This window comes from Trichomycterus rosablanca, chromosome 27, assembly GCF_030014385.1.
Source record: "Trichomycterus rosablanca isolate fTriRos1 chromosome 27, fTriRos1.hap1, whole genome shotgun sequence".
Classification (NCBI taxonomy): Eukaryota; Metazoa; Chordata; class Actinopteri; order Siluriformes; family Trichomycteridae; genus Trichomycterus; species Trichomycterus rosablanca.
In genome coordinates this window covers 14,932,833-15,077,011 of record NC_086014.1, presented here as the reverse complement: position 1 = coordinate 15,077,011, position 144,179 = coordinate 14,932,833, and the positions used below count along the sequence as shown (strand labels likewise).

The 144,179-nt window shown below is 46.2% G+C and overlaps 1 protein-coding gene across 3 annotated transcripts; it reads left to right on the top strand.

The window, feature by feature from the left end:
- The first annotated feature begins 28,239 nt into the window (after nucleotides 1-28,239).
- fto (FTO alpha-ketoglutarate dependent dioxygenase) lies at nucleotides 28,240-134,035 on the top strand. 3 transcript variants are annotated; one of them, XM_062989633.1, is made up of 10 exons: nucleotides 28,240-28,303; nucleotides 48,140-48,217; nucleotides 49,056-49,806; nucleotides 51,308-51,529; nucleotides 54,690-54,769; nucleotides 55,422-55,565; nucleotides 65,104-65,223; nucleotides 76,787-76,911; nucleotides 130,764-130,904; nucleotides 132,165-134,035. In XM_062989633.1, the coding sequence occupies exons 1-10, from the start codon at nucleotides 28,262-28,264 to the stop codon at nucleotides 132,169-132,171; spliced, it is 1,710 nt and encodes a 569-aa protein (XP_062845703.1). In that variant the 5' UTR covers nucleotides 28,240-28,261; the 3' UTR covers nucleotides 132,172-134,035. The 3 variants fall into 3 exon arrangements, with proteins under 3 accessions (XP_062845703.1, XP_062845704.1, XP_062845705.1); XM_062989634.1 differs by lacking the exons at nucleotides 130,764-130,904; nucleotides 132,165-134,035 and adding an exon at nucleotides 123,836-124,021; XM_062989635.1 differs by lacking the exons at nucleotides 130,764-130,904; nucleotides 132,165-134,035 and adding an exon at nucleotides 89,380-90,412.
- The last annotated feature ends 10,144 nt before the right edge of the window (nucleotides 134,036-144,179 follow it).

The following is a 144,179-nucleotide window of genomic DNA, read 5'->3' as shown; positions in this document are numbered from 1 at the left end:
ATTGGGAGAAAGCAGAGAATAATGCATTAAAAATCTTTGCACCAGTTTTTGCAATTGCAAAGGTTTAAAAAACGTGCATCCACACGTAGAGGTAAAGTGTAATAAATATGACAGTCAGATCAAAGCACGTACAGTCTTTGCGACCTCGCACACTTCAGTCTGGTTCACATATATACATACATACATACATACATGCACGCAGCACAGAAAGAAAAAAACGCTTCCCATGTGGTGGTTATTACTGATCTCATGTTTTTCTCTCCTCGCTGATGAGAGCAACATGTCTGAAACAACGAGGACATAATCCAGCCAAAACGGACATCAAAGGACGAGCATTTTCTGGAATTGGCTCCTTTCTGACCCATTTGTGTTTGGTTTATGTTCTCGCCCCGTGATCGTATTCAGTGACATGAACCACTACGGGAACATTCTTTCACACAGTTTTGACGACGCGGATCAAAGTTTCACCCCATTTTTTCGTTTCGTGACCGCAGAACACGAGAATCCGATCTCAGATCAGAAGCGGCTCGTTAAACGCGAGCTTCGGCGTTCGATGGTGCCGCAGATGGAAAAGTGGCGCACAGAAGGAAGTCCAGACCGCATGACCTGCAGAAAAAACAGAGATAAGTGTTGGGGAATGTTGAACACAAGTTCTCAACAATGTGAATCAGGCTGTAAACCAGTGCTGAGAGAAGGAGAAAGATCTCCAGCTTGATGTGGTGGGCCGACACCGTGTTTGCTTCGTCTGCACCAAGCCACCAACAACAACAGCATGGCATACTGGTGCACCAGTAAATATCCAGTATGGTGCACGTGGTAAGTAAGTACAAGGAGCATCTGCAGAAACGAGCAGAACCTGCTTACAAAAACTGAAACCATTAATAATTGAAATCTTGTAAGAAGCTTTTCAGAGGAGCGGCTGTTATTCTAGCTCTTTTTTAATACTGTTTGTATTTGAAATGGTCAGGCGTCCAAATACTTTTGACCCTATTGTGTGGATATAAAGAAATGCTTTAAAAAAGAGCTTTAAATGTTCTGTACCTCTGGTTTCCTAATCTCATTTCTGTGATGCTCTCTTTCTTCTTTCATTTGTCCTTTGTTCTGAGTTCAAAGGGGAACTGTGTGAAACTGGAACAATGGTCCATATGTGGCACAGACGCTCATGCAGTGTGTGTGTGTGTGTGTGTTGTGGACCTTCTCTTATCTTTAAGCACTTTCAGCTCGTCACCATCCAGCACGAACACAATTATATTTACAGCAATTAGCCAAAGCGACTTACAATAGTGTGACAGTATATTGTCTAAGCAATTGAGGGTTAAGGGCCTTGCTCAAGGGCCCAGCAGTGGCAACCTGGCAGTGGTGGGGCTTGAACCAGCAATCCAGTACCTTAACCGCTGGGCTACAACTGCCCATTATTTAGCGGACGCTTTTATCCAAAGTGACTTACAATTATGACTGAACATGATTTGAGCAATTAAGGGTTAGAGGCCTTGCTCAGGGGCCCAAGAGTGGCAAGAGAAGGCCAGTGATGGGGTTTAAACCTAGAACTTTCTGATTACTAGTCCAGTACCTTAACCACAGAGCCATTTTTTGCCCTGTGAAGCCGGTTCTTCTCATGCAGCCCAGTTTTTCGGGTGCATTCTGTCCTCCACTCCTCTCCATCCTTTCGTTCCTCTTTTCCAATCGTTCTCGTTTTGTTTTTGTCCCCCTGGTTAAACAGCGAGTCTCCGGAGCAACAGAACGAGCGTGTCACATGTGGAACGGCTTTGCTCCTCGCGTTCTTTTTTTATTCGGCTGCTAAACACATTGAAAATAAGTGGACTAAATGATGCCGGTGGTTTATGGTCAAATAAAAGATGCAGATGTCCCGGCAGAGAGCTGGCGTAGCACTTACACACACACGCACACACACACACACACACACACACACACACCCTTCGTTAGTGACTTCATTAGTTGCTTGTGAGTGGTGGCTGTTAATTTTGTTAGACTCGTTTAGCTGATGAGTTCTGAGCGACGCAAAGTCACGACTCAGCTGTTTCGTTTCCAGCTACGCCGACGCCACTGTAGGACGTTTCTTCTTCTCTACCAGGCTACGTTCACAACGCGACGTTTGGGTGGCCCGAGGTTCGACTCAGATCTGATTTCTCTTTGTATTTCTGCATTAACATGATCTATATCGGACACTAGACATTTTGGTTTCCTGCATGGTAGCACTGACGTCCTCATGTGATCTTTCTTCCTTTGTACACAGGGTCAGGACCTTCCCTAAACTGTTGCTGCAGTCAGAACCACATAATTTCCTATATCATTCTATATGATTGATTTATTAAACCGTTTAGCAACTGCTGTGGCTGAAACACAAGGTCGATAATTAGAAGTGACGTCTTCTTAGGGCGGCGTCCGCATTTTGACGAAGCTTGCTACTGACACATACACTATGAGGCCAAAAGTATTTGGACACCTGACAGTGAGCTTCTCATACATCCCATTTCAAAAACAAACGCTATTAGAATAGAGCCCCGTGTATGTGACCTTTTCAGATGGAACAACAGCCACTTGACGTTGAAGTCTGTCTGTGTATGGGAATTTGTGCCTGTTTAGTTTACATTTACATTCTGGCATTTAGTGGACGCTTTTTATCCAAAGCGACTTACAGAGCTGTTTCTCAGTGTTAAGGGCCTTGCTTGAGGGCCCACCAGTGGCAACTTGGCAGTGGTTGGGTTTGAACCAGTGACCTTCTGATTACTAGTCCAGTACCTTAACCACTAGGCTACAACTGCCACATAGTTAAAAATGACAGTGTTTATATTTGTATAACTGGGTGCTGACTAATCAGTCTGTGTTCTGGTTCATCCCAGAGCTGTTGAGGACAGCTGAGTCATGCTAGAACAGGAGAGGGCCTTCCCTAAACTATTACTGCAAAGTCTGAAGCAGATTGTTTTCTTCATAAAACGTATTTATTACACTGGGTAGGAACTGTTGTGCCTGAAACACATGAATTCAATAATTAGAAGTGAAGATGTGTCCCAATACTTTTGTCCACTTGTGTGTGTGTGTGTGTGCGTGTGTGTGTGTGTGTTAACCGAACGTGTTTTGTTGTTACTGCGGAGCCGAAAAACACGTCTGTGTCGCAGACGACTGTCAAAACAAACATGGCGGGAACAAGCGAGGGGCAATGCCACACCGGCCACATCCGCCAGACTCCAGCACAAATCCAACCACACATGGTACTTCTGTACAGAGAGAGAGAGAGGGAGAGAGAGAGGAACATGGTGAGAATGCAGAGAAATGGAGAGACAGAAAACCCCAATTCCAAAAAAGAAAAACATCAACAAGCCATGAGCTGCTGAGATCTGGGGATTCAGGGTTCGAATCTCAGCAGTGCTATCGACCAGTCGGGCATCTGCATGGAAACTGAAACAGCCCAGCTGTTGCGAGGTGCACTTGTCAGTGTCCGTGCGCTCTAGGTGCAGGTCCCAAGCCCGAATTAAAATAAGAAAAAAACAGATCCACTGTAGCGACACCTGAATACAGAGGCAGCCAAAAGAATTTCAGTGCATCACAGGACAACTCAGAGAAGCTAACATACTGTACAAGCATTCGTACTTCCAGCTGTTGCGGCATCGTAGCCAGAATTAACGGCTGCGCCCGTGTTAATTGCTCCTCACTTAATGTGAGTCTCAAATGCACCTCTTTCCGCTCCGTCACAGACTGAGAAAGGGCGAATCGGAAATCCGAGCGATTCTTTATCTCTTCCTCTACCTTTCCGTTCTGCTCATCTTAAGGATGAGCGGATTTACGCGAGCCTGGTGGAAAATAACCGGAATGGAGACATTAGGCACCTGTTCCTAAACTCGACGTCTCTGAAACGAGCCGTGATTATTACCGGATATTAAGCTCGGCGTGAAGCAGGCGGCGCGGGCGGAATAATAATCTGTAAGTAAGAATGTAAGAACGTTCCCAGATTTGTGAAGGTTTGAAGAAGGACCGTTTCTGTTCTAAGTGGAGTCCATCAGACCTCGTTCGAGGAGTGTCCCTATATCAACCGTGGTGTGCCCTTTGGGATAAATTGGAACACTGATTGTGAGCCAGGTCTTCATCTCAGTTCCTGTCAGCTACAGACCCACTTTTGGTCTCACGACCCACCGAAAACTGTGTGGGTGTGTTTGTGTGTGTGCGTACATGTGCTGTCGCTTCACCCGGCTTCACGTCCCCGGGGGTGCAGAACAGCCAGTAATTGTTGCTGTAAAACATTAATACGGACCAGATGAAGAGGGACGGGATCTCCGGCATCTCCGTTTTATGGATAATTTGAAGTCATTTACAGGGATAAATGAGACTGGAAGGAACCGCAGGCCGAGCAGAGCGGGGACGGAGTGCAGAGCGGGACACGCACCGACACTACAAAACACTACGTACACTTATTTATGGCTGTGAGCTTGATGTGCATCATATTCCACAACCGTGGGCATTGTGAGAAGATTTAGAGTCTAAGTCTGTGGGAATTTGTGCCCATTCAGTCAGAAGAACAAACACATTCTAGATATTAACACATTCTAGATGATCATTTCTGATGAGATGCAGAGACTTTCTGATTAGAGAAACTACCACAGACAGTCATCATAATCGGCAATGCAAATGGGCATGATTCTGTGATCTGAACCCGCTGCCTATCTCCACAGCCGGTGGACCCGTTACACATGAAGCCACGATAACTCGAGCCTGCTTTCTTAAACTGAAGCTGAGTTTGACAGAAATGTACTGAAGTCTGAGTCTGTGAGAATTTGTGCCCATTCGATCATTAGAGCTTTACAAGCCTTAATTTATGCATGAGACACACATGCTGAAACAAGAAAGGACCTTCCCCAAAGTTTACGTAAATGATCAGAATTGAGTGTACCTGAAACAAACTCAATAATAAGAAGGGCTGTCCACATACTTTTGGCCATGTAGTGCACATACCCCCACACATCGACCCCACCACCCGATGTTCCTCTGCTGTCCATTAAGTGGCTATCTTGTACTGCAAACCCCCCAAGTAGTATTAAGACGCAGGACTGCGGGGGTTTGAGCCTGGATCATTGTAATGCTATCAGCCGGCCAGGCATGTACACAGACATGATGGGCTACATCTGAGGGAGTTGGGTGGCTGAAGCCCTGCGATAGACACCCTGTCCAGAATATTCCTGCCTTGCGCCCAAGGACGGGATTTCACGACATTAGAATTCCTACATACGTGTAGGAATCCCCTGCTGGCTGGGGTAAAGATGCATCCTAGGAAATCAGGGCTAGCCTGAAGACAACCGGGTTAACCAACCAAATGAAGGTTGAGAAGCCACGATTAAACAAACACTAAGTTTATTAAAAGTGTCCAAGTGGCACCACTTCCGGCTGTTGTTTACGCGATGTGGCAGATCGATAACGCCAGAACAGTCTGAAAACACGCGGCCCCACGTGCAGACGTCATGAATAAGTAAACGCCGGCGCCGCTCTCGTTTGCATTGGCGCTGTTTTCCTTAATGCCAGCGCTTTTAGGATGCATATTACGTCATGCATAAAACATTTCCTATTCCTCAAACCGTGATAAATGATTGAAGAAAGCTCACATGCACAAAAACACCCCCAACCAGAGTAAAAAAACAAGAAAAACAGAACCAAACCAAACAAAACCAAACGAAGAGTCGGAGCTGCTGTTTGAGCTCGATTTGCTGAAGTGAACACAAAACTTTTCTGACATTTTCGTTTCTTTTCACTTCAGTGATTTATTATTACACAAGAAACAGAGTGTGTCATTTCAGACTGCCTATAATCTCATAATAACCCCAACACACACACACACACACACTCGGCATTCGAGTGCAGAAATTAAATCAATTGACGTTGATTCAGTATTTACTGCTTACACAGCCGAGTCATTTGTAATTAGCTTATTGCTTTTGATGTGATGTAATCCGATGAGAGTCTCCGAGAGACCGGGGACGAGGAAAAGAAGAAAGAGAGAGAGAGTCAGGCGCCAGCGCTGCTTGGATTTTGGTCATCCCTTTGTTCGGGCCCAGCCGGAGGTGAAGAGGTAAGTTCTACCTGAGTAATGGAGGATAGAAGGACAGAAAGAGGATCTAGGCCTCAGGAAAGACCACCCAAACGTCTGGCGTCGACCCTCCCGCGAGTGCTCATTACGCCCTCGAACTCTTCGCTCATACCTCCCTTTACCTCATACGAGCGCACAATTACCCTTAAGAGTGGGTTACCACAGCCCCCTCCTGCTGGCGTGCCCACCCGCCCGCTCTTATTGCCCTGATTGATGTAGGTGGCCACAGTTCTGAGGCTGGCACTTAGAGGGGTGGAGGTAGGGGTATCCGAGACACCAAGGCATGGACTCCGCTACCTGAACATATCAGGTACAGTGGGGAAAAAAGAAAGTTCTCAAGCTCGTCCACTTTAGAAAGACCGAGTCAAAAGTATTTGGACGCCTGACTGTGAGCTTGTCGGACGCCCCCCCCTATGTTCAATTCATTGCTTGCCGCCTTATATTGTAATTTTTTTTAAATGCATGCTTTCCCTTATTTTCTCTTTGCCCCGTGTTTAAATATGGCCACAGTTTCAGAACTTCGGTCATTAAACGCGGCTCCCCGATCCTGAAATACGTGAAGTTTATTTTATTATGGGATGTTCAGACAGCCGCAAAGCATTTTTTAGAGACGGTGGCAGCGGCCATGTGTATTTTAGTGCCTCAGCCATATGGATACAGAACCTACCGAGTGTGCAAAAGCTGCAGAGAGAAGTGTGTGTGTGCGTGTGTGTGCGCATGTGTGTTTGTGTGTGTGTGTGGTAGATAGACAGACAGCTAGATTATAAATAGACAGATAAATAGACAGACAGACATATACAGTGATAGATAGATAGATAGATAGATAGATAGATAGATAGATAGATAGATAGATAGATAGATAGATATTTATATATATATATATATATATATATATACAGTGTATCACAAAAGTGAGTACACCCCTCACATTTCTGCAGATATTTAAGTATATCTTTTCATGGGACAACACTGACAAAATGACACTTTGACACAATGAAAAGTAGTCTGTGTGCAGCTTATATAACAGTGTAAATTTATTCTTCCCTCAAAATAACTCAATATACAGCCATTAATGTCTAAACCACCGGCAACAAAAGTGAGTACAGCCCTTAGTGAAAGTTCCTGAAGTGTCAATATTTTGTGTGGCCACCATTATTTCCCAGAACTGCCTTAACTCTCCTGGGCATGGAGTTCACCAGAGCTTCACAGGTTGCCACTGGAATGCTTTTCCACTCCTCCATGACGACATCACGGAGCTGGCGGATATTCGAGACTTTGCGCTCCTCCACCTTCCGCTTGAGGATGCCCCAAAGATGTTCTATTGGGTTTAGGTCTGGAGACATGCTTGGCCAGTCCATCACCTTTACCCTCAGCCTCTTCAATAAAGCAGTGGTCGTCTTAGAGGTGTGTTTGGGGTCATTATCATGCTGAAACACTGCCCTGCGACCCAGTTTCCGGAGGGAGGGGATCATGCTCTGCTCAGTATTTCACAGTACATATTGGAGTTCATGTGTCCCTCAATGAAATGTAACTCCCCAACACCTGCTGCACTCATGCAGCCCCAGACCATGGCATTCCCACCACCATGCTTGACTGTAGGCATGACACACTTATCTTTGTACTCCTCACCTGATTGCTGCCACACATGCTTGAGACCATCTGAACCAAACAAATTAATCTTGGTCTCATCAGACCATAGGACATGGTTCCAGTAATCCATGTCCTTTGTTGACATGTCTTCAGCAAACTGTTTGCGGGCTTTCTTGTGTAGAGACTTCAGAAGAGGCTTCCTTCTGGGGTGACAGCCATGCAGACCAATTTGATGTAGTGTGCGGCGTATGGTCTGAGCACTGACAGGCTGACCCCCCACCTTTTCAATCTCTGCAGCAATGCTGACAGCACTCCTGCGCCTATCTTTCAAAGACAGCAGTTGGATGTGACGCTGAGCACGTGCACTCAGCTTCTTTGGACGACCAACGCGAGGTCTGTTCTGAGTGGACCCTGCTCTTTTAAAACGCTGGATGATCTTGGCCACTGTGCTGCAGCTCAGTTTCAGGGTGTTGGCAATCTTCTTGTAGCCTTGGCCATCTTCATGTAGCGCAACAATTCGTCTTTTAAGATCCTCAGAGAGTTCTTTGCCATGAGGTGCCATGTTGGAACTTTCAGTGACCAGTATGAGAGAGTGTGAGAGCTGTACTACTAAATTGAACACACCTGCTCCCTATGCACACCTGAGACCTAGTAACACTAACAAATCACATGACATTTTGGAGGGAAAATGACAAGCAGTGCTCAATTTGGACATTTAGGGGTGTAGTCTCTTAGGGGTGTACTCACTTTTGTTGCCGGTGGTTTAGACATTAATGGCTGTATATTGAGTTATTTTGAGGGAAGAATAAATTTACACTGTTATATAAGCTGCACACAGACTACTTTTCATTGTGTCAAAGTGTCATTTTGTCAGTGTTGTCCCATGAAAAGATATACTTAAATATCTGCAGAAATGTGAGGGGTGTACTCACTTTTGTGATACACTGTATATATATATATATATACTGTACTGTACAGTATATATACTGTTACAGTTACACCTAATGGAAACAGAGCCCTGACCTCAACCCCAAATTTGAGATGAACTGGAATAGAACCTCTTTGGTGGACCTTCTTCTAGTCCAACATCAAAGCCTGACCTAAGACATGTTCTCCAATCACCTGGTCACACAAAAGTATCAAATGTAATTGACATCCAGAGACTGGGATATACTCTATGACCCCACCCCAGCTTTTCTAGCTCTTCTGGGCAGGTTCTGCACAGTGTGTTTGGAGATGTTCTTCCTCCTGGGTTCTGTCCTGGATTCAGGCTATGCTTCTTTCACAAGAGGTTAAACTGCTCCTCTCCGGTCAGGGAGTGCTGATGCTTTATTTGCTGACCGCTTCTATTTCTAGATGGGAAGAGGGCAGAGGAAGAAAACAAGCCATACAGAGTAAAAGTAAGAGGAGGAAAAAGATCTGGACTTTCTGCTATTACAGGCACATCGAGAAAATTAGCAAACGTGTCACTTTTGAACGCCATCAACAACACCAAGAGCGAAATGCAGCGTGTGAAAGCCAACCTTTCTCATTTCGGGGAGGGGCACCGAGGCGCCTGCTCCGGGCCTGCGGTCGGGAGACACGAGAAGGCGTTTCGGGCCGGCGGCCTCGTAGCGTGGTCTGCTCCAGGAATGTGTTCGCATCATCCAGCAGCGAACCACAACTCCAAACAACACCCTGAGAACAGTGCTGCTGACAAAACGCCTCGTCCACACACACACACACACACACACACATTCAGCGAAAAAGAGAAAATCACACCAAAAGCACAAACTAACACGGGTACACGTGTACACGCCGTCTGTTACCCAGGCGAACATGCAAATATAAAGCTGCAGAAAAACAGAAACGAACATGAGAACACGAGTTCCCTCTTACAGTCCCTTTTTTTACAAATCCACCAGCATTCATGCAAATTCAAAGCAACACAAAATCACACAGCAGCACAAACCACCGCCGCTGCATTTTTACACTCATAACAAGGTGGCTTTTAACTTTGTGGCAACGGATTGGAGAATTATTATGGTTTCCTGTTTCGGCTTGACTGCGCCAACACTTCTGAGATGAACTAGAACCACAATAACAATCCAATCTACTATTATTAGGGTTTTTTGTTGAATGTACTTTATGTATGTGCAGAACAGTGCTGGCTTAGTGTTTAAGTTGTACAAGCTTCAGGTACTGGACTAGTAATCAGAAGCTTGTTGTTCAAGTCCCAGCACTCAAGTCTGTGATGCAAAAAATCCAATAGGGTCAGTTCGCTGCTCACAGACCGGGATCTTGGTGCAATTCGGTACTCGTTCTGCCAGCACAGAACACACGTGTATATCCGCACCCATAACAGAGCTGGACGCTCCCCATATTCCCCTACTTTGAAGAAAAGCCCGTTTAGCCATGCTCCTTGGCTTCATTTCGCCAAGCCATTCCCCAAAACAAAGTCTCCTTTGTTTTGGTTTTATTGCGGCCAATTAAGCAAACCTGATATGTGCCACTGAGATGCTACACCGAGGTCAGCTGTCATCGTGGCGCGAAGAAAAAGGAAAACGATTCAGCGGCCATTAAACGGAACACAAGGATCTCTTGTGAGAGCTCGGATCTTCTGGGAACCTCAATAAGGACCGCATCACACCGCAGTCCGGATCTACTCCTAACAGACAGTTTTCCGAAGCTGTTGTGGTCCGGCTGTTTCACCTGCTGCTTACTCTGTGGAGATAAGTACCACAGAAGACACCGCTCTTTCTTATTCGGATTAAGGTGTTCAAAGAAAGTTTTGGTGTTGAGCAGGGGTGGGTAATTCACTGTCCCAAATGACCACACAAAAAACTGGGATTTTTGTTTAATAAGCTAAACTTAAATCGGCTAATTTTATCTCTTTATAAAAGCAGTAAATCAGGGCAGTGCAAGCTTAGTGGTTAAGACAGGCAATCAGAAGATTGCCGATTCAATCCCCATCGCCACTAAGTCACCACTTTTGAGCTCTTGCAAGGCCCTTAAGCTTCAATTGCTCAAATTCTGTCCGTCTGTATTTGTATAATCGTAAATCAGTTTAAATAAAAATGTCAGTGAAATGTGAATTTGTATGGATTTAATAAGTTACAATTCAGCAATGAAAATGTGAAGCAGGCAGAGGTAAAACACCAACATTTTATCACTATTTCATCAAAACTCACAAAAACTCACAGTGTGAACTAAATGTGCAGGTTTTTAGCAGTAAATAAAAAGTGATTTTAAGCATTAAGACGCTTTCATCTTCAACAGTTGTTTGACCTATTTGAGCTAATGATCTTAAACCAACTGGGAAACATGGATTATAATAGCTTTAATATACCACAAAGCTTGTTGTATATATATATATATATATACTTTTGGAATTATTTTTAACATATATTTTTATGTATATTTTTAATACTAATACCAAACCATTGTCAAACCGATGTGAAACAAAGAAAATTATGTTCCTCATGTACCATGAAGCTTGTTTCTTGTATAATATAAACCTGTTTATTTAAAAAGAAATAAAAAATATATATATTATACAAATACAAATCCATCCATGGATGTGTAGAGCTTGGTAGCATCTTCTCTAAATGAGTTTTTGTATTTTTCTGTGTTTGTGTTTTGTTTCTTAATAAAAAAAACTATGATTAATACTTTTATATTATTTTTTTCTTAATTATTACGTTCTGTATTAATCTTTATTTCTTAATTATTATTACAACCGTGAGGTGATGTTTTTGAAGGCTAACGGCTAACTCTGGTTTCTCCTCAGCCTTAGCTCTGTTAGCCAACACACTGAACCTTCACTCTCACACAAACGAACGTACTAAACGAACTAAAGTTAATATAGAAATAAAAATTATTAAAATAAATAAGAAAAAGTTTTATTGAGTGTATTATGTAAACGCATTTATGTTTGATTCTTATTTCATATTGATCTCACACAGATCTGTCAGGGATAGCCAAAGGGCCGGATGTGGTCTGTTGGCTTTACAATGTGCTCTTTTGACAAAATAGACACCTATTCCCACAGATACACTCCAAATCCTTTTAGAAAGAATAGAATAGAATAAAAATATAACTTTTTTCACGGAAAATCAGATAATAAAACAGTATTTGATTATCTGAATGTATACTTCCTACCAGTAGGAGGCAGCAAAGACTAGTGGATCATAATCACACAAAGTATTCAGTCCGCTTAACTTCTGCACACTTTTGTTCAATTTAACCATCAATCTGCACTTAATATCATTTAATGAGGAAATAAAAACGTTTAAAACTTCATTAAAATCAAAAACTGAAATATCCTACACACAAAATTACAGACTGAGGCATTTCATTGTGCAGCCTAATGCATCCTGTTTCCTTTCCTACCCTTGAAAAGAGTCTAGAACTCAAGTTTAATCTGCCATGAAGAATGAGATAAACTGCCCAAATCCATGTGTGCAAAGCTGGTATAGGCCTAGCCAAGAAGACCTGTTGCTTAAACGCGTTCAATTACATAGAAGTACCCACAAAATACAGGAAATTTAACATAATTATTCCTCTGTGTGATTTCAGTGCACTTCTAAGATAATTACTTATAATGGTTGTTTAATAATAATCAAACTTTATGAGATTATTCAAAAATATCCAGCCTGATTTTATGTGACACACTGTGCTTCTTTAACAACAGACCTGTAAATATCCGTCATGTCATGTCATCGATCACAAAACACTCTGGCGTAATGGTACAAGAAGACAGCATGGCATTTGTACTTCTGCTGGCCGGGTAGACTTGTTTAAGCAGCTCATGTTGTTGTTTGTTGAAGTTGTATCGACTGTGCATGAACGTAAACACCCAAAACCAGGGAGCATCCATACACATCCGCCTTACTAAATGATTCAAAGACATTCCACGCTTTCTGCCAAACCAGCAGTGAATCTTGATTCGTTTACTGCACCGCAAGTTCGGCTAAAGCCTGGAAATTATTTTTTTAGGATGCCCCTCAACCCAAAGCACAAAATGACAGATCACATTTCTGCCTTTCCCCAAGTATAATTTCCGCGCCCCACAAAACCAGAACGATCCCGAAATGAAATGGGTTTAAATATGGAGGCCTGAACTGTCATCACCTCGCGATAAAAGCGTACACGGCGCCATTAAAAACGAAGCGCACACCTCTTCATCTGTGTAATTGTTAAATTTGTAGGCCCTCCTAGCCCTAATCAGAGCTCAGCGATGTCTAGAAGCGCGCACGTTTAAAAGAGGTGAGATTGGGCGTCTGCTCGCGCAGCTCATGCAGCAAATTGGCTATTAGATATAAAGAGGTGAGCCAGAGTAGAAAGCGTGGTGGAGAAAGAGGTGACAAACGAGCACATCAAACCCAAAAATACGCCTGAGCGTCTGTCTCTGTTCGAACACATATGCCAGCCGTTTCAGCTCTGTAATTTAACGCCAGCAATTAAAAGTGGGAAGGTGGGGTGGTGGGCAGGGAATCTACTGAAATAATGCCTTAAATCGAGCGTTTCCTTTATTTTCCCGTCATTCTCGCCCTCCAGGGTGGAATCTATGATTCAGAAAAAAAATAACAGTCTGCCGTCCCTGTATCATCGTCTTTTTCCATCTGAAGTTGGTCGACTAATCACAAGCCGAGGCTCCACAATGGCTGTCCCAGGCTTTCGTGACACTGTTTACGCCGAGTGTCTCCCTGCATTTTTAATTACAGGTAATTTATGAGACCACGAGCTCAGCTGGGTAGGAGTAGACGGGTAAGTAAAGGTCACGCTGGGTTTATCTTCCCACTGCAAACTGCAAATCTCACGCCACCAAAAAGTTTAAACACTTTTCTGTTTGTGGTTCGGAGAGGCTATTGTTACCCAGACTGAATTATTTTTTACTGTTTATACACACTGTTGTGCAAAATTCCTGCCCAGTTATTACGGTTTAAAGCCACATGGAGACACTAATTGCAGGTCATCAAATTATTCAGTCAGTAAAACAATATGAGGGTGTGATGGTGCATTTTAAATCAGTACCTCTATGACCTAGATCAGTAGGACCTGGACGGAAAGAAGATTAGGAAGATCACCTGTCTGTGAGCTATAGCTGAGGACCCAAAATTTCAAAGAAAAGTCAAATCTGAATGGCACAAAGGAGACAAGGATCTCCTATACAGTATCTTGACTTCTGTTGCTTGTGTGACACTCATGCTGGCAGAGAAGAGCTGCAGACTAGCACATATCTCCACCAACATGGATTCGTTTACTCCCTTTATTCTTTCTCTGCTTGTGCCAGGGCACAATATACCTCCATCCAGCCATCTCTCAATCATGCACAGCCAGTTGTGTCCATTAAGTGCCCAGTCAGGTCGACAGCATGACTGGCAGCACTGCTAAACGGGATTTTTGGATGTTTAGTGAAATAATCTGAAAATGTAAAATACAATAACAGAGGCAATCATAAAGGTGGTGGTGGTTTTTGGGCGGGGGGGGGGGCAGTTACTTGTTCCCAGCGCTGTTTATGCAGGCTTCATCCTAAATGAATCGCTCTTGTATCTGGGCTTAGTTAAAAGGCTAAATGTCACGACCTCTTCATCTGGCCTGTCCCGGCTGACACTGATGCTTGACCGGGAGAGGTCAGGTCAGCCTGAAATATAGAAGAGCTTTCACAGAGCGATGGAACAACAGCAAGGTGACACCTCTGATGTTCCCAACCACACACAGAAGAAACTGTCCATGCATCATCGGCCGAAGCCGAATACGTCGAGCGTGGCCTTAAACGGGTCAATTTCTTTCAGCTTGAGCTCGTTAGCTTGAAGTCGTTCTGTTTCACGTGAACACGTTTGTTGGGGTGTTCGTGTTTTGTGCGGTTTATAGATGTTAATGTGGCGAGAAGACAAGGCGAGACAAGACGACAAGGATTGATGAACGTTTGATTCTATTAGGACTCCTGCTTGTTAAAGCGTCTGGGGAAAGTCATTAAAAATATGGCTATAGTGGCGCCCAGGTGGCGCAGCGGGATATTCCGCTGACGCACCAGCACCGAGTTTCTGAACCTCCCGGTTCGAGGCTCGGTGTTGCCACCGGTCGGCTGGGTGCCATCTGGCGGGCATAATTGGCAGTGCCTGCAGGGTGGGGGACCGGACTATATGTGGGTGGGTGGGTCTTCATGCGCTGTGTAAGGACCCTGATTTGCAGAAGAGACGCCCGTGCAGAATGCACGGACGAGAAGAGGAGGGCTGTACACGTGTAAAGAAGGCGTGGGGCAGCGGCGTGCTCTCCTTGGATGCAGGTCTGGTGTGCCTGTTAACAGCGGAAGACAGATTGGAAGCGCGAAAAATTGGGAGAAAAATTGGGGAGAAAATTCGGAGAAAAAAAAAAAAAAAAAATAAATAAAAAAAAAAAAATATATATGGCTATGAACGGCTCTGAGTCTAATTCTCAAAAACTAGACTTACCATTGTATTCAGTTCTCTCTGATGTGTTTTAATGCACAATACAACTTTTTTATAGTGTGGAAATGTAAAGCAGAAATGTGTACTGAATCCAGACTGTATGGCCAAAAATATTTGGACACTCGACCATAAGCTTGTCGGATGTCCCATTTAAAACAAACCTCTATGAGATCTTTCCGAGAAGGCTTTCGGTGTATGGGAATTTGTGCATGTTTAGTCAAAAGATGACAATCATGTTAAATAAACCATGCTTCCAAATAAATTATACGACCAAAGGTATTTGGACACCTGACCTTGAGCTTGTCAGACGACCTATATGTGATCATTTCAGCTACTCTTTTGAGATGGCCATCTAAGTATGGGAATTTGTGCACGTTCAGTCAAAAGTTGACAGCATTTGTATTTGTATATTTGTATGGCTGGGGACTGATCGATCAGTCAGTGTTCTGGGTCATCCCAGAGCTGTTTAGTAGGGCTCTGTGCAGGACGCTGGAGTTCCTCGCATTGTGCACAGGAAAGGAAAGAACCTTCCCTAAACTGTTCTGCAAAGTCTGAAGCATTTGATTTCCTTTATATAACTGATTATTACACCTGTTAGCGACTGCTGTGGAAGGAAGGAAGAAGGGAAGGGGTGTCCCAATACTTTTGTCCATGTAGTGCATGTAGCCAAAGTACAAGAGTCTGTCAGTGATCTCAGTGAGCTGCAGACAGCGGCGGCACGTCGCCCAGATCTGGAAACGCTTTCAGAAAAACAAGTAAATTAGAAAACATATATTTGCATGTCAGCTGCCGCCCCTCTCTAAGCTCGAACAATAGGAAAATATTCAAACACCCCCATTCCAGAGGGGGGAAGAATATCCCCCACCCCTACACACACACACACACACACACAGCAAATTAAACCCATGACTGCCATAAAAGTTAAAAGTAATGTTACGACTTTTTTTCCCTCTCCTTTAATGATAAGAAGAATGTTATATGCGGTCACCGCCTTGGTCACGCATTCGAATGCCACCTGCAAATTATTGGGCCCACGGCGAGATTCACCCCCCCCACACACACACTTTAACACACACTAATGTATTGTATGTTCTGTATCGGCGCTGACAAAATAAAAGGAACGCTGGCTAATCTGAGCCCAGTTCAAGCCGAGGACGCCCACCGCTCAAACATCTGGGGAGCAGCTGAGCGCTCCTGCCCAAACCGACACGCTTCTGCCCGAGCCAGTCGTCAGTGCCTGGGGGTGCCTTGGCACCACATCCACATTTGTCCTTTTTATAAAAGACAAATAAGCACAAACTCCGGGCGGGCGTCCAGATAGCTGTCTCCGACACCGGGACAGGACGGGGAGAGGACTCTGATCTGACGGCGCTAGACGGACGCGGCGTTCTCTTTAAGGTGCCGGCGGTGTCGAGACGCCTTCCTTCGCTTCTCCAGCGTGGTCTGAGCTTTGTTTAATTAATCTCAACGTTCCGAGGGATTTCACAACACGGCGTCATTTGCTAAACCGCTCGATGTGTTTAAAAGGTTCAGGCAGATCTGTTGCTGAAGGAATCCAGTATGGAACGTGTTAGTGCTAGGTGTGTGGCTTCTCCAGAACGCTCAAACTGTCCATCTAACGCCGTGATATCATCAAAATATTTTTTTCTTTTTTATAAACACTGTAAGCACAAAAAGTATTGGAACACCGCTTTTATCTTTTAAGTTCAGATATCTCAAACACACTCATTTCCATCAGATGTATAAAATCAATCATATAAAATAATGCCTCCAAATACACTATACAATGCACGGGCTGAGGTCAGGGCTCTGATCAAGGCCCTACTGTTCAACGTGGGTGTCTAACATAACATTATGTTGCAACAGTTTGGGGAAGGCTGTTTCCCTTTACTCCTGTATGACCATTCATCCGTGTACAATGCAAGTTTAGAGAAACTATACAGAGCCCTGACTTGATTTGGAACCTTGACTTTGAGGTGAACAAGGCTCTCTTGTTCAACGTGGGTGTCTAACATTACAAGAGTTCTTTTAAGTTCTCTAGATAGGCATGAATACCCACAGTGACACTCCAAAATCTTGTAGAAAGGCTTCCCAAAAAAGTATATGGTGGTGCCCATAGTTTTGCAATAAGTTCATCGTAAGGTGTCTGGATACTTTTGGCTATGCAGTATGATTTGGTGGTATATTTGGAAGGGTGGGGTAATACAAGCTTGTTATTACAGATGTATATGAGAACAGCATGATCAAGGAGCGATATTCAGAATAAACTACGTTAAACAATGCTGCAAAAGTATGTGGACACCCTGTTATAATGATCGATAATGAAAGACTCGATGCTGAACGCTCGTGGATACCCGCCGCGGTTTCGCCCGAATCATCCTCACACAACAAGAGCCTCTAAATGGAAACAAGCAGCTTTCGGGTTCCAGCATACGAGCCATTAATAAGCCCCGGATAACCAGAAGCCGCTCCGAGCCCTGGCCAAACCAAACAGGCAATTAAACACGTGCCCGGCGGTGCCGGAGAACTGCTTTCAATACGGCTCATCATCGGCACGAGTGCTCGGCGAAAACCTCAAACCCCAGCAAATGAAAGACAGCGACGCTCCACCGCTGCATCCCGCTCCATGCTGAACGTGCACCCTCAGATATTTCAGTCCTGACCTTTTCAGAATGGAGAGAGATGAATTTTTGGGGTGAGATCACAGCCCATGCAGATCAGAGACGCGCCAGAAGTGTTTACTACACACAAAGTAGACAAAATAAAGGAAACCTTTAACAATAAATCAACAGTGAGGAAACTTTAGAAGAACTGAACCCAGACCACAGTGACCCTGACCAGGATGACTGAATGAATAGAATGGAATTAAGATCCAAAAATCCTCATCTAAAATCTGGTGAAAGACAGTCCTAGAGGAGTAGAGGTTGGTGCCTAATGCCCATGGTTTCGGAACTGGAACGTCCAACAAGCTGATGGTCACGTGTTCCCACACTGTTGACCACACGGATGAGATGTTTGCGTGTACACTGTGAGTCCAGAGGTGACACGCCGCACCTCGTCTGACCGTAACGCACAATGACAAGAGAGGCATCAGATACGCTGGGAAACATCAGCGGTCCGAGCTGTGTGTCAGTGTTTATTATCCTTTCTGATTGGAAATCATAACGTCGCTGTCTTAGTTACCCGAAACGCCGCGTCCACCGATTTATACACAAACCTATGAGGTTTAACACTCCGCCACGCCGCATCTGAAGCGCCCGCCAAGTCTGGAAGAGAAACTTCTTGTTCTGTTTATTTTCTTTCTGGGTTTCGTGAGCCCGTTTTGGAAAGCTGTTTATTATTCTAGTAGGACAAGATGTGAGCTGGTGAACAATACGAGCTGAATTTGTTTGAACCTGCGGCTGATTGATCGTTTCTGTACGACAGTCCGATTCTATTATATGGTCAGAAAGGAAAAAGCTAATTCATGACAGCTGCAGAACCGGGTGATTTTCTGAATAAACAGTTTATCAGAAGCTGAAGCCGGAGTTACACTGTACGATAATCTGCCGAGACTTCAGCTCTTTTAGAAAATCATTACGTCTCACTAAATGAAATGATTCCAAAATATTTTATCTCTTTTTATGTCACAGTAAAAGCATGTTAGCACACTACTGCTGACATCTGAGAATCTAGGGTTCATTCCCCAGATATGACTGGCTAATGTCCGAAGAATGGGGTGGCTGAAACAGCCTAGCCATTAGGAGGCGCACTTGTTGGTGCAGTGCGCTCTTAGTGCAGGTCCCAAGCCTGGATTGAAATAGGAGGGTTGTGTCAGGAAGGGCTACAGCAACGCCTAAAAACAGAAGCAGCCAAAAGGAAAATAAATACTAGGTTAGGTACCAGGTTTAGGGTTCTATCTAGTGCTATCAGCCAGTCGGGCTTTTGCATGGACGTGATTGGCTAATGTCCAAGGAATGGACACATAGCACTAGTGCATCAGATAATATGCATGCTGGAGTCCTAATAATAATGAATACCAAACATTTAACATCAAAGTGTTGATTTTAATGCTCGTTTAGAAACGAATCCATCATGTACCGTTCATCCAAGAGGGCTGCGGTTAAGGTACTGAAGGTTGTTGGTTCAAGCCCCACCACTGCCTAGTTGGCACTGTTAGGCCCCTTAGCAAGACCCTTAACCCTCGCTTGAATTGTATTCAGTCTTCACTGTAAGTCGAGTGTAAACGTGATGGTGGCACCAGACCCACCGTGAAGAAATGGTTCCTAAATTATATTAAATTAAACAGCAAATGATTTAAACCTTATTTAGAAAAGGTTGTACGGTTAATGATCCTGCCTTTGAACATCACGGTGGCCCTTCGCTGGGTGCGGCCCCCAGACTCCATCATGACCCGTTCGGCCCAATCACCAAGCAATGACCGGAGACTATAAAACTGATCCACAAAATACATTCAGCACTTAATACGAGGATTATGTGCCTATAAATGATCACACACACACACACACACACACACACACACACACACACACACACACACACACGGATACAGCCTGTAAGATGTGGTGTACCTCCTGAGCCAGGATGGCTTCCAGACGGCATGAACTGGAAGCGGGAAGTGTTTCACCGGCCCTGTGATTTTCAGAATCATGATCGAGGAACGATTTTATTGCAGCTCTATTAAAATGTGAGGTTTGACACACGAAGGGTCCCTGTTTTTAACCTCATAAAGTCACGTGCTGCTGAATATGGGGGGTCAAGTGACCCTAATCATCTCTACTCTTCTTCTGGTGTCACGGATTCACGTCTGGAGAAAGCAAACAGTGGTAAAATAATTCATTCATTTTTATTATTCACTGTTTCATCCTGGTCAGGGTCGTGGTGGGTCTGATTCATTGGGTGAAAAGGAGGAAACACCACGGACAGGTCACCAGTCCATCACAGGGCACACACACACACACAGGGTCATTTCTAGTAGCTCCAGTTGACCTGACTGCATGTCTTTGGATTGTAGAAGGAAACCCACACAGACACAGGAAGAACATGCAAAACTCCGCACAGAGTTCAAAAAACCCTGATCGCTCCACCTGGGAATTTAACCCAGGACTTTCTTGGTACCCACTGAGCCACAGAAATACATAAACTCAAAATAGTTATTTCTATGTAAAATGTTTGCAACATGTCCACTAACTCCACACAGAAAGAACCCTGTCTGCCCGGTCGGGGAATCGAACCCATGCTGTTCTTGCTGCGGTCGCATTTCATGCAGCTGCTATTATAATCACGCCAAAAATAACCAAAAAGTTCATGGTCAGGTATGCACATATTTTTACACATCATAACAGTGATTGCAAACCAGACTAAACCTTCTCATTCAACATGAGGAGCACAAATTCCCACAGACACACCCCAAATACTCTGAGGTTGTGTGCAGGCCACTCCACGCTCCACACTCAACCACGTCTTTACACGGCTCTTCATGCCGAAACAGGAACAGTTTAAGACGTGAACTTTTTTAGGGACTGTTTTTGGGACCTGTGGGCGCGGATCTCACAGAAGGACCACAGAGCTCATACGAATCTGGCACGCAGTACAAAAGAGGGTTGTAAAATCAAACCTAGAAGTAAGAATACATAATGTCAGCAAGAAAAGAAAGGCTCTTTTGAAATGGATGCATAATGGGTTGGAGCACTCCAGCGTGGAAATGCTAAATAATGGAGTTCAGGTTTTGATATAACTATTACTGCCAGCGCGCGGCTCTTTGATCTTAATGGAAACCAGTGGGCAGCAATCTGCTTTACAGCCCTGACAAATAACAGCTTCCTATGGTGTAACATTGAAAGTTAGGACACAGCAAAGACACGTTCGCTCCACATGTTCATTAATACGAATAAAAGTAAAGTCCTCGTTGTCTCCGAGTGCATTGTGGGCGTTCGCTTTTGAACACGGCATCCTCGTTTTCTTTAATGCTACCGGATAGCGTTCTCCTTTTTCAAACTAAATGTTGCTTTTCGTTTGAAGAAACCACATCACAATTTAGTAAAACATTAATAAAGCATAGGTGGGCCGGCCTAGTAAATGAAATACACAAGAAGTCTACGGTTATGAACAAAGGCTGGACTATTTTTCCAGTTTCTGGTTCTAATACGACCCCTCACGATGGCCTCCCTTTTTACTTTACTGCATTCGTCGCATCAAAAACGCTTCACCTTTGATTTCGACCTTTGCTTCTTTTCTTTTAGTTCTTTTAGTCCTTTTCTTTTTTTTATATGCTCATTATATCATCGACGGGGAAAAGAACCTCACGAGAGGGTCATCCGGCGGTGACGCAACGCACAATAACACAAAACATCCCCAGCGGTGCAAAGTGGGAACAGAAATTTGGCCAGACAAAAGACGTGCTGGATTTGATGGGCTACAGAAGGTTTTTTTTTTCTAAACCCCCCCTTTTGATTTTCAGTGCTGTGCTGGTCATGCTGTTGCCCTCTGAGCAAAGCTTTGCTTTGGTGCTTGATTAGACACAGGACGCAGGTACTACATGGTAAGATGAGATCAATAAAGCCCTGATATGTTCATCATGTCTGGGCTGCTTTATGGTCCTCGCTCGTGTCCGTACAGTTTTGATTTATGATTGCTTTGTTTCGTTCAGCAAGCCGTAGCCTAGTGGTTAAGGTCCTGGATTAGTAATCAGGAGGTCGCTGGTTCAAGCCCCACCACTGCCAGGCTGCTGCTGTTGGGCCCTTAAGCAAGGCCCTAAACCTTTATTTGCTCAGACTGTATGATGTCACAGTACTGTAAGTCGCTTTGAATAAAATCGTCTGCTGAATGCCGAAAATGTAAATGTTTTAGCGTGGTTTTGTTTGCTTTCGTTTAGATTTTATACAACAGTTTGGGGAAGGGCCCTTTTTGTCCTGGCATTGTGACTGTAGCCCTGTGCTTCAAAGCAAGATCCATGAAGACACAGTCTGATAAGTTTGACCCCAAACTCAACCTTACTCAACACCTTTGGGATGAATCGGAACATCAGTTGTAATAATCCTGAGCCTGACCTCACAAATGTGGTTTTTTTTTTGACTGGATGGGCAAAAGTTCCCACACACACACACACACACACACACACACACTCACATGCCAGGTAAAAGCTGTTTTAGCTACAAATAGAATAATGGGTGTCTTCATATTAATGCCAGTGAATCTGGACTGTGTTGGAATGTCCAATAAGGTCATATTCAGGTGTCCACATACTTTATGCCACGTAGTGTACAATGATTTATTAAAAAATGCCCAACCACTACCGAGACCCTCGGGTTAATGTCCCAGTGGTGCCACCTTTCTGACAGGGCACTCAACAGACACATTTGGGCATGAGGAATAACCTTCAGCTTGAACATCCCATTCTGAAATTGTCTTCTGAGGAGGCTATCTACAGTGTAGAAAATCATCTTCTGATTATTAAATGTTTGGATTTGTTTACGAAACATTAGGAACACATGTTAAAATCATTCAAAAGTTGCCATTTTATTTAGCATTGATAATATTCATGGTTTTGTATTAGCTGTTTGTTCAGGTGGCACCCACATACCCTGCGCAGAGCATCAATGCATCGCAGGGCACCCGTTTACCCGTATCCCCGATATGGGTCGTTGAGGGCGGCAGTTATGTGAGGGGTGAAAATTGGAGCACCCCAATGAAACCCACATGGACACGGAGAGCATGAAAGCAAGTTCCACGAGATCCACACCCACATTACCGTTATGTAAATATAACAGCACTGGTCCTGGAGGGCGGCAAGTGATCGACAGGCGTAATACATAGAACGGTTCAGAACATAAACAGTAAACGATCAAAAAGATTAAACCAACATGAAGGAGATTAGAACGGTGTACGGTCGTGAACGTTCCAAATGTAAAACAAGAATTACAACTTCCCGTCCCTTAAAAGGGCTTACCTTAACCCTTCCCCCCTTTCCAAAACGCACAGGCACACGTGTACCATGTACACATGTGTTCATGTACTTTCATGCATATGGATCGAGTTTGGATTGGTACATCTCAAACAGATCCTTTCTTCTCCAGCTAAAGGGGGAAAGGAGGAAATGTTGGCTATAAATAGGAATCAAAAGAGCCTTCCAGTTTATTGCAAAGGGATGCCAGAGACACTGAAATCTTTGAAAGTGTAAGAGCTTTGAGCTTTTTACAAGACAGGTGAAGTGAACACATGTGTTAAATCACCGCGCCCGCCTGGCCTTGGTCAGCCGTACCATAAAAGCACAGAGATTACAAAGAGGTCTAATGAAGACACTGATCAAAGTCTGCAATGGTAATACATAGCAGGTGTTTCCAAGCCGCCAGCACCGAAGGGGGCTTATGTCTTTAGCAGACGCGCTCTTTTGTCTTAAACTAAAACGACTAAGCAGCAGAGCGCTTTTCAACACTCTCGCAGACGAAGATTACAAGCTATCTGCTGACCCTGGGAGAGCAATGGGTTTTTCAGCGTGTGGTTGATACCAGAATGTTCCTACATATTCTTTCACAGTTTGACGAGCTGTCAGTGGGAAAGTGAACCCAGCACCAGTTCAGGGTCTTTTTTTGGGTTTGTATTTGGCTGTGAGGTGAAGCACCTGACTGTGATCTGATGGTGAAAGAGACTTGGAAAGATTTAATGCTGGAACGTGTTCAAAGAGCGATTGTATTTTATACGAGCTGCAAAGTCCTGCTTCTGATTTTCATTTAGCCTACTGAACGCAAAGGAAAAGTCGGTGTGCGAATACTTAAACAGCCCTTAGTGACATCATTTGCAGCGAATGTGTATGAGGGCTGTTTTTCATTCTTTTTGAAGCCTGGACTATAGCCGTTATGTTGCTATGCATGATTCTTCACCCCTCCTATACATATTAGTCAATGGATTACGAGAGGACCGCCAAGGACCAGATATTACAACCCTAAATCATAAAAAGTTGGGACAGTATGGAAAATGCAAATATAAAAAGCAGTGTTTCTTGGTTTTAAAAAGTCAGTGTGACCAAATTTGTTTGTGCCAACACTAATAATTATTAAAATGCCTATTTGTGAATTTCCCCACTGTGGGACTAATAAAGGATTATCTTATCTTATCTTATCTTATCCCCCATATACTTTTCAGATTTAAATTTGGTTTTGTCCGTCCTGACCGAGTCCCAGTCATGTGATCAGTCTCACGTGCATCGTTTGCTCAAGTTCAGTGAAATGTTGTGTTATTTTATTGATTTTCATTTTAAAAAGTGTTAAAATATTACTGATTCTACCGAACCTTAAAGGAAAGCAGTGAGAACGACAACCGAACTAAAAAAAATAACTAATGGCAAGGTTGGAAATCAGACCTAGCCATTCAGAATGGTACAAATCAACCATATTGCCCATATTGGAAAAAAGGGGCAAGAAAACTGGCTTATGTGGTGGGAGGAGAGGCTGTTATTGGAGTAAATAGGTTACATACAGTTGGATGGTGAGGTGTTATTAGGGCGGCACTGTGGCTTGGTGTGTAGCACTGTCGTCTCACAGCAAGAAAGTACTGGAAAGAAAGAATTCCCATGTGTAGCGGTCTGGGTCCTGTCTGTGTGGTTTGCATGTTCTCCCTGTTTCTGTGTGGGCTTCCTCCGGGAGCTCTGGTCTCCGACAGTCCAAAAACATGCAAGCGAGGTGAACTGGAGATACTAAATTGTTCATGACTGTATTTGATGTTAAACTTGTGAACTGATAAATCGTGTGTAAGCAGGAACTACCTGTACTGTCATGAATGGAACCAAAGTGTGTAAAACATGACGATACAATCCTAATAAATAAATAAATAAATCAACAAATAAATAATGGTGTTTCTAACATCACTCCATTCATCTCTCCACCTTCCACTTATCCATTATCTCTTCTCACAGGTACAGTGCACGTTTACTGTCATTAATTTCATTTATTTTTGGTTTTATAGTATGGTTTTATGTATGATTTTATACATTAAATATTGTTATAAAGCTTTAAATAAGCATTTGGAACTGATTAATCCAACTTACCTTAATCTTTAAGGGGAACCTGTGACCGAAAAACAAGGTTCCACTGGAAATAACTTCCATTCATTATATCTGCGTAATGTCATGATCGGTTGATGGGACACTTATTAATGTAACACCGCACGAGCGTTCGCTTCAGTGTAGTTTTACAGTATAACGGTTTTCTAAAGGTGTCAGTAATTGTATATAGTAGAAACAAAGATTTATTTTGGTGAAACGGGCGATTTTTGAGCGCTTATCAATCAACCGTTCTGACCGTTAGCTTCATAGCTAATTTACCTCAGGCGGTCAGGCAGGCGCGTGCGCGTTCAGTCAACGTAAAAAAGTTACAGTAAATTCTCATTAAAGTGTCAATATTAGCTTTTATTTATTATATATAATTATTTATTATTATTATTACTATTGTACTGTATATGTATTATTGTATATTATTGTACATATGTGTTGTATATTTGTATAGTATCCTGTGTAAATACACCTGCTCATATTAAACAACAATATTATTGTTTATTTGATAAAAGTGCAAGTAATTTTATTTATGTATTTATTTTTACTACAGGCAGCTTTTACTCACATTGAGCCATTATGAGAAAGAGGAAGGGTAGCAGTGACATTCACCAGTTTCTGCAGCCTTAGAAACAATAAAAAGTAAGTTATAAGCAGTAGAAAAATGATGTATACAGTAGTACACGAGAAAAGTCTGTGTTTTTGGATGTAATAATTGCCAGTCAGATCAAATATGGTCGATATTCCATTCCTGAACATCATGGTAAGGCATACCAGTTGTTTACTGATTGAGTCAAATAAGAGGGCATGGTGGCCTCTTATGTTTGATTCCCAGCTGGAGCGATCTGGGTATTTAGGTTTCCTCCAGGTGCTCCGGTTTCCGCCCACAGTCCAAAGACATTCAGTCAGTTAACTGGAGATACTAAAGTCGCCCTAGGTATGTATTTGCCCTGTGATGGACTGGTAACTTGTCCAGGGTGTTTCCTGCATTTTGCTCAGTGATTCGGACCCACCAAGACCCTAAATAGGATAAAGCAGTGCTAAAACAGACAATGAATGAATGTCGATCAATTTTCATTTTACTTGTTTAAAATAATGGTTACCATGGATTGGGAAATTCACTTGTGTTTCTGATTAACAGCAGCAAACAACAATATTATAATACAAAAGTAAGGTAGGTTAATAACTGTATTATAACATTACTTGCTGAATTCCCGGGGAAAAACTGCAAAAACCGGAGGACTTATAACATTGCTGCTTATTAAGTTCAGTGACTGAAAGCTTTAAAAGACTAAAGGAGAGCGGCCGACAGAAAAGCACAGCGCAAGTTCAGCCAAGAAAACCAACCCCAAACCCACTAAAAATGATAATATCACAATGTATTGTTACGACATGCTTAATGTGTTGTGGGCTAGATAAAAATCACTTGGTAATTCTGAATGCAGCAGTGAAATAATATAAAAAATGGATTAACGTTTGCCAAAGTTATGTGCAAAGGTACAGAAGGTCTCTTTTTTGACTCTCATGTTCATTCTGGTGCATTCAGGGTAAAGAGAGAATGAAGGAGAGAATGAGAGAGAGACAGAGAGGATGCTGACAGGTTAGTGACAGCAGGTAGGATGCAGGTAAGTGAGAAAAGAAGCAAATATTGAAAAGGAGATTAGAAAGTAGGAGTAGAGGAGAGGAGAGAAGTGACCAGACGTCCCTGCTGCCCACCCAGGCAGATAGATAGATAGATAGATACTTTATTGATCCCGAAGGAAATTAAAGCCCCAGTAGCATTATACAGCAATGAAAGTACACACTATACAAAATGTAAATGTGAAATAATAAAACACGATGTGAAGAACAGCGTACAAATAACAGTACAGATACAGAAAACTGAATATACACAAGTGTCTGTGTTTTACATATGTTGGATATCTGTAGCAAGTCACCACAAGTGAGTGAATGAATAAATAAATAAACGAGTGTGCAAATGTGTAAATATGTAAATGAATGGATGTGCAGGGAGATTTAAAGTATGATCACAGTATACACACACACACACACACACTTATAATATAGTAATATAGTAGCTCCAATAACCTGCATGTCTTTGGACTGTGGGAGGAAACCGGAGCTTCCAGAGTTAACCCACACAGACATGAGGAGAACATGCAAACTCCACACCTGGAAATCAAACCCAGGACCTTCTTGCTTTAAGGGCGACAGTGCTACCCAATGAGCCACCCTGTAAATAAGAACAACAGATTCCTTATGCACTTGTCTTCATGTAACACCGGTTCTGTTTAAATTATTTAGATAAGATGATAAGATAAGATTGCTTTTTTGATCCCCATGGGCACAGAGTAAATACAGCTATAGAAAATTAAATAGAGTAGAATGAAATGAAAATAAAGTAAAATAAAATAAATACAGTAGTTTGACAAATTACAACTATACAGGATGACACTATATATTCAATATAAGGTTATGGTTGTATTTTATTAATCCATTATCTCTGCCATTATAATACATAATTAGTTAATATTGTAAATGCAAAAAAAAAAAAAGAAAATAAATAAATAATAAATATTTTATTAGTGTTGAGTTGGTCTTCCTAATGTTCAATGTATGGCCTTGTGTGGACTCAACATTCCATCTGTTTATTAAGACTTCTTTTATATATTTTAATCAATTTCTATACACATTCCATTTGTATAACTTATAATATGAGTGGGTTTGATTATTTCTTTATTATTTTTATTTACAGTTTTGTTTTAGCCCTACAGTTAGCATCTGTGTATTTCTGACGAGCCAATCGTAATTTCCTACTCACTCTCAACCTATAAGCGTGACTCTTTCCTGCCGCTGTGCCTTCTGGGAAATGTAGTTTATGTCTTGCCAACCTGGCGAGTATTGTAGTATAGACAGCGATCCAATTACGATTAAGCAAACTTCTATACATTATTAACCCGCGTTAGACTGTAAATCCTGTAATCAGGTGTGTTCACTGTTATACCAAATGCGGGTTTGAGGGCTGCGCGGAAGTGTAGCCAGACTACAGGCGTGGCGCATGCGCAGAGCGAGCAGCTGCAGTGTAAACAGTAGTGCAGGAACATGAAGAGATCGGATGACAGTGAGAGGGAAAAGAGGAGAAAGGTATTGCTTGTAGTTTTCTCTCGGCTCCACATGTAGCACACGCACACCCACGCCCACACGCACACGCACACGTACACGCACTGGCACTGGCGGTTAGTCAGGAGTGTTTGTGTTGTGTACAGACTGGCAGCACATGCGCTGATGTGTCTCTGTGTGCATCTTTATGAGCGCTCTTTGGCTCCCATTACTGACGTTTTGCTTCTTTCCCCACTTTTATTATTGTAGAACGTTGTCTTCATACCTGGGCATCAGGGTGGCTCAGTTCTGGTGACTGGCATGGCACCTGGTAGCTGGTTATTGATCGGTTTGACAGATCTGCTGCACATCGTTAGTGGGGGCGAAAAAGTCGTGACTGTCATTACATGATCGCATAAAGTATAAACGTCTGTTCTGTTTATTTGGGTTTAAACAGAAGTATAGAAGTTTATTCTATTTATTAGAGTTTAAACAGACGTATTAACGTTTATTCTATTTATTATGGTTAAGAAAGAAGTGTTGATGCTTACTCTATTAGGGTTTAGATAGAATTATAAAGGTTCATGCTATTTACTAGGGTTAAAACAAAAGTATACTTGTTTATTGTATTTGTTATGGTTTAAACAGAAGTATAAACATTTCTTCTATTCATTAGGGTTTAAACAGAGGTTTAGATGTTTATTTTATTTATTAATGGTAGAAGTATAAACACTTATTTTATTGAAGTTTAACTGGGTGGCACGGTGGCTCGGTGGGTAGCACTGTTGCCTCACAGCAAGAAGGTCCTGGGTTTGAATTCCCAGGCAGGGCGGTCCAGGTCCTTTCTGTGTGGAGTTTGCATGTTCCTCCCGTGTCTGTGTGGGTTTCCTTCGGAAGCTCTGGTTTCCTCCCACAGTCCAAAGACGTGCAGTGAGGTGAACTGGTGGTAAAAGACTTGAACTGATGAATTTTGTGTATTGTGTGTAATACATGACGTTAAAATCCTAATAAATAAATAATAATATTGAGGTTTAAACAGGAGTATAAATGTATATTCTGTTTATTAGGGTTTACACAGAGATATATATGTTTATTTTATTTACTAGATTTAAGCACAAGTATAGAGGTTTATTTTATTTACTAGGGTATATACAGTATGTACTGTACACTGAGTTCTGCCACTTATGTACATTTCTGCATTAACACAGACGGACAACATCGAATAAAACCAGCAGTGCTCAGCCTTAAACTGTTAATATTACATTCTATACAAATAATTCAAAATGACAAAATAAAAATACATATAAAATGCAAATAGCTTTTCTAGCATTCCATAATTTCCTTACCTTGGCAGTTTATTTAATGTATACAAATGTCATCTATGGGAAATGCACTTTGACTAATAGTACATGTCTACTTATTTTTGACTTGTGTTTATTTATAAGCTTTACTCACCACCCACCTGACTGACAAAACACAATGACGGAGGCCAAATGTCTGGGACCACCAACACAATGAAACCACATAATATTTTGTAAAACATCATTCCATGTACAAGGGTTCAAGTCCAAAGCTTATGATTTCCTTGTGAAAAAGCTACTTCTTCTTAACTTAATAACTGGTTCCACCACGTTCAGCGGCAGTGACTTTAAATAAATGCTAACTTGATTATTACTTTACTACAGAGGAACTGCTTTGATTCAGTTCAGGAATTGTTTACTCTTAGCTATTTGACTTTGTGTTTTGGGTTATTGTTGCACTTTGCGTTACAATAATGCCTCTGGTTTATTTCATGGACAGATGACCTAACATCCCTTCCTGGACTGGGAAATTCACCCCAAGCTAAGCTTTCCTGACCATGGTGTGGTTGTTGTTGCCACATGGAGTTGGTTTGGATATTTCAGAAAGTGCTGATCCACTTGTATTGTCTCATAATATCTCACAAAAGAGGATAAAAAAAACAGAAAACATCAAGTGAGTGGCAGTTCTGTGGATGGAAATGCGTTGTTCAGAGAGACTGGCTCCATCAGAAAAGAAGGCTACAGTCTACACTGACTTAACCAACTCCTAAGGTCTGGGAATGATGTTGGTCATCAAGGCCTGGCTTTTAGACAGTATTCTAACTCATCCCAAAGAGTTCCTCTACGCTTCATTTCTTCCAGCCATGGCACATTTACCTTGGAACAGGAAAGAAGCGCCTCGAACTGTTGCATACTTCCCTCTGACAGCTTCATTTAAGTCACCCGCTGACCTGTGATGCAGTTTTACTTTTTAGTCCCTGTTGTTTTTCTCTTCTTGTCTCTTGTCTTTGTCTCGGGCCTGTACAAGCACACGTGTCTGGATCATGTCTGACAGCGCTGAAAGTATGTAGGACGTGGTACCTTCTGTTGATGGGGGAAAAAAGCAAGATGTCCAGATGAGCCAATGGATCACAGATACCCGAGGCAGATGGCTTACAGATTTGGCAGACGCGGGGATACGGATAGGACTGAAATCTTTTCCTCAGATTTCCTCCCTTTTTGCACGTTTAGACATTTGGTTAATGACAAACAAACACGTCCAGAAACCTTCACAGCAACACCAAGATCCGCAGGGAATGTTCTACATGACAAGTGACATTTCGGAAAGTCAAATTTGACCAAAGGTGGTTTACAATTCTTTGGAATTCTTTGTATGATTTTGCTGATTGTACCAGAATCCCAACAGACAGCAGGAGGTTATAACCAGGCAGCCCTCCCTACCTAGGACAAGGCTAATTGAGTCTGGTACAGCCCGAGGACCCCACATGATGCTTTTTTGAGGTTTTGTTGTGGCTGTACGCTTGGAGAAGCTAGTGTGTAAATTGTCTGTTCCTGTTAGTAAACTTTCTTCTCTGTGCTCATGTTGTTTGTCCGTGACTTCCAGACAGCGTAAAACCACAAAATATTCAAATCAGAAGACTGGAGGACTGTTGGAAGGCTTGTTGTTTGTCACAGATGAGGAAAACAACAACAAATCTATTCTTTTATATTAAGTAGGATGTTTGGACATGGACTAAAGTCTCGAATGGCGACATGTTTGCACTTCAGTCTCCTGAGTTGCCTCAGAACAGACTGTGAGCGGTTTGCCCTTTCGTCAGCTTTGCCAGGGCTTTCCTACCCACATGTGGAGCACATGCACCATAAAAAACCCGTCCTGATGATCACCCTGTACCACACGAATGCCACCCTGTCGGCTAATAGGCTGTTAAAGAATGACATCATACCTCATAAAGTGCCTGTACATGGGCATGGGGACACCAGAAGTCTACAGTTATGCCAGTTTAGGAGCCACCTATGCTTATTCATGCTGAATCAGCACACAGCATGAAACCATAACGAAACGGATCAAGGGCTTTGGCTTAACGTTCAGAGAAAGACTCTGACTGATGTTTTCTGGTGTGGTTGTTGGTGCCAGTGGGTATTGTCTCATAATATTACACAAGATAGCAGCAAGAGTGTTAAAAAAAAAACAGAAAACATCAAGTGAGTGGAAGTTCTGCGGATGAAAATGTGTTGCTCGGAGAGACTGGCTCCATCTGACAAGAAGGCTACAGTCTACACTAACTCAACCAACCCCTGAGGTCCGGTTTCCAAGACTCCAGCTCTGATGAACCTCGATTTCTGGTGGTAGGGTCGGATTTTGGCGTAAACAGCACACATTCATGTCAAAGGGTCTGAATGCTGATGTTCAACCAAATCAGGATCAAATGAATCTCACTGAGCGAGTATCACTCCATTACTGCGACTAGGAGTTCAGGGTGCTTCAGTGGCCTCCTCGAGCACATTAGGGACGTGGCAGAAAGGAAAAGGAAGATTTGCAGCGTGTATGTGCATCTGACAAATCTGGTTCCAGGAACTGTTTGAAGTAAGGGTGAATAAAAATGCTCCACTGATAAGCTTTTTTGTTTATTGGACACGGTGTTAGGGGTACGAAAACGGTCGTGGATGTTCTTCTGTCGAAACCGTGACTCCGAGAAGCCGGTTCTGTTTTTTATTCCCCCCCTTCTCCATCTGCTGAACACATTCGATAACTCTGCGCTCGCGAGCGTCAAAGGATCTGCTGTTTTTTGACACGTCGTGTGATCCCGGCTTGACGGCGCGTCCACAGGATGACCCTCGTCCCGTGACGATGCGATGAGGAACGCTTTGGTCGTAGCGAAAAAAGCACGTTAATGAAAAAGGAAGAAGAGATAAAGGGAGGATTTTTTTTTCAACCCGAGTGAACTGTAAGTAATGACGGCAGAGGGTTGCCAGATGTTCCCGAGCACTTTCCTCCTGGCCTGTCAGTGGAGCTGGCCTCGGCTCATTGCTTCTCTGTGCATGGTGTGTTTGTCGAAGCAAGCTGTTTAGGCTATTTAATTCCTAAACACTCATTAAAATGGTTTGTGTTCCCCTCGGCGATTCTGTTAAATTAACAGCCAGCTCCGGCTACAGCCTGATTATGTGACCACACAGCCCGCCTCGGTTAATCGATCCCCCTCTGTGCTCAAATGGCTCCCTGTAAATTAGCGCAAAGCCGAGGATTTATGGCCCCCTCACTTCCACACGCTGTCGTGTCCGAGCCCGTGTTTTAGCGCCGGGCGGTGTCACTTTCGGCCTGATCAGCAGCTTTCTCCGCCGTCCGCTCCATTCTCTCCATTACCCCACGCCTGTATTAATGGCTCCATAATGGAGAAATAGTGCGTGCTGTCGGCACTCAGGAACAAACAAACCAGGCTGACGGACCGGCGCCGGATTTACATTCGAGGAAAATAAAGCAACGTAACGAGGAAAAACTCGAAGCGCAGGTGAGGTCACGCGTCCGAGCTCATTTCATCAGGATCCCGAGTTTCGAGTGGTGGAGGGGAGTTTTAAAAAAAAATGCCGCGCCTGATAATGATACCATTACACTAATGGAGGCAGCAAATGAAGGAGCAGCCGACACCCCCCAGCTTTATTACCACAGGGGTGGGGATGGGCACTTCCTTTTGCATTCCTAATGGCCACTGCGGCGAGTATCGATCAGGCCATCGCACCGCTAATCCACACACACATTACTTGACACGGTGACATGTCAATCCCGCCAACTATTGCCGATAGCCACAGCTCAATGTGTCTTCCGGCCACACAGGACCTGCTCTTTCCCCCCTGCTGGTTCATTCCCTCGTGTTCGTGATTTAAGGCTGGAGTGGACAGAATGAGAACGAGGGGAACCGGCTATGGTGAATAAGTAATGGCAGGGAGGCCCGTCCGGGCAGTTTCGACTTTGAATTGTATTTCATTTTCATTGATGAAAACTGGCAGCTTTAGATTACTGGTCAAGGTACTGGACAAGCCATTGGAAGGTTGCTAGTTCAAGTCCCGCTTCTGCACTCTTGACCCTTGCTTGCTTGGATTGTCCTCAAGTCACCAGAAAAGGTGGATTCTACTTGTGATGCCTTAAATACACAATATGGACAAAATTATTGGGACACACCTTCAAAATGGAGCTATGCATTAGCAGTTTAGGGAAGGCCCTTTCATGTTCCAAGAAGACTGCGCCCTCATGCACAAAGCAAGAAACTCCAGTGTCCTGCACAGAGCCCTGACTTCAGCCCCACTCAACAGCTCACTGATCAGCCTTGCAAATGCTCTCATCTTTTGACTGAACAGGCACAAATTCCCATACACAGATATACTTCAATATGTTGAGAAGCTTCTCAGAAGAGAAGAGAGTCTGTTGTTCAAGCCGAAAAGATCGCATATCAGATCTGTTTTAATACCGTTCCTTTTTTAAACGGGTTGTCCGACAAGCTCACGCTTTGGCGTCCGAATACTTTTGGCCGTGTAGCGTAAATGCGGCAGGGTTTGTTTAATTAAGGATTAGAACATTATCCGCTCTCCTGCCTCTTTATGGCTGTCTGGTTGGTGTTCGAGCCGGAGTAATGAGTTGCCGCTGTCTTCACTAATGACCCTGTGCTGTAAATAAGGACAGATGGGTTGCCAGGTCTTCAGCTTTCCTGACCATTATGTTGAGATGATGCGAATTTGTCACAGGGTCGTAAAAAGTCAAATAAAATCCTAATATATTATAAAGCAATATTATAGAAAATAGATAGCAGATCAGACTGAAGTGTAAGACGGATTTTTGCAGATTTGACCAGTTTCATTTCAACGACAGCTGATTGTTATTAGCATTTTATTACTTATTTATTTATTTAGGGATCTCTGAGGCCCTGCGATTGATCTGCATCATTTTCCTGGCTGTGTTACCGCATTGCGCCCAATGATTCTGTGCAAACCGGATGGAACCACAGCCACCTGATGGAACCACCCTGACCAAGCTAACACGGTTGTAAATACAGGAACTGAAAATGTGCAAATAGGTCTGCTTGTGTCTGAATTTCGAGATCATTTATTCAGTTTGTTGCTCTGCTGCTTTCTGGTCATCCTGCAACTCTTCTGGAGTGACTTGTTACAATTGGTTCGGATTGTTTGTAAGGCATCTTATGCCAAAACCATGCTTTGTTCCTTTGGGAAGTCTGTCTGCAAGATTTTGGAGGGTTCCAATGGGAATTTGCGCTCGTTCTGTCCAAAAAACGTTTGTATAAAAGGCCTGGCTCACAGTCGGTGTTCCATTTCATCACCCTGAATGTCTTGATGGACTGTCCTTTATACACTTGGGTTCAGTCATGCCGGAACAGGAGAGGTCCTTTCCTAAACTGTTGCTCCAGAGTTGGAAGCATTTAATTGATTGTTTAAACCTGATCCTCATCTACTTTGTGTTTAATGCTGGCCTCTGCTCCCCACCTTAGCATTAGCACTGGTGTTAGCCTTTTTCTTCCGTATCAGCACATCTGGCGCTAACCCCTGCTCGGCCACTAATCAAACGCTTTACCTTAAGGCGAGCACTCATTCAAGCCTCTCATTATGAATGCTCCCGCAGCCATAAAGATGTATATTTATATATCTCCATCTCACCGCCTGTCGCGCTGGTAACTAGTTATTGATCTGGATATTTAGTCATTTCTTTCTGCTCGGCCATCAATATTGAACTAGCTCTCGTGTGCATTTGTGTGTGTGTGTGTGCACGTTATGCTTGACCCCGGCCCCCCGCCTCTGTCTCGGATCCCATCGGAGTTTAGTGATATACTATTCTGAAAAGCAAATCAATGAGTGAATATGAAGTTTGCGCTGTAATATAGGGCGACCCCGGGGCCTGTGGTGCTCGCATTGATCCCATATGTAGACTTAGCTTGATTTGTCTGTCGCAAAGGTTTGCATTCTATATCATCCGGAGACTGTGAAAGTAATGGTGGGGGGGTGAGGAAGGAGGGGGGTGTCTCACATCTGCCATGACTTATGTACGGGTTTGTAAATTCAGAGCCATAATCTTGATTATTCATGATCCTTTTGCTTCAGAGCGAATACTTTTGGAAACGTAGGTACTGCTGACGGACTGGACGTAATTTTGCGCTCAGCTTTACTGGAAACACTGAGCGCAAAGCTGGGAAGGCAAGGTGGCCAATCGTATTTCATGTTTGTGTAGATGCTGGATCGGCTGATAGCACCGCTGAGAACCGCTGGAACCCAGACTATTGTTGAGATTGGTCGGCTCTGGGGGAACAGACCTCTGCGCCACTGGAATGCCTGATTACTTAAACAAAGTACATTATTCTACCTGAAATGGGGTCATGGGTTCTAAAATGGATTGTCGACCTGTCCTGGGGGTCCTGGCTTTGCGGTCACTCAAAGAGGCCGGCAAGTTAACACAGGATTTAGAAATCCCCAACAACACTGCTGCACTTGCAACACTCATATTGCTCATGAATCCCCCTGTTGAAGCAAATTCCAAAATTATTGAATCTCAAAGTTGGGCGTCCACTTACTTTTAGTCATAGGCAGTGCCCATAAGGGGAAGACTGGATGCGTAAATGGTGGTTGCACCAAGGTCCTTGCGACTTGGGTTTGAACATCAGCGCCTCACATCAGAGCAGAAGGTGGATTGAAGCACTTTCACAGCTCATTCAGACCAAAATAACTCCGGATCTTGAACTGGTTCCGTCAGGCTTCCTAGAACATTGGTTCTATCCAGAGAACCGACCCTCGTTTGCACCGATTGTTATTGGAACTGGATCAAGGATGCGTCATCTACAGACATCTAAATAACTAGTACTAACGGAACCTTTCCTTTCTGGTTATGCTATCCAGTTTCTCTTGAACCTGTGGAGAACATCAAACACATAACAAATGCAGCGTTTCTTCAGTGGACCACTGCACGCTCTTCAAGGCTGTCACCATTGTTGCTTTCTCCCACGGATGTCATCTTGGTTTGTGCTAAAAAGCTGCTATTCCTTGGTTCCAGCTGGGAATTTTTGGTGAAAATGCGCCGAACTGTGCAAAATCAGGTTCGCGAACTGGAATAGAACCCATTTCATGTTGGTCAAAAAGGGCTGAGAGTGAAGCTATATTTATGCGCATGGTTTTGAAATCGCACAGCCATCAAGGTCTGCCTGTTTTGGTCTCCTTTTTGCTTTGGCACACAGCGAGGCTAACTCTCTCTCTCGGCTGTTTATTTGTGAATTTATTTTCCTCTGTAATGGCTCACCTTTGCTTGTAAAGGCAAACTAGCGAACATCGTGCCTTTGCCCGACATCTGCTTCCCATCGCGGGTCCAAAGACCCTCGTTTGTTCCAGCTACAGGAGGCCCTTTTCACGAGGCCCCGTAAAGCCGAACTTAATTTGTACATCATAAGTTCTTTTCCATAAATGAAGGTGGGGGTAATGAAAATAGATCCCAGTACCTGGCGTACGAGTGTGTCGGAGCCTCAGGCGGGAGACTGGAACTCCACTGTACCCCCCGCTGCACCAGGAATGTGGGTTGATGCCAGCTTCGGAGGTGGATGGTTAGGAAACCCTGAGCACGTCATGATCCACCTGCATGCGGTAGTGAAATAAACAAGTCTGCTTTCTGGCTGCTAATTCAAAGCTTCGGGTTGTTTGTGTAGAAGCAGCTTTTATTGGGATGGCTAAGGGATCTAAGGGATGTGAAGGTAAGGGATCTATTAGATCTCGGGCTGATGGAGTTTCCTCGTAGTTCCCGTGTTGAATGCAGCAGATCTGATGAGCATAAAGATAAGGTCCAAATCATTACGGCCGGACGATTGGGTTGAAGAATCTCCCAAAAGCAGTCATGCTGGAAGAGGAAAGAACCGTCCTTGAACTGTTGCTGCAAATATTCCTTCATAAAAATGATAATTAGAAGTGGCGTCTCAATACTTTTGAACATGTGGTGTATCTGTGCCGGTGTGGATGCACGCCCCCGGTTTCAAGGTTAGCGCACTGTGACGGGCAGCCTGTCAGGAAGACGGTGTGATTTTATTTGTGAAGTGAGGGAGTGAGCGTGGCACTTGAGCGGTCAGTGGTGCATAACGCTTCCCTTTCAACACCGTCTCCTCTTCACTTAACCTTTGACTGTTAAAACACACGCACGCCCGCCGTCCTGAACCGCCGCCGCTCGTCGTCGGGGCGCCCGTCATGGTTCCTCTGTCAAACGCCGACTGATTTAGGTGTTTTTCGCACACTTTGTTTCTCTCCTTCCCTTTCTGTTCAATCAGGCGTCCGTTCCTCAAAAGCTCCTGTCAACCACATGACCAGACTTGCAGAAGAACCGTCCCGCTCTCCCGTCTGCTCGCGTTCTTTTCTGCCCATCCGAGAGAAATCAGAAAGGGTCGGCAGGTCAGGAGATGTTGTTAAAGTGATGAGCAGGTGTGTGTGTTGTGTGCTATGAGATGGAGATGAAGGGAGCCGTCCCATCATGCCTTGCTCGAGGGGGCACCAGCATCAAGAGCGTTCGCAGGATTCAATATGCTCTATACAGTATATCTGGAATCGATTCATCTGACTAGTCGGAAGTTCTTCCATCGCTCCCTCGATGTCCGAGTGTCCATTGTAGGAGCTTTGGACACTGGAGGGGAGTTGCACGGGCACTCTGATCGGCACTGAAGCTTTGGATACGCCATGTGTGGCACATTCACCTCATCACCAGGATTCAAATCATCTTCTGTGGGTCCGTACCAGTCACCACGGCCTAGTGAGTCTTGGCGGCCCATCAGCCTGTCGTCGGTTGGAATCATGTGATTAGCGTGGAGGAAATACAAGTGCGCTGCTTAGGGTGCCTGTTGAATGGAATGTAGCTTTAGCCAATGAAATCTAGGAAATATGAGCCGGGCTATATTCGGTTGAGACGGGGCGTACAAGAGAGGTTCCTCTGCCATGTTCTACACCACTTACAGTTCTGCTGGAATGGGAAATAAACCTCCACAAACCGTCACCACAAAGTTTGAATCCTATAAGAACGTCGTAGACTTGGCGGGCCGACGTTGTGCTACACGCCGATACGAGTCTTCGCCGTTTTAATACCGTCACGTCGACGTGCCGCTGTGTGTTTCACGCAGTTTATCATGCTCTTCACTTCCTCCAGACGTGTAGGAACACACTGACAGCACAACGTCATCCTTCAGACCGAACCCGAGTACGACTCGGCTAATCTACCCCTCCACACACACACACACATCAGACACATCACACACTCTTCCTCTTCCAGACAGATCGCGTTGAGCCTATCAGTGTCCTGAAGCTTCTGAAGTGCTCTCGCTGCTTTGTCACAACAATACGGATTAACACAGAGGATTTTTTTCCACTTTTTAGCATGTGCACCCTTGTCGTATCGGCTCGTACGGGATCCCTTGTCAGCCTCCTCTCTACTGCCAATTACACAGCGGATCATTAACTTCAAGGGTTTAAATGTTCCTACACTGGTATTACCACACTGAGCTCGGTCCCTGACAGACGTACCCACTTTTATTCACCGTTTCTTCACCCTCGTCGTCATTTAATGAATTTACGTATCGCCTCTCTGCCGTTCACCGTTACTGGTAATCAGGTTTGCCGTGGCAGGAGGGAAGAAGCTTCTCTGCTGTCGTTCTGCTGATCGATTCAGAGGTTCGGTTGTTGAGTGAGAGGTAAACAGGAGATAATTAAGCCTACAGGATCCAAGTCTACGTGGGAAACCCACACAGTCCTGCTCTGATGCACAAGCCTAGAGAATCTGACAGGAAGTGTTTCCATTGCTATTTTACTTCCAGGGAACCTGCTTGTTAAGAAACATACAAATATCTTCAATTTAAACCCAAGGTTTTGATGGAATTATTTATCATTACCACCCAGTACATTTCAGTTTATTATTTATTTATTATGCAAGTTTAGGGAGACCCTTCTGAGTCAGAAGATTGGTCAGGTCATGCCTGCATGTTGATCTTCTCTTTCTCTGCTTTATGTTTGGACATGAAGCCTTGTTGAAACGTCCAGATTTTGTGTCATCCATCATGATGCCCCCACCGCCGTACTTCATGGAAGGGTTTGGAGGTGTTGGAATCATAGACGTTATTGTCTTTCTCCAAACATCATGCAATGCAGCAGATAGTCTGGAGGCCACGAACTTCAGCTTCAGCTTTAGCCTCAGTGTTGTGTGAATTCTGGAAATGAAGCCCAACTTTGAGTACCTTCTGTGCGTGTCCACTTGGGTTGGCTACTTCAAACTGGCCCAGGCTCTGAGTGATTGCTCAACAGTGTCTTGTCCAGACCCACCGTGACCCTGATCCTTCAGCAGAGTTCTCCACAGTTCTGTTTCACACCCAGACTCACGGTATGGCCAGTGAAATTTGAAAAGTCACTGAAAATGTCCAGTCAAGACCCGAATTCCAATCCATTCGTTCTACATGTGCATGAGCACCACCTTGCGTCTATAACAGCCTTTGCTCTTCAGAGAAGATTGGACTGTCTATCTTATGGACACTAATGGATAATGTGAAAATCATCTATTTATTTTCAGTAGAAACTGAGTCGGATAGGTCAGGTCATGCCTGGATTTTGATCTTCTTCTTCATGATGCTCCCACCACCGTACTTCACTGAGGGGTGGGAGGTTCAACAGTGTCTTGTCCAGACCCTGATCCTTCTGCAGAAGATTAATGTTCTTATTCTGTCGTGTCCACAGTTTTATTTCACACCCAGACTCATATTTACCATCAAAATCAATTGAAATCAAGTCATGGTGCACATCTTTGAAAAGTTGCTGCAAATGTCCAGTCCAGACTGGGATGCCGATCCACTGAAGGAATGAGCAGTAACAGCCTTTGCTCTTTAGAGAAGATTTCACAACTGGATTTTCAACTGAATTCACTGGATGCGTGTCAGACGCCAAATTCCAAATGGATTGAAGCCAAGGCGCCATGCAGGCCACTGGTGTACCGCCATGCTTAACCACGTCTTTACGGACCAGCCCTGAACTTTGGGTGCAAAGTTTTGAATCATCTCAGACCTGTTAGCAAAGGGTGTGACGGAAACATCTCAACTCAGAAATTAGTCCACGTACTTTCGGCCATATTGGGTGTACATATAAATGTAGTGTGTGCAGGAGTGTGTGGACAGCTATAATTCTCCCCTCACCCTCTCTGACGCAAATTGACCAGGTTTGACCGCTGGTCATGCAGCATTACATGGGTCAGATTGAGTAATTATTTCTAGGCCGTTGACTACACGGCAAGATGAATAGTTTTTGAAGAGAGCGTAATGGGGGGCTGACCCTCGCTGACACCCACATTATTTCACCCTCGCCTTCAACTCCCATCCCTCTCACCCCTACAGTAGCCAGGAGCGGTGATTTATACCTGAGCGTGCACAGACCGGAGCGTGGCTGTTAGCGAGGGGAGGGTGCCGGCGCTCATAGCCTTGTCTTCATCATCGAACACAAGGTCTTGTTAAAGAGAGACTGTCGATACACTCTCGCTCACTGCTGCTGCTGTTTCATTTGGCCGGTTTGCTCAGTGACTAATGGATGATGGAGGTGAAGGTGAGCGAAGGTGAAAAATGCTGTACTTCTAAATAAATACACAGAATGGCCCAAAGTATGTGGACACCTGACTGGGAGCTCGTTGGACGTCCTGTGTCAAATCCATGGCAGCTATCAGGGAGTTACTCTCTAGTTTTTCGGTGCAACAGCTTCCACTCTTCTCAGAAGGGTTTACACAAGAATTTGGAGTGTGTCTGTGTGTGGGAATTTGTGCCCATCTAGTTAGGTCAGACATGATGCTGGATCCATGTTACAAGTCATCCCAGAGGTGTGAAGGATCTCCTTGGACCTTTGAGATGATTTGGAACTGATATGGCAAGCCAGGCATTCTTACCAGTGGTAGCTCAGTGGTTAAACATCTTGCCTGACCGCACAAGAATTCTTCAGACACAATGGACACAAATTCCCACAGACACAACCCAGAAACTTTAAAGCTGTTATAGCTGTTTGGTTTTGGAATGGGATGTCCGAAAACATTTGGCCATGTAAAGAGCCTGCTTTCAGATTACACCATGTGAACGGTCTATGATTCTTACTGTATAGGTCAGAATACTGACTTTTTGACATTTGACCATTGTCCACTATTAAACGGTCACTAGGTGGCAGCATGGTTGTGGCAAGAAGGTTTGTGTCCATTATGGAAGCAGAGACCTTTGCTGCCTGGAGGTTCATCTCCTGTCAGGTTCTCATGGGAGAAAGGTATTTTATCCCACCAGCTAGACTGGGCCACAGCAATATAGGACAATCATCACAGAGGTGACGACGCCAACGACATCAGTTCAACCGCACTGAAGGAGTCAGTGGAGAACCAGTTCTGAAAACCAAATGGACAGTAACAACAGAATGAAGGCCGGTAGATGAGGTGCCAGAAGATGGAACCTTCAGGTCAGAAGGCTCTCTGAAGATCCCTCTGAGGATCGATGAGACAGTGGAGATTCTAACAATGAGATGAGACACCAAAATCAATAGGGATGAAGATCTTTTAAGGGAAGGGCAAGGACCAGCGCTTCAACAACATCATTTGTGAAGACGTTGAAGATGGAAACAAATACTGAAAATCAAGAATTGAATTTTTCCAGAAGATATCAGGAATAAATTATAACCTTGGAAAACCCGGTGGTGTCCTTGAATTATGTGTACCACACCAAACGTCACTTAAGCATCGCTTCTGTTCTCAGCAGCTTCATCTTAACTTCAGGACTTAAGACAAGCCACTCGGAGTGTCACCAGCAATTACGCTTCCAAACCACCGGGCTCAGGAACATCGCTCAGGTCACAGCGCCTCTAGCAGGCTGAGGATTATCTCGTTCCGTCTTTTTGTTCGACTGAACAACTAGATTACTTATGGATGAAATGGAAAGACGGGGGAGGTGAGGAAGGCACATTCCGTCTGTCCTGTCTGCTGGAGTTGCTAATGTCGTTTAGACAAGTCGACTTCCCAGAATCCGCTGGGAAACCTTGTATACGATGAGGATTGTTCTGGGTCCAGAGGAGTGGGAGCCGCAGCCTGCATTTTAGATCAGTAAGGACAGTCTGAAGCGGCGTCTGGAGGAAAATCATCCTAAAGTCAATTCTCTTTAATAATGCGCACTCTAGCTCACCATTAACGCTAAATACACACAATCATACCAGATTTTACCAGAGTTTTCAACAGCTATGATTGGAATATTGTCCACCATTCTGAACCACCGCTTTGTTCATCAGCATCCCAGCAAACACAACTATGTGGGAGAAGTTATTATGCTCTCAAGTTTCAAAACATCTCAACCCATCCGAAATCCAAAAGCCAAAGAAACAAAAGAAGAAAACACACTATTTTGGCTGCTTTTATTCTAACAGACATATAGCTGTGACTGATACAATGCAAGCAATTGAGGGCCCAACAGTATCATCTGTCAGATGTGAGGCTTAAACCAGCGACCTTCCAAAATACAAGTCTACTACCTTAACCACTGAACTACCAGGCTAGCAAGATGTCCCAGAGAGACCAGTGGACTCAAACATGCTGTGGTCAAAACGTAATCAGTCGGTGATGTTGAGACCCACCTGATTGAAACACATACAATAAGTGGATATTACCACGCCAAGCTTTGATTGTTGATGCCAACGTTCACTTGTGTAAAGGGTCGCGTGTTTGCTGGGAGTAATTCGGTCTCGATAAAACGTGACATTCGCTCGTCTTTCAGTCCATTATAATGAAGACTGCAAGACCTCTGCATACGAAGCTTCAACTTGAGAACTTGAAGGATGTGACTTCCTTCCAATGTCCATAAAATTTGTTTACATTCTTAAAAGTGCAAGATTCAACATTGTGCCGGAATTTTTAAGTGTTTTAGACTGCGTGCAGTTGCTGGTTGCTAAAATGCACCAGAAATCCACGCCAAAAAATAGAACAACACTTTTAAAGGATTTTCTTCTGTACAGATCGCTGTAGGTACGTGTCTTACGTCAGAGTTGAGGGCTGGGGGAAGAGGATAGGAGGTTCGGAAGGTCGGAGGTCAGTTGACCAAAGAGAACGATTGGCATAGTCTACAGTCTAGCCTATATATTGAAAAAGGAACTGGCATGATATGATTATTATACTCATGTACGAACACCAAGTCGTCTTGATAGAAAACTTTATCAGCGTACATCGCTGTATGCCATGTGTGCCAACTGCTTTTGTCTGCATTTTACCCACTGTCTCAACTTTTTTGGAATTGTAAATAATAATAACTTTGAAAGCAGCGTAAATGTGGTGGTTGTTTTGATTATTTTTTTGTTGAAACATGCTGGGTGTACTGAGCTGAACCTCACAAATGTGACAGTCCCGCGAGGCAAAATTTACCACCTCATCAGCTTTAAAGATCCACCTTCCGAATGTGTGTGTGTGTCCAGGCCCCAGGCTGGACTCTGTCCTTGACTCTGTGCCTCTTAAGGGGCCCTGGAGGATGACCCACCCCGGCCTGAAGTGTTTCCCTGGGGCTAAGTGCCATTTGCAGTGGGGTATTGATTTTGGAGGTGGAGAAGGACACTAGGAGAACGTGGGGTTGGGGGGTGGACTGATGGAAGAAGGACCGGACGACGAGGAGACTTTCCTGTCTGCACTTCACCTCGAGTTCTGCTCGGAATTTCTGGAAGTGTTAATCACATCACTGGCTTGGTTTTACAGTCGTGTACACCGTACATGCAGAAGTATGTGGACACCTGAGCAAAAGCTTGTTGGACACTCCATTCTAAATCTGTGGAAATGATTATGTAGATGCCCGTGTACCCAGGTCAGCCTGGTACAATATCTGCAACTGCTTTTTCACTTCAGAAAGGAAAGATGAGCTCACTTCCTGTCAGCTGCTCGATTCCTCGTCTGTTACCTAGTGACGCTAACACTGTTTCTGTTCGGACGTGTGTGCGACCGTGTACCCGCGTACGTGCATGTGCGGCGGCACCTAGGTGCGGCGTTTTCGCGAGCCGGTCTCATGCTGTCAGCCGCGTGTTTTCAGCATGAGCTGCCCGCCTCTCTTTGCTCTCCTGGTGTTTGCCCAGGTGCCGGCGGTGGGCATTCCCTCGTTCCTCCTGCCCTCCGTCACATCCTGGCTTTCTTTCTGACACCTGCGCCACACATTCGGCGCGCCGGTGCCAAATGAGAGCGACCGAGGAAGCGTGTTTGAAGAGGACGGCGCTTCCTGTGTTCGACGTTTGATTCGGGGCGACTCGGGCGGGTCTCGCGGCCGATGGCACACAAGCTCCAACGGTGTGCAGTCCAAATACAGAGCTCTATTACATGTACACACACCAATGTGCCATCTTTTGCCAGCTGCTGGAAAATTTCCTACTTGAACTGCTCTATCCTGATCAGGGCCGCAGTGAGCCTGAAGTCTGCAGTGACCCTCTGCCAGTCCATAATTGCTCTTTATTCTGTCAGCTGATGGAACCTCTTACAGGTTAACGTGAAGGCTTGCGTGGATCGAACCAGTGACAGTGGAGCTGTAAAGCTGCGCAGCACTTACTCTACCTGCTACATTAGCAGTAGCTGGGTGCTCCAGTTTCCTCCTATAGTACAAAGACGTGCAAACAGAATAATCTCACAGCTACTACAAAACCCTAAGTGTGTGTTTGTGTGTGTGTGTGTTATGATGGACTGGTGATCTGGTAGGGTGTTTCCTGCTTTTTGCCTAGTGAATCAGACCCACTGTGACCCTGACCAGGATAAAGAATGGATGGATGAATGAATGCTTTATGGTGCTGAGTGAAGTTTCTCCGACTCCTGGGTTTCACTGGAATTTCTGAGCTGCTTGATGTATTTGACATGTGTGTGACATCTCCTCAAGTCCAGCTGTGTGTGTGTGCGTGTGTGTGTGTGTGTGTGTGTTTTGCATGCACTTTCTCTCTTGTGTGTATTCTTGCTCTCTCTTTTTTGGTGTGTACTTTTTATCTCTCTTTATTGCACACTCTCTTTTGCACACTCTCTTGTTTGTGCATTCTCTTTTTTCACACTCTTGCACTCTCTCTTTCGCTCTTGCGCACTCTCTCGTTTCTCTCCAAAGAGCCACTCTTGCTCTTTTGCGCACATTCTCTTTTCACACTCTTTTTGCACACTCTTGATCTCCTGCAGACATTCTCTTTTTTCACACTCTTGTGCGTTCTCTTTTACAGTCTCTTTTTTGCACTTTCTTTTGCACACTCTTTTGCGCACTCTCATTTTCTTGCACGCGTTCTCTTTTGCACTTTCTTTTGTGCATTCTCTTTTTGTCACACTCTCTCGCACTCTTATGCACATTCTCTTTTGCACATTCTCTTTTGCACACTTTCTCTTCTACTCTCTTCTCTGTTCTTTTGCACTCACTGCTTCTGTCTCATCTTTTTTGTGTGCACTACTCTCGTCTCTCTCTGTTTCACTTGTTAGTTTTTTTTAATGTGCACCTATTTTTTTCTCCTGTATGCTCTCTCTCTTCTTTTTCTCGTAAGCTCTCTTGAGTTTTCTCTGTTTTCTGTTCTTTTGTATCTCTGGTGCACTTTATATGCTTTTTCTTTGTCTCTTTTCTCCTGCTCTCTCTTGAGCTCTTTTACATGCACTTGCTCTCTTGGGTGCACTCTCACCTTTTCCATTCTCGCTTTCTTTGGTGCACGTTGTGCTCTATACACTTCTGTATTTCTTACTCTCTACCCTATATGCACTCTCTCGTTTTTTCTCTTGTTTGAGCACTCTCTCTCATGGGCCTCTTGCTAGCACGTTCTGCATTTTAGTGGATCTCTGGCTAACAGTCTCTTCAGTCAGTCCTTGTTTATTCGGGTAGAACGGTACAGTCATGAATTCCCACGTTTTCTTTCAAAGAGCCATTCAAAAGCTTCTTCCACAAAACAGAACACACACACACACACACGTGACGTCCTGATTTTTCAGTATGGAGCTGTAGGTACGGGTTGCTTCCTGTTACTGATCAAACCTTCTCACCCCAACGGTAACCAAGTCGTCTCTGTGCACTTTTCATGCACACAGAGGTCACAGGTACGATATGCAGCCAAAAGTATGTGGACACATCAAAACCAGCAGCGCTAATGAGGTATTTTAGCTGTAAAATACTTCATTAATTTCGGACTGTGTCTGTGGGAGACGTGCACATCCAATCAAAAGAGCGTCTAAGGTCAGGCACTAACGTTTGATTAAAAAGGCCTGACTGAGGTCAGGGCTTGCATTTTTGGCACAGTGGGATATTTGGGGTGATATTTGAACCCTAAATTGAACTTAAAAGACCCAACAGTCGCACTGAGCATGTGCGTGAACACACACGTACGTGTCTGTTTGTAAACCAGCGTGTGAGCTTCTCTGCTGCTGTCGCCTGAATGTTTTTTAATAGACGTTTTATTTTGCACTAAACGTCAGGCCTGGTTTGCAGATAAAAGCTGGTTCACCCTGTTTAAGTCCTGTCGGAGAGAGCTGGCCTTAATAAACGTCTCCTGATATATACGGACGTCTGTTCCGCTCAGACATCACCGGAGCACGTGTGTGCGCCTTTAACCGAACCGCAGTCGGACGAGGAGCACGAACGGGGGTCTCTCCACCCCTCGGTGATGTTCCCACCACCTGAACCGTGCACCTGCAGGGTGAGAGTGAGCGAGCCTGCACCCAAAAGCTCGGGCTCCGCCGGCCTTGTGAAATTTATTCGAGGATCACGTTTTTTATGTCGGTTGCTGTTGGATTTACAGGTTCGGGATGGAATGTGGGGCCAGATGAAAAGGATCAAGCATGCCGAAGCTGTAAAAACTTGATACGTCCACGAAAGGAAGAGCGAACGGTTGCTCGGAGTCGGACTTGCGTTTCACATCAACTGTGTTCCACAAGTGATTAAAACGAGCAGTGGTTTGGTTAAAGCTTATTATTATGTTTACAGCTGTAGTGGCGCAGCGCTGAAACACAGACAGATTTAAATGGTAGTTTCATTCATTAAAGGGAAAAAGGTCATGCAACACCTATATCACCCATTTAAATCTATTAACTGTGCCACTATTAGCACAGCAAGTGCATCCAAACATTTATGCTAACCAAAAATCAGGTGTTTATGTTCATATGAAGACATTTTCTCACTTTCAGACATGAATCTGCTGTTTAGGGTCTTGCCATGATATCTAAAGTAAGAAGTGTTGTGGGGGTAATTACTTTTTTATAATAATAATAGTGATATTAACACTTTTTTCACAGCACTGCTGCCTGGATTCTGTTTCACATGAAGGTAAATAAATATGCGGACACCTTGATTCTGAGCGTGTTGAACATTCCAAACCACACGCATTAATATAGAGTTAAACACCCTCCTTCACACAGCTATAACAGCATCCACTCATCAGAATTTTTGAAGTTTGTGGGGATTTGTGTCCGTTCGGTGACAAGCGCAGTGCGAGTTCAGGCACCATCGTACAGAACATCATCTACCATCAGCTGATGATTGTGAGCACTAGTGTAATAAACGCTGACTTGTCTTTAATCCCACGTCTCCTCTGTGTTCGTCCTGTATAGAGGCGGAGACTCCTGCAGGAGCTGGGCGAGCAGAAGATCCCCTTCCTGTCACCCTCTGACACCGGGTTCCAACAGCTAGTGAGTCCACCAGATCAGAGCCCACAGCACCACATCTGTAGCGTATCTGCATGGGTTATAAAAATCTGCTTATTAAACATCTGTAGTATCAGAATAATGTCATTATTACCACTATTATTATTGTTGTTATTTTTATTTGTTGTCATTATTGTATTGACTGTAATATTTATGTTTATATGTTGTTATTATTATTGGTTTGTTTAATTATGTATCAGTGGGTAACAAAATCCTCCACCGAGCTTAATAATGTTATTAATAAATAATATTAATACAAATTATAATAATGATAAATAGTTATAATAATAATATTAAAATAATAATAACAAAAGCACTAAAAATTATAATAACATAAATATTATTTATGTAATTCATTGTTTGATTATTACAACGTTTATAGTCACAATAACAATAAAATTTATAAGAATAATATAAAAATTTTTAATAATATAATATAATACAATTTGAATTATTATTGTTATTAATATTAAAAATAATAATAATAGTAATAATACAAGCAATGCTAAAAATAAAAGTAATAACAAAAATAATTATTTAATAAAAAATAATAATAGTAATAATAATAATAATAATGTAATAATAATAATCATTAATAGTAATAATTAAAGCAGTAATTATAATTATAACAATACAATCGTTTTTAATAATATTGTAATTATAAGTATATTAATAATAATAACAGTAAGAATAATATAATAACAATAAAAATTAATAATAATAATAATAATAAATAAATAATAATAATAATTAAAAATAATTATAAATAAATAAAAATAATAATAATAAAAAAAATAAAAATGATTATATTTCTTTGTTGTAGTGGGAGTCGAGCTATTCAGGACTGACGTTACGGAGGGCCGGCAGCCTCCCCGTGGGTTTGGATAAGCGAGTCCAGTCGGCCCTGTCCACCCTACGTGAGCGAGGTTGCCTCCTGAGGGATCTGGTGCGCATCCGAGAGCGTGACGTCTTCACAGCCGTGTCACGTGCCCTGGTGGGCCAGCCCGGGTGCACCTACCGCTACCTGGACACGCGTCTCTTCACCGTGCCCTGGCACTGCGACGAAGATGAGGGCCTGGCACGCAACAGCGACGTCCAACCAGAGAAGTCCTGCTGCGACGCGGGCCTGAGAGTCGCCTGCAAGGCATTATGGGAGCTCAACCAGTTCTTCTGTACTGACGTGCACCAGCAGCAGCAGCAGCAGCAGAACACCCGGGGCAGCAAACGCAAGCGCATCGAGGCCGAGGAGGAGGCCAAGGAGGACGAGGGGTGCGCCCTCGATCAAACGAGCGAAGAGAAGGAGGAGAGGGAGGAGCAGAAGAGAGGAGAGGATTCGGACAGCGGACAGGGCTGCTCTCGCTTGTCTCCTCCTCAGTCCTCGTCTTCCGGCCCCATCCCGTTTAACGTTACGCTCATCAACTACATGGACCCCACCAACATGAGCCAGCTGAAAGATGAGCCTTATTACGGCATGGGCAAGATGGCAGTGGGTTGGCACCACGACGAGAACTTGGTTCCGCTCTCGCCCGTCGCTGTTTACAGCTATAGCTGCCCGGAGGAGATAAAAGCTGAAGGTGAGAGGTCAAGAAATTGCACAGGGGGTTATAATAGAACAGAAATCAGTGTATAGGATCACGATGGTATGAGGGAAACATCTATAAGATCTTGGCATGCACCAAGAGGACGATACAGGTCAACATAAAGCCTTCAGAAAAGTAGTCTGGGATAGCTTGTACCCTTAGAATGAACGCTCACTACAAATCAGTACGAAGTCATACTTAAAGTCCAACATAAGTTGATTTGAGTGGTCTTTTCTAGGATGACGGGGTCACTGGTTGGTTTGAAGAATTCTACTTTTCATTCATTCATTTGGGGCTCATTTTGGCCCCTAACCGTCTACCCCAACTCAATCCAGTCCTGGCCAATTGGAGCCTAGGACCAATCAATCGGCAGGGGATGCACTTGCCCCAACGTATCAGGAACCCCGTTTAAGTCATCGTCCTTCCCTCTACAGACACACAGCCTGTGTGTGTCTGTGTAGGCGCCTGGCCGGCTGATAGCCGAGCTCAGATTGGAACTCGAGGACGAGAGATGCGCCACCCGAGCGCCCCCTTCCTAACCCTTTTTGTACCCCTTTTTGACTCTGCGCATGTGATCCTGTCCATGCAGACCTGGTATCTTTTAAGACGACCACCTGCCCCAGTGTCAGCGATTTGACCTCCGACCCCTGTGGGTTCTGCTTTAAAGCAGCACAGTGGCAGCACACTAAGTGCATGGCTGCTTTTTCTCCGGCACCAGCACCCCCCAGATGTTCTGTTGGCTTCACCGCTGAAGCTCTGCAGACCGGGCAGGACGTGCTCTTCAGCAGAAGGACGCTCGCTTGTTTGTTCGGTTCTCAGCGCCCCTCTGGACGTGATCCCTGATCCTTCACCTGGTTTGTGGTAAAGCAAAAGCAGCAGAGCTTGTCTGATCTTCTGATCTTCGATGCTATAAGAATCTGTGTTGATGTGCAGTTTTCGATTTCAATGTAGAACCATCCCGTCTCCTTTATATATATATATATATTTATTTTAAAATAAATAATTCAGAGCTGATTTTTGCACATAGTCAGGTATGTTTCTAATTGAATCCTGAGTAGGCGCTGATGGGCTTCGTGCCGGCGGCCCTCGGAGAGCTGTGTCAGGGAACACGGGCCTGAAATTAAGTTACTATTTATCCCTGCTGAGCAAAGAGAAAAGGCCTGCATGGACGCCGGGGCCTGGGAGAGGAGTTTAGTATTGATTTTACTCCCCGCCAGCCTTCGCGTTATCATTTCTTCTTTGCTTATTGCTCTCACTTTCGGGAAAGTGTGAGAGGAAGGAAATGGAAATCCTGTCTACCCTTCCGAACTGTATTTACCCAGGAGGCCAGTGTGTACCACCTCTGATTTAAAGATCAGCTCCTTTATTTCACCTCTCAGAAAATTGCATTTATTTATTGCAGATTTGATCTGATCGCGGATCGCTCGTTGCTCCTCTAACGTCAGATTGAAAAAGTTTCAAGGTTTTAATACGGTTACGGTTGTTTTGTCGACAGCGGTGAAGCCGGCAGAGGAGACGGAAAGACGGACCTCGAATGAAGAAGAGAAGGGCGGCGGCGAAGGGACGAGCCGACAGGAAGCAGAGACCGAAGGGACGAGTAAAGGCGAGGGACTGAGAGAGAAGGCCTGCTGGCGAGTGGGGCTCAAGGTGGCCTGGGACATACACACACCCGGCCTGGCCCTGCCACTGCAGTCTGGAGACTGCTATTACATGACTGGTACACACACACACACACACACACACACACACACACACTATTACAGAGAGAGAGAGAGATGCACACAGACACCCACACGATCACATACATGCAGGCACACAGATAAAAACACAGACAGACAGATAGATGCACACACAAACATACAAAGATTCACGTTGAGCCACAGACAGGTACACAGTCAGTCAGTCACACACACACACATACAAAGACAAACACACACAAAGTGACAAACACAAACATGCACACACACACTATAACAGAGAGGGACACACACACACAGACACAGAGATACACACACACTGAGCCACAGACCGACACACAGAGCCAGACACACACACACACACAGATACACACTGAACCACGGACAGACACACACACACACACACACAGTCACAGGCAGACAGATAGACACACATACACACATACACACACACACTGTCACAGGGTGAGAGCGACACACACATGCACACAGACACACTAACAACAGTAAAACACACAGACACACACACACACACACACATACAGGCGCACACACAGATACACACTGAACCACAGACAGACACACTTAGTCAGACACAGACAGACAGTCACACACAGACAGATAAACATACTTAGACAGACACACATACATAGGCATAGACAGACACACATACGCAATCAGAAACAGGCATACAGACACAAACAAACACGGATGTACACAGACAGACTGACACATAATCATACAGACATAAAAAAACAAACAGACAGACCTACAGACAGACCAACACACACATTATTCATAATCAGACTTGTGTTACAGGGCTTAGTAACAGTTCAGATTATGGAAGTGGAAGCGACTTGTTAGCGGTTCACACCCAAGAGCGTTTTATTTTTAAACAGATGAAGGAGAGGTTGGTGGTAAAAGTGATTCTATCATGAAATATATTTTAGTGTGTTTATTTACATTAAATAATCATGGTGTGTGTATTATAAATATGATGTTTTGATAAGCTTTAATGCACCTGTGTTAGAAAATAAAAGAAATAAAGGGTGGAAAGTATTCAGACACCAGATATTTAATATTAGGATGACATTAGAAACGTCCCCAGTAAGAGATCATTTCATATTTGGCAAACCTTCAGTTCTCCAAGGTGACGAGGGTCCTAATGATAAACCCGCCTTTAACCTTCCCTTCATTTTCCTTTATTTGGGCTCCGTGCTTGTCCTGGTCTCATTAAAACGTTTGTCTTCACTCCAGATCCGACGTTTCATCTGACGATGTTAGATTCGTGTCCGGTACGCAGCCGTGTCGGCTTCGCTCGCGGTTCCTTTAATCAAACGTAACGCTCCGGGACTGTTTTCAGAAAAGCGGGAGGGCGTCGTTAAGCGTTGAATTCAAGTTGATGCAACCTGGGATGCTTGATGGCTTCAGCAGATGCCCTCGCTTTTAAGTCCTGCCATGCACACACACACACACACCGAGTGTCTCAGATACACACACGCACGCACACACACACTTTATGACCTATGGAGAATGCCTGATGACCTCAGTAAGGACACTTTTTATGTCAGTCGTTTGCTGGGTACGAGCGTGACTAATCACAGTCGACTAATATATTTTTTTCTCTTGTACACTCACACACTTTTTTACTGTCTCTCCTTAGACACGGTCTGTGAGTTTGCAGCCTGTCAGCGGGGCCTCCGTGGTCCTACGTGCTTAGATCAGTTTTACACCACTACTGCAAATAAATGATTTAGTTTGGTTGGGTCTGTAGTTTTGTTGTTGGCAAAGCAGATTGTCTCCATTATCCTTTGTCTCTGTGCAGTGCCATCAGTCAGCCAGCAGAGGTCGTAATTGCAGCACTTCTAAGGAATCCCTCTGGCACTCCAGACTGGCCAATCATTGTCCATGTAGGTGTCCGATAGTAGTGCTGAGATTCGTGCTCGTGAGCTTGAGATATCAGCGCCTTTGCGCCACCATGGCGGCCCGAACCTGTGTCTTAAATTCGATGTTTTCTGATCCGCCGAGAGATCCGCCGCTGCTCTGCCCATCATTTCCTTATTAAAAACGTTTACGTGTCCCAGATTCGCCGGATCCGCTCACGCCCAAGCCGCAGAGTGCAAATCGAATCGGCTGTATTTGCACCAAATAGAATTTAGGACCCGGTTAAGTAAGGGAACGGTGCGGTGGGGCGAGCGTCGAGCCTCCGTCCGTAATAAGATTTGCAGTTTAGAACGCTCCTGGGAGCGAACAGACGTTTTGACCCAATAGATTTAAAAGCCTGCTTCCTCGCACCGACAGGGAGGCGAGTCCGATGACAAGAGAATAATGATGGATATTTATTACGGGAATTTGTTTCGTCTCGTGATTCATTTGAAGGAGAGAGAGAGAGAGAGGGGCCCGGGGTCGAGAGCCACCCCACATTATTGGATATAAAGTGTTCTTAAAAGGATTTAACATTAGAGGGAGGAATAATCGTCTGAAAGGGGAAACAGGCAGATGCCGCATCAAGGTTTTTAGCTTTTTTATGGTTACATAGTGCTCAGCGAGGAGAGAGCAGCTTCTTTGTTTGTCCAGCTGACCTTAAGGGTCTTTGGGAGGAAGAAGGGGGGTCAACAGCAAAATAAACAGTTATAACTGTCCCTCATTTCTCTCTTCTATTTATTTGAATTAAGCCCTTTTTCCACTAGATTTAGTCATTACCAGTTCCCTATATTTCCTCTGTAACCCTGTGCTGGAGAAGAAGAGACGCAAACTTGCATCCGCTCTCTATGACACGTGTATCACGCTGTGCTCTGTGTGTTCCTCAACTACTCATACTGTCCCCTCGACCAGGCAGCAGGGGTCGCTGTTGCAGAATCCTCGTCCAAACTCTTTCAAATCTGACTCGTGTCTGTTAATTCCCCGGCTAGGTTGGTAGCACCACGTCTCGTGAACTCAGATTCTAGGTGGTGGCCTGCTGCTCCACCAAAGCCCTGCTCTATTTTAATATCCCGACACCTGATAAAAACCATCAGCCTTAATATGGATTCGTTGATTTCTCACTGAGATTGGGTGCTGAGATTAGGCAGCAGTTCTTGCTCCTAGTCGGCATTCTGGTTCATCCTAAATCTCAGGTCAAGTTCATCCACACCAGACCCTGAGCTCTTTGTTTACGCACGTCTTTGTTCTTGCTTGTAGATGATCTGAACAGGACACACCAGCACTGCGTTCTGGCCGGAGACACAGCCAGGTTCAGCTCCACGCACAGAGTGGCACAGGTAAGGCACGCCCATCTCTACCAGGCTTGAGAGGTCAGTCGCCGCCCTCGTGCCAAAGAAATAGACTTGCCGTTTGACCTCAGTCCTCTCGATGCCCTTATGGGTAACAGCATTGGCGTTTATTGCATCCCAAACCAATATCTTATGCCATACATAGCGTCTAGCTAAAACTTATTTCATGTGCACTAGTTAGACATGCTATTGTCTGTAAGGGGCGGAGTCTCTCAGAGCTCAGTATCACATGTAGAGAGAGCCACGCACTGCCATCCGGGCACCAGTGACCAGGAACCCTGTTCAGCCACTGTCCTTCCCGCTACAGACACACAGCCAATCAGCTGGCTGGTAGCAGCACTGGTGTGCTAGTGTGTTTAACAGGGTTTGTAAGATTATGCAATGATCAATATGCATTGTCCCAATTTGGATGTGTCCAGTTGTTTTTTTTTGTCACCCCCCTGTTTTTTGCACAGCTCTTGCTAGGACCAGCCTAAGACCAGGCTCTGTATTTCCCTCAACTAGACAGTAGGAGTCACTGTTGCAGCAGCGAGGAGGTAGTACCTCACCCGACCGATCCACCCTCACCCGCCGTCACCGCTGACACCCGGTAGACTAACACCTTGATGTGTGTGTGTGTTTTTTCCCCACCGTTGACTAGTGTTCGACCGGCACGTTGGAGTACATTCAGAAACGCTGCTTGGAGGCTCTGGAGAACTTGCACACGGATCCTGAAACCGGCACCAAGAGCTTGCACTCACTGCTCCCCTCCTCCCTGCAGCACATCGAGGACGTCCATAACGAGGTGGGTGTGTGTTCATAGCCTCGTCGTAACACCGGTGATGTTTGTTTAAGACCTTCGACAGGCGCACCGAGAGATCTAAAGCTGCGCCGTGCCAGTGCAGTTGTTTTCTTTATATAACGGTTCCGCCAGTACAGTCAGCCGCCAGCAGGGGGCCTGGGCGGCGCAGGGGAAGAACTGGTGGAGTGGAGCTTCAGAACTCCAACCCCCAGAATCCCCAACGACAATCAGTGCCAACCAGGCTCAGCTGTGCGGCACTGCATTTAAACCCGGCGTCAAACAGCAGCCGGCGTCGCACCGTTAAATCAGTGCTACCGGTAAAAAGGGTATTTGTAAGACAGAGAAGAATAGAAGAGAGAAAAGTAGAAAAGAAAGAAAACAAAAACAAAGAAAAGAAAGGAAAGGGAAAGAAAGGAAAAGAAAAGCACAGAAATTAATAGAAAATTAATAGAAAATTAATAGAAGATTAATAGAAAAGTAAAGGGAGGTTATTGAGCTGCACAAGAGTGAAGTTCAGTCCTCCACTTTCGTTACGTTTGTTTCATGTTTCACAAGCACAATATATTTTTCGAAAGAGAAAAAAGACGTTTCTTCACGGGAGCGTGGGGAAGAGTTTGAGTACTTTTGTTTAAGTTTTGAAAAAACTTTCCTTTGTTTGAGTACGCGATACCGGCGTCTCCTTTGTTTGTCGTTTCGCGCCTTTATTTTCTCACCGCCTTTTATAGCGGTTTATCCCTCTCCTCCGTGTCCCACTCAGTGGCGCGTTAAGAAAGCACAGCGCTATAGCGCTAGAAGTCGGAGGTTCGAATCCGACAAAAGCCAAAACACACAACGAGTTCTAAAATCAAATTATTTATTTATTGTACTTTTTAACACGTATCCAACCATAAACTTATATTGATTACTCTGTATTTTGTTGAACTAACCACACACATTAAAAGACATTCTGCGCTTGGGTCCACCACCTCACCCACTCCCCGTAACAGAACGGTGCGACCACCATGGACCCAGCAGAGTTAACGCCCTTTAAGGAAGCCCTACAACATCAGGGCTCCGCCATAGGCCGTCATGAACAACTGCTGCAGGAGATGATGCAGCAGTTGACGCTGTTGGTTAAGAGTCACACTGAAACAGCCCTGGCCGCTGCTGAAGCTGCTGAACAGCGCCCCCCTCATATGTCCACTTACACTTTAGCCCAAGCCCCACTCAGAGAGGACTCTCAAGTAGCCACTCCTGAGCGCTATGCAGGGGAACCTGAAAAGTGTAGGGGATTTTTGCTACAGTGCTCACTGGTGTTTGAGCAGCAACCATCCCGGTTCCCCACTGAGAGATCGAAGGTGGCCTTTATGGTGTCCCTTCTTACTGATAGAGCGCTGACCTGGGCCACCTCTCTCTGGGAGCAGAACTCCCCAGACTGCGCCACCAGCCAGGCGTTTACTGAGGCGCTACGCCAAACCTTTTATCAACCTGTCGGTGGAAAGGAGGCTGGGCCACGCCTTCTCGAACTTTCACAGGGCGCGCGCCCAGTAGCCGATTACGTAATTGAATTCCGCACTCTGGCAGCAGAATGTGGGTGGAACGAGGAGGCACTGCTAGCAATATTTCAGCGAGGGCTTAATGGCAGGATTAAAGATGAGCTAGCCACTCGTGACTTGCCCTCCACCCTGCCCGCACTGTATGAGGTATGCATTCGGCTGGACAACCGCATGCGCCAGAGAGCCCAGGATCGGGCCAGAAGTGCCCACGCCCCTGGGTCTAGCCGATTTTGGCAGGGCACTCCAGAGAAATCGTTACCCCCACAAGAGGTACCGGAGCCCATGCAGCTGGGAGGTACCCGTCTGCCCAGTCCGCAGCATGGCCGCTCCTCCACCATACATAAGTCGGGAAATGGAAGGGTCTACCCCGATCAGGGGGGTCGAGTTTAGACCGCACAGTTTCCCCCAATTCTGGCCTCCTTCTCCCTATCACTCTGTCGTGGGCCCCTCGACAGCACACTGAATTAATGGCATTCGTGGACTCTGGGGCTGCCGGCAGTTTCATTGACTCCTCTCTAGTCTTATCCCTGGGACTCCCAGTAGAGCCCCTGGACCACCCACTGCCCATACTTGCCATTGATGGCCGAGCTGTTGGCTCTGGCCTAGTAACCCATCGCACCAAACCCCTGGCGATGCAGGTGGACTCCCATGTAGAACAGGTAGAATTATACCTGACACAGGCCCCCCACCTACAGTTGGTGCTGGGATACCCGTGGCTTAAGCTCCACAACCCTCGAATTGATTGGGTGACACGGTCCGTGTATGCATGGGGGCCTCAATGCCAGGGGACCTGTTTGCGGCCTCCAGGGGTAGCCCCCGAAGTATCAGAGTCTCAGGCATTTCAGATGCTCAACCTATCTGAGGTTCCCAGTGTCTACTGGGACCTTAAAGAGGTTTTCAGCAAGGCCAAAGCGCAAGTGCTTCCCCCCCACAGGGCCTATGACTGTGCAATTAATCTCCTCCCTGGCACCACACCACCGAGAGGACGATTATTTTCACTCTCTTCCCCAGAGCGTACAGCCATGGAAGCATATATTCAGGAGGCCCTTAATTCTGGGTTTATACAACCCTCTTCCTCACCTGCGGGTGCAGGATTTTTTTTTGTGGGCAAAAAGGATGGGGGGCTCCGGCCCTGCATAGACTATCGGGGGCTCAACGCCATCACCGTTAAGGACCGATATCCCTTACCCCTCATGCAGACGGCCTTTGAAGCACTGCAGCAAGCCTCAATCTTTACTAAACTGGACTTGCGCAGCGCATACAATTTAATCCGCATAAGGCAGGGTGACGAATGGAAGACGGCCTTCATCACCCCCTCAGGGCATTACGAGTACCGAGTAATGCCCTTTGGCCTTATGAACGCACCTGCAGTCTTCCAACGCTTCATTAATGAAGTGTTGAGAGAGGCCCTGGACAGGTACGTATACGTATATCTTGATGACATCCTCATATACAGCCGGTCCCTTGAGGAACATGAAGGACATGTGAGGCGGGTTCTCCAATTACTCTTGGAGAACCGCCTTTATGTTAAACTCGAGAAGTCTTTGTTCCACACCGAGACTGTATCATTTCTGGGCTTCGTGGTATCAAAAGGCACACTCCGAATGGACCCAGCGAAATTTAAAGCTGTAGTAGACTGGCCCCGCCCCGCCTCTCTTCGGCAGGTCCAGTCTTTTCTGGGGTTTGCCAACTTCTTCCGACGGTTTGTGCGCAACTTCAGCACGATGGCGGCACCCCTTACCGCCCTTACCCGGAAGACCCCAGGGCCCTTTCGCTGGACCATGGAAGCACAAAATTCCTTTGAGGAGATCAAGGTGCAACTAACATCACCCCCGGTTCTTCAGTTGCCTGATCCTGAAGAGCCCTTTATCGTTGAGGTGGATGCCTCTGACATAGGTGTGGGAGCGGTACTCTCCCAGCGCCTAGGGCCAAACAAGAAACTTCATCCATGTGCATTTTACTCACATAGACTATCTCCAGCAGAGCACAACTACAGCATTGGGGACAGGGAACTCCTAGCTGTCAAGCTCGCATTAGAGGAGTGGAGGCACTGGCTGGAGGGAGCCAAACACCCTTTTGTGGTCTGGACAGACCACAAGAACTTGGCCTACATACAGCAGGCAAGGCGACTAAATCCTCGACAAGCCCGATGGGCTTTGTTTTTTGGTCGCTTTCGGTTTGTGTTGTCTTATAGACCAGGGTCCAAAAACACCAAACCCGATGCTCTGTCCAGACAATGGGCTCCTTCTGAACCTGACCCCTCACCAGAGCCCATCATACCCACTGCTCAAATCCTGGCCCCCCTCCGCTGGGCGATAGAAGACACCATCAGGCAGGCTCTTCGTCAGGAGCCAGATCCTGGAGGTGGACCCCACGGACGGCAGTATGTCCCCACATCGGCCCGCCAGCAGGTCATGCAGTGGGGACACTCCTCCCCATTCTCCGGACATCCGGGTGTCAACCGGTCACTGGAGTTCCTCCGGAGACGCTTCTGGTGGCCAGGGATAGAGAAAGATGTCCGTGCATATATAGCTTCTTGCGAGGTGTGCGCAAGAAGCAAATCACCTAGGTCTCGACCCCCAGGGCTTCTGCAACCGTTGCCTATCCCCGCACGGCCATGGTCTCACATCTCTTTGGACTTCGTGACGGGCCTGCCACCATCTAGGGGCAAAATGGTGATCCTGGTGATTGTGGACCGATTCTCCAAGGCGTGCAAGTTTGTGGCTCTGCCCAAGCTTCCAACCGCCAAGGAGACCGCCGATTTACTTCTGCAGCATGTGGTCAGGGTACACGGGATGCCCAGTGACCTGGTGTCTGACAGGGGACCCCAGTTTGCCAGTCGGTTTTGGAAAGCCTTCTGCCAACGAATGGGGGCCACTGTAAGTCTTGCCTCTGGCTTCCACCCAGAATCCAACGGCCAGACGGAAAGGGTGAACCAGGACCTTGGCCAGATGTTGCGCTGTCTAACGACACATAACCCTGCCTCCTGGGCGGACCAACTGCCATGGGCAGAATATGCCCATAACACCCTGTGGCACTCTTCCCTAGGCATGTCGCCCTTCGAGTGCCAATTTGGATATCCGCCGCCCTTGTTTGCAGAACAAGAAACGGAAGTAGGGGTCCCGGCGGCTGATCAATATGTTCGCCGTTGCCGCCGGGCATGGCAGAAGGCACGAGCATCCCTGCAAGCGGCCACTGCAGCCAGGAAACGGGTCGCAGATCGCAAACGGCGTGATGCCCCGACCTTCCGCATTGGCCAGCGTGTCTGGCTCTCCACCCGCGACCTGCCACTTCGGGGGGAGTCCCGCAAACTGGCGCCCCGCTTTGTGGGGCCCTTCAAGGTGGAGCGGCGCATCAACCCAGTGTCGTACCGCCTGCGCCTACCTCCAAGCATGAGGGTCCACCCCACATTCCATGTGTCGCACCTCAGGCCATTTGTATGTGGTGCCCCAGCACCGGCCACCGCCCCTCCTGGACCACGCCTTGTAGATGGCGCTCCAGCGTACACGGTCCGCCGGTTACTGGACTCTCGCCGGGTCAGGGGGAGCACCCAGTATTTAGTAGACTGGGAGGGATACGGACCTGAGGAGCGAACATGGGTCCCTGCGCGCCAAATCCTGGATCCAGAATTAATCCGGGAATTCCGGCGTGACAGGGCAGCTGGTCTGGGGACGTCAGGAGCCGCCCCTAGGGGAGGAGGTACTATAACGGTTCCGCCAGTACAGTCAGCCGCCAGCAGGGGGCCTGGGCGGCGCAGGGGAAGAACTGGTGGAGTGGAGCTTCAGAACTCCAACCCCCAGAATCCCCAACGACAATCAGTGCCAACCAGGCTCAGCTGTGCGGCACTGCATTTAAACCCGGCGTCAAACAGCAGCCGGCGTCGCACCGTTAAATCAGTGCTACCGGTAAAAAGGGTATTTGTAAGACAGAGAAGAATAGAAGAGAGAAAAGTAGAAAAGAAAGAAAACAAAAACAAAGAAAAGAAAGGAAAGGGAAAGAAAGGAAAAGAAAAGCACAGAAATTAATAGAAAATTAATAGAAAATTAATAGAAGATTAATAGAAAAGTAAAGGGAGGTTATTGAGCTGCACAAGAGTGAAGTTCAGTCCTCCACTTTCGTTACGTTTGTTTCATGTTTCACAAGCACAATATATTTTTCGAAAGAGAAAAAAGACGTTTCTTCACGGGAGCGTGGGGAAGAGTTTGAGTACTTTTGTTTAAGTTTTGAAAAAACTTTCCTTTGTTTGAGTACGCGATACCGGCGTCTCCTTTGTTTGTCGTTTCGCGCCTTTATTTTCTCACCGCCTTTTATAGCGGTTTATCCCTCTCCTCCGTGTCCCACTCAGTGGCGCGTTAAGAAAGCACAGCGCTATAGCGCTAGAAGTCGGAGGTTCGAATCCGACAAAAGCCAAAACACACAACGAGTTCTAAAATCAAATTATTTATTTATTGTACTTTTTAACACGTATCCAACCATAAACTTATATTGATTACTCTGTATTTTGTTGAACTAACCACACACATTAAAAGACATTCTGCGCTTGGGTCCACCACCTCACCCACTCCCCGTAACACTTTAAGGTCGTCAGGCTTGGCGTTCATCCCGGTTGGCACCATGGTGAGTCTACTTTGGCAGTGATAGCTCAGTGGTTAAGGTACTGGACTAGTAAACAGAAGGTCGCCGGTTCAAGCCCCGCCACCACCAAGTTGCCACTGTTGGGTCCCTGAGCGAGGCCCTTAACCCTCAGTTGCTAAATGCTGAAAATGTAAATGTACTTTGCGATCAATTGCACGGCTTCAGCGATTCCCCCTCTCAGATATAGCCGGCGTGTCTGTGTGGACACCCGCACGGCCACTAGCAATGCTCAGATTGTATCACAAAAAGCATCGCCGACAAATCCGAGCTGCAGCCAATCACAGACGAGCACGACCTTCTTCGGAGAGCCGGAGGCTACCCGCTAAGACTCGCTCACACGTTTCTTTATTTCCGTTTCCGTACGTCTCCGAGCCGCCGCCTCACACCGCAGCTTGACTGACGACTCGGCTTTAAGGTGGAGAAAAGGTTGTACGCGATATCAATTATTCAAACACCAAACAACGGAGCGGTCCGGGAGCTCTTCCATCACGGGGGCCTCCACGGAGGCGGCGCTTCTCACCCCGGTTTCCCTGGATTACCCGCCCGCAGAACCCCGGCGCGCGCGCGTTGGCTCTCTCCGACTCCTGATTGATTGCACCTATTTTGTTTGAAGTCGCCCACGAGGGCCGACTTGAATGATGCATCGTTAGTTATTTATTGCCGCGGCGCAGGTTCTGAGCAGCGTTTGTTTGACGTGCACGACCACGTCGAGAACAACAACAAGCGTCTTAGCGTATTTCTCCAGACGCGCACGGTTCCAATTTAGAAGTGCTCAGTTCCCGTCAGCCGCGCGACACCCGTCGCTGTCGGAGTCGGGTTAGAGCCCTGGTGCGCTGGCGAACCTAAACACGAGGTCGGAGGGAATGTCATGTTGACGATGATAAAGCTGGTGGTTCGAGGTCACTCAAGGACGTAGGAGTAGTGGTTTATACGCTGTATGGACAAAAGAATTGGGACGCCACTTCTAATATTCGAATTCATGTGTTTCAGCCACAACAGTGTAATAAAACAATGATATAAAACTAATGATATGTTTCCAATCTTGCAGCAACAGTTTAGGGAAGGCTCTTTCCTGTTCTAGCACAAAGTCAGCTCTATACAGACATGAAGGAAAGCTTGGTTCCTGCACAGAGCTCTGACCTCAGCCCCTCTCAATAGCTTTGGAATGAACTGGAACATCAACTGAGGCTTTCTTTTAACTAAACAGGCACAAATTCCCATACACAGACCAACTTCAGTATTGTGAGAAGCCTTCTCAGAAGAGCGGCTGTTATTTTAGCTGAAAATATCACATAGAGGTCACTATTTTAATACCTTTTGTTTTGACAAGCTCACGGTCAGGTGTCTACATACTTTTGGCCACATCGGTCATATAGAGTAAGGTGGCACAGCGATCTTTATCTAGGTGCTGTCGACCAGTCAAAAAACTGGTTGGTAGTCGGTAGTACCTCGCAGACGTATACTCATGTTAATAAAGCTACTCTAAACGGATTACACGGCGTATAAAGTGCACAATTTAAACCCTCTACCTGCCCAGGTGGCATTTAGACTCGGCGACAGACGGCTCGGCTCCAAATGCCAGCCGCTCGGCTTCCCCCCGTCCGTGCCCGCTGCGCACGCGCCCCGCAGGAACCCGGCCTCCGCGTGGGCTCAAAGCCGCCCGCTCGGCCTGTGTTCCTGCGCTAAAGGACAGGAGGACAATCAGAGCGGGAGGGGAGGAAGCGACGCGGGGGCGACAGCTAGCATTTGTAGCCTCCGGCTTCTGTGGGGTACCTCCGGTGGAGGTTAGAACCCACTCGGAGCCTAGCATTTCTTTGAAGAGGAGTCGAGCAGAGGGGATCGAAATCTGTAAAGCGCTTGTAATCTTCATGTTTGGGGTGGGGTCGGTTTTTAAGCCGCTGTGAAGCTGGATTTGAAGTACACTCGTCTTATGTTTCCGCCAGTTGTGCCAACGGCCTGACAGTAGGAGTCACTGTTGCCTCCGTTTTCTGAGAAACAGCCGCCACAGTGCTGAGTGTTCTTATGAGTGACCACTAGAGGGTGCTTTGTGATCCACTTGTACACCGAATGGCCAAATGTATTCGGACACCTGACCGTGAGCTTGTTGGACGTCTTATTTCAAAAGCAAACAGTATTAAAATAGAGTCACGCTATTGAGAAGACTTTACAGGACTTTGAAGTATGTCTGTGGGAATTTGTGCCCATTCAGTCAAAAGAAAGGCTCAATTGATAGAATGATGTTCCGATTCATTCCGGAGCTGTTGAGTGAGGCTGAAGTCAGGGCTCTGTGCTGGACACTGGAGTTTCTTGCTTTGTGCACATGCTGGAACAGGTCAGGGGCCTTCCCTAAACTGTTGCCGCAGAGTGTGAAGCGTAAAAGCCGTCATGTTGCCAGACCTTTTGTTCCAGGTTTGTGTGTTCCGTGCATTACATTTCGGAGCTTCGCTTCGTTGAGAGTAGGCGGGAGGGCGGGTTTTAACTTCCCGCGTTCGTACGTGCACGCGCGTGCACACCTGACTCCGCTAAGCATCCCTGTAAGGATAAAAGCGTCGCATCAATCGAGGGAAAGTGCTAGCGTGCTCCCAGAGGAACGCTGAGGGGGCGTACGCAGCCCCACCGGGAGCAACGTGGCGAAATGAGGGCAAACGGAGAACGCAGGGGGTCTAACGTGAGCAGGAGGAGGAAAATCTCGCAGAGGTGTGTCGGTGCAGGAAGCGTACGAGGAAGCCAGATTCGTCCCGAGGGTGCCGGCGAGGGGCGGAATAAAGCACAAACACAAGGAGAGAAAATAAGAACCCAAATACACTGTACACTGTAGGGACAAAAGTATTGGGACGCCCCTTTTAATCACTGAATTCATGTGTTTCAGCCACAACAGGTGTAATAAATCAGTCATATTAAGCATATTAAGTCATATTATAAGCATCCAACATTAAATTATATGCAGCAACAGTTTAGGGAAGGCCCTTTACTGTTTCAGCATGTTCCTTGCACAGAGCTCTGACCTCAGCCCCACTCAACAGCTCTGGAATGGACCGGAACCCCGACTGATCGATCAGCGAAGTCTTGCGAGAAGCCTGGTTTAATACTGTTTGTCAGACAAGCTCACGGTCAGGCGTCCAAATACTTTAGGCCATATAGCGTACATGTTGCATATGTTGTTGTATATGTTATTTTACGTGAACCGTTTCATCCTGGGCAGGGTGGTGGCAAATTTGGTCTGATGGGACACAGCAGCAGCACCGCGTCTGTGTAGACGGCCGGCCGTCCGATAGCACCGCCGAGGATCGAACCCGGGTCTCGGCAGCGGTGGTGGGCTAGCGTGACGGACCATTTAAGTGCCCGTTAATCCGTCCTGTGTGTTCGTGCAGGTTGAGTTCGAGTGGCTGAGGCAGTACTGGTTCCAGGGTCGACGCTACGCCCGCTTCTGCAGCTGGTGGAGCAAACCCATGGAGTGCCTGGAGACCGACTGGAGGCTGATGGAGAGGATGGTAAGTCCACAGATTCCACACCAACAGGGGCGCGTTCCCAAATAATCCGGCGCTCGATAGAGATAGAAATAGAAAACAACCGGTGGTGTCCCATGCTGGTACTGTATAAGCTAACATACACACACAAAAGTCTTCTTGTAAGAGGGAGTGCACCTGTGGGGATTGGTGCCCATTTATTCAGGCTTTGTGTTGGAGACTGGACATCCTTATAGAGCTGCATAATCATACTAAAAGAGAAAGAGGGCTTCCCTAAACTGTTGCCTTAGTGTTAAAAGCATCTAATCTTATATCTTATATCATTTTGTCCGTCAGAAAGAGCTAAACTCAAGCGTTAGAAGAGCCGTCCACATACTTTTGTCCATACAGTGTGTAATTAATGACATTTGATGTATTGTTTTATATGCATTGATAGGTAATTTAAAGGGGTGAAGGGGCTGTGTCCCAAATCACACATAATACTACGGATGGTGTAGTTCCACACTATGCAGCGCAGGTTTCTGAGAGAGATGAACGTTTTCGGGGATGAGGTGGGTGTGGTCGTGCCTTTCATAGCCCACTTTCCCCACAACTTTCCCCACGACGCCTGATACTATTAGATCTGCGTTTGATCTGGTGAGACTGATGAGTTGAAACGTTTCATTGTTGTGTTCGAGTCCTCAGACAGTGAGAGTCAGTAGGGGGCGCTGTTGCACCACCGCACTGCTGACACACACTGGAGGAATCTCACTCTGAGCAGTGAGCAGTAATCACATCTAATGTGCTGCCAGGGCTGAGAAGAGGCACTCGGGTTAGCTCCTGTGTACACACTCTGTGTGTGTGTGTGTGTGTGTGTGTGTGTGTGTGTGAGGTGAGAGAGGCTCAGAAGAACAGACAAGTGCTGCTGGGAGCTACTCGTACCCCTTCTGTCCAGTAACGCAGGTTAAGAGCGCCGCAATCATGTGGTCCCACAGCCGTTTCCTACACGTGTATCAATAAATCGCCGCCGTGCACTCATAACCACAGACACCGAGGCGTGAAAAAGTATTCAACCCCTCTGATTTAATAGTATTTAATGTACGCACAGTGTGGATTTGGTCCTGCCATGGATTGGTGTTGTTTCTGGACCTGACCCGCTGCGCCCTTGATCAGAAAAAATAGTTCCTGATTAAAAAGAATATTAAATTTCGGAATAGTACGAGATAAAAAAGTAGTATTTTTTGTCTCATTATTTATGCAATTGATTTTTATGTATTATTACTGTATTGATAATATCTATATATGTTTGGTTGGTTTTTTTTTGGTTTTCTGTTTTTCGACCTGACTCACTGCGGCCCTGACCAGAAATAAAAAATATACATTTATTTAAATATATTTAGTAAAAAATATATATATTTAAATAATAATGTATTATTATTTGTTTATTAATAAATGTATTTATTTACTTTTTAAAAATTTATTTATTTATTTATAAGAGTGTTTTTTATTTGTATTAATTCCTTTTTATTTGTTTGTTATTCTGTATTTAACTATTTAATAATACATTTATTTTTTATCTTTTTTTATTTGTTTATTATTCTGTGTTTAGTTATTTATTTAATAATAAATGAATTAATTTTTATCTATTTTTTGTTTGTTTATTATTCTGTGCTTAATTATTTATTTATTAAAACTTTTATTTATTTTTTATCTATTTTTTATTCATTTATTATGCTGTATTTATTTATTTATTATTATTTGTTCGCTGGTCGCAGGAGGCTAGATCGTCAGTCTACTCCACAGCTACACCCAGGACCAATGTACTATATGGTTGCAAATCCACCTACTGTCATTTTCAATAGGTGCAGGTGCAAAGCAAAATGAGTTCATTTATTTATTTGTTTGTTTGTTTGTGTATTGTAATTAATTTGTAGGGGGGAAAAATATAACAGTTTTTTTTAGACGGGATTGTGGTGTTTCTGTTCCTAATAAAAAGCTCAGGCTGCATCACGGCACCGGTCTATTAAAAGGCAGCTCACATTCACCCACTGATCCAGGCTGACTTTGACCTGGGGGGGTTTGGTTTGGAGGGAGGGGTGGGGGGTTAATACAGTGAGAAAGCACGATTGATCAGGGGAAGAAGAAGAATGTACACACCACGGCTTCAGAACGTTAGTACCTCTAGTCCTGGTCAGTAGTTACAGCTTGGATGTGTGTAATGCATCACTACCGGTTATAGAGAAGCAGCCCCGTGTCGTGATGCTCCCACCTTCAAATCTCAGTGTGGATTTGGGGATTGTGGGATTGTTCAGTGAATATAAACAGCGTTTGGTTTGGTTTCATTCGGTTGGTGCACAAGTGTTCCGATTTGTCTAATTGCTGGTGTGCAAATTTTAGACGCCCGTCCCTGTCCTGCATGAGGTTTTGCATGGAAAACAATTTTTAAATTAAACCAGGTGCACAAAAACGTCTGTGTCTTTAAAATTATTTACACTATAGAGTCAAAAGTATTAGGACGCCCCTTCTAATGATTAAATTTATGTGTTTCAGCCAGAACAGTTGCAATAAAGGTGTAACAGGTGTAATAAATCATCTATATAACAGGAATTACATCCAAATTTGCAGCAACAGTTTAGGGAAGGATTGTGCCCCTGTTTACAATGCAAGAAACTTCAGTGTCTTGCACAGAGCCCTACTAAACAGCTCTGGGATGAACCGGAACACCGACTCAGACTTTCTCGACAAAAGTAGACAAATTTGCTTGGATGGAAATGAACTTAATATACACTATACTGCCAAAAGTATTTGGATAGCTGACTTCTGTGTGATCATTCCAGATAGAACAACAGTCGCTCTTCCGAAGGCTTCTCACAAGATTTTGAAGTATGTATGTCGGAATTTGTGCCCTTTCAGGGATACAGTCATGCTGGATGAGGAAAGGACCTTCCCTAAACTGTTGCTGCAAAGTAAATACATGAACGGCTGTGGCTGAAACACACATAAATCGGTGATAATTAGAAGACAAGGGGCGTCCCAATACTTTTGTCCGTGTGATGTATCCAGGCAGCGCTTTCCGTCCGTACGTAGACGTTTATATTTAATAGACGTTGATGACATTTGGAGAGTGACGTGCGTTTATAACCGGCCTGTATTTCCTGTCAGCTCTTTTAAGCAGACAGATAGGCGGGTCAGATGAGCTTTGTATTTTAAAGCGAGGGGTGTCAGAGGTACCCATATTCCTGATGCTTTATTAGAACCTTTCCTCTCCCGCGGGCTTCCCGGCTTCCTTTCTCTGGTCTTGTCTCGGGCGCCCATTCGCGCTCCGGCTCTCCGGCCTGTTGTCATGCAAATCCTCGCCCGTCTATTTGAATGACGTGCCGATAAAACAGGTCGTCCCTTTTTTTTCTCTTCTCGCTCTTTCGAGTGCCGCTTGAAACGTTCACGTCGTGGCGCTTAATAAGAGCGGATTGTCGAATAAACGAGACGGACGAGAAGCTGCAGAAATGTGACGGAGGTTTAGAAAATAAACTGAGCACAGGCCTCAGGAAGCTCCAGGTTCCTTCACTCGTGTGTATGTGTGTGTGTGGAGGACCGTTTCACCAGGATGCTGCGTCCCGTCCGGAGTGGACGTCCCCGTTCCCCGAGGACCCGCTATCATGGCTATCGTACATCGCTGACATTTATTTAAAGCTCTAACAATGAGGCGCTCTTCCCCTGCTTGACAGGCTGCAGATAGTCCGGTGTATGCAGAATATTTTAAATACCGGCGTGGCATTTTTTATCTCTCTTTCTTCTGCGGGGCGGGGAAGAGGAGCGAATTCGGGTGGGCAGAGCGGGGGGAAGAGAGGGACGAGGACTTCACGTGTGCGTTACCCTGAGCGGTGGGTTTCTGAGTAAAACCGTGTGGATGATCAAAGGTCGTACAGTTACGACGAGCAGTTTCTATATTTTCGCCCTTAGTGGAACCCTTTTTCACCCTGCACGGGCACCTCTCTATTTGCCAATCAGGGTCATTACACAGCGTTTAAAGACCCCGCCCACATAGTCTGGTCATCCTGCCCTAGCAGAAATGTGTCAGCTGCAGGCACTGCCAATTGTGCCCGCTAGAAGGTGCCTAGCTGACCGGTGGCTACGCAGGAGTTCAGAATCTGGGTGCTGGTGTGCTAGCGGAATATCCCACTGCACCACCTGGGCACCTCCTATGAATTATAAATATATGTTTTTATATATGTGTACATGAGTATATATGTGTGTTCTGTATATATATTCATATGTTTTGACATCACCACAGCACGGTTTTTACGCCGGATGCCCTCTTTGTATCCGGGCTTGGGACCTGCACTGAGAGCGCACTGCACTGACAACAGCGCCTCCCAATGGCTAGGGTGTTTCAGCCACACAGTTTCCAGTTCAGGCCGATAGCAGCGCTGAGATTCGAACACTGGATCAACAGATTTGAGCAATACTGGCTAGCGTACTTCACATGATTGTAAAAATCGTGATGATAATACAACCCCAAATCAGAAAAAGTTGGGACGGTATGAAAAATATGATACAAATAAAAACAAAACAACTGTTTACTTTGATTGACTTTTTAAATTTATTTATTTATTTTAGATTCGGGATTAGTAAGCAGAAGGTTGCTGGTTCAAACCCCACCACTGCCAGGTTGCCACTGTCGGGCCCCTAAGTGAGGCCCTTAATCCTCAGTTGCTTAGACTGAATACTGTAAGTCGCTTCGGATAAGAGCGTCCGCTAAATGCTGAGAACATAAACGTGAAGGAATTGATATTGTTTTGTCTGGTCAGCTTCATTCGTTTCATCTAAGTACTCTCCCTATATTGCCCCCGTCCCAACTTTTTTGGAACGTTTGGCAAGCCTGGAATGCAGGAATTGATGTTTACTACCAGATAAAATATCATTTATCACACTGTCTGAACATTTTCCGATTCGTGGGTTGTAATAATCCACATTTTAAAGCCGCTTGTCTGTACGTGGAGAACAAATGAAGGTAAAAACGCAGTAAAAATTGGGAATTTTTAATACAGGACGTGCAGCAGAAAAGCGAAAGATTGCAGATGTTTTACACAGCCATCAAATAAGTGAATGGAGATTAATTGCCCCGGTCGACCTTAAAATAATTATATGAACGAAGGAGCACTAAACTCCGATGAAATTGATACACTTTAATAATTAGATCCTCGGCTCTGACCCGCTCCAGTCAATAAAGGTTATTAAGGCCAATTGCTGTCTAAATGCATTAGAGAGGCAGAGAGGCGCTCCACACCCGAGCCGCTATTTCATTGGCAATATGATAATCCCCTCTCTGTTCAAACCCCCCTCCCTCTCTTCTGGCTGTGAGCAAACACACACACACACACACACACACACACACACAGCTCTCAGACACACTAAACCAGATTGGATTCACTTAACCTTTCAGAAGCTTTGATCAAATGAGCTCACACTGCAATAACATTTACATTGACCCTCTCCCTCACTCCCTCGCTCGCTCGTTCGCTCGCTCTCTCCGACTGTCTCTCGCCCCATACCCGGCCTGCCAGCCTGGCTCACCCGTCCACTTAACACGCACCCACACACACAGGCAGGTATCGGCGCTGACCTCCTGCATCGTCTTCTCTGTGATGACAGACTCGCTCTGCTGTGCAGTAACCACACAAACACACACACATACACACACACACACACACACACACACACGTAGTTGGACGTCGACCTGTTCCGAAGCTGCTGGATCGTATTATTATCATATTGCCAGTGAAATAGCAGCTCAGGTGTATGGTTATTTGTATACTGTAAATCTTTACTGTGTACTATTACTTTTGATGTATGTAAGTAGTTACTGAGATCTTAATTTATTTCAGGATTAATAAAGTATCCATCTGTCTGTCTGTCTGTCTATAATCTATCAATTTATCTTTCTATAATCTATCTAAAATGATCCTGTCTGTCTATCTATTATCTATCATGTTATCTATCTGTCTATTTATCTATCTGTCTGTCTGTCTGTCTATCTATCATCTATCTGTTTATCTATCTGTCTATCTGCCTGTCTGTCTGTCTGTTTGTATATAATCTGTTGATCTATCTATCTATCTATCTATCTATCTATCTATCTATCTATCTATCTATCTATCTATCTATCTATCTGCCTGTCTATCTTCTGCCTATCTAACTATCTATATAGCTATCTCTCTATCTATCTGTCTGTCTCTGTCTGTCTATCAGTCTCTCTAACAATATGCATTATACGTATATATATATGTATATATATAATCTGTATGTATATAACCGTTCTGCCTATCTATAATCTGTCTGTCTGTCTTTATATCTATCTAAAATGTGTTAATCTAAATTCTATCTGTCTATCTAAACGTAGGTAAAACAGGCGAAAAGTCCGATTCAAGTGCCAGTACGTCGTTTCCAGGTCTGATACTCTCATGCTGATCGTCTGATGAATCGAGGCGTTCGCATCACTTTCGAAAATCAGCAGAACATTATCAGCTAAGATTAAAACCTGAACGAATTAAATGATAGAACAGAATCTGATTATTAAAATACATGTAGTATAAATTATATGCAACCGCTCGAGTGACTGGACGTGATTGGCTAATGTTTGAGGGCTGGGTGGGTGAAACAGGTTAGGTTCCAGTGGTAGGTTCACTTGTCAGTGCAGGTCCCAAGCACAGATAGAAATAGGAGTGTTGAGTCTGATGTAGCGACGCCTAAATACGGGAGCATGCGAATAGAAAAAAGATAAACGTCTGACTGTTATTATTATGATTTGTAGGTTTAGATGCAGAAAAATTTTTCATTTATTACAGATCTCATAACGAGGACTGAACGGTGCTGTAATAATAAAAATAGATACGTTCCCCCGAACGGTGCTCCTCTTACCCTCCCGACTGGAAGGTACAGGGTAAATTGATGTTTAATTGGTGTTTAATAGCAGGAACGGAAGAAAAGAAAACGGCTCCCTGATGACTCTTATTATTCACCATAATACCGGCGCGGGTGATAATACGTCCCCCCATTAGGACGAGAAAAGAGGAAATAGAGAGAGAAAGAGAGAGAGGGTGCAGGGGCAAGAGAGGGGTGAGAGAGGGGCGAGAGGAAGACGATGCGCTCTATAATGTGCAGCCAAAAGGTATTCAGCATTCTCTTTGAGGGTCTTATTGAAGGGGGTGCGCTGAATTTGAGCGGGGCACGATAGTATTCGGGGTAAACACTTAAAACCCTTTAGAGAGTTTCACGCTCTCAATCGCCTGTAGCCGTGTGTGTGTGTCTGGAGGTGTGTAGCTGTAAGCCTCTTACCTGCAGATACATCCATAGGGTATACCGTGTGTGTGTGTGTGTGTGTGTGTGAGCAGTATCTCCAGCATCAGAGGAAAAAGAATTGGGAGATTCAATGCTTGTTTAAGGCTGCCAGACCCCCCAGGGCCCGCAAAACCAACACACACACACACACACACACACACACACACACACACTCTGAATCCTCAATTGGCGGTTAATAAAATTGTCAGCTGGATTGCTTATTCAGGACTCGACTCTCACATATTTTCCCTTCTCGTTTATGTGCGTTTCATAATACAGTGGACGCCGTGATATTGCTGTATACATCATTTCATTAAGGGAAAAACGTTTTCCTAACTCGCTCTCTCTCCCACGTCAGCTTGAATTGAAAAAAAAGCATTAATAACCTTTATATAATTATTTTGATTCTCATATCAATCCATATTATCTTTTTATTTATTATATTTTATTGTTTAGAGGATCATCAGGCCGCCGCTGCTGCTGGTTTATTTAGACATTTGGTTGTTTAGGCTTCATTCCTCCGGATACAGCAGAATCAGGACACACACACACCTCAGTATCCCACCAGTGTAGTGCTCTGGAACCTTAGTTGGAAGGCTGAGGGTTCGAATCCCGCCTGCATTAAGCGTTTTCGCTCTTCGTCTAATAACATTCCCGCCCCCTGCGCAGAGATTGGCTAGACCGGCTCTACTATTGGCTGGAATTCTTTTACATTTACGTTTACATTTACGGAATTTAGGAGACACTTTTATCCAAAGTGACTTACAGGACTGTGACAGTATACAGTCTGAGCAATTGAGGGTTAAGGGCCTTGCTCAAGGGCCCAACAGCTGCAACCTGGCAGTGGTGGGGCTTGAACCAGTGACCTTCTGATTACTAGTCCAGTTTCTTAACCACAAGGCTACGGCTTGCCCTAAACAGGGGAAACATACTTGCACTATATGGACAAAAGTATTGGGACGCCCCTTACTTCTATTTATTAAATTCATTAATGTGTTTCAGCCACAACAGTCACTAACAGGTGAAATAAATCAATCATATAAAGGAAATCACAGCTTCCAACTTTGCAGCAACAGTTTAGGGAAGGTCCTTTTCATGTTCCAGCATGCCCTCCAGACCTCAGGTGCACTCAACAGCTCTGGAATGAACCGGAACACCTACTGATCGATCAGCACCCAGTCGTACAAATAAAAAACACAAACCCAGTCATCTTTTGATTGGGCAGGTGTAGCCTAGCGTTTAAGGTACAGGACTAGTAATTGAAAGGTCGCTGATTCAAGCCCCATCACTGACAGGTTGCCACTGTCGGGTCCCTAAACAAGGCCCTTAACCCTCAATTGCTCAGTACCCTCAATACAGTCACAGACCCACTTTAAAGTCTTGTGAGAAGCTTCTCAGAAGAGCAGCTGATATTCCAGGAAAGATCACACATAGGTCAGCGTACAAGCTCACGCTCGGGTGTCCAAATACTTTTGGCCACATAGTGTAGTACATCAGGAAATGCTGGGTGCAAGGATAAACCGCTTCGAACAAGGCGCAAATCCATGGCAGGACATCAACCACAACCCAAGACCCTCTGTTTTCCATTCATAGCCAAGTATACCCAAATCATGTCTGTGTAGACACCTGGCCGGCTGATAGCACAACCGAGATTCAAACCTAGCAGCCCTAGTTCTGTATATTTAGCCATATCGAGCTACACTGCTGAAATAAGAACACACTGGGTCTTGTGCGTGCTCGTTCTGAGATTTTCAGCCTGTCCGCTCAGAGCCGGGTTCAGTTCATCAAGCCGCCACTCTGTAAAGCCACCGCAGAAGAAGCTGTGATGTAATGAGACGACCTGAGGGTTCGGATCGATGATGATGATCTTCACAGGGTGACGCACATGTCACTCAGGCGGCCAAAACAGAGCCGGGAGTAGGAAACATGAAATGAGAAGAAGAAGAAGAAGCTTTTGGCCTCCGTCCTGCGACCTTAAGAGCTTTCGTTGGCCAGAGAAGCCTGATCCTTATCTCGGCTTCAATTCATCAGCATCAGCCGAGTCCAGGAGCCGGTGGAAATGTTTAGGGTTCGGATCGCTCCTGAGAAGAACCAGGACACGTCAGATCCTTCTGGTGGCACGTCGAAGCTTTTAAAGAGGTTTTCTCGTCCGTCCTCGTATTTTCGGCTACAGGCGTCCCTCACTTTGGTCTAGGAAAGTCAATTTCGATCTTTTTAATCCGTCTCTGCTTCATTTGCGCAACTTAAAACCATTAGCCGTCTACGTAGTTGAGATCGAACCCAAACTTGCACCCTGTTTCGGTCATGAGATCACGTTCGTCTGTATCCAGGAGTCTGAGAGAGCGTAATTCACTTCAGTTTGGGTGGAGTTCTTGTCTTTAGGCTTTAGTGTCATCCACTCTACTGGAAAGCCTTTCTACTTGCAGACCTTGGAGTCTGTCTGTGGGAATTCGTGCTCGTCCATTCAGTCAATAGAGTTCTTGTCTTTTGGGTCAAGCTATAAGCTTTTAAAGCAACAGCACCTCCTGCTGTCTGGTCAAGGTGCTACGTACAGAAATCCACCGCTGACGCCCCCTTTATTTACCGAATTTATTAGTTTCAGTCACAACAATCGCTAACAGGTGTAATAAATCAACCATATAATGGAAATCACATGCAACAGTTTAGGGAAGGTCCTTTTTTTCAGCGTCCTGCACAGGGCCCTGACGTCAGCCCCACTCACCAGCTCTGGGATGAATCGATCAGCGCCCAGTCGTATTGAACGGGCACAAATTCCCATACACAGACCTACTTCAAAGTGAGAAGCTTCTCAGAAGAGCGGCTGTCATCCCAGCTGAAAAGATCACTCACATTCAGGCGTCCAGATACTTTAGTCCAGGACTAGTGTATCTCAGAGCGTCTCCGCCTCCCTTTAAAAATGTTTCGTCTTTCTTTTTTCCCAGCACGGAATAAAAAAGCCGAAGACAACGGCGCATTCAGCTTCCGCCTCATTTCCCTCCTGAGAAAGCATATGTCCGAAACCTTGAGGAGCTCAAACCCGAGCCCACAAAAGAACCCCGAAGTATCAGGACACAAAGGGTTCAAACGCCGGGGCTCAGGGAGGCCGCCCTTTAACCGCCGGCGTCTCTATTGTCCCGGCCCTCTGTTCACTCCGGACTTGTTGCTGTGATGTTGCAGACACATTTTTCTAATGTTTTACACTTCATATAATCCCTTCTCTCCGCTACGCCGCTGATAGAGGGGCGTTCGGGGATTGATGGCTTTCAGAGCGGCCCGGAGGTCAATTTGGCTGAAAGGGCAAGCACTCAATCACCGCGCTGGTGTTGGTGGTGCGAGGGGGGGGGTCAGTAAACACCCCCGACACGGACGCAGACGGCAGCAGTCCTGCTTTTCCACGTCGTTTACAAAACCGCACGTCTTCCTGTAAACCAACCCCAATAATGCGCCGTGCACCTGAAGCCTCGCCGCGCAAAGTGTTATTGACATTTTAATGGTGTTTCGGTCGGGAACGTTATTTCACCCCCGGGCGCGCGCACAATTAGAGCGTATCATGCTACAAATAAAGGGGGAAAAGGCGTCTCCTGGATTTCCTGCGTCTATTGTACGGTTTTAAACGGAAACGTGTTGTCTTACCCGTACGCAAGGCATGATGGTCCTTGCTGGAAGCGTTTCTGGCAGGGACGACCAGCTCCCCTCCCCGCCCCGCCCTGTCATGTCATGTCTCTGTTTGGCGATTATTAACTAAATATTAGGACGTAAGATGCCTGTGAGCTGTGAGTCCATTTCTCACGAAGGCTTATTGTTATCGAATAGATACAAATTCCCATAGACACACTGTAAAATATCTTAGAAGTCAGTTCCAGAGGAGAAGAGGCTGTTAAAGCTGCAAAGTATGTGTGTGTGCTTGTACACTATATGGTCAAAAGTGTTAGGACACCTTTGCTCACCTTAGCTTCCTTTGTAGCTCTAATATCTTCTCTTTTAGAAAGTCTTTCTACTTTGGAGTCTGTCTGTGGGAATTTGTGCTCGTCCATTCAGGCAATAGAGTCGTTGAGGTCAGGCGCTCATGGGTACTTCCCTAAACTGTTGGAGCAGTGTAAAGAGCATTTCAGTTAGCTTATGTCATATTGAAATACTTATAATCATTACGAGGGTGTCCACATACTTTTGGCTGTATAGTGTGTATGTATAGTCATGTTTACTCTGTGGGCTAAACTGGGCCGTGGGGCTTCTTGATGATACGTTTGTGTTTGTGATGCCACGTTCTCAGACTCAGCTGCTGCTGGCGTCGGTGGAGGACGAGACCAACGTCCTGGAGAACCGGAGAGACGTGGCCGAGACTCTGCTGAACGCTCTCACCGACAGACAACAACACAGACAGACCTGGAGAGACAGGTAGGACCGGGACACACTCACACAGATAAACGTTTGTCCTTATGGGGACCAAATGGGTCCCCACAAGGTCAGAGTCTTCATACGCAGACACTCGGTCCTCACAACGTGCCGAGACCTGACACGATTAAATAAAAAGGCGCCACACATACAAACACAATGTGGTCAAAAGTATGCGGACACCCTTCATTGTTTTCTGTTTTATTTATGCCCTTTCTCCCAGTTTATCGTACTCAATCTGTCTCCCTCTGCTGGTGGATCCCTGATTGCGGGTGAGGTGGGTATATTGCTGCTCACGCCTCCTCCGACCTGCGCGCACTTTTTAGCGGAGCACTTTTTCACCCATGCACCCTGCACAGGTGCCTCCCTATCTGCCAGACAGGGTCCTTACACAGCGTTTGAAGACCCCACCCACATAGTCCGGTCATCCCGCCCTAGCAGGACCGTTCCAATTATGCCCGCTAGATGGCGACCGGTGGCAACGCCGAACCGAGGAGTTCAGAATCGTGGCGCTGGTGTGCTAGCGGAATATCACCCTTCTCTATTTATGCTCCAAACATTGCAGCAGCAGTTTAGGGAAGGCCCTTGTGTAGTAGTTTGGTGTGAATGAACTCTCACACTGTCCTACTGAACACACACGGGATGAATTGGAATGTTGATTGCGAGCCAGGGTTCGTCTGACATTAATTCAGTCCCTGATTTTACCTGAATAGGAACAGACTATAGTATAATTCCACACACATATATATAAACCTATAAGTATAAGTGAGTATAGAAATATGCGTATATGCTGTATATAGAATTAAAAGACTGAACGATCCTGCCATGAATGTGACCAACGTGGCATTGAACCAATAAACAATTGATTTTACATGCGCTCTTTCAGGCTAAATGGGCACAGATTCCTACAGACGCACTCCAAATTTTGTGAAAACCTTTAAAGCCACAAACGAGGTTCAGCTCCACATTAATAAACACGGAGCAATAGTTCAAGTGTCCGCATACTTTTGGCCATGCAGCGTACGCGATCTGGATCTCAGATTTCCACTGAAACGTTGGTGGTGGTGTAATTGTTCACTCGTAACACTCGCTGTTGAACTAGCTTGTGCTTACCGAGCTCAAACACACACACACACACACACACACACGTGCGCTGATAGCCCAGTGACTTCCTTCCTCCGAGATAAGACTCACTCAGACACTATCCATTCATTCTGATAACACGTAGCACAGAAAGACGCGCACGCGGTCTGATAACTCTGATGTTTACACTCCACAACTTATCTCCAGGTTTAGACCGCGCACACACACTCACATACACACACACACACTCACACACACACACACACACACACACACAGTTGGGCATATTCATTTAACTACATCTGCATAACCCTCATATCGGTGCATTACTGGGGTTAGGGTTGGAGACTTGAGTCCTGTTGTCCCGCTGGGCATCCACACAGACGCGATTGGCTACGTCCAAGTGAGTTCCAGTCTCAGAGCTGCCGGCCGAGCTGCCCTGGCTGTCCTCGATCAGATCGGTGCTTCAGCAAGCGGCCACAGATTCACACTGGGGAAGTTGATATGACTCAATTGGAAGATGAGGCGTGGAATCCAGCATAACATGGTCGTGATTAGTTAGCATGAGAGAGAGAACCTGAAGAACCGATCTATACGTACATGAGCAAAAGTATGTGGACGTCTGAACATCAGCTTGTCGCGAATCCTGTTTCAATAGGATAGGAGTGGATATTCCAATTCATCTCATAGACCTGATAAAGCGCGCTTTTATGGACATGCGGGTCACAGGAATTAGAAGCGGCGTCCACATACTTTTGGTCACGCATCCTATCTCTTATTTACTGTTGGGCTGCATTCTTCGTCCGGGGCGTTTCGTTGAAAGCTGCAGACCAGGCCTGTCCATTCATCAAACCAGTGTCCACACACACACACACACGTTTATTTCACCGGTTGGAGAGATTAGATAGGACCGGCCTCACTCCCTCTCGCGCTCTGCGCTCTGATGCGTTTGAACTCGACCCCTCTATCACTTCCTGCGCCCCGACCTCCTCTCTCGGCCCCGATAGCGGCGCCTCCCTCGTCAGGCGCAGCTCTGCGGAGTGGCTGTCAACGGCCAGCACTTAGAGGAAAAGAAGCACATGGCCCAGCGCGACGCTACACACACTCTGATAAGATGGAGCTGAGATCTTATCAGCGCCACATAGCACGAGGGCCGGGCGAGACCAACATGCTTTTAGCTGCGAGTGTGGAAAACATTTATTCTGACTCGAGAAATGATCAGTCAGGGCTCGGCGTGTGTTGGAAATTACACACACACACACACACACACACACACACACACACACACACACAGGTACGGTTTGAAAAGCCCAGTCAGGAATCGTCTGATTCATCGCTATGCTGTTAGTCAGGCCGAGAGTTTGCGAGTGAGGGACCGGGGTCCTACAAATGACATTAAAATAACATTTAAACGTTTTTGGGGCGCTTGTGTGGTTCATGGTTCTGCTTTTTCCCTTTAGAAGTACCCACAATGCACTCTGACTTCTACTGCGCCGCTCCTAACACACTAATCCTCTCTGCTTATACTTTGGGGTACATGTATGGCCCTCACAGTGCCATTATAGGCGCAGGAATGTATCTCAGTCTAATTTATCATATAAAGCGGAGGTCAAAGGTTAACATACGCGCACGAGCACGAGCGGCGTCCGTCTGGGCACGGTTCGGTATGTTTGGTGTGGAGGAACTCGACCCTACTGAACACCTTTGGGATGAGTTTGCATAATGGGAAGGTTTGCATGATGTCTTATCATATTCATATTCTTATCAGCGTATTTTTGGTCTGTCTGTGTGTGTTTCCTCTCAACTCCCAGGAACATGCTGGTAGGTGGATTGGCTACTCTGGGCTGCTAATGTAACGGTTTGGGGTGGATTGGCTTCTTGTCAGGGTGCAGTCCTGCTTGTGTTAAATATTTTTCAGTACTGTGACCACTGCAGATGACCAGAATGTCAGGGACAGTTTGCAGAATCGGAGTTTGCCAGGCCTCACAGAGAGTTACCAAAAGCGAGAACCAAACCCAAGTCTCTGCAAGGCTCATCGTTATAGATTCTACTTACTTTTGTCAACTGTTGTAGGTTCTGATTGGTTCATTTTGTCCTAATCAGCCCGACGTGCCTTTTCTGGAAGGCGTTGCCAGGTATGTGGTTGCCAGGTATGTGCAAAAACCCTCACAGAGAGTGACCGAAGGCGAGAATCGAACCCAAGTCTCTGCAAGGTTCATCGTTACAGATTCTCCCTACTTGTGTAAGCTGTTGTAGATTCTGATTGGTTCATTTTGTCCTAATCAGCCCGACGTGCCTGTTCTGGAAGCCGTTGCCAGGTCCCCGTTTATCCCACAAAATGCGTTTGCAATTTAATGCGCCGTTAAATTCGCACTGTAAGCGCTTTAAATTCAGGACGCATTTAGACAGAAGGGGCGCTGGGTGGCAGAACGCCAGGGGTGCAATATGGTAATTCACAGATGACGTGTCCTACGCCGATGTCACCGAGACATGCACCTTTCCCCAGGTACCGGAGCTCAAACCGCGGCAGGTTTTTGCACGGGTCGACGCCCGAGCGACCCGCCTGGTTCCGTGGCGCGGCGGCCTGTCCGGGGGCGGCGGCTCGCTGGCTGGAACAGCTGTGCCGTTTGTAGGGCCGGTGCTAACTGCTGTAGACTTTGTAAGGTCATTAGACGATAATAGAAATGATTACCGAATTACACGGGGTCTTCGGGAGAGGGTAGGGCAGCGCCCGCGGGTTTGATAAATGGCCTGTGAAGGTGCCCATCTGGCCCTCTTCCCCCTTTTTACCTCCGACTCGCTCCGTACGTCTCCGTGTCCTGGGTCTTTTACCTTTTCAGTTCTGAAACAAAAGAATGTGTGGAAGATAAACCGAGAGAGCGAGGAGTGTGTGTGTGTGTGTGTGTGTGTGTGCGCGCTCTGGTTAATGCACAGTGCTTGACTCGCCGCCCTCTGTGTCTCAGCGGAGCTGCTGGAGAGTGGGTAGCCGTTGACCTTCGACCCGGCAAGCAGTTGGTGTGCCAGCACTGCATAAATCAAACCAACACACCAGCGGAGCAGAGCTTTCTCTCCTCCGATTGGCCGATGTTGGTGAGGTTGTTCAGGTGTTACGGCCACGCCTGTCTCTGACGTGTGCATACAGTCGGGTAGATGAGTTCAGCTTTCTTCCAGCAGTTTGGGGAAGGCCCTTATTCGTCGGCCCTGTGGACATTTCTGGGATGAATTGACTCCTGATTGCGAGCCTGTCCCAACTCTGATGGGCACAAGTTCCAACAGACACAGTCATTTATAGGACAGTAGAGGTTGTTTTAACCAGTAATAGTTCATATTCATGCTTTTGTTCTGGAATGGAATGTCCAGCCAGCGTGTTGCCAGGTCCTCACTGCGAGTACAAACCCCATTTCCGTAAAAGTTGGGACGTTTTATAAAATGCATTTTAATTCTCTTAAATCTTTATTTAAAGGACATCAGTAGATTTCCCTGATTTACTTAATTGTATTCTGTAAATGTAAACACATTAGAGTTCCATGCCTGCAACACACTCCAAAAAAGTTGGGATGGCGTAAAAGTTACTTTACTTGCTACTTGGCTCTTTACTTAGTGCCAAACTCCATAAACGAAAAGAAAAGTGGTTGTTTACCATCTACCGGACATAATATTGTCCAGGGAATTGATTTAGGGAATCTGGAGAGATATTAGCCCCTGTAGGACAAGCGGGTGACACCAAACCCCTTCTGAGCATGGAGGGGCGTTGGAGAGGACACGCAAATTCCCACAGATCAGCAGAAACCCTCCCACAGATCACATGGTTCCCGTGTACTGATGCTCGACCTGAACGTTGGACCCGTGTACAGGTGTCCCTAATAAACTGGTCAGTACCGTGGCCTCCAGGTCCACGATCTTTTCCCACATAGGCCTGCGTGTCCTGTGCAGCTGCCCCCTTTTATTCACCCTCCCTCCGTGACCTCCGACCCCTTCCCCGCCTTTGAGTGTCCGAGCCCCTGCGCGTCGTGACTCCTGACCTCACCTGGGTGGATCCGAACGGTGTGGGGTGCCATCAAACACACCAGCGCATCTCTCTCTCTGGGCATACCCAGGATGGCACGAAAGTATGTGAGCTCAGGTGTTTCGGCCACGCCCGTCTCTCATCCGAAGCCTGAAAGCAACCCTGTTAAATGTATTTGGAACGTTCTCCAACATCAGGGCACCATGAAGTTCCTTCATGGTTTCAAGGTTTTTTTCCCCATAAGGATGTTTGGGAAACCAGTTAATGTGTTCCATGGTCCCGCTTTCTATTTTCCAAGGATTTCCACGCACGTACCTCTGATTTCGTCAGTCTGTAGGAGGGGCGTGTCCCGAACTGTCAGTCTCGTGACACGTCCTTTGTCCCCTTCCACAAAAGTCCCAAATCGAGTGGACAATAGGCTCGCTGTGCTGAAGCACAGAGTTAGAAGGCGCTGTGTGTCCGTCCTGAATGAAGACGGACTCACTCGAGTGTCGGGTGCTGGGCGGGGCGGGTGACAGATGAGCGGGCGACCCTGTGCACTTTAAGCATAAGAGTTAATCGTATAAGAGCTCGTATAGGAGTATAGGAGCACAGGCGTTAATGGTCCTACTCCTCATTAAGTTGGTTTCTGTTATTTTGTCCATGGCAATAAAAATACAGTGTGTAGGTCCACTTTAACATGAACATCAGGCCAAGGAACACAGAATTCCAGGACTGGCAAAGGGTGTGGTCCTACTCCTCATCGGGTTGGTTTCTGGTATTTTGTCCACGGTAGTACCATGAACTTATTAAGTAGGAGTGGCGTCCACATACTCTCGGCCATATAGTGGAGATATAAAACCCTTTCCGAACCCTTGATGACTGGGAATAATCCAGTTCATCTTTGCATTCCAAGACTGGCAAAGGGTGTGGTCCTACTCTTCATCAGGTTGGTTTCTGTTATTTTGTCCACGGTGGTATAATGAAGTTAGTTAGTAGGAGTGGTGTCCACATACTTTTGGTCATATAGTGGAGATCTGAACCTTCTGGACCCCTTTCGGAACCCTTGGCAACTGGAAATAATCTAGCATTCCATTGCAAACCAATAAGCACGTCTTAGCATTCCGCCTGGGAAAGGCTGGTCCTACTCATCGTTAGGTTGGTTTCTGTTATTTTGTCCATGGTAATATAAATACAGTGTGTAGGGCCACTTTAACATGAACATCAGTCCAAGGAACACAGGAGAACCCATTCTGAGGGCACGTTCTGGGTGTTTAACTTAGTTGGCATCTCTCTCGGCTGCCAGACCTCGTTGGCTGTAACCTAACTTGATACCCGGGGGCACCGGGCTCGAGCGCTTGTACCCACACGCCGCCTGCTACGTGCCCGCTGCAGCACGCTCGGAAAGAGAAAGCATTCGAAAAGAGACGCGGTGGGTCTGCGCGCCCTCACGCTAGCTTTCATCATCGGCAGGGCTGTAATTAGCGCCGGTTTAATGATTACATTTAAAAAGATGTCGTATAATTTGTCTGTCTTTATGGAAACAAACAGCAGCAGGTCCCACCTTGATTACTCTCAGGATGGAGAGCACGCGCGTGCATGATGAGCGCCCGATACGCCGAGACCGGAGTTTTTAACCATCATAAAAGTGACGCACGGCGTAATTCTCGGCTGGCGGGCGTCCCACGCCCTCTCGCTCTCACGCTAAGACGCAGCCCGACGGGCTTTAAACGAGCCGCCGTCGATTAGGAGCCGTGTGAAGTCTTGATGGAAAAAGAAGAAGACGATGAAGATGAAGGAGCCTCCAATTTGTCTGTACACGCGTGTCTGCGTGCCGAACACATGCATCAGCAAACAAGCACACTCAGACAAAACACACACACACACACACACACACACACACACACACACACACACACACACCCTCGTAACTATTCTGAAATTTCACTCTCAGAGACGTCGAGCTGAACTCCACGTTTGTGTGACTGTCGCTTTGTTCAGCTCAGATCCAGGGTTACAGCTCCATGTGTATCTGTGTTTATCTGGATTCTCCTCCCTGTTTCACTTTTAAACTTGTGTTACAGCTCCAGCTTCTGAGAAATGGTGAGAATCAGAATCAGCTTCTCCCAGAGTCTAAAACGCTTCTGGTTCAGAATGAAGCTTAATGTGGTTTAATGTAGTAAAAGAAGGAGACAGGAGCACTAAACTTCTCTTCATTATTACTGCTCATAAGTTCCTCCACTAATCACATTCCTCACTCGCTGTTTTACTACAATAAGTCACGCTGAGTTTTGTGCAAAAGCGGTTTTGTCCCTTCTCGTGTGAATGCGCCGGTGCTGAAGGGAATACGGTATTCCAACATCGAGCATCTCCAGCATTAAGAAGCGTCAGGAAGCAATAAAGCAGTAAAACTAAAGTGCAGCTTTTATTGTATTGTTATTGATGTGTAACTGTTAGTAATTGTATTTCAGTGTGTTTATATTATATTTGTGTTATTTTCAGTGTTTAAGTGTCAAAAACAACCTCATTATTTTACATGAGACTAAAATATCTGCAGCTCCACGGGACCATGGACGCATTAACAGGTTTCACAAACATCCTTATGGGAAAAAATACCTCGAAACTCAACGTCTTTAAAACTCAACGCCACTCCCAGAACCGACTGACGTCCAGTTTCAAGGTAGCGCTTTATAAACAGCTGATTAGCGCTGGTAATCATGAAACAGAAAGAAATTGGGGCTAATTCAGGCTGATTACCTAGCGAGGAGGTTTAGCGTCGGCAGACTGACGAGCTGTTTTAGCGGAGTGGATTTGCGGCGGAGGAAGCAGAACATCTGTACTCCAGTTCCTCGTCTGTCTGAGCGCAGTCGGGCTGAATGCTAATTAACACGTGCGTTTGTTTATTTTCTCAGCTAATAGGATCACGCTAAGAAGAGCGGTGAGGCGCGGGTCTCGTTAAAGCGCCGGGGCGATCGAGACTGGAGGGTGAGCGGGAACGATTATTAGCGATGTCACGGAGCGGAAAAAGTGGCGACTGGAAGCAGCTTTCGGACTTTTTCACCCGGCGCAGGCGACCAATTACGGGCAGGAATGCTAGCGTGAATGAAGCCAGGCGCTAAACGTGGGCCGTATCTTCGGAGACGTGAAGCTACGGGGTGAAGCTAGCTGTTAGAATGACGGCGAGAGGTGAGGTCTGAAGGTCTCTACCCATCCGCGGCCCGCTAATGAAGCGCGACAGCTCGGGAAGCGGCCGTGTCGAGCGGGGCGGGTTGGCGTGGGTTGGCGCGTGTGCCAGGGTGCTGACAGGGACGCGCTGACGCTCTGACCCGCCGCCGTTTCTCCTCCTGACAGCAGCAGCTGCAGCCGCCACGCCAGACTGATGAAATTTTCATAACTATCTGTGCAGGCGCGCGCTCGCTAGCTCACCCGTAACCCCGCCGCCGGCCTGCCATGCACGGTACGCTCGCCGCCGAGGACCGTGAGCGAGGGAGATTAGGGGGATGCTAACGCTATCATTAGGAAAAATTACACACACACACACACACACACACAGAGGTACGCGAACATGCCCCCTCCCGATTCACAGAAAGTCTGAGTAAGAACGAAACTCCTGACGCCTGACACAGTATTTTGGAACACGTGTGTGGGGATTTGGTGACCTTTCTATCAATAGCACATCCGTTAGGTTGGATGAAAAGGCCCGGCTCACACCCGACGTTCCAATTCATCCCGAACAAGTTCAACAGGCCCGCCGTACTGACGCCTGCTAGATGCTGAAAATGTAAATGTACACGTGTAACTACACAGGGTGTCCACATACTTTCGAACCCTCCGTTCGACGACAGGAGCGGGCGCAGGAATTCCGTGCAAGTACCCTGAGATCCTGACACCACAGATCCATGTTCTCACGTCCTCCCACAGCCGCCGCGCCCGTGTCCTGCATACTTGGGGTCGCCTCTTTCGGGAATCCGCCGTGTTCTATTTTATTTTTTTTTGTATTTTAGAGTGGCGGGTGATGTCTGGCAGCTCTGGTTAGCCCGGTGCCATGTTTCCGTATTAAAAGCGAGGCTTACTGGCAGCCGGCGGTGGCACTCGCGGACCCTAAAAGCCTGCGGCGGAGGTAATTGCTAGCTGGAGCGACTGGTGCTGCTGAAAGCCTGATTATAAAAGAGCCATTTTTATTAAGTCCTGCGAGCAATTAAAGCACAAGCCATTTAGAGATGTTTTATTTCTGTTTGGGGGTGGCGTTGGGGTGTTTTACGCCCCCCCTACCCTCACCCCAACACCACCGACACCCCCCCCCCCCCCCCCCCCCCCCCACACCCTTCAGGAAATGTGCTGAATCACATCCTACAGCGATCAGGGTCTCACCACAAAATCGAAATCAAACAAACTGAGGCTTGAACGGTTAGCATGTGATGTAGATGAGTGTGTGTGTGTGAGTGTGTGAGTGAGTGTGTGTGAGTGTGTGTAAGTGTGTGTGAGTGTGTGTGTGAGTGAGTGTGTGTGTGTGAATAAGTGTGTGTGTTTGTGTGAGTGTGTGTGTTTGTGTGAGTGTGTGTGTGTGTGTAAGTGTGTGTGTTTGTCCTTTCACACACAATATGACCAAAAGTATGCGAACGGGTTTTTAATGAAATAAAGTATAAAGAAGGGTTGATATGAAACTCTGAGATACGCAAATAATAATAATAACACAGATACAGTTTATAAAGCGCTACCTTGAAACTCAACGTCAGTGGGTTCTGGGAGTGGTGTTGAGTTTTAAAGACGTTGAGTTTCGAGGTATTTTTCCCCATAAGGATGTTTGTGAAACCTGTTAATGCGTCCATGGTCCCGTGGAGCTGCAGATATTTTAGTCTCATGTAAAATAATGAGGTTGTTTTTGACACTTAAACACTGAAAATAACACAAATATAATATAAACACACTGAAATACAATTACTAACAGTTACACATCAATAACAATACAATAAAAGCTGCACTTTAGTTTTACTTCTTTATTGTTTCCTGATGCTTCTTAATGCTGGAGATGCTCGATATTGGAATACCGTATTCCCTTCAGCACCGGCGCATTCACATGAGAAGTGATAAAACCGCTTCTGCGCCGCTGTGCCGTTATTTCCTATGACGTGTGACGGCGGTGCACAAAACTTAGCGTGACTTATTGTAGTAAAACAGCGAGTGAGGAATGTGATTAGTGGAGGAACTTATGAGCAGTAATAATGAAGAGAAGTTTAGTGCTCCTGTCTCCTTCTTTTACTACATTAAACCACGTTAAGCTTTATTCTGAACCAGAAGCGTTTTAGACTCTGGGAGAAGCTGATTCTGATTCTCACCGTTTCTCAGAAGCTGGAGCTGTAACACAAGTTTAAAAGTGAAACAGGGAGGAGAATCCAGATAAACACAGATACATGTGGAGCTGTGACCCTGGATCTGACGCTTATTCCACACTAGTCGCACAAACGAAGAGTTTAAGGGAACAAAATTCTCGATGAAGGGTCTCGAGCTTCAACGATTTCGAGATTAGGGGACGTCGAGTTACAAGGTTCCGCTGTGCATCATTTATACCAGTGTTACTGTCACTGGTGCATCATTTATACCAGTGTTACTGGTACTGTTACCGCTGGTACCCGCTGAATTGCCCGCGAGTCTCTCCTGCCCCTCGTTTTTATTCCTTTTACAGCTTTTTCATCGCCGATATCCGCCGAGCTTCATTCTCATTCCTTTAACACTTTCAGATATGCCGGAAGCATCTTTTGTTTTTAATATGTGTGTGCAGTCTTCATCTTTATTCCACACACACACACACACACACACTCACACTCACACACACACACACACACACACTCACACACACTCACACTCACACACACTCGGAGGCCTTTTTCTTTCTTTTTAAGGATCATGAAATGTATGTATTCAGCCTGAGGTGGAACCATCCACCATGCCGTTTGACACTGAGGAGCTGCACACACACACACACACACACACACACCGCTATCTAAACAGCCCTTCAAGCTCCAGCGGCCATCACAACACACACACACACACACAATTTGGGTCTTATCCTACATTTATGAGGCTCTAAACTACACTGCTGGGTCCACTAAAGACGTCTGAGGAATAAAGCCATCAAGCCGCCGCCGGTGCCCGGGCGAGCCTCTCGGCTCTCTTATTGATACTTTAACGGGGGCGCTTTCACCTCCGCCGCTTCTCATCCGTCTCCCTCAGCCTGGGCGGGAAAGGGAAACGGATTCGTCTCATTTGCGGCTGATGGCAGGAATGGGGGAAATAAAAAGCTGAAGATAATGTGGTGGCAGCGTAAGAAACGAGACATGAGTTACTCACTCGAGTGTGTGTGTGTGTGTGGGGACTCCGGGACTCGCTCAGCTTTTCTTCGCCGCCGTTAGCGAAGCTGTCACACTCGCTGCACTGTTAATGGCAGCTGATTAGGAGGAACGCCTCGCGCAGGCCTAGCTTATTAAGCGCCGTGCTGACAGCGACGTTTCCAGAAAAGTTGGGACGGGGTGTCAAGTGCAAATCAGAACAGAAATAGGGCAGTTGTAGCCTAGCGGTTAAGGTACTTGACTAGTAAGTAAAAGGTTGCTTGTTCAAGATCCACCACTGCCAGGTTGCCACTGTTGGGCCCTTGAGCGAGGCCCTTAACCCTTAATTGCTTAGACTGTGAGATTTTGAGATGTGATGTCATGTGATCCCTAGCTGTGTTTTGTCTTTTGGTAGCACCCGTCCATCCACAACTGTCAGCATCCAAAATACCATCCATGTACTGATGTTTTATTTTTAGAGGAAACTCTAGACAGGGGAGGAATACCCTGGTCAGGGCACCGACCCCAAACATAGCCAGTCAGATATCTGTCTAGACTCAGATCCAGCCTGGAAAAACATGATTAAGTTCTCACAGACACACTCCAGAATTTAGTGGAAAGGCTTTTCAGGAGAGTGCAATAGTGGGGATTTTGGAGTGTGTCTGTGGGCACTTGTGCTGGTTTTTTCATTTGTAGGGTCAGGTACTGATGTTGGACCCGAAGGTGTAGTGTGTGTTTGAATGGACTCGCCCAGATTAGCTTGTCGTATCACCGCCGCGGTGGACCGTTTTCACGTCTTTACTTGTCGTCTAGCCTCCGGACGTAGCCGTGAACGGAGCGCTCGCCGCCGCAGCGTTCCTGACCCGACAGCTCTAGCGTCACTCAGCGGCTCTCGATTGAGCTATCAGCGCTCGCTTTCCCACAGCGTGTGTGGGCCCTCATATGCTAAATACATCAAAGGAGAGCCTGAAACGGTATACACGTGTTTACCGCGCTCCACCACGCAAAGAGCTCGCTATGAGGGCAAAAGTATTGGGACGCACCTTCACTTCTAATTATTGAATTCATGTGTTTCAGCCACAACAGTCTGATGGACAAATAAAAGGAAAGAAAAATAATAACAGTAAGTCTGATGGACCAGAGACGGAGGGGAGCAAGGGATTTAAACCCACACATCTGAAGTTGCCAGCCGTTATAAATGAGCGCTTGACGTCTTCATTACAGGTTTTGAATTTGCCAGAAAATCTTTGGCTGAATCTCTGAGTCAATCCCAGAAGAGGATCCGTACAGAGAATCCCCACAGTGCTGCCAACCTGCCAACTCCCCCTCTCTCTAAACAAAGCCCAACATCATGCCAACCTACTGCACACACACTGCACCTGCTATTAGCATCTAATCACACACACACACACACTCGATTACAGACCCCACAGCCCTCAGCAAACTGGTGAAGCTGGCACAGAGTGAATGTTTGGTTGTACCCGCTGTATACGAGCGTGAGCAGTGGTCTGTCCGTGAGCCTGCCCGCGTGTGCCCGTCTGCCACCTCTCAGTGGGCAATAATTCTAATTAAAGAAGAGCAGCGTGCCACCGGGCTGCAGCTCCAAATATCACCGTATGTTTCTCCAGACTAACCGGCTGAATAAATGATATTTATCACTCAGGATCCACCGCCGCGCGTCTGGGATCTGCTAGCTAACGTAGCAGAAAAGCCCCCGAAATCTTCCACCCCCCCCCAATTATCCACCCTCCATTACCATGCATCACTGTCCTGCAGCGATTAACACCAGCGAGGAGCGACGGGCAAGTACAAGATCAAAACACAACAATGAAGACTTAAAAATACTTTTAAAAAAAACATAAATAATGAAAAAAAATAAAAAATATATTGAATTGAATATAAAATGAAAAATGACCATAATAAGCAATTAAAAAAAGAAATTAATGTAAAAATAAATAAAAAACAACTAAACCAAAAAAAACTAAACTAAAAAATAATTGAATATATTACAAATAAAAAAAAATTAAAAAGCAAAAAAAACTTTAATTAATAAATAAAACCCTAAAAACTAAAGCAAAATAAATAAATGTAAAGCAAAAACAATAAAACACTAAACATAAAAGTAACTAAATATTTTACAAATAAAGCAAAAATAAAAAAAATTAAAAAACCTAACTAATAAATAAATAAATAAAATGCTATAAACTAAAGCAAAATAAATAAATGTAAGGCAAAAAAATTAAAAACAACTAAAGCAAAAAATTTGTAAAAGGAAAAAATGATATAAATAAATGAAATTAAAGCAAAAATTTAAAAAGGAAAATTAAAATTAAGCAATAAATAAATAAATAAAACCCTATAAACCTGAGTAAAATAAATATATTAATTAAATGTAAAACAAAAAATACTAAACACAGAATAAAAAACAGCTCAAATAAAAGCAGAAGAAAATAAATAAATATAATTATTTTATTATTAAATCCTTTATTCTGGAATGATGTGAGATCCTCTCTGATGACACTGAACTGACGTGTTGGCTGGTTTCATTAATCAGAACCGCTGGTCCGGGTCTCATCCATCCGCTAACCGACAAACCGGGAACTAAACTATTCAACCAGTGCAAACACAGAAAAAGAAGAGATTTGGTATGTTCTCCACAGATCTGATAGGAGGACATGGTGCTGAGATGAGTATGTTCTAGTAAAGATGAAGACGGCTGGATCCCGGTACAACGAGGTCAGAACGATTTCATGCTGATTTAGAGTGAGGTGCGGCAGAAGGTGCGTACGCCAACCGGTAATGAGCAGTTCGGGGTAGCCGAGACACACGGTTCGACCCTCGGGTCAGATCCATTCTCCCAAACGCTAACCATTTAATCAGGCGACGGGAGCCGCTAATGAGGCGCCGCTAACCTGCTATTATCGTATACAGCTGCTCGCCAATTACAGCTACAGTACAGGGCCGAAAGTATTCGGACGCCTGAGCAGGAGCTTATCAGACATTGTCCGATCTTTTCAGCATTTTTGAGAAGCAGGTATGGGAATTTGTGCTCTAAAAAAGTCTGTCATGGTTTGGTCAGAGGGTTTTGCACTCTCTGCACAGTGCATCCACTTTTGTGGAAACAGTTTGGGGAAGGACCTGTGGTCTTGTTTCAGTCCTAATACACACTTCTGGCATGATTCTGGCAAACCTGGCCTTCTTGTTAAACGCTGCTGCCCGAATCTCCACAAACGGCGTCCAGAATTTAGTGGAAGCTTGTTGGCACGACGGCAGTGCCAAATCTGTATCGATACCCCAGTTCAGGAATGATTTGTCGCTGCTGTTGGCGTACGATACTCATCAGGTTGACGTTTGTAAGCTTATAAACAGCGTACGCTCGACGTTCTGCGTCCTGGCCGCTCTATAATAACGTATATAAACAGAACCGCATGAAATTACCAGACTAAAATGGAAAGAACGGCTTCGGGGGTCACGGCGGTCAGATGTGAATTCTTTTCCCCCGACATTAAGTGAACACAGACGCGCTCGCCATGAAACAAATATTCTCTCTCTGGTCGCGGCACGACGACGACATGATTCGATTATTTTAAGAGCTTTAAAAGTTCCCGGCTCTGTCGGAGGTTTAGTCACGGCCGGAGCAGATCGAGGAGAAACCGTGGATGTGTGTCGCTCTTTGTTTAAGCTCGCCTGTACCGTGTGTTTGTTTTATATATTATAATATAAAGAGTTTGGAATGATGTACGTTTTTTCTGTCTAAATCTCTTTAAATAGTTAAAGATGATCAATACTGGCACTAATAAAAACAAACCCTGACAAAAATTGATCATTTTTGTGATAATTCCCCATGGAAGTGGGACAGTGGCAGTGGGCAGCGACATTTCCTCACAGCAAGAAGGGCTTAGTTTGGTTTGATCCGTTCTGTGTGGAGTTTTGCATGTTCTCCTTGTGTCCTTGTGTTCCTCTTTCAAGTCCGAACACATTTAGTTGGGATAACTGGAGCTACTACAAATGACCCTAAGTGTGTGTGTGTGTGTGTGTCATGTGATGGACTGGCGATCTGTCCTGGGTGTTTCCTTGGGGTAAGCTTGTTTTTTTTTGGATGTTGGGATGATGGTGTTTGGTTCGGTGCCTCTATCCGGTCCCTCTGGTTTTTCGGAGCTCCAGGTTGAGTTCTCTTTGATCACTGTGAGACCCTCTCGGTGGGACCGGGGGTGCGAGAGGGAAATTGGATGCCGACTTTTCCGACAGCGCTTTTTCGATCCTGTACACAAACGTCAGGCGTTTTCTTATTACCTCTTATTAAAGTCACCTCTGGGTCTGAGTATCTAATTTAGCTCTAACCTGCTTTCTCCAAATATCAATTTGAGCTTCCCTTTTATTATCTTTTTTCTGCTTCTATCCGTCCCCCCCTCGTCCCGCTTCTGGAGAGAATAAAGGTATTAATCTTTTATGTTTTGGAAAAAAGAAAGCAGGATCAGATGAGTGCATTCTGCAGGACCTCCTGCGTTGGCCCCGGATCGCTCTGCTGGCGCGAGTAGAGACACGGAATTGGCGAGTGAATCGATACTGCGCCGTAACGCCGGCGGATCGGCTTTCAAAACCCCAGCCTGAAATTTGTAAACCCGTCCGATCGTTCTGTTTTATTTTTTATTTTTTCTCTTATTCCTATTTAGTTTCGGTTTGAACGTTCCGTCGCCGGCGCAGTCGTGCGCACGCTGTTTTATTTTAGCCTCGTTCCCAAGTAGCAATTAGCAGTTCGAATGAAAACACAATTAAACGCGCACATCTGGATCCAATAGTCCTAACGCTAGCCAGATGGGTACCGGGATAGAAGTCCTACCCCGAGCGTGGCGGCTCCGGGCCTCAGAAATGTAAATCTTCCACGTGGAAATCTGACGGACTCGGTTCTGAGAAGCGCGAATCGTCCAGTACGAACACACACACACTCACACTGCTAACGACGACTTGTGTGTGAGCTCTCGCAATAAACACACCTTTGGTAGAAAAACTGAAACCTTTGGTACTCAAACTAGAACTGGAACCTTTGGTAGTGGAACTGGAACCTTTGATACTTAAACTAGAACTGGGACCAGGGGTATCAAAACATTGAAGTTGAGTGTTTTTGATACCTACTTGGTGCTTCCTGAAGGGCAACCTGTAGGCTTGGCTTCCTCAAAAACCCTAATACCTTTGATTGTGTGCCAGGACAGATAGGTATAAGTTCCTCCCTCGTTCTCGCCCTCGTTCTCGTTCCCCGTGTTTACGCTCAGACCTCGTTAAGACAATCAAACCCTCCTCAGAAGATTCTCTCTTCGTCTTCTTCTCGCCGCTGATAAAGCCGACGATGCTCGTGCTGGGTCACGCCGGCCTCACTCCTCTCCTCCGCTCTGTGACTCATCGCTTGGCCCGGGCATCTCCGGCGGCACCTTCGCCAGGCTACAGCCTCTCCAGATTACCAGAGATCAGCCGGGGGGTCTGACTGGCACAGCCGGGTCACGCCGACGATGCCAGAGTATACAGCGTTAAGGCCTACAGTCAACCGGAAGCTTCTCGAAAGAGCCGGGCGCAGATCCGGGGCCAGCAGGTACCTCGTGAACAGTCGCCGGGATGCTTAGTCGCGGATTACGGGCGTCGGCTTTGACGCGGAGCTTTCTCCCGGAAAGCTGGTGCGATCGAGTCCGGCGCCAGAGCAAACACCAGACTTCTGTACCAACTGCAGGGCAATCGACACGACCCTTATTAAACGGTATTATTGTTGTTATAGGGTGTGGTTTGTTTGGATTGGACACTACACGGCCAAAAGTATTTGGACCATGAGCTTGTCGGGCGTCCCATCTCAAGTTGGAACAGAATGGAAAACACAATCCTGTTGCAGACGGGATCAACTTGAGATATTTCATGTTCTGTCTGGTCGGCTTAAGTTTATTTGGTAATAAACATCCATTCCTGCATTTCAGGCCTGCAACACGTTCCAAAAAAAGTTTGGACGGGGGCAATTTAGGGCTCGTAATGAGACAAAAAAAACTAAATGCTGATGTGATTTCAAACAGGTGATTACAATCATGATTTGGAGTCCCTGAGGAGCAAAGATGATCAGAGGATCTCCAGTTTGTCCACAGATGTGTGAGAAAGTTATTGAAATGTTTAAAAACGACGTTCCTTAAACAAAGATCAGAAGGGATTTGCATGTTCTCCATCTACGGTGCATAATATCATTAAACCATTCAAGAAATCTGGAGAAATCTCGGTGCGTGAAGGGCGACAGTGAACCCATGATCTCCGAAACCCCAGATGCACACGTTACAGAGACATGGCTGTTAAAGTACAGGGTACGGGTGCTGGACCGGCCTGCCTGCAGTCCTGTTCTGTCCCCGATAGAGGACGTGAGGGGAATTTTGAACCCTGTTTCACACTATAAGATGAATTGCTCTATAGGTGAATGTGTGTGTGTGAGTGTGTGTGTGTGTGCTTTGCGATGGACTGTCCCGTCCAGGGTGTTACTGTGTGCCCTGCGCCCATTGAAAAGCTGGGATAGACTCCAGCACCCCTCGCAGTCCTGATTGGATCCGTCCCAACTTTTTCTGATCTGCACCACCCGCGTGGCCTAAAAGCTTTGGTTTCACCGTCCCTGCCATAAGAATCCGGCACTTCTCACCAGCCGGCTCCTGACCTGACGTGTTTGAATAAAAGTCGCCGCTCGAAGCCGCCACATTTGGTTTGACTTCATTATTTTATGGAATCTGTCAGAACTGATAAAGTTTACTGGTTTATTCTGATCCACTTCATCTCTTTCCCCCTTATGTTTTAATCCCAGTTATGATTCTTATCGGACGTTTGCCAGGTCGTTGGAAAAAGCTCGTGTGCCGGGTTCGAGAGTGTGGATCCTCCAGCAGCATCTGATACAGAGATGGAAACATAAAGCCGCCAACCTTTCCAGGCCCCCCCCATTTTACCTTAAACTAAACCATCCTGTACCGTCTCCGGTTACCACGCCGACGCGCTCATACCAAAACAGAGTAAGACATCACAGATGTAACACTGGAACAGTTATATGATGTGAATAGCATGAATGTGGGTACATAATGGGTACAGACGGTATAATGTGTGTACGTAATGGGAACCGTGTTGGAATAGTGTGGGTACAGTGTTGGTATAATGTGGGTACATCATGGGTACAGTGTTGGTATAATGTGGGAACAGTGTTGGTATAATGTGGGTACATCATGGGTACAGTGTTGGTATAATGTGGGAACAGTGTTGGTATAATGTGGGTACATCATGGGTACAGTGTTGGTATAATGTGGGTACATCATGGGTACAGTGTTGGTATAATGTGGGAACAGTGTTGGTATAATGTGGGTACATCATGGGTACAGTGTTGGTATAATGTGGGTACATCATGGGTACAGTGTTGGTATAATGTGAGTACATCATGGGTACAGTGTTGGTATAATGTGGGAACAGTGTTGGTATAATGTGGGTACATCATGGGTACAGTGTTGGGATAGTGTGGGTACAGTGTTGGTATAATGTGGGTACATCATGGGTACAGTGTTGGTATAATGTGGGAACAGTGTTGGTATAATGTGGGTACATCATGGGTACAGTGTTGGAATAGTGTGGGTACAGTGTTGGTATAATGTGGGTACATCATGGGTACAGTGTTGGAATAGTGTGGGTACAGTGTTGGTATAATGTGGGTACATCATGGGTACAGTGTTGGTATAATGTGGGAACAGTGTTGGTATAATGTGGGTACATCATGGGTACAGTGTTGGTATAATGTGGGTACATCATGGGTACAGTGTTGGTATAATGTGGGTACATCATGGGTACAGTGTTGGTATAATGTGGGAACAGTGTTGGTATAATGTGGGTACATCATGGGTACAGTGTTGGTATAATGTGGGTACATCATGGGTACAGTGTTGGTATAATGTGGGTACATCATGGGTACAGTGTTGGTATAATGTGGGAACAGTGTTGGTATAATGTGGGTACATCATGGGTACAGTGTTGGAATAGTGTGGGTACAGTGTTGGTATAATGTGGGTACATCATGGGTACAGTGTTGGAATAGTGTGGGTACAGTGTTGGTATAATGTGGGTACATCATGGGTACAGTGTTGGAATAGTGTGGGTACAGTGTTGGTATAATGTGGGAACAGTGTTGGTATAATGTGGGTACATCATGGGTACAGTGTTGGTATAATGTGGGTACAGTGTTGGTATAATGTGGGAACAGTGTTGGTATAATGTGGGTACATCATGGGTACAGTGTTGGAATAGTGTGGGAACAGTGTTGGTATAATGTGGGTACATCATGGGTACAGTGTTGGAATAGTGTGGGTACAGTGTTGGTATAATGTGGGTACATCATGGGTACAGTGTTGGAATAGTGTGGGTACAGTGTTGGTATAATGTGGGTACATCATGGGTACAGTGTTGGAATAGTGTGGGTACAGTGTTGGTATAATGTGGGAACAGTGTTGGTATAATGTGGGTACATCATGGGTACAGTGTTGGTATAATGTGGGTACATCATGGGTACAGTGTTGGTATAATGTGGGAACAGTGTTGGTATAATGTGGGTACATCATGGGCACAGTGTTGGTATAACGTGGCTACACTATTGGTACAATGTTGGTACATTTTTGGTACACTTATGGTACAATATACAGGGGTTGGACAAAATAACTGAAACACCTGGTTTTAGACCACAATAATTTATTAGTATGGTGTAGGGCCTCCTTTTGCGGCCAATACAGCGTCAATTCGTCTTGGAAATGACATATACAAGTCCTGCACAGTGGTCAGAGGGATTTTAAGCCATTCTTCTTGCAGGATAGTGGCCAGGTCACTACGTGATGCTGGTGGAGGAAAACGTTTCCTGACTCGCTTCTCCAAAACACCCCAAAGTGGCTCAATAATATTTAGATCTGGTGACTGTGCAGGCCATGGGAGATGTTCAACTTCACTTTCATGTTCATCAAACCAATCTTTCACCAGTCTTGCTGTGTGTATTGGTGCATTGTCATCCTGATACACGTGTGTATGTACACTGTGGGTATAGTGTTGGTACAGTGTGGGTACAGAGTTGGTACAGTTTGGGTACACTGTGGGTACACTGTTGGCACAATGTTAATATAATGTGAGTAGACTATAGTTACCTTCTTGGAACAATGTGGGTACCCTGTTGGTACTATGTGGGTACAGTTTGGGTACCCTGTTGGTACACAGTTGGTACAATGTGGGTACATTGATGTACACTTGGCATACATTGGGTACACTGTTGGTATAATGTGGGTATAATGTTGGCACACTGTTGGAATAATGTGGGTACAGTGTTGGCACACTGTAAACTGTTGGTATAATGTGGGTACACTGATGGTGCACTTGGTAAAATGTGGGTACAGTGTTGGTACACGGTGGGCACTCGGAGCAGATGAGTGAGGTCTAAACTCCTCATGTGTTTATTTTTATTTGAATGCCAGCGGAGGGCACTGAGGTGTGGAGAAGCGTGTGTCATGCCCTTTACCAGTCTCTTATAAAGCATCCCCACCCTGTGCTAGTTTGGCGTAGCGTGGCACCCAGCTAAAGCCGTGCCCCCGGCGGCCTGAGAGCGGGTGATAGCCGTGACGGGATTTCGGCTCCCATCGCTTTGAATTCTGAAGGCGTCTCATGAAGCGTGTTGATGTGAGGAACGCCCCGGAAGCTTCCTTCATCTGTGTGTGAGTGGGTCCGCAAGGGTTCGGGGCGTGGGGGGCGCCGGGCATGACTAAAACCACAGTAACCTGAAGCTATGCTAACACGGCGAAGTCATCTCTGTAACTGTGGACGGAACTTTATGAGTCTGGATGTGACGGATCTGACTTTAATTATTATTGATATATTTACATTTAAAATTTATAATGATATTTAAATCGGCTCAGTTTCTTCGGTTCTGGTTCTTTGGTTCAGGTTCCTTGGTTCTGGTTCTTCCTTGGTTCTGGTTCCTCGGTTCTTTTGTTTAGGTTCTTTGGCTCAGGTGGTCGAAGTCAGACACATTAGACAAAGAGTCCTGTCTCACAGTCAACGTTCCAGTTCATCCCAGAGATGTTAAGCAGGGTCTGGGTCAGGGAGGTCGAGGTCTGTGCTGGCTGCTGGAGCTCCTTTATGTGTGTCTGTACAGAGCAGCTGGAACAGTCATGGCCTTCCCTAACCTGTTGTTGGAAGCACACGTAAGATTTATGGACGTCCTTGATGAGGTATGATTCTGTAAACCTTGGCAGCGTGGCTCGAACACCTGAGCTCATTAATTAGGAGAGGCGTCCACATACTTTTGGATTTCACACACTCCGCTTCTGAAACGGAAAATTCATCCTCGCGTAACACTCACACACACACAGGTGCAGGACTCGTCACCGCGGGCGACAGGTCCGGGGCAGGGCGTCGGCCCCGCAGGCCTCTGAGTTAGTAGCTGTGTGTGAGATAAGAGATCAGCGCGGTGCTGTTCACCACGCTAATGAAATATGTTCTCATCCAGCGCTCCTCCGTTCCGCCCGGGGCGCCCGACGCGCCCACTTTCCCATGCTCACCGGCCCGTTCTGGATCACATCCTGCTCCACCGGCCCTCCGGCGTCGACATGATCGGGCCCCACCGAACCCTCGTGTGGCCGCGAGCGACGGCGCTGAGCGGCTTTTGATGTTGACATTAGCCAAGACTAATTTAGCCCACTGATGCGGTTTTCTGGAAGCGGCGGCGGCGCTCACACCTGTGTCAGGGCTGTTATTAAAAGATGAGATAAGGACGGGTGAAGCTGGCGCGGAGGGGAGGGGGGGTGGGGGCGCTGGGTTCGAGGGGGGGGGGGTGACTCACACTTTAGCAATTTAGCATTAGCTCCTTTTGTAACGTAAAAACACAGCACGCTCCTCTCAATCACTATACCACATCACAACGTGGGTACCCTACTGTATAGTGAGCCTGGTTCAGCCACAAATTCACACAGACACACTCCAAAACATTGTAGAATAATAGAAGCTGCTGGTTTCATTGTGTGGTTCCAGAACTGGATCTCCAGCACGCAGCTGAGGTGACCACACACCACGACCGCCTGTACATCTACAGTTCATCTGTTCCATGAAAGAAAACAAACTAAACAGCAGCAGCAGCAGCGGCGGTTTTTAATCTCGTCTTCGTTCTTATTATCTCATTATTGAGGTTCTTTAGTCGGTGGCACCATGAGGGTTCGCAGGGGTGTACAGTGTTAGTAAATACGCCCCTAGGTGAGTGTGTATGAGATGTGAAATATAGACAGGTTAGGGCAAGATTGGAAGGTTATTACTGCTCACTGCTGCAGGTTATGAAAAATAATTAGAGACGGTGAATATTAGCACCTCTTTTAGTGCAGAAATCATCGTTTAGGATCCGCCGACATATTAGACTTCTCCAGCACGCTCACGACGCCGTGTCCTTCCTGTTCATTCACCTCTGAACCAGGGCCAGGACCCGCACGCTTATTACTGCATAATCATAATAATAACCAGAATAATAAACTTCCTCAAGTACGTACAGCATTAAAAATCCAAATAAAGGATTGATGAGGAAATAATTCATCCCAAATTATCTCAGCTTCAGTCTCAGGTAATAAAGAACCCTGATCCGCTCCACGCTGCTCTAACTGTGTTAGGTTAAACCAGCGCTGAAGATAAATCTGCTCCTCATGACGGGACTCCAGCGCTTTATTTACTCTAGTTTATTTACCCAACAATTAAGATCTCAGACTTTATTAAAAATAGTTCAATCGGATACAATAATCCAAAACCCCGGAATAAAGACAAAAGTAAACAAAGAAAAACTTCCTTTAATACTAAACAAACCTCAGATTCATTAAACTTGGGACAGTATAAAAAATTATAATATTTATAATAATAATAATAATAAAAAAATAAGAATAATTGTAATTGTAATATTTCTAATAATAAAATTTGTAAAAATTATATTAAGAATAATAATCATAATCATTCTACATAATATAATAGCTGCAGGTTATGAAAAATAATTAGAGATGGTGAATATTAGTGCCTTATAATAATATTAATATCTTTAATAATAATAATCAAATAATAATAATAATACTAGAATAATAATAATATCTTTAATAATAATAATAATAATAGAATAATAATAACAATATCTTTAATAATAATAATAATAATAATAATAGAATAATAACAATATATTTAATAATTAATAATAATAATTAAATAATATCTTTAATAACAATAATAGTAATAATAATTAAATACTAATAATAGAATAATAATAATATCTTTATTAATAATAATAATAATAATAATAATAATTTTAATATTCGTTCAGGCCTGATGAAACTGATGAATGCCCACTAAACTTCCTCTGTCTAATATTTGCTTGTTTTATAAATACTTCTGTGGCAACACTTTAGGGAAGGCCCTGTCCTGTTTCAGTGCACGAGGAAATGTGTAGCATGTAGCTCAAAAAAGCAGTCAGTTGTGCTGCACTATATGGAGAATAGTGTGTGAGCCAGTCATGTTCACGCTGACACCTGCGTGTTGTAGCATTGCTAGATTCGAACCCTGGATCCCCAGAGCTCAGCAGTAGCGGGGTAGCGGACTTCAGCTCTGCCCCACCCGAGCGCTCTGACGCTAACGATGTTCTTACTAATCAGAAACCAAACGAAACAAGCGCTAATTATGATTCACTACGAAGCTAAGTAAACCGAGCCGGTAAGTCCGTGGACGCTGTGTGTATTCTGTGTATTCTGCCGTTCTGCACTGGAGAGGCGCCCGCACACGCGAACGCTTCTCTACCGAAACATCAAAGAGCAGAGATAACTAACACGGTACAAATGAACACCAAAACAAACCATAGAAAGAGAGCGTTAGGCGTCGCTGCTCTTCCAGGCCCACCGGCAGAACCAAACAAACGGGCGCGCGTTTCGGGGGGAGCGCATTAACTGTAACGGCTCTTGATGTGCCGGCGCGCGGAGAGCGCTGTCGGCACGGCTAATAAACACTTCATTTAGTTTTAATGGCGCGGGCGCCTCTCTCAGCAGCCTTCAAAAGCCCCTTTATTTGGGTCATTTACGTCTCTTCCTGGAGGAGCACCCGGGGGACGCCCGAGCGTCCACATCGCCCCACTTCAAACCGAGCAGGGAAATTAATAGGGCTATCTGCGCTAAATAAATAAGTGATGGGCGTCACGCCCACAAACCAGCCCTCCCAGCTTATTAGGAGACGTGACGGAGAGAGGAGAAGAAGAAGAAGCGAGGGCGGGGGGGCGGAGGCGAGGTTTTGGAAGCGCTTCGTACTAACGCGCCGGTGCTTTCGAGTTTTGGCTTCCAGTGCACCGGCTCCCCGCTAACGTTTGTAAACACGCTAATTACGGATAGCGCGAGAGTTAATTATTAGCTTTGCTTCGGGCCCCCGGGGGACGTTCGCCTGTGTGTTTACGCTGATAAAACCGCCACGACGGGGCGGCCCCTCGGAGAGCGGGACCCCGGGGGCCCGGCAGCCCGAGGACCAATTAGCATTAAGCAGAATTAATCAGGAGCAGGTGCTCAAGAGGTGATGCGGAAAGTGTAAAAGTCTCGTCTCACAGTCGACATTCCAGTTCATCCCAAATGTGTTTAGAAGGATTGAGGTCAGGCATGTCTTGAATCACAGTCGACGTTCCAGTTCATCCCAAAGATGTTCAGCACGGTCGAGGTCAGACACGTTAGACAAAAAGTCCTGTCTCACAGTCGACATTCCAGTTCATTCCAAAGATGTTTAGAAGGATTGAGGTCAGACACATAAACTTTTTAATTACTAGTCCAGTACCTTAACCCCTGATGAATAATATTGTTTATCCAGGGAGGGGTCGGAGTATTTTGGATTTCTTCCGTCCCTCTCATCAGTCGGAGGCTCTTTGACTGTATTTTTGTGAGCGTTCCTTTCCTGCGGGCTGTGAGTGTGCCCTCCGTCTCACTCTATTGATTTTGGGGTTGAACGTGCCTCCATTAGGTTGCTGTAGGGCGCCTGTGCGTGTGCCGGCGCCCGCTCCCCTCCCGTTCCCCCCGCGGAGGCCGTGCATCGACCAAGGGAGAAGGAGTCGGAGCGGGGTTAATATCGCCCGGCTCCACACGCGATTACGCTACATTAGCCTGCCAGTGGTCAAACGCATGACGGGCGGGGCGGGTCGAAGGAGGGAGGCGGGTGACGCTAAGCTAATTAGCGCTTGCTTATCATATTGGCGATGACAGGAACTCGCCGCTGTTCATCGATCTACCCGACAGTCTGGGGTTCTCTGTAGGATCGGCGCGTGTTCCACTGCCAGGAAGCGATTAGCATGAACAGCTAATATACTAAGCAGGGCCGCGTAGATGCCCGCTCAGGAAGAATCTAATAGTACAGGGTTGTATGGAGTACCGCATGGGGGAGTGGATTCCTTTTAAGCAGGGTGAGGTGTGCTTCTCTCTCTCTCTGTATATATATATATTTTTTTATTTTGCCTCGGAGCGGCGTGTATGAACATCAATAGCGTTTGAAGCCGGTCAGGATGTGTTTAGAAAGCGCGAGCGTGTGTACGCCCATCCACAAGGTTCCCGTACTGTTTGGGGTGTTTTTTTCTCCTCCTTTATGGGGGATGACAGCCGCCGGGACGCGTTTGAAGAGGCTTCAGTTTCGGTGGCAGGTTGTGGGTGAGGGTGTGTACGGCGGCGCTGGTGAAAGCAGAGCTAACGGCTTTTATGCTACGGCCTGACAACACAATCTGAGAGCTTGGTGGGACTGTTAGCGCCTGTGATCACACACACACACACACACACACACACACACACACACACACAGGAGGAAAAAAGCATCACTTCCTTCTTTAGTAATTAAACGCTCGAGCTGTCGGAGACTCGTACGCCACCCGGCACAAAACTGGTGGGTTTGTCGGCGGAGTTCGTCTTTTCGCTACGTCACTCACATCGCGCCGTGTGCTAAACCGCCTGTTACCGCCAACCCGGGTTCAGATCTCATCAGCTGAATCTATCTACCGGTTTTCTGGCTTTGATAAAAGGGCCCGGGGGGGGGCGACGATGGACTGGCGCCCTGTCCAGGGTGTTCCTGCCCTGCGTCCAGTGTTTCCTGTGGAACCGTGCTCACCGCAACCCTGACCAGGATAAATCCGTTGTTGGAAATAAAATGAAAAACTCAAACTTTTTATTTCGAGTGACCCACATTGGGGCGGCTCGGTGGGTAGCACTGTCGCCTCACAGCAAGAAGGTCCTGGGTTCGATCCCCTGTGCGGAGTTTGCATGTGTCTGTGTGGGTTTCCTCCGGGAGCTCCGGTTTCCTTCCACAGTCCAAAAACGTGCAGTCAGGTTAATTGGAGACACTGAATTGCCCTATAGGTGAATGTGTGTGTGTGTGTGTGTGTGTGCGCGCGCCCTGCGATGGACTGGCGCCCTATCCAGGGTGTTACTGCTTGCATAGTTGATTTGATTTGTGTTTGTTTTGCTATTAAGTCGAATGCATTTATTGGTTAAGGTACCGGACTAGTAATCGAAAGGTCGCTGGTTCAAGCCACTTCCAGTCTGCCACTGTTGGGCCCTTGAGCGAGGCCCTTAACCTTTAATTGCTTAGACAGTGCACTGTCACAGTACTATCCTACCCTCCTGTTTATCAGGGCATGGGACCTGCACTAAGGGTGCACTGATGTCCCCCCCCATGCACCTTCTGTATGTGTGAGGTTGTTACCCTAACGCCACACCATCTCACATCATTTAGATCCCGTCTGGAGGATAAGGGGGGCAGTAATTAGGCGCGGCTAATCGTAGGCAAATCAGTCGGTGGTTGAACAAACTTGTCTGGAGTCGTTCTCCGTTCGGGCGGCGTAAGTGTGAGTTGGAACATGGGCACAGACGTGTACCATGATTTAGTGCCGTCTTTCATGAGCTCCGGCCCCCGGGGCGAGCCAGGGTTTACCGGGACACACCGAACAGGTTCGACAAACAGGTCCCCCCCCCCCTAATGATCTATTCTGGGTGCTACTGAAAGCCTGGTGATTTGTACTAGTAAATTCTCAGCTCTTCTCGCCCCCGTCTCGGCCCCGCCCGGACCCTGCATTCCTCACAGTCATGTACAGCGTAGCCCCGAGCACTCCGTCTCATTCCAGAAGGCCGATCGGAAGCGGCGGCGGCGCGCTGACATAGCCGTGACGTTAAGCGGCGTGGAAGTTAGCGATGAAAGGCCGGACAGAGATGAAGATCCGGCTAACGGAGCAACATCATCGCCGTCTCTCGTTAAAAGCCGCCGCGTCTGATTCGTCGGCTCATTAGGTGCTCGGAATCGAGCGCTGAGGCGGGAAAAACAGACATGATGTTTATTTATGGTCGACGGCGCGGAAATAAATCTCACAGCCGCGCGGCCGAGACGTTCTGCTAATAACGAACGACTAAACGAGCACTTCCTTTATATAGTGTCATCGCCACGCCCACGGGCAATTACGCCTCCTAACCAGGGTACGGTTCATCTACAGGCTCTCCTCACACAGCTTCTAGAACTTTCTTCTCTGATTTACCAGCAGTCGCCATCAGTAACAGGTTCTTGATATGGTACGGGGCTTCACCCTGCACTCATCACACAGGTTCTAGATGCTTGATAGTATGTGCCCCCCTTTGCATCCATAACATTCTCTAATCTTCTGTGAATTGGACTGATAGATAGATAGATAGGTAGTCAGACAAACAGGTAGGTAGACAGATGGATAGACAGATATGTATATATAGATAGATAGATACATACATACATAAATAGACAGATAGGTAGGTAGACAGACAGGGAGATAGATAGTTAGACAGACAGATAGATGATAGACAGACAGGTAGGTAGAAGTTTATATGAATGGGGTGTTGGGGTGTGTAGGGGTGGATGTTTTGGGTGGAGGAGCACAGGGAGAACTGGAACGGTTCTTATAAAACTAGAACAACACAAACAAACTCGGTTAGTTTCAGATATTTATTGTGTACAGAGAGAGAGAGAGAACTCACATCCTCCTGATTCACAATCAAATTAAAACTTTATTTATTTTAGTCTAAATATACCAGCACGAGCGTGTTAGCGTCCTGATAACTGTTAGATAAACATGTTTCTGCTGCTGTGGTTAGAGCTCATTAGTAATGTTTATTTTTATTTACTCTGTGACCCCGTTTTGCTAGTTTGAAATTTCCACTGATCCCACCACACACCCACTGGTCCCACCACACACCCACTGGTACCACCACACACCCACTGGTCCCACCACACACCCACTGATCCCACCACACACCCACTGGTCCCACCACACACCCACTGATCCCACCACACACCCACTGGTACCACCACACACCCACTGGTCCCACCACACACCCACTGGTCCCACCACACACCCACTGGTCCCACCACACACCCACTGATCCCACCACACACCCACTGGTACCACCACACACCCACTGGTCCCACCACACACCCACTGATCCCACCACACACCCACTGATACCACCACACACCCACTGGTCCCACCACACACCCACTGATCCCACCACACACCCACTGGTACCACCACACACCTGGTACCACCACACACCCACTGATCCCACCACACACCCACTGGTACCACCACACACTGATCCCACCACACACCCACTGGTCCCACCACACACCCACTGGTACCACCACACACCCACTGATCCCACCACACACCCACTGGTCCCACCACACACCCACTGGTCCCACCACACACCCACTGGTACCACCACACACCCACTGATCCCACCACACACCCACTGGTACCACCACACACCCACTGATCCCACCACACACCCACTGATCCCACCACACACCCACTGGTCCCACCACACACCCACTGGTACCACCACACACCCACTGATCCCACCACACACCCACTGATCCCACCACACACCCACTGATCCCACCACACACCCACTGATCGTCTTTCCCAGTGCGAAAGATTTTCCCACCAAAAAAACTCCACGTGGGGTCCAAACCTAGGACGCATGTTTCAGTGCTACCAATCACAACATGCTAGCTTTGTTTTTCTCTATCCAGGGGGTAAATAATAATAATAATAATAATAATATAAATAATAATAATAATATAAATGATAATAATAATAAAATAATTAATAATAATAATAACAAAATAATTATTTATAATAATAATAATAATAATAGTAATAAAAATAAAATAATAATAATAATAATAGTAATAAAAATAAAATAATAATAATAATAGTAATAAATGAATGTTTTAATGAGGTTCATCCTGAGCATATATTCAATAAATTAGTCAAATTATCTAGTATCCAATCAGCATCCATCCAGTATCCATCTAGAATGAAACAAACAGAAGTCCTGCAGATCAATGCAGCCTTTCATTTTAAAACATTTATTTTACTATTATTATTATTATTATTTAAGTCTGTTGATTCTCGGTGTTGCTTTAATGTTCATTAATGCTCGGTAAATACGAGTGGTGTGAATATGGAAATGAGACGCTCAGTTTCTGTGAGGAATTTACACAAACGCTGCATAAAGGTGCATCTTTCCTAATTAAAAACATCGTTTGTTTATTTCCTTCGTTTCTTTTTGACGTCTCTCGTCTCCACCTGAGCGCGTTTAGAAACATCAGCGTGTAGAAGATGGGTGGCACTGCACACGCCGGGCGGAATTTAGGAATATTGCCCTCCTCTCGGCGCCCAATCCGTCTTGCTTAGGGAGGCAATCTTAGGTGGAGTCGATATAAACTAATATTTGTGTATCGCCTCGGCGAGGCGGCGGGCGGGCGGCGGCCATTTTTCATCTCTTTATGCACGCGGCGGAGGCATGAAGGATTGCGCTTTAGGATCCGCGCGAGATTGGCGGCTCAAGTGGCGGTCGCCGGCGGCGCCCAGGGCCACTCCTGATGTCACGGGAGCGCAGGAAGAGTGATGAGAGCATTATGCCTGCCTGTCACCCGGCAACCAGCATCCTTCCACCGGCGCTACCGGCCTCGCCCAGATTAACACACACACAGGCGCTCTCGCTCACACGCTCATGATTGACAACCGGGCCTGACATCATTCCCGCCGTCGTCTCTCTCTCTCTCCGGTCTGTTGTTATTGAGCCTCCGCGGCGTGAGAGGGATAAATCGCTTATTTATACCGCCGCCTCCATCCCTCCCTCGCTCTGCTCCCCTAACAGACCCTCTTACGGGGCTAATCTAGCCGCGTTAGCCGCCGAGCCTATTCATCACCACGAACGGACCCGCCGGGGTCAGGAGACTCCGCCTCTCTCCGGGCGCCGGGCCGGGAAGCGCGCGGGATCAAGCCGTGGACAAACACCGCGCGGATCACGGCAATAAGGAGGCATTAGGAGCGGATTGACACGCGCGCTCCGGGGTCCGCGCTCCCCTGATTAGATCTCATATTAGCTGTTAGCGAGCGGCTAACACCTACAGCCCACGATGTGCACAGAGTAAGCCCTCAGACTTATTGGGTACACAGCCACGCCCGCGCTCTCTAAACCAGCCGTGTCGGTATTATAGCACCGTTTTATTGTCCCCACGTGAGCTGTCACTACCTCGGTAACTATTCACCCACCGCTCGGAATCACTTCTAGTTTAGATTAGTTTACTGGGCGGGGTGGGTGAGATCACACATCACTAATCTGGTCAAATCTTGAAATAAAAAGAGGTCATTTCAAAGGTACTACACCAGCGCCCCCTTGTGGAGGCTTTAGTTTACAGCACAAGATCTCGGTGCTCATCTTCCTTTAACCACTATTTTTATTTTTGCATTTTCTCCCTTTTTCCTCTGTTTAGTCGTAGCCAGTTCCTCTTCCATTGCTGGAGACCCCCATGGTGTGCAAGGACGGTATATTCTCCTGACACGCCCTCCCTCCGACGCGACCCCTTCTTATTCCCCCGTACTTCGGTTGATCAGCACGTGAGGTCGGTCTCCACGTTCCTCCACTTCTGTACAGGCGCCTCGGCTACTAACCAGGGTCCTTACACTGCCCACGGACAAGACCACGCCCACTTTTTAGTCCTGTGTTTTCCCACCCATCAGACTAGTGCCTGATCGTGCCCACTAGGGGGCGCCCAGCCGACCAGTAAACGAACCGGTGATATAGAAAGAACGTCGCATCTGAATGTAAACAACAGCGCAGCTCAATGTATTTATTTATTTATTATTTATTTATTTATTTATTTATTTATTTATTAATTATTTGTTTTGTTATCACTATTGGCAAAACTATAAAAGTGTTCCCAGCCTCTGTTTAGAGAAAAAAAGGGGATGAAACACACGGAGGGGGGCGCAGGTCTGTTTTAGGAAGGGGCGAGTATACGCAGGACGTGTTTTAATGAATTGTGAGGAGATTACACGCCTCTCCATGCATGCAGTTTGTCATCAGAAGCCATTACACGCCGTCATTAGCCGCTTCTCCGCGGTGTCAGGAGCCGTTTGAAGGGTTTAGCAGAACTGACAGCAGCACCGACGCCGTGATGGATGGCAGAGGAGGGGGGGGGGGGGGGGGGAGGAGTCACCGCGCGACAATTAGCCCGGAGTGATTTGTAAACAGATACGTCGGCCCCCGTGCGCCGCCCGGTTTCCCATCGGTCACTCACTGGAGACGGGCGCTGACCCGGTCGAGTGGCGCTCCGGGCTCCGCGCGGCCTCGTCTGTTTAGCGTCTCGATACCGGCGACGGCCGACGAGGTTAGCATAACACAGATAAAGATAAGAGCGCGAAAAGAAGCCTAGCCGGAAGTATCTGGACGCCTGAGCGTTTCAAAAACGAATAGAGCGACCCCTGTGTGATCCTTCAGCTCTTCTGAGTGTGTCTGTGTGGGAATTTGTGCCCGTTTAGTCAAAATATGACTCTCTCGAGTCGACTCTCAAATAAGACAACTCCTGGCAGTCTTGAGTGGACACTACAATGAGTCGGCTCTCTTGAATTGACTCTCAAATTAGTTGACTCTCTTGACTTGACTTTAAAAGGAGTCGACTCTCTTTGAATTGACTCAAATGAGTCGACTTTCTTTAAGTTGACTCTTAAATGAGTCGACTCTCTTTAAGCTGACTCTCAAATGAGTCGACTGTCTTTGAATTGACTCTCAAATGAGTCAACTCTCTTAATTATGTTGAACAATGTGAAGAAACATAGTAAATACTAACACTGTATGGTAAACACTGAACACTATATACTGATTTGTAGAAAACGAAAGCCAAAACCCAAAGTAAAGGAGTGATAAATGCGCCGGTGTGCAGATCGTCCCTCACCACATTCTCATCTAGTGTGCATGTGTGGCATACACCAAAAGAACGCTCCGTGCAGGCCTGAATGCTTGACCTCTAAAGTAACGGCGTTCCGGTGGCTCTGTTTTGCGGTTCAGGTCCTCTCGTGTTTTAGACAGAACGTCCCTGCAAATCCACTCAGAAGAGCTTAATAGAATAGTTCCAGCCTGATGGGGGCGATGGTTCTGTGATCATGCTACACTCCAGAGAAGAGAAGAGGGCGTGTCTAAATCCTTAGATCCCTTAAAATGCTCCTACTGAGGTTCTTAATTCTGAGTGATGATCTGACTGAATAACGAGGGAGCGTCCGACGCCTCCTCAGCGCTGAAGATCAATCCCAGCATTCAGTGGGACTCCATGTGAATCCTCTGTACTGAGAGCTGATCAGGTGGGTATGAGGGAGCAGGGCGGGTCACCAGGTTCTCACACACAGACCCTCGGTGGTGCTTCGACATTTCCATCTGTTTAAAACCAGGTTAAACGTATAAACGTGAGCGTGTACGTCTGAGCTACTGAAGTGCTGAAGTCACTACTGGGATTGCTGAGAGGAAATAATACGGTGAGGGTGAAATGCGTTTTCTCGAGGACGCCGGCGCTTCGTTCCTCCTCTATTGCATCTTCTGTCAGCGCTGCACTTTTATTTATTTATTTATTTATTTCAGTATTTTTGCCTCTGATGCTTTCTGTTTACTCCCTATATTTCTGTATTATCGCCCTTGCCCTGCTCCTCACCCTTCCTCCACCTCCCCTCACCCGGCGGAGCGTATACGCCGTATATATATTTACTCCTACACGCTCCAGCTTATTGTTTTCTCTTCGCCTCGCCTCGCCTGCACCCAAATAACTCCTCTCCCTGGCTGAATAAATCGCCCGGCGCGCTCTGATGAGCTGAAATGAGATCAGGCTCCTCATCGTCCGCTCGCCGTGCCTGGATTTATCGGCCCTCGCCGAGCGCTCTCGGCCGAACGGACCGCTCTGGGGTCGGCGCTCCCCCCCGGGGGGGCAGCTCGGCGAGTACACGACTTATTAGCTCCTGTTAGATAAAGGAATCGCACCAGATATCAGGGGCTCCGAGGGTCCTGCGCGTCCGACAAGCTACCCGACCGTAGAACGATCGCGCCGGCTTATAAAACAGCCCATAATGAAGCGTATGTGTGTGTGTGTCCATAGCAACGGAACCGAACACATTATTCCCATCCAAGCAAACGCTGAGCTACGGAAACGTTCCCGAACCCTTAGCTTATGGTTAGCTTAGCCGTGCGCGTGCATTAATGTATAGAATAGTAAATACAGTCCTGCATGCATCCCATAATATGCAGACTGGGTTAAAGTATTGGGACACCTTGTCTAATTATTTGTGTTCGTGTGTTTCAGCCATAACAGTCGCCAACAGGTGAATCTCATGCTTCTGACTTTGCAGCAATAGTTAAGGGAAGGTCCTTTCCTGTTCCAGCATGAAGCCCTGACCTCAGCCCCGTCCACCAGCTCTGGGATGAATCAGAACACCAACTGATCAATCAGCTCTCAGCCATATCAATACAAATACTAACGCCGGCCGTTAGCCAGAGCGGGAGTGATGACGTCGTGTGTGTTTCTCAGTATAGATCTGTCGGCGGTGAGCGGTATTAGCCAGCTAATCAATGGCCTGTGTAAAGACATCAAGCCTGCGCGTGTAATCGCTGGATGTACACCATGTCCGTCAAACGATTGGCTCGGACGGCCGCTCGAATTGGCCTCCGCTCAAAGTGTGTGTGTGTGTGTGTGTGTGTGTGTGTGTAAAATTCCTTCCTGAGTGCTTGAGTCGACTCTCTTGATTCTCTCAAGTCGATTCTCAAATGACTCTAAAATGAGCTGATTCTCTTAGGTCTCTTTAAAATGAGTCGACTCTCTTGACTCTCAAGTCAACTCTTAATTTCCTCGAGTCGCTTCTCAAATGAGTTGACCCTCTAGACTCTCTTGAGTCGACTCTCTTGACTGTCTTGAGTCAACTCTCAAATGAGTCGACCCTCTTGACTCTTGAGTCAACTCTCTAATGAAATGACTCTCCTGATTGTCTTGAGTCGACTCTACAATGCGTCAACGTTCTTGACTCTTTTGAGTTGACACTCCAATGAGTCGACTCCCAAATGAGTCGACTCTTTTAATTGTCTTGAGTCGCTTCTCAAATCTTGACTCTTTCAAGTCTTTCTTAAATGAGTCAACTCTCTTGACAAATCACTTGCCGCTACAATGAGAGTAACCTTTCTTCACTCTTTGGACTTGAATCTCCAATGAGTCGACTCCCAAATGAGTCGACTCTCTTAATTGTCTTGAGTCGCTTCTTAAACGAGTCGCTACTCTCTTGTCTCTCGAGTCGCTCTTTAAGCCCCTCTGATTGATCAGCTGGACATTATGTTCAGAACCTTGCCGTGACGTTTATGTGTGAACAGACCGATTAACCATCGTGGAACCGATTTATAGAACCCCACGTACCGAGGCGTGAAAGATGAGACGTGATCGGTGTGTGTACACATGCTGCATCTTTGGTGCGTGTGTGTGTGTGTGTGTTGTGCACGTTTCCTGTTCGGAGGGCACGGCGGTGGAAGCGCGGTTAAGCATGTGTCTCTGTCATCCATTATTTATTATCTCCGATGACAGAGAGCGACCGGCAGCAGCTGCGCGGGTATCGATCCGACCGCGGGTTTCCGCGCCCGCCTCCGGTGAGAGGACCGCCGGGACGCGGCTCTGTCTGTGCGGATACGACCCACGGCTGTTGTCAGACCCCCGGATCCGGTCGTGTTTTTATTTTTCGGTTTATCCGCCCCGCTGTGTTTTCGCCGGGTTGCGTGCGTGTGTGTGTGTGTGTGCAGTTTTATGGCCGTGTGTAAAACCGGCTCTAAATGAGGCCGCTCGTTTGGCGCTGCCGTCCGCGGCCATTACGAGTTAACCCTAATTACGGTTATTCCCCGTCCTAATGAACACACCCCGGCTACACTGCAAAGATTAATTTACACGCGCTCGCTTAACAACCACACACACACACACACACACAGAGTGCGTGTAAGCGTTATTGTTCATTAGCGTGTGTGTGTGTGAGCGTCTGCTAAATGCACCGCTCGTTAATTTCACCTGGACTTCCTATCACGGCGTACAGACGCGTGTACAGAAACGACTCTCTGGTGAGCGCGTCCGTGTGAAGAACCGCACCGGACCTAATGACGCGGGGACGCGGCGTATGTCACACACACACACACACACACACACAGTCATTGTACTTTTCACCAACGGTTTGAGGAATCATTGCCGAAATCACGGCCACTTCTTTTCACCTGAGAGTGGCTTCATCACCTTGTTCGACCTGCAGGGGTCGCGCGAGCTCGCAGCAGCGCTGAGCAAACCAGCCGTCCGCCCCCCCTCTGCTAAGCAACAGCATCAGGTATACACTCTCACACACACACACTCACTGTCTTAACCGCTTATCCAATCAGGGTCGCGAGGTGGGGGGGGGGTGTAGAGCTCAAGCCTATCCCAGCTTTTACAGTAACACCCTGGACGGGGCGCCAGTCCATCACAGGGCACACACACACACATTCACCTTTAGGGCAATTCAGTGTCTCCAATTAACCTGACTGCATGTTTTTGGACTGTCGGGGGAAACCGGAGCTCCCGGAGGAAACCCACACAGACACGGGGAGAACATGCAAACTCCGAACAGAAAGGACCCGGACCGCCCCGCCCCGCCTGGGAATCGAACCCAGGACCTTCTTGCTGTGAGGCAACAGTGCTACCCACCATGCCGCCCCACGTATAAACTAATGCATCTAATTCATCAAAACATCAAAGCGAAATACATTTCATTCATGAAAATAGTGGCGATCTGGTCCCACTGTGGTTTACAAGGTGCAACACGAAGCCTCCACAAGGGGGCGTTTGTGCACGATTTAAATTTAGAGTATTTAATTGATATTATTTTCACCCAAGGGTTGTGACCCCTGCACTAATGCAGAGGTGGATCTGCACCCACACTAGACTCCCCTCCTAATTAATGGGGTTCAGGTGGGTTCTTGGTTACACCCGTTGCTTATAGGGGTGCTTCGTGCTTTTAGGACGAATCGGAATGCAGAATCCTAAGCCGTACCTGATTTCTGATTCCCACATGCGCACTCCGAAATCCTGTGGTGAGATGTATTCCGGGCAGCAGAGAGATCGAGGATTGGCGCTTGAGGGTTTTTTTTTTGGTTGGCGTGGGCAGTATTTATTAACGTGATGTCCGCCAGGCTCCCAGTCAGGCGTCCACATTTTTCTGGCACCGTATGGTGACGCCGTGTGAACGGAGCGACCTTTACGCCAGACAGGAAGTGATTACCCGGCGAGACACGACTCCGAATTACCTTTCTCCCGTCACTCGCCTAATAAGTTGTCATTCTTCGCCCTCGCCGCTGTCTCTTACGCCATCCCTCTCCCGGCACCCTCCTGTCAGGCGCAGACGTGCCCGGCGACGGCTGCCGCGCCGAGATAATGTCAGGGAACGCCGGCGAGTCGTTAAGCATGAAGGGAGGACGGAGAGGCGGATCCATTCACCCCGCCGTATCTACACGCCTCACGCCGCGGCTGCCGAACGCTGCCCGCCACGCTCGGCCAATTAGGAGAGCCGGCTCGATGGGTTTCGCCAAATCTGGGCGTTCAGATCGAGTGTGAAGGCTCAAGCGTTCCAAAAATGAGACATTCTGAGTGGGTGAATTTCTGAAGAGCTACGCTACAGCGTCACTAAACGTCTATACTCTCCGTAGCTTTCCCTTACTAACCCTTATTAACCTTACATCCTTACAACCTTGCTATGCAGCCATTGTTGGGCCCTTGAGCGAGGCCCCTAACCCTGTCAGCTCCAGTGGGCGCACAACGACTGACCCTGCACTCAAAAGAATGTTATTATACTGAACACCTGTTTCTGTATATACGACAAATAAAGGAGCAGTTCTTCAGTTTCCCTCTAGTGTCCTTCACAATTTAGTCATATCCGATTCCCTGACCATATTTCACTTCTTCTCTACTGCTGCAGACCTCCACTCCTGACTTAGGAGGGTCGTGACTAACACACTGCTTCTTTTCACCTGCACCAGGCGGGTTCATATGGAGAGCCGTATCATGCACGGATCATAGAGTCACACTTGATTACTAGTCCAGTACCTTAACCGCTAGGCTACAAGTACAACACTGTATAGGTGCCAGGCTGGGTGTAGGAGATCTGCTGAGATCTGGGGATCCAGGGTTTGAATCTTAGCTGTTCTATCAGCCCGTCAGGCGTCTGCATGGACATGATTGGATGATTTAACGGCGGGAAACGGTGGGACGTCACCAGTATGAACGAGTGAACCTGGCTGGGTCAGACGTCCAGGTGGAACTGGTCTGTGTTTGTGTGTGTATTGGAGAGCTGATCTATATACCTGCTCATGTGAGTTTGATATACTGTAACTGATGCCGTGTGTGTGTGTGTGTGTGTGTGTGTGTGTGTGTGCAGTGTACCGATTGATCTGAGGCCTCATTAGATAAGTGCTGACATTACAGATTTACGTCTCTTTAATGCAGCCTGTCACAGCGCTGACAGGGGAAATCAGAGCTATTGACTCTGTGTGTGTGTGTGTGTGTGTGTGTGTGTGTGTGTGAACAGTGTGTGCTTACAGCTCATTGCTCTATTAAGAGGTTCAGATATTCATCAGTGATTACAGTTACATACTCAGCTGTGCAGATCACACACACACACACACACACACACACACAGCAGCTATTAGAGAAAAGTTGCAGGATGGACCAAAAACAGCAGGAAGAGCAGTTAGGAGTGTGTGTGTGTGTGTGTGTGTTGGATTGATTGCTCGTGTCTTCAGTATTTGAAGAGTTTAATGAAGTGCAGTTCAGGATCATTTTCATTGACCACTGCTAAGACTGATATTGATCTCTCTATAGACTTACTCACAGTGTGTGTGTGTGTGTGTGTGTGTGTGTGTGTGTGTGTTTTATTACGTGTGCATGTGTGTGTGTACATATTGTGTACAATCCAGAGATATTAAAAAAACATTATTATTATCATTATATTATTATTAATATTTATTATTATTTATTATTATTAGTAGTTGTTTTATTTATATTATTGTTTTTCATTATATTATTATTATTATTTTAGTAGTTATTATTATTTTTATTTTTTTTAGTATTATTATTATTATTTTAATATTTATTATTATTTTATTATTATTATTTTAATATTTTTTTAATATGTATTATATTGTTATTTTAATATTTATTATTATTTTTATTATTATTTTAATAGTTATTGTTATTTTTATTATTATTATTATTTTAATTATTTGTTATTATTATTATTATTATTATTATTTTAATATGCATTATTATTATTATTATTATTATTATTATTATTATTATTATTATAGATGCAGAAGAATCGACCCCCATATCAGTGTTTTGGATTGAAACGTATACCAGGCGGACGGTCAGGCGTCCAGATAATTCCGGCTGATTATCGTGTGTATAATCGTTTGTCCTGGTGGTGGTGGGAGCCGGTCATGTCTAAAGCCTGTCATATTCCTCGGTGGGTAAAATTCCCAGCAGAAGGTCGATCCGGCTGCGTTAGTTCCTCTCCGGCGGAGCAGAATGGAGCCGCCGTGTGATTAGCATCCCGAGCGTTTAGGCTAAACGCCCCGCTCTGGTCTGTTTCATACAGCGACTGTCAGGTTCGTCCCCGAGCGCCGCGCGGCGTCTCATTCTGTCAGCCAGGCTAACAGCTATATTGTGGGGGGGGATTATTAGCAGGTTTATTTATTTCACGGCCGCTGATCAACAGAGCAATTAAAAACTGTAAATAAGTCTTTCAGCACCGCCGACGCCCAGACAAAGCGCCGTCCCGGCAGTACCAGAGCCGCGGCGTCGCCCTCCTGATTAATTACGGCTCCTCCACGTCCTCGTCCTCCGTTAGCGCTCTCGCACCGCTGCACCGTTTACTTTGTGTTGGACCCGGAGCCGCGAGACGCCGCTGTTGTTTGGCGGATCGTTTGAGGTACTGTCTCTGCTCCTAATACACGTGTTCCAGGGCGGGGCCAGATCGATGCCAGTCTCTGTGCCATCTCAGCAGATGTTAGTTTGGGGCAGCCAAAAGTATGTAGACGCCTGATTATCACCTCAGCGCCTCAGGAGTTCCGGACGCGCTCGTTGGGACAAATTCCCACAGTCTAAGAGCCTGTGGCCTCGTGTTTGTGTATTTTTGGCCTCCAACAGGAAAAGTGTGGACACCCCTGCTTTACGCCAAACTAGTGAACAGTGGAATAGTTGAATCGCTGCTCCTCCTGATGGTCGATCCCTGTTTTTCGGGACGTGGGGGGTGCGTGGGGGGATGTGAGACACGATTTGATGCTCTCTTGAGTCCCGCCGCTGTGAGATTGGAGTAAAACCGTGTTCCTGGACCGCCTGTCCTGCGACGTTAGCTCTGATTGAAGGTGAGTGGGTAGCGCTGGGGCCGCGTGCTTTTTAGAGCATTAAATCCGAACCGCTGTAGGATCCCGCGTGTCGGCCGCCGCCCCCGCCGGAAAATGTCAGATGGAAAGAGAGGAAGCGAGGGGGAGGCGGGTACCGAGGGTACACGTGTAGGGACGGGGATGCCGGGACGGGTGTGGTACAGCACGGCTGATGAGGATGAAACGTGAAGACGGCGCTTTTGACAAGCCGTTGTGAGCTGGAGCGGAAAGGATGAGGGGAAGAGGACGGGCGGCGGTCTCGAGGGAGCGCCACGGGGCAGGAAGTGCACACGTACTCATGCTGCTACACTTATCGATCCGGTCCGCTGGACCAGAATGCACCTGCGTGCCATATATATATATATACAGTATATATATATAATAAGAATGCATTTAGTCTCTGCTGTGCAGGTGCCTGTAGGCGGTGCTGTCCACCCCAGGCTAAACTGTTAGCATGGACGTCCCACGTGACCTGAGCTCACTCAGAAACAGCACCAGGATCCGCGCGGGCGTGGCAGAGCCGCCGTGTGTGAACATAAAGCCCGGGTCATAAATCAGTCGTGTATGTGAGGGCAGGAGGAGAATCCGGCTGAGCAGGATACGAGCGCTAAGCCAAGGGCCCGGGCTAGCATGAAACCAAACACACGCGTCCTCGCCAGGGTGTTAGCACGTGTCCTAGCCGCGTAGGGGCTTTGTTTTACACGCCGACGTGCTTCTAGCCGTACGGAGCGCTACTGTATATGATTTATGGGTTTGTTTAGGTTGAGCGGCGCCACGCTGCATAGATTCAGATTTGCAGAATCGAAACGGCGTAAAGAGGCGTCCATAAATATTCACAGATATACGAGTTTCATTACGGGCCACGCCCGCTTGTCAGATGTCGCCCGGTATGTGTCTGTGCGGGTTGGCCTGTATTAGCTAGCGCTCTGTCTATAAATGAATGAATGAATGAATTGGCACCATGTGACTGATACAGTAATGCACTATATGGCCAAAAGTATTTGGACACATAAACAAACGGCATTAAAACAGAGCGACCTTGTGTGACCTTTTAGCTAGTAGGTCTGTGTATGGGAATTTGTGCCCGTTCAGCCAAAGTATGACCGCGTTTGTACCTGTACGACTGTACAGTCATGCTGTATCCGAACCAGCTATCCCGACAAGTTCACACCTAGAGCACGAGAGTCGTTTTGTAATGCGACTAGAGGGAAGCGGGTCGCCCTGATTCCGGTTCCTTTAATTAACCCGGATCTTAAACAGGTCTAGCGAGTGCTCGTGTGTGACGTAACCTGGACGCCGCTCACGGCCGCCGCTCCGTCGCGCTCGGGATGAATCGGAAAGCCGAACGTCGTGTTTGTTCAGATTTGCTCTCTTTAATATTTCTGATCGTTCCGTGGCGCGGAACCAACCCGCTCCTCTCGGGCCCTGAATTCGGCCCCCCGTTACTCACCGCGCGACAGGGATTAGCGGCCGGCGTCGGCGCTGAGTGACGGCGTTTCGGCTCGAGCGCTACCAGAAGACGGGCGTGTTTGTTTACGTTCGGGGTTACTGACGGGACGACGGAGCGCTGAAGTTCTCTCCGCTCTCGGATTTGTCGGAGATTTTCCGGGGATTAGCATGTGACGCGAGAGGCTCGACGCCGCTGAGTGATCGTGTGCGGTTGTTGTGCGCGTCACGTCACGAGAAGTGCGAACGCCGGCCGCTAGTCCGCTATTAACCAGCCACACTCCTAGACAAAATAACAGAAACGCCCACATGAAGAGCAGCTCGCTGAGTAACGCCGTCGCCGCGTGTCATTTTTGGTAGCGTGTTAGAAATTGGAGGCGTAGTTGTGGGTCCTGAGGTGCATTCTGGGTCGTGGGGATCCACCCTCCATCTTCCAGAAACGTGCAGAGGGTGGATTGGCTGCTCTTAATTGCCCATATAGAGTACATCAGTCTGTGCAGGTTGCCATGTATTAGCACTAGTGCTCTGTCTATGAATGAATGAATGATGCACTATATGGCCAAAAGTATTGGGACACATGAACAACTGTGTGACCTTTTCAGCTAGTAGGTCTGAGTATGGGAATTTGTGCCCGTTCAGCCAAAAGATGACAGCGCTTGTACCTGTACGGCTTTATATTTATAGACTTTGCTTTGTGCACATAGTTGTGGGTGCTGCTGTGCATCCTGGGGATCCACCTTCCAGAAACGTGCAGAGGGTGGATTGGCTGCTCTTAATGACCTAAATGGAGTAAATAAGTCTGTGCGGGTTGCCATGTATTACCTAGTGCTCTGTCTATGAATGAATAAATGAATGAATGAATGAATTAGCACCCCGTCACTGATACAGTAATGCACTGTATGGCCAAAAGTATTCGGACACAAATAGAGGTCCTTCCCTAAACTGCAGCAGTTCTTAGATATATCCAACGTCTGTGTAGACGCCAGGCTGGCCGACAGCATCGAACGTCGTCTCAAACATGTTCAGATTTTGTTTCAGGTCTGTAACTTGGTGTATTGGGCATAAACCTCACACCCTGTATAGGGACAGGACTGGGTTGCCCAGGTAACCCAGCACCCCTGGAATCCAGGGTTCAAACCCAGTGAATGATGGGATAGCAGAACAGTACATAAAGCACGGTCAATATGAGCACGACTCGCGTCATTTCTATATATATATGTATATGTGTGTATATATTTGTGTTTGTCCCTGAGCGATCAGGCCGCTGGCTGAGTACAGAGTGTCGTGTAAAGCCGTGCTAAGTCCACATGTTGAAACGTTGACGTTAATTAAGCGTGTGGACCAAAGGCAGGGCGGATCACACAGCAAATTGTTCTTTTCTTTATTACACATGGGCGTAATGAGCTGGATCCTCTGGGCTACACAGGAATAGTAGTTGAATATCATCACCCGCGTGTTTGCGCAGCCATTACGCTCGCGCCTCGGGACCTGACGGGATTCCAGCCGTGTTTGTACACGCTAACAGCCGTGTACTAATATACCTCACACACACACACACACACCCTCTTATGCACACTGACACACACTAACTTACCCATACACATGCCCTCGTCGCTCGCTGCTACTGTTACCCCCAAAACCAGGAAAGGAACGCCGGCGTCACGCGCTTACATAAACTACTGTCAAAAGTATCCGGACGCCTGACCGTGAGCTTCAAATGCGAACGCTATTAAAATAGACCGACTTCTGTGTGTTCTGTTGAGCTAGAACCACAGCCGCCTTTCTGAGACGGTCTGTGTATGGGAATTTGTGGCCATTTGGTCAAAACATGACAGCATTTGTATTCATGTATGTGTACGGCTGGGAGCTAATCGATCAGTCCGTGTTCCGATTCATCCCAGAGCTGTTAAGTGAGGCTGAGCTCAGGGCTCTGTGCAGGACATTTGAAATTCTTGCTTTGTGCACAGGTAGAAACCTTCCCTAAACTGTTGCTGCAAAGACTGAAGCATGTCATTTCCTTTATATAATTGATGTGGCTGAAACACTTGAATTTAAGTTCACTTGAGGCGTCTGGATACTTTTGTCTGTATAGTGTACGTCCTGCTCATGCTCGGTTCTGGATGGTGGAACAGTCCGAAATCCAGCGCACCTGTTAGCGACAGACGTGGCAGAACTAACCCGACTCAAATCTGTTCATCAGGAGGGGCGTCCACATACTTTCGGCGCTCCCCGTGTGTTAGTGTTTACCTGTCTGTATGTATACGAGAACACACGGCTCTCATTTGAAGCTTGTAATTAGGGTCGGAGTGAAACGAGGTCTGGAACGTTTCGGTCGTCTGTGTATTCTGTGTTGTGTTCCTCAGCTTTTGATAACGAGCGCCGCCTGTAATTAGCGCCGAGCGGGGGGTTGTTAGCCAACGTTTCGGTTTCAGAGCCCGGCGGAGCTGCTGCGCTCGGTAGACGCGTTCTACTCTCCGTTCAGGGCGCTGCAGCCAACACAGAGTGCCGACAGTGATCAGGTGGGCTTTAATTTACCCGTCAAAATGTCTTCATTTATTTTGATTTTCTTTAGCAGATGATGGACGACGGTGCTTTCCTCAAAGCTAATCCCAACCAAACCAGCATCCAACTTCATCTTTAAACCGTGGGCGGCTATACGGAGTCGTCTGAACTTTTTCTGAACTCTTTTAAGCAGCCCCACTCAACAGCTCTGGCATGAATCGGAACACCGACTGATCAATCAGTGCCCAGACGTACTAATATAGAAATGTTGTCATGTTTTGACTGAACAGGCACACATACAGACTGTCTATCTATCTGTCTGTCTCTCTTTGTGTATGTATATACTGTATATATATATAAAGATAGATAGATAGATAGATAGATAGATAGAGATAGATAGATAGTCTGAGTATGGTCATTTGTGCCTGTTTGTTACCTTAATTAGTGTAATGTTTACATCATTCTTGACTTAAATATTCAATTGAATGCAGTTAAATTAAAATAAAATGTGAATACAGACAGGGTGGCACGGCAGGTGGTGTGGGTGCCGCACAGCATTTAAAAACCTGGGTTTAAACCCTGTTCCCGTTCACTGTATGTGTATTCGGACAGCGGCTTATTTTAACGTTCCTGTGATGAGAGCGGCTGAGTGGCCGAGCGGGTGACCTGTCCGGGGGGTATTCCAGACCCACTATCGGGAAGCTCGGAATTCCGCCCGACCTCCGGGTATGCAGGAATGCCGGACGCCCGCTGACGGATGCGCTCAGACAGAAGCGGTGCGGGTCACATGCCTGTCCGGAACCGTCCTCCTCCTCTGTGTGTACTCTGTGCTCTGGGTGTAGCCTCAGGTCTGCTCGTCCCGCCTGGTCTTTATAACAAATTGCCGCCTGTTTACGGCCTTTTAAAAGTGTCACGCCGCTTTAATTAGCGCGTTTGCTTGATCAGCTCAAACAGAAAGGTCGTGTCCACACGGCGGGAGCGTCAGACACCCGGCCGGGCCCAAACACACGCACATCGTACCACGATTTTTTACTTTATTTTGTCCTGATTCTGCTGATTCATCTTCATCCTATTCTGAAAACATTTGCTTTAACATAAAGGTGTTTTTGCAGCCATAACAGACTCGCTGGGGGTCTTTCAGGGCATATTTTGATTGATAAATCGGGCACTGGGGTAAGATCAGGTGGTGACACTGTAAAGAGCGACATAGAAAGTACAGTCAGTGAATGTATAACCACAGAGTCGAGCTGTAGGGAAAGTGCGGCTCATAAACGATCCTTGAATTTACGTACCTGATAGCTGTTCCTAATAAAGTGCTTGGCGTATATGTATGTATCTAATTCCCCTGCGCACCCTCTGCCGCTTCACCCTTATGAGAAGGGGAACCTCATCACGCTCTTCCATCGCTCGCCTCGGCACCCCAAACACAGATAGGGAGCAAAATCCCACCCACCTGACCGGGCCAGACGCCTAAATGAATAATTAGTGAGTGGTGTCTACATACTTTTGCCTATGTGGTGTATCTAATTCCCCTGCGCACCCTCTGCCGCTAGCCCTGCACCCTCACTTCCTCCTCCTTGTAATTTTTGTTTGCTCCTTTACTCTGCCACGTGTCTTTTATTAACGTCGATCGACTACAATCGAACCTGCTGATCCTTTTAATATTAAATAAATAAATAAGTAAATACACAAAAAACAGCCCAGCTGAGTTGAATCTGTTAATCCTGCGATCGATTGCACACCTAATTAAAAAAGAACATAAATTACAGCGGTAATTACACAGCCTGTCACTCCCCTCAGGTATCGCTGCACGTCCTGTCATGTTCCGGTAGCGCCGAGTCGAGTGTTTTGTGAGAAAACGGCAGGAAGGAGCCGCCGCTCCTCTCACACACGACGATTAGCTTTCTCTCGCTGCCAATCAAACCCGCCGCTGACTGGTCCTACTGTTCCTTCTGGCTTTGAACTGGTTCTCTGACTCGAGTTACCAGCAGAAGGAATATGTTCAGCCCTGGATCGGTTGTGTTCTGGCCCCGGGCGTCCCGGGCGCGGGCTGTGAAGTCACCGTCGGTGAGAATTGTGTCGTGCCGTGGCGGGGCAGGACGGGCCGACGGGTCTGGAAAAGATCTAAGATGTAGAGACTTTATTTTGCCCACATAATCCCCCAATTCTTGCCTTTCAAAGACCAAATATCAGCCAGTCGGGCGTCTGCACAGACACGATTGGCTGATGTCTAAGAAACAGGGTGGCCGAAACAGCCCAGCCATCGGGCGGCGCACTTGTCAGGGCAGTGCGCTCTAAGTGCAGGTCCCAAGCCCGGATAAGGGCATCCAGGGTAAACTGTGGACGGACAACCATCTTCGCATCTTCGCACCCTCCCTAAATCCGCCCTTTATGGTCGAGTGTCTTAGTCCAGTTAAAAAGACAGCAAGCATGTCTGGTTCATACCATTTCTACAGTGAAACGTGGTGGTGGTAGCATCGTGCTCTGTTCTCTGTGTACATATTGAAGGCTGGGCGGAAGCTCTTTTGAGGTGAGCCCGTCCAGAGCGCACCCACTGGACTGTGGACTGGACTATGGGGACAGTGCACCGTCCACTATTTTCATTCTGGAATGTAGCTTGTGCAGTACTAATGCGCTGGTGCTTTTTTAAAAATTTGGTTCTACGCTCCCCACATTGTAGTCGTACTTAAATACTCGAGGTAAATATATGCTGTTGATCTAGCTTCTGTTCACTACATTTAGTACGATTTCTGTCACAGAGAGGAACTACCGGACTCTGGACTGGACTGTGGGGACAGCGCACCTTCCAGCACCCAAAACGCCTCTGGATTTGAGGCTTAAACCCTGACGTATCCAGGAGGAAGGGTTCAAGTCAGGAATACCTTGGATAGGGGATCAATCCGAGCCTTCTATCACTTCCTTGACGTGTCTGTGTGGACGCTTGGTCAGCCGATAGGACATTATGCTAGAGTGTTCGGGTTAGGGCCACCTGAACACCCCTCAGGAACACTAGTGGCTGTCATTTCCACCCAGGGGTTTAAACTGAGTGTTGAGTAAAAGGTCTGAACACTTTCTGAAGGTTTCTATTTATTGCTCTCTGTCTCACATACTTTCTCTCTCTCTCTCTCTCTCTCTCTCTCTCTCTCTGTATGACCCGCCTCTCTCTCGCCCCCCCGGCCCCGCCCGTGTTCTCGTATTTGTAGGTATGCGTGTGGAACGTTGTTCCTCCTCAGTAATTATCATGTCAGTGTCAGCAGAGCTATCATTACATTTATTGCTTGTTTAATTTTCCGCGTGTTTACCAGCTCTTTGGGGTTGCTGCTCTCTTCTTTACTTTTTCTTTTCCTTTTAATCCGGGGTCTCATACAAAACACCCCCACCTACCCCCCGCCCCGCCCCCCATCCCCGAGCTTCTACCCAGACGTTCACCAAATAAATATCTCAGCATTTAGAAACACGTCCAGCTCTTACTGATTTATTTTATACAGCTTTATATTTTATACCATCACACTGCAGGAGATTTTGCATGTTCACCTTATAATAAAAAACTAATAAAACACGTCAAACTGAAAGTAAAACAGCTACATAAAACATCACATTTGCGGAGGACAACACTTCTTAATATATTTATTAAAAACATTTATTTAAAAGCACGTCTTAATAAATAAAAACGTCTTAATATATTTATTTTATTAAGACGTGTTTATTTATAAGTGTTTTTATTTATGAAGACGTGTTTTTATTATAAATTATTTTTTATAAATATAGTAAGATGTGTTTTTATTTTAAATTTATTTTTATAAATATATTAAAACGTGTTTTTATTATAAATTTATTTTTTATAAATATATTAAAACGTGTTTTTATTTATTAAGACGTGTTTTTATTTATTAAGACGTGTTTATCCTTCAGAAATGTGATGTTTTATGTACCAGTTTTACTTTTAAATTGACGTGTTTTATTAGTTCTTTTATTGTAAGGTGAACATGCAAAACATAAAAATATGTATTAATAATAAAAGGAGTCATGTGACCCTGTGCTGTACAGTAAGGCGTTTGCAGAGCGTCCTGTTTTACTGAGAGCATCGTGGATGAAAAGTGGCGCGTAGCTGCGGTTGATTTTACACACACCTCAGCTGCTGAGAGTAATAATTACGAGTGCTGTCCACATACTTTTGACCCTAAAGCACACTTATTTCTCAGATCCTCTCTGTTTACACCACTTGGGGGGTCACACAGGGCCACTTGTGCTCCTCTGTTTGAACAGACCTTGTTTGTAACAGACCAGTGACGGTCTCAATGTGCCGCTGTTAGCGCGCCCCGTAATTAGCCGACCCCCTTCTGATGGCCCGTTGTCACCTGAAGACAGGTGGGAATTGTGGGAGTTTGTGCTCGGCGTGGTCACATGACCAGGGTCAGACCGGGCCACCGGCGTGCCACTATAGCTGTCAGTACAGGACCATTCATCAACCGGGTTATTGCAGCGATGCCCACGAGGCGTGTAGGGTGTGTGTGTGTGTGTGTGTGTGTGTGAGTTTAGGTGATTGTTTTACAGCCACGTTTGACTTAACAGCGAGTTTTGGGCCGTAACGCTGCGCCGCTGCGCGCCCCTCTGACACGTGTAAGTGGAGTCCGTGGCCCCCGGGTTGCCGCGAGGCCTTTCCTGATCACGCCGAGATTTATGGGCCTTCAAATGCTCGGCTATGACGAAGTGCAGCATTCACAACCTCATAACCTCTCCCCGAGGCCTTCGCCCCCTACCCCCGCCCCCCCAAACCCCCCCCACCCACCGGGTACCCATTTCAGCCTCTTTTCCCTTCCACTTGTGTAAACACTGATGTGGTAGGAATAACACACACGTCAGGTCTCATTACTGGCATACGGGTGGCGTGTCGGTCAGGCGGCGTTGCCAGGCTTTATGGCGGGCGCTCCACGGACTAACTCCACGGCGTCGGTACAGTGCGTAACTCTTTCTGAGAATCCGCTGCAGGCTAGGTGTAAAGAAGCAGCTGTTGTACACTGATGTATGCTTGAAGAGCGCAGGTGCTAGTCTGTAGCCGAAGCTCTATTTCACGAGCTAACAGACCTCGAGTGCTCCGAACGAGCACAAATTCCCACAGACTCCCATAAAACTGGCGGGAACTGAAATTTGACTGGCAGTGGAGCGTCTGACAAGCTCATCGTCCGGACGTATAGCATACGCCGAGTGCACCGTAGCGTGGTGCCGCAGCCGGTGGCTTGGGTTCGATCTTTGTCTCTGCTCAGATGGTGTAGTGGTGGCTTTGTGGTCAGGGTACCGGACTAGACAGCTGACCAGTTGGCACAAGTTGGTACTGTTGGGCCCCTGAGCGAGGCCCTCAATCGGTTGCAATTGCTTGTTATTGGCTACAGTTGTGAGTCGCGACACACTTTGGATAAAGGCGTCCGCTAAATGCTGTAGATGTACATCTATATGCTTCCTGAATGCTGTATAGTGGCTTATACAGTACTAATGCGCTGGTGCTTTTTTAAATTAATGTATTTATTTGGTTCTATGCGCCCCATACTTCAATACTTAAGTCAAAATGACAAACCGGAAATAAATAGACGCCGTTTGATCTGCTTCTCTTCACCACAGTGTCCAGAGCAAAGCTTTATTACGGCTTCATTGCTCTGGAGCTGGAGGCTGATGCTCCTCAGACCAGGTGGGGTGGCCGACGGGCAGACACGCCCGACAGTAGGTCCCGTATCGGCCCGCAGCGCCTCGTTTAGAAGGACCTCGTTTAGGGTCGTTTATTAGCGACCTGTGTTCGTTCGAACCCGGGCTCGTAAACAAGTCGGCGTCTGGCTGCGTTCCTCCCCCGGCCTGAGGAGAGAGATCAGGGAAAGGCGTCGGCTAATTTGTTCCTCCGACATGAAAACGGACCACCACCTGGTTTTTTAGAAGTTTAAGCACCTACCCCCCGCCCCGACCCCCCCAACGGTCGAGCGTGCACCCGCCGCTCTCTTTTATTACCACAATTATGGAGGCCGTCCTGTAGCCACCTCGCTGCGTGTGTGTTTCGGGTGGCATCTGGTTATGGTACGACCCGCACGCCCACCCGAGCCACATCAAACATCCCAGGCGGGGCACGAGCGTGCAGGGTGGGGTCTCCCCCGCCCCCCCCCTCGGTTCCCTTTATCCTGTGATCAGTGTGTACCCGAGCGCACCGGTACCGCAGCCACCAGGCATTAAGAGCTTTTAGTCGGGCGGCTGTGTTTCATGTGGTTTGGTGGAAACGCTTGGTGTACAGATGGAGTCGGACCTCCTGCGTTGGCGTCTCACCCAGAGGTGGCTCACGCCGGCATGACGGATCCCCAAAACGTCGCCCAGGCCGCCACCGACGCTTTATTGTTATAGTTACCGAGTCGGTGGGCGTTTTGTTGGCGCTTTAACCCCCAAAATGTCTAGTTTTTGGATGAAGTGTCGCCAGCACGGTTCTCTGACCTCTTGGACCCCTTGGACTTTGGGTGTGCACACAAAAATTATAAGGACCCTCAGTCAGCAAACAAGTCAGGAGTCCGGCGTGTTACCTACCGCTCGGACAGACTCGAGGTAGCGGTTCGGATCTCCGGATAAAATCCTGCCAGTCAGTAGAAGAAAAACAGCACGGAGGTGTTCGTGTTAAACGGTTTCGTTTAATTGTAGATTTTTCGGCTCTATTTTTGATTCCTTTCGCCCCGTCTTTTCTCTTCTGGTCCCGGAGCGAGAGGTGAGAGGATCGATGGAGAGAGCATTACAGTAAAACGTATTGATCAGGCCGGGGGCGAGGCGGGAGAGATGGCCGAGTGATGCAATGCTTAAAGGAATTTATCCTCTGACTCCTGCATTAACCTTCTATTGACTGCTTTGGCTGTCCATAATTAACACTCACTTTAGCTAAAGTGGTTAGCTTCGGCACCCGGGCGGACCTCCTGTGTGTGTGTGTGTGTGTGTGTGTGTGTGTGTGTGTGTGTGTGTGTGTTAGTGAGACAAAAATCGAGAGAAAGGAGAAATGGAGGAGAATCAGGAGCAGGCGAATCCTCGGAGGACCCGCCAGCAATACGATCAGACACCTTTTGCATTAGCGTGTTATTTCGGCAGGTCTGGCGCTCGGGCTATAGGGTTTCTGGGCAAATTGAAATAAGCGATCGTGTTTGTCAATCGCCGCCCAGACGGGAGAGGCTGGGATCGGATCCCAGGGAGCGCGCAGTACTTTCTAACAGTTCCACCTTCACTGATGTGCTGAGCGCTGACGAGACGTCCCGAGAACGAACCGGTGCGGTCATGAAAGCTGCTCGTCGTTGTTACGGTGTTAGGGTGGCATTAGGGCGCATCCTTGAACAGAACAGGCACAAATCCCCATACACGGACTTACTTCTCAGAGGAGCGGCTGATAAGATCGCGGCCGTGCGCTCATGACGTTAGCGCAGCCCGGCGGGAGATAAATGATGAGCTCATTTAAACGCACACCGGCGTTCGGCCCCAAGGTCACCCGACGGTCTCATTTACCAAGCCATGCGCGGCATTACACTACTTAGCCCGTGTTAGCGGGCGGCGGTGTGGAAGCGCGGGTGATGAACGGCCGGTGTGGATTTTAATTGTCGTTTTTAGTGTGTAATGTGGTCGCTATTGAGAGGCGAGCGGGCCGAGGCACAGCACTTAAGAGGAGCGCCGCGGCACCATTAAGTGGCCCTTACAAAATATATAACCGCGCCTGGTGGCCGAGGGGGACCGTCCTCTGACCGCCGAACGGCCTGCCAACATTTATAATGTGTGTGTGTGTGTGTGTGTGTGTGTGTGTGCGCAAAGAGGGATGTTGAAGTGAAATGTGTGTGTGGATTTAACACGAGTGCTGATATTGATCTGATAGTTTGGGGGCGCTCAGCTCTGCTATCTGCCGGTCGGGCGCCTACACAGACGACGATCGGCCCGGTACTGCACACATGTTGGAGGGGGGGTGTGTTACTCATGACCATCCTCGGTCAGGAGTGGAGGTCTGCAGCAGTAGAGGTGGAATACCATTGGGAATTGGATACGACTAGATTGGTAGACTAGATTGTACTGTACTGTAGATCAGAACAGGTAAGGATCTGGACATCTTATCCCGAAAGCATTAGCATTAATGCGTAGGTGCTCTCAAGAGGACTTTTTCTGCACTGAAGTTGTTTGGAGGGTCGTGTCCTTCTGCTTTGCCATTTCTGGCTGGCAGAGGGGGCATAGAGGCACAGATAATTGGTGTGTCGGTTCCTTTTAATAGATGTTCACTTGTTGTCGCCTTGTGAGGGTTAATTCGCTCCAGGTGGAAGTGTTTCTATATGTATTAGAGTTTATCCCTCTCAGACTTGCCAGCTCCTTTGTTGGCAAACCTACCTTTACTCTGTGAAGCACGGTCCAGTCCGGTCCAGTTTTCCACTGGCGTGCAATGCCAACTTACTACATACTAAAGCTTCCCGGTAACTCTCTTGTTGTTGTAAAGTTTCGGGTCTTGCGGTGGAACAGACAAGCTCTTAAATTCACGTTGTGTGCCAGTTGGTGGCGCTGCTTATGTGTTGCCGGTCCCGGCTGGTTCTGAAGGTTCTCAGGTCTGCACCGCCCCTGTTCTGTCCACTTTCTCCGTCGCGGCTTCGTGCATCTTCTTGTCTTTTATTTATTACCTTGTTTCTGTTATTTTGTCCACCATATTTTTTGTATCAGTGGCATTTTTGCACTTAGGTTCAGGCGCCGATCTCAGGCAAAAGCATTGAGGTCGAGTCAAGGTCGCTTGTTCCTACAGTTACACTCCAGAATCTGGAGTCCCTCCCGGAGCAGCTGCTGCGTTTGTACCCGGGTTGTGATTTATAGCGCCCTGTGAAAGCGCCACACCCACACTTTATATGCAAAGTTATCCGAAGCGAATTCAGGTGGTTACAGCATGACAAGTACGCACATAAATCAGGCGCATGCCAGAGCGTCACGCGGCGAGATCAGAGGCGGCGCGAAGCTAACCTGCGCGTACCTGACCAGGTGTCGGTCAGCGGGAACGCAGGTGTGTTCAAGAATTTACATCATTTACAGCACACACACTGCTGTAGGATCAGGCGTGTTCCCCTCGGCCTCGCTCCCAGGCTGGGCTGACACTCCCACACCCTGTCTTCTTTAATATTGACGTTTTACTGACATTTTTATTGGGTTTCAAAAATATGTGGACAGGCTTGGAAAGGAACGCATCGAAACTTCTGTCACATGGTTAGGAAACAAAGCTTCACACGTTTTGTAAAACATGCAATACACGGAGAGAAGTATGTGGACGTGCTTGTTGGACACGGAGTTCCAAAAGTGTCTCTCATCACAAAGACTTTGAAGTGCGTCTGTGGGAATTTGTGCATATTTGTTGAATAAAAAAAGGTCTGATTCTGATTTTACTCTCTAATCATGCAGTAGTGTTGAGGGTGGGGTTGTGTGCAGGGCGCTCCTGCACCCCAAAACCTTTTAAATCACGTCTTTACGGACCTCACTGTGTGCCCACACAGCCTGTTGGCACAAAGTTAATTGTTACTGATTTTACACACTTGTTAGACAGTATTTAGGTGGGGCGTCTACATACTTTTTGCCCTACAGTGCTTCACAGTGCAGCAGTCACTCTACTCTGCTTATCCAACACATCATAGAGTTGGACCCACACTGTTAATTCCACTCCTGTGCCCGCAGATGCCAGTCCAGCCTGGCGCTGACCCTGCCCCCCGAGGAGGCGCCTGTGGACCGGCCGCACTGGAGCGGCGAGGACCCCGACATGCCCCTGCCCTTCGACCTGTCGGACATCATCAGCCGGGTGGAGTCGCTGCTGTGGAGGTGAAGTTTATACAGCAGCGTTCATCACACGGCGGATCCAGATCTGGTCCAACAGCTCGTACACGTTTACACCCACACACACCCACACACACACACACACACACACAGGTGTGTAATTAGTACCTGGGTGCACTTTTTACGTTATTACGCATCAGGACCTAGTGTGAAACAGTAATTTAATTACATGATATTATTTCACCTGCTTTAACACTAACAAGTGGAAACACGTGTTCAGTTCCACATTCCAGCAGTGAGCAGATTTAACGACGTGCTGCTGAACGTGAGCGTTTCTGTATACTGGAGATAAACCGGTTATGTAGCTTACGCAATAAAGTGTTTTATAATTATTATTATTATTATTATTATTATTACCAGTAGTATTAGTGTGATTATTTAAATTTTTTTGTATTATTATTATTACAATTATTTATTTATATTTTAAGTATTAGTATTTCAAGTATTTTATTTAAATGATGTATTAATATTATTAGTATTAGTAATTAATACATTTTATTATTATTATTATTATCAAAATATGTTTGTATTATGAATATCATTAATCATAAAACTTTATTATTATTTTTGTTATTATTATTAAAATCATTACTTGTTATATGCTGTAAAAATTTTCATTTGTAAATTTGTTAAAATAATACTATTAATAAAATATAGTAATTATTATTATTATTTAAATTATGTTTTAATATGATAAGTATTATTATTTTCATTATTTTATTATTACTATTATTATTAAAATTATGCATTATTATTAGTATTGGAAATATTTTAAGTAATTTATTATTACAAAAAAATAATTTTATTATTATTACTATGATTATTATGATTACTATTTTTAATATTATTATTATTAATAACATAGTTTCAATTTTTTACCTTATTTTTATATTCTTATTATTATTATTCGGAGTATTATTACTGTTAATATTATTAGTTTTCAAATTATTATTATTATTATTAGGGTTATGGTAATATTATAACAATAATAATGTAGGTGAAATGTCCCTATCCTTACCACTTGTAAATAATAAATAATAATAATGAGAATTATTGTAACATCGCTTCATGGCCTTTTGGCTAGAATCAAGTGTGGAATTATTGTTATGACTTTATTATGTAAATCCGATATGAATGTTGAATAGTAGATGATGAGAGCGTCTCTGTGATGATTCGGTGTTTATGTGAGGGATAAAATAATTATATGAAATAAAGATCATTTATCTGACTTTCCTCTCTCTGTAGGATGTGAGGGTGTGTGTGGCTGGAGAGGGAGGAGGTTTAGAGGACTGAACGAGGTACCATGAAGGAACGACTGGATGTTTTTAAAGAACTGCACCTACCTGGGGACGAACACCTTCACACACACACACACACACACACACACAGTCACACACTCACACACACTCATACACACTCACACAGAGCGAGCGTGAGACCTCAGCGCCGGGTGTCTGGACGGACGAGTGGAACGAAGAGTGAAACTCCAGGCCGACACGTTTTACTTCATCTTTACTTTGTTTTCCATCATTTTACTTCATAGCTGTTTATCTGTAGTGTTACTATGGAAACGTATATATCAGCGTTCTAACGGTTTCATGAGGAGAACTAGCGGCGTGTGTTTTTATTAACGTCTCACGTATACGGTGTACACAAAGCGCTTCGAACTGCACTTCTCTTCCTGCAGGGTGGCGTCCAGACCTGACCACAGGGTCCTCGCTGTGCTCTAGGTGTGAATTTTGCGTGTCCATACGGCTCGTCAGAATCGCGTGTTTGCTCGAGTCACATGTCTGCGGCGGTGAGGATGTTGGTAGATGTAAAGTTTCCGGACGCCCCAGTTTCCTAAATTCGTGAGTTCTGGTGCTTCGGTTCCCCCCCATGCGCACAACTTTTGTCCGGACAGCAGGAAGCTCCGGCGGAATGAACTGGAATGACGACCGGTGCAGACACACCCCCTGACGAGCAGAGGCTTCTAGAGGGAGGAAAGCACAGGGCAGCCGACTCCTTAGTAATGCCTACGTTTTAGGAAAGCTTGCTCGGTGTCCGCATATCTTCAGCCTTCGCTCAGTTCTTGCTTTTAAATGTGTCGTTTTTTTAAATGAGTGAGAATTAGGATTTTTAGGGCAGATTTTTAGACCGCGGGCCGCTTTTATAGCATAAAGAGGAAAAAAATGATTTCCACTCAGAACGCATTCAAAACCATGTGGTCGTAGCTTCATTTCGAGGCTCTAAGTGAGCGAGAATACGAGTGGACAGGGGTGCGGATGCCCGTTTCAATCAGTTGGCATGTCCGGAAACGTCCCAGAGTGTGCCCGCTTGTCCAGAAAGCGCGTCCTGAGCAGTGTCGATAGGTGGCCGGTTCTGATCCTCCGGTTCTTGTTTTAAATGCGTCGTTTTTTTAAATGAGTGAGAAGTAGGATTTTTAGGCAGATTTTTAGACCGCGGGCCACTTTTATAGCATAAAGAGGGGAAAAAATGATTTCCACTCAGAATGTATTCAAAACCATGTGGTCGTAGCTTCATTTCGAGGCTCTAAGTGAGCAAGAATACGAGTGGACAGGGGTCCCAGAGTGCGTCCGTGTGTCCTTCCAGGCTGAGCAGTGTCGATAGTCGATAGTTCTTGCTTTGCTAGCGTCCGCTCCCTTTGCTCTGCCGCTGGCTGGGAAAGGAACACGCCATCCACAGTACACAAACCGACTTCCGAGGGACGCGGTCATGACGGCGGGGGGATCAAATCCCACCGAGAAGGGAAGCACAAAAAAAACGGAAGGAAAAAGATGATGAAGATGAAGCCAAGCAGATTATTGTGTTCCAGTAGAAACGCTTCAGCCTGATGTTTTGATTCGCCGATTCTGTTGTGTTTTATACATTTAAGGTTTTAGACCAAGTTGCCAAATATTGTTCTACAGCTGCGTAAACGATGTATTAATCCTCTGTATTTTTATTACTGTTATAATTATTATTCATTTTTTAACAGTGTCGATTATTTTCTCTCTCTCTCTCTGCATCCTTCTGGATTCTTTCTTTAGTGCTCCGAGCTTTTCTGAAGCATCGTGTGTGTGTGTGTTCTAAGCCCTAGCTGTGATAGAAAATAAAAATTAAACAATGCTGGTTTACTTTTGGGTGGATTTTATTTTTTGGGGAGTGGAAATGAAGCTCGGCGCGTTTTTAAATCGCAGGTTCTGCCAAGTTACCCAAGCTGTAGCTCATCAGGTGAGGCCGGGGATCTGCTGTGTAATGAAAGGATGATGAGAAGATGTAAAGGTAATACAATAATCAGGTAAGCAGCCACCCTACTGTGAAATATGGTGGTGGTAGAATGTCATAAGAATACATTCCATGTGTTGCAGAAAGGTCTTGTAAGTAAGAAGATTAGTGGACTAGAGAGCTTGTTAGGGTCTAGAACCAGTGTCGGACACCAGCGCTACCCGACTAACCAGGCAGAACTAGAAGATAGTTAAGTGGCACTAATAAACCCTGTTTCCAAAACAGTTGGGACACCTAAATTAGTGTTTCACACACAATTCTGAGTGTATTTTGTAAATCTTAATAACAACAGAATGTGACGCCACTAATATGCAGCACACTCAAAAACAAATAGGGACAGAGGCAAAATAAGACTTCGGAATACCGTTACCACTTAACACAGCATACCGCTGCACCGAGAAACGCAACCTGAAACCGTATCAGGCGTAGAGGAAGCCGTATATTCATTCTGCTCTCTGTTCTCTGGGCAAGTCGATGTTTAAAAAATAGAATTAATTTCGTTCTTAAGAACAGTAAATATTTTTGCTTTGTTCTTTTGTCTGATAAAGGTTTGATGCGAATTAACAAGTTATGGTTTCAGTTTTGATTGCATTTTTAGAAGGTGTCCCAACTTTTATAGACATAGGGTTGTAAATTGATTACATTGTGTGTGTGTGTGTGTGTGTGTGTGTGTTTTCCACTTACCTGTCCTGTCTGTGGGTCTCTACACCGAGCAATGAGTTGGTTATTCAGTGTGACAGAAGGTCCCTGGAGTGTGTGTGTGTGTGTGTGTGTGTGGATAATAAACACAGACCAGTTCATTGCGCTAACTGCCAGTGAGTGGACCTGTCAGACCCATAAGCCCTCTGGTTAACAGGCTACCATGGCAACGGCCCCGGCCGTCCTACGGGGTTGAACTGCTTCTCAGGTGTATCACGAGCGCCTCTAACACTCAGATTGAAGTGTTAACACGCCGGGGTCTGACTCCTGTCCTTTCTCTTCATCACCGTGACATTTCCATCACCACTCTCACTCCCCGTACAGGCTGACCTGATTACCCAGCATGCAACTTCACGCCAATGTCACCCGCCACTTCGGCGCAATAACACACCAGACGATCTAAACACACTGAGGGTGTGTGTGAACCCACCGATCTCTCTACACACACACACATTACCCATCATCCTACACTCCCGAGAAGAGGGGTGTCTAAATTCTTAGATCTCCTAAAATGCTCCTACTGAGGTGCTTTAATTCTGAGTGATGATCTGACTGAATAACGAGGGAGCGTCCGTGTGTTATTAGAATCCTCTGTACTGAGGAGCTGATCAGGAAGGTATGAGGGAGCTCATTAGTGCTCATGGGAGCTCAATGGTTAAGGTACTAGACTAATAATCAGAAGGTTGCTGGTTCAAACTTGGTCAGACTCTTTATTATTATTATTATTATTATTTATATTATTTATATCATTATTATTATTATTTATATTATTATTATTTATGTTATTACTATTATTATTATTTATATTATTATTGCTATTATTATTATTATTATTGTTGTTATTATTATTGTTATTATTATATTGTTATTATTGTTATAATTATTGTTATTATATTATTTTTATTATTATTATTTATATTGTTATTATTGTTATTATATTATTATTATTTTTATTGTTATTATTGTTATTATATTATTATTATTTTTATTATTATTATTTTTATTGTTATTATTGTTATTATTATATTATTATTATTGTTATTATTATTATCATTATTATTATATTATTATTATTATTATTATTGTTGTTGTATTATTATTGTTATTATTATATCATTATTATTATTTATATTGTTATTATTGTTATTATTATATTATTATTATTTATATTGTTATTATTATATTATTATTGTTGTTATTATTATTTATATTGTTATTATTATATTATTATTATATTATTATTGTTGTTATTATTATTATCATTATTATTATATTATTATTATTGTGGTTTTTTGTTTCTTGTGTTGTTTGAAATGTTTTTGCACCATGAACTGCAAAAGAAAGGAAGTGACATCAGGAAGTGGAAGTGACATCATGCAAGCTTTCATGGAGCCAGATTCAAAGCTGGTAGGTTTTTATTTTCTATTTTTACTAAGATTTGTGATAATTTAGGGATTATTTAAGATTATTTGGGATGGTTTTCACCCCTCAGGTTGAGTTTGTAGCTCAGACAGTTTGTAATAGATGTAATGTGGTGTGAATGATGGTGGGTGCTGGTGTGGGTGGTGCTCTGCTCCTGTTGGAAAGTTCAGTTCCATTTCTGAGCCTGAAATTGTAAAATATATGGTGTAAAATCTACTATTAATAAACACATTTACCTACTAAATAACATTACATGGAACTGCCCTCTGAGCTACTGACAGCTGGCCAAAGGTATGTGGACAGCTATACATCAGCGTGTTGGACATCCCATTCCCATAATAATAATAACAACAACAACAATAATAATAATAATAATGAGATTAAAACATGTTTATTGGTGTCCATTTGGAGTTGAGCAGGTTCCTCTCCTGCCTGCACAAATCACAACTGTGTTATTAGAAGGTGTGCTGGTCTCTTGCCAAGGTCAGGAAGAAAAACCGAACCCCTATGTGACTACAACAGATTGTGGAGTGCGTCTGTGGGAACCTGTGTTCACTGCTGATATTGGATGGAATCGTGTAATTCCCCGGGGTGTCTACATATTTTTGGCCACACAGTGTTTGATATAAAGGCTTGTTAATCAGCACCCTGGTGACCGTGTTCTTGATGTTTTTGGCGCTGGGTTCTCTGGATCATCATGAGCGCTCGTGTTCGTCCATGTTTTCTGAAGTCCGTCCATTGGCACCGGTCACTTTGGTCCGTGTCCCCTCTGAGACCCCAGGGCCCCTTTTTTTTCGCTGCCGTCCCCTCCTCTGTGATGTTGTGTGCTGACCCACTTTCAGTCCAGTCCCCGACAGTCCCGGGGTGCTGCCAGCGGCCCCGAAAAACCTCAAACGCCTGACAAACCCCAAAAGAGACGCCACAGCCGGGCCCCTACACAAGCATGTACACAGACGCGGTCAGTTCGACGGACGCTCCTGTGTCCCATTTAATATGGATGAAAGGTCTGCTAGATATTACTGGTGTGTGTGTGTGTGTGTGTGTGTGTGTTGAGGACATCACTAGATTACCAAAAGTATGTGGACACCTGACCATAAGCTATTTGGACAGCCAATAACAAAACTGTGAGCATAAATATGGTGTTACCCTAACCCCCCCCCCCTTCACTCTTCTGGGATTTGGACTGTGTCTGTTGGGATCTGTGCCTTTATGAGGTCAGGCACTGATGTTAGATGAGAATGCCTTCCCTGCGGTCAGTGTTCCAACTTGAGCATTTGGACTGTGTCTGTTGGAATTTGTGTCTTCATGAGGTCAGGCACTGATGTTGGATAAGAATCATGTTCCAATTTGAGTATTTGGACTGTGTCTGTGGGTATTTGTGCCTTTATAGGGTCATGCTATAATGTTGGATGGGATTCCAGTTTAAGTATTTGGATTGTGTCTGTTGGGATTTGTGCCTTAACTGATTTTGGATAAAAATGCCTTCTTTGCGGTCAGTGTTCCAATTCGAGGATTTGGACTGTATCTGTTGGGATTTGTGCCCTTATACAGCAGTCAGGCACTGATGTTGGATGAGAATACCTTCCTTGCAGTCGGTGTTCCGATTCTTCCAAAAGCTGTTGAATGGTTCTCTGCACACTGAGCCACTATATAGTCAAAAGTATGTGGACGCCTGACCGTTCAAACAAACAGTATTAAAATAGAGCTGCTCCTTTGAAGTGTGTCTGTGGGGATTTGTTCTCGTTCAGTCAAAACGTGACAGCGCTTGTATTTGGTCTGTGTTCCGGTTCATCCCGGAGCTGCTGAGTGGGGCTGAACTCGGGGCTCTGTGCACACGGATGCAGAAATGAAAGGGGCGTCCGTATACTTTTGCTCATGCAGCGTGTTAGTTTTTGAGGGCGTCAGTGAGAGCAGGAGCAGAATGAAGGAGATGTAATCACCGTACGATGCGTTCACCTTATCTACTCCAACCTTGAAGGGTGTCTCACACACACACACACACACACACACACACACACACACACACGGTGTGATTGACAGCTGCTGAAATGAGGCTGTGAATAGCTGTGGGCTCTGCGGCCTTCCAAATAACTCGTCTGTCAAATTACCCCCGCCCCGCCCCCCGCGCTCCCCCCCGGCCCCCCGAGATCTATTTATTTGTCTGTTTATTTGCTTGGTTTAAATATTTGGTGGAGAAAATATTGAATTTTTGTCCCCCGGTCAGAGTGCTCATATTTAGTTAATAACAGAGGAGAGGAGGTTGTTTGCTCTCTGAGCGGAGGAGGAGGAGAGGGCGGCGACGGGGGCGACGGCTCGATTTCGTGAAGTCCTCGGAGAACGGGGGCCAGCTCTCGCCTCTCGCCCCGGCTAGTCGAACCGGCGTCCAGATTCCATCTCGCTCGCTTTTATGAAGCATTTTCTACTACAATATAGAGCCAAAAGTATTCGGACGCCTGACTGTGAGCTGGAGTGTCACGCACCAATCTCCGTTATCCCGTCTCTGTGCAGCGCCACTTCTTTTTACCTGGACTAGGTGTGTTCATACGGAGATCCGTATCGTGCACGGAGAGCCACGCACCGAACTGTTTCTGTGCAGCGCCGCTTCTTTTCACCTGGACTAGGCGTGTTCATACGGAGATCCACACACATGGAGAGTCACACACCGATCTCTGTTATCTTTAGTCGCTTTGCATGTTTTACTGCTGCATGACTTACGTGGCTTTGCCGTAGCGTCCGTTGCCGAGACGGGGGGGGGGGGGGGGGGGGTTCGGAGGGACCCTTGTCGTACCCCGGCGATGCTAATCTACTCTGTGGCGCTAGGTCGAGCGGGATCTCTGCTCTGCGTGTACAGCTGTTTTGCTGCTGCTGTTAACACGGGCCTGCAGCTCATCAATAGAGTCGATCAGCAAACACAGCCACTTATTAATGCGCTGTCATCAGGAACAGCGCCGCCACCCCCCCCCCCCCCCCCCCCCCTCCGAAGAGAGAAAGAGAGAGAGCACGCGAGAGAGAGCGCTAAGCCCCGGGCCGGCGAGATGAGTGATTTCATATCCTTCCATCAGTCAGTTAATATGGACGTCAGCGTGTTCCGCCTAGCGCATCGATTCCTGTTTAAAAGGCCGGACTTGGTCAATACTCGCCCGGCGCTCTCTCACGCTAGCTCTCTCTCTCTCTTTCTCTCTCTCTCTCTGAGCTCATAAATGAAGTGGTCGGCATCGACCGGCCGGCGCTCTCCGAAGTCTCTGGACTTCCACGTACACGCCATATGCATAAATGCTAATCGAGAGCGCGGCGGAGACGCACACACTCACTCCAATCATGATAATTGCAGCCGGCTTTTCGGGTTCCATAGATCGCTCTCTCTCTCTTTCTCGCGGTGCTAGGCTCTCCGCCGGCACGTAGGTCGGCTTTGGACATTGGCGGTTAGCTCGGGTGCGCTCGTTTGTCAGACGTCGTTAGCCCAAAGCGCTCAGGAATCCGCCGTTCGTCATCGTGATCCATCACCGAGCGTACCGTACGAACAGGCCGACTCCTTCGCTCCGGACCGGCCGCTGCGCTCATTCATAACACAAGAAACAGCTCGATATCGTAGCCACTAGCCGTTCGATAGCGGCATATTAATGTTGCTAATAACTTACCGCGCACACGCCTGATAAATATCAGAACGCTACGTTCTCTGAAGAAAGTCCAGAAAGTCTCGGACTCCGGAGCAAATGAGACAACCGGGTACGAAGAGCTCTGACGGTCCCTCTATCAGACGAGTGTTAAACTAAAGTTGCAGGATGACCTGACAGCAGCAGGAACAGCAGCAACACCAAAAACAGTCCGTCCTGCACCCAGATGCTAACTCTAGGGAAACGAATCAACATTATGCACCGCTTTACCCTGCAAACACAGTCGATTTACTAAGCCTCAGTAACTTTCCACTCTGTGTGTAATGTGGACAAAAGTATTGGGACGCCCTTTAAATTGCAGCAGTTTCCTGTTCCGGGATGACTGTGCCCCTTCTGCGCCACACTGCCCAGGTCAGGCATGCCGTCTTAATGCTACCTGTCTGTCTGGTGCAGTTTTCAGTCTGGTGATGAGTAGATTGGTAGGATTGGCGCAACCCTGTGCCAGCTCGTGTATTTCATTTCGTTCTCGTGGTTTTTTTTTTAATAATCCCACTCTATCCTGGTATGGGTCTCAGTGGGTCCAGTTTCCAAGGGTACACAGGGTACACGCCAGACAGGATGCCAGTTTCTTTGCACCTCAGATACAGCCAATCATGTCTGTGGGCGAACCTCACCTAGTACGATAGGAAAGTGATCGGCTATAAGTACGTAAAGCCTCCCATTACTATCTGGGCTTGGGACCTGCACTAAGAGCGCACTGACATTGACTAGTGCGCCTCCTAATGTTCAGGCTGTTTCACCCTCGGACATCAGCCAATCACGTCCATGCAGACGCCCGACCAGCTGATAGCACCGCTGAGATTCCAACCCAGGACCCAGGATAAACAATCATGTTTATTCATTATTATGATTATTATTTATATACATGCTGCTTATCATCATCAAAGGCGTCCTTGTCTTTATTCGTATCATCCAAGCAAGCCGGTCTGTCCAGCGCCATCGGAGCGGTCGATACGTCGGCGATACCGCGCACTCGCTTTGACCCTAGAAGGCGTACGTACGCTTCCCCGTATAAACCCGGCTTCCGCCTCATTTCCGTCTCTCGGTTTCCGGATCGATGTGCTCCCAGCATGCACTGCACGCCTGACCTCAAAGCTAAACACGAGGCAATAACGGGATCGTACTGTACCGGAGTGTGTGGGTTCGAGGAGTGTGTGGGTACCGCAGTGTGTGTGTGTGTGTGTGTGTGTGTTTTCGGCCTTTGTTCATCTCTGGCTCCTTCTGTTCTCGTTCCTTCGGCCTCCCGCTCCGTCCGGGGAGTCATTATTGCTTTGGTGAATATTTGATGGACCCGGGTACGTCCGAAAACGAGACGCCTGCCTGCCGAATTCTCTGGCGCGGGCGGAAGCATGCGCTCTACAGATCACAGATCAAACGGCTCTCTCATGCCTCGGTTCTCTCTTCTTCATCTCAGGTTGTTGTGTGTATGCGAGTGTGTGTGTGTGTGTGGTTTATTTTTTATATTCGCTCACACAAACACACACCGCATGCGGTCATGACGCGGCGCTCCTGACAGACGCCTCTTTCGCCGAGCGATGGACGAACCCTCTGTTCTCCTCCTCTCTTCTTCCCTCTCCGTTTGACAGATGAAAAGCCGAATCTTCACAGGCCGTCGGCTCCTTCTCGGGGCGTAAGCGCTCGCTCGGGCGCCGGATCCCGGACGAGGGCGAATCGCCGGCTAACCCCGTCTCTCGCCTCCTCCGTTTCGACCTTGAGAACACCTCGGCGCCGCGTGCCGCCTCTCGCTTTTTTAGCCGGCGATCGCTTTCCTTTTCATCCTCCCCGACGTCTGCGCTTTATTTCTCTCTCCAGAGGACTCGAAAGGATCGAGTTAGCCATGAAATATTCATCTGTGATTTAAGCGCCTCCCGCCAGCCCGAGTCCTCATCCATAAGTCAGAAACGCTCTGGTCAGCTTCAGGTCCGCCTGACAGGTCAGCTGATGTTTCTCTCCGTCTGTTTGAAGCCTCTGAGACGGTTTTTTGTTGTTGTTTGTTTTATAGGTGAGCTTTCTGCACTGCGTACCCGCCGCTAAACTCCCGGCTACTCCTAGCGCACCATCCGGAACCACGGCAGCCTGAGCAACCTCACCGAACAACAGTGCAACGTTGTTCTGGTCAACGTGCAAACCTTCTGGTCAACGTAAGTGCCTGAGCAGCCACAAACCCCCACAGACACACTCCGAAATCACATGAAAAGCCTTCCCACATGCTCCTAGTTGGGTGTCTGTTTACTTTCAGTCATATAGAGTACAGTAAAGCTAGGTTTAAGGGATAATTATTGATTGTAGCCCGGCTTGTAGTCTGCATTCCAATTCAGCCTGCACCGAAAGAAGAGAAGAAAATACAAAAGTGCAGCCACACTGACTAGGTCAGGCCAGCATTTTTCCCCCAGCTTTATTAATTCAATTTTTTAATAAAACATACAAATAACTTACCAGCATTTATAACAAATATTTTAATAAGATATTTAAAAAAAGAACTATATATATATATATATATATATATGATAAAGTAAATATAGAAAATAATTAAATAAATAGAAAATAAATATAGAAAGTAACAAAATATAGAAAATAATAAATGTAGAAAATAAATATAGAAAATAAATATAGAAAATAAATAAATATAGAAAATAAATAAATATAGAAATTAAATATAGAAAAATAAATGAATATAGAAAATAAATAAATATAGAAAATAAATAAATATAGAAAATAAATAAATATAGAAATTAAATATAGAAAATAAATAAATAGAATCAGCACTATTGATGCGGAGGGAAGAGAAGTGACGCGGCAATAAAAATGGGGTGGGTGGCGTTGCTTTCTGTGTGGAGTTTGCATGTTCTCCCTGTGTCTGTGTTGGTTTCCTGCGGGTACTCCAGTTTTCTCCCACAAGTCCAAAGACGTGCAGTCAGGACAACTGGAGGTAATAGAAATGACCCTAAGTGTGTGTGTGTGTGTGTGTGTGTGATGGACTGGCGTCCTAGTGCAAAGGGGAACTGAGCATATCCAAATTGAAGCAAAGCTTGTGAAGTTGACTGAGCAGGATCGTGGACCTGTGTAGAGACAGTGAGTTGTAGCCTAGTGGGTGGAGCTTTGAGCTATCGATTGAAATGTTGAGAGTTGGAATCCCAGCTCTGCCACTGTTGGGCCCTTGAGCAAGGCCCTTAACCCTCTCAGCTCCAGGGGAGCTGTACTATGCCTGTATTTGTAACAAATAAAGAAGTTCTGTTCTATGTTTTTCCTGTAATTCTGTCCGGATTTCTTCAGACGCTCAGATAATCGCGGTTGATCCGTACGCTCTGCTCCTCTCCGAGCTCAGATCAGCTGTCCGCTCCGACGTTGCTCTCCTGAACTGATGGGTTTCTCCTCGGCCGCGGGGCGGGCGGGGCACGGTGAGAGGATTCTGATGCGAGCGAGGAGAGAGAAAATCTCAGGAGTGATAAGTTTATTGATTGGAATTCCTCTTGATCCGCGGTGGCTCTTTCATGCCGACAGGTCGAGTCAAAGCGAGAAAAGCAGCTTATTCAGCCGGTGCAAAGTCTTTGACTCCGCTCTCAGTGCTCTGGGTGTGTTTTTTGCGGTACCTGTTCTGTAGACATCGGAACATCAAATCCAAAACATGTTCTAACGGTGTCTGCTTTTCTTGGAAGGCGTTGCAGAGTGGCGGATTTCTTTACCGGGCCATTAGATGCTCTGTAGTCCAATAGCGGTGTGCTTTAGACCACTCAAGCAGAGATGAGAGATGATCTCGGGCTTGTGTGGAGCAGCTGGGCATGTGGTCCTGTTCTGCTGCTTCCCAGCATTCCAGCAGGTGGCTTTTCCCTTGCTGTTTGCCAAACCCATAAATACAGAGTCCTGTGAGTAGCCTTCCTGCTGCTCCTTAGTCTGACAGTGGTGTGCTTTAGACCGCTCAAGCAAAGATGAGAGATGATCTCGGGCTTGTGTGGAGCAGCTGGGCGTGCATTCCAGCAGGTGGCTTTTCCCTTGCAATTTGCCAAACCCATAAATGCAGAAGGCCGACAAATGACTGTGAGTAGCCTTCCCGCTGCTCCGTAGTCCGACAGCAGTGTGCTTTAGATTGCTCAAGTACACTCCTGGCATCTTAGGCTTGGGTGCGGGTGGTGGCAGCGGCTGCTTCTACATCGATCTTTCCAGCAGGTGTAGTTCTTTTGGCGCCTGCTACTAAGCATTG

Coding starts and splice junctions, on each gene's coding strand:
- fto (XM_062989633.1), top strand. CDS start 28,262: ATGAAGAGATCGGATGACAGTGAGAGGGAAAAGAGGAGAAAG. Junction 48,218..49,055: donor ACACCGGGTTCCAACAGCTA/GTGAGTCCACCA, acceptor TCTTTGTTGTAG/TGGGAGTCGAGCTATTCAGG. Junction 49,807..51,307: donor GGAGGAGATAAAAGCTGAAG/GTGAGAGGTCAA, acceptor TTTTGTCGACAG/CGGTGAAGCCGGCAGAGGAG.